At 35.6% G+C, this 144,179-nt stretch overlaps 1 protein-coding gene and 1 long non-coding RNA gene across 2 annotated transcripts; both read right to left on the bottom strand.

Moving 5' to 3' along the window:
• Positions 1-10,015: 10,015 nt before the first annotated feature.
• Positions 10,016-11,610, bottom strand: LOC145673812 (uncharacterized). The gene is made up of 2 exons (XM_081743578.1): positions 11,483-11,610; positions 10,016-10,375 (listed from the first exon to the last, which is right to left on the bottom strand). The coding sequence occupies exons 1-2, from the start codon at positions 11,591-11,593 to the stop codon at positions 10,115-10,117; spliced, it is 372 nt and encodes a 123-aa protein (XP_081599704.1). The 5' UTR covers positions 11,594-11,610; the 3' UTR covers positions 10,016-10,114.
• A 54,083-nt stretch (positions 11,611-65,693) lies between these two features.
• LOC145674382 (uncharacterized) lies at positions 65,694-128,884 on the bottom strand. The gene is made up of 3 exons (XR_014128917.1): positions 128,763-128,884; positions 101,312-101,357; positions 65,694-66,351 (listed from the first exon to the last, which is right to left on the bottom strand). It is a non-coding gene; the product is annotated as an uncharacterized LOC145674382 (long non-coding RNA).
• Between the last annotated feature and the right edge of the window lie 15,295 nt (positions 128,885-144,179).

The following is a 144,179-nucleotide window of genomic DNA, read 5'->3' as shown; positions in this document are numbered from 1 at the left end:
GAAAGCAAATGACCTCATGAAGAAACGTGATTACGTGGAATTACAACAGGCATTCTATTCACTCTGCGATCAGAGTACACCAGTCAGCAGTTTACATTCATCAGCAGTCGCTGGCGCTTCCTTCCCTGTACATCATCAACAACTGACCTATCCAATATGTAACCCAACACCTAGTTGGAATCAATACCAGCAACCAGCTTCAGTTTTTCCTACACCTTCAGCACCACAGCTACAGGGTGCATCACAAAATCAGATAATTCCAAATCCTTCCCCCCAAGTTGCTAATCCGAATCCCCCTCCCGAACCCCCCGCGCCTAGCACATCTAGTAATTCCAGTGCAAACAATTCATTAGATTTTACTAAATTAGCAAATCAAATGGCTGAACTATCTCTTCTTGTAGCTCAAAATGCCATTAAGAACTCACAATTTAGAAGAGGTGGCCGTAACAATTATAGGTCGAAAAGTACAAATAACGGAAATCAAAATCGGCAGAGAAATGGAAATAAGAGCAATTCTAAAAATAATAGTAAAGATAATAATAGTAATCCTAGGCCGGAAACTGTTACAGTATGCGGTACGTGCTATAAGAAAGGTCATTCTTCCAGTACATGTTATAAGAACAATCAGCAGGGAAACGCCTAGGGGGGCCCCAGGACACACCCTCTCAAGAACATGTTCTGAGGGCCGAGAACCAGGAAAAAAGTGAACAACAAAGATTGACAAATACATCACTTTATGCAGTAGCTCCGTTATCAGATAGAAGGGAGAACATTAAAATGTTAAACCAGGAACATAAATTATTAATTAATGTAACAATTAATAAAGAGAAGTATCCTGTAATCATAGACACTGGCAGTTCATTGAGTCTTTGGCCTAAAAATTGGCTTCCACCAAACACAAAATTGATTCCTTTTAGCACTAATCTACGAGGAATTGAGAATTCTGTCGTAAATTTACGCTATATAGCTTTGATTACATTCAGAATTGGCTCAACAACATTTTCTCATTATTTCAGAATTTTAGAACATGGAGATTTTTTGCCTTTATTCGGTGAAGACATTCTAAATCGATTACAGACCAAAATTGACTTAAAGAATAACATGTTGTCAGTATACAAGAAACCACGGCCTCCGCAGTATCCAATTGAAATTGATACCCAGGAAAAATTATCTGCTAACGCTATGCATACAATAAAACAGCACAAGTCGGCTGATGTTTTCACAACCAGGAAGGTTACCATACCAGCCAGGTCACATTTCTTTTTACCAATTAGTGTCAAGAATCGGCAAAAGAATAATAAATATTTTTTCATCTCTCCATTAGAAAATTTGCTGGACAAATACGGACTACAAACGTTACCTACTAAGGTACCTAAGAATAATTTGACTTTATTGATATCAAATCCTACTAGTAGACCGGTAACGTTAGTAAAGAGCACCCCAATTGCTTACGTAGAAGAGAATCTTCAAGAAGTAGATTTACAGGGTAATTGTTAAGATAATGGCCATGATGACGAAACTTTTTACAGATCAGACAAAGAAATTCAGGATCGATTAGAAGAAACAAAATCATTTTTTGATATTAATTTGTTTGACATAAATCCGGATTTATCAGAAGAAAAAAAGAAAGCCGTACAAGATTTACTCTTTAAATACAGAGATGTTTTTTCCTACACACCAACAGACATTGGATATTTCCGAGGTTATATACATAAAATACGGATAGACAAAGGAGCATCCTTCCATCAAAGATCTCCTCCGGTTCCATTAGCAGTAAGACCTCAAATTGACTTACAAATTAAGCAACTCTTAGACGCAAATATTATCAAGGAAACTAGCGATAGTTCGTTTTCATCGCCACTTCTCATAGTGAAGAAGCCAAATACTTCAGAGTTCCGCTTAGTTCTCAACCTCCAAGCTTGTAATAGGTTCTCACATTACCTAAGTATACCATTTCAAAATACGGAGGATATTCTACACGTTTTAAGAGGAAAAAACTCCATATCCACAATCGACATAAAATCCTCCTATTTCCAGCTATTGTTGCATCCCAAAAGCCAAAAATACATGACTTTTGAGGTCAACCATACTAGAAAGGCATATAAATTCCAGAGGTGTACCATGGGTCACTCCAGTTCCGCCGCCGGACTCAGTATAGCTGTACGCATGCTTTTAGAGGGCCTACCATCCCGTATAACTGCATTCGCTGATGATTTGGTCATAGGAAGTAAAAATTGGAAACAACAGTTATCGGATTTAGAATTACTTTTTAAAAGATTAAGAAAGCATGATTTTCGTGCCAGTCCAAAAAAGACCCACTTATTATACACAGAATTGGACGTTTTAGGCTTCACAGTTAGTGGGAAAGAAATCAAGATTTCACCTAAAATCGCTAACAAGATTCGAAATTTTAAGAAACCAACTACTAAAAGAACTCTGAAAAGCTTTTTAGGATTATGTTCTTATTTAAGAGCACATATCAAAAATTTCTCAGAAAAAATAGAACCATTTCAGTGCCTTTTAGACAAGAATTCAAAATTTAAATGGACCTCTCAGCATGACGAATTATTTGAGAAACTTAAGACTGACATCATACACGCGCCATCTTTGTTTCACTTCGATCCCTCACTGGAAATACGTGTGTATACCGACGCTTCCTCTATCTCCGCAGGAGGCTTATTAGCATGCTATAACCAAAAAACGAAACAAGAACGTGTTGTTGCCTATGCTAGTAGACGTTTTACACCAAGTGAAAGGAAAGCATCCACTTGGCAAAAAGAGCTGTACGCCTTAATTTATGTTTTGAGAAAATTTAGATACTTCCTACTAAATAGAAGATTTAAATTATTTATAGACGCCAAATGCTTGACATCTCTCACAACACAAGTGGACAAAGTTGGAAAATTTAGTCGCTACCGAATATTCTTAGCAGACTACAATTTCGAAATACAACACATTAAAAGTCAATTACACCCAGCGGACATCTTTAGTCGTTTAGAAGATAAACAGGAGATTAAACAGGGAGAAAAACAAGAAATTGACAATTTCTCGGACACAGAAGATGCTAAAGTATTTGCATCCCATTCTTTAGACACTACTCTCCAAATTGAACAACCTATAATCCTACCAAATTTAGCAGAAGAACAAAGGAAAGATCCTTCATTCTCTGACATCATCACTGTTTTGGAAAATAAGGAACCTAATAAGTTGTCTACTCTTCGGGCCGCAAAATATTTTTCTCTAAAGGACGGGATATTATACAGAACACAGAAGCATCCCCAATTAGGATTGTTATATCTACTTTGTGTGCCGAAATCTTTATTAAGTAAGTGGTTTGATGCCTTACACAATAACCCAATGGCACCACACTTTGGATATACCAAAACATATCAATCGGCGCTTAGGAAATACTACTTTCCTAATATGAAAGCGTACATTGCCAACAGAATTAAAACATGCATTTCCTGTCAGAAACTCAAGAAATTACCAGTTAAACCAGCGGGTCAATTACTCCATCACCCACCTAAGCCGATCGCAACAGCTTGGCAATATGATTCTATTGGAAAAATAACAGTGGGAAATGGACAGTTTAAACACATATTAGTGGCCATAGAAATGTGCACAAGATATTGTGTGACCAAGATTGTGGACAACATAACAGCGGAAGAAATTGAACAATTTCTCATATATGACATCATACTCAAATTTGGACCTTTTTCATATTTATACCTGGATAGACATCCAGTACATAACGCTAAGAGGCTGCAAAATTTGGCAAAATGCTATAACTTTGAATTTAAATTTTGCCCTGCATACGACCATAAAAACCTAGGGGTAGTGGAAACATTCCACAAGACAATACAGAATGCACTTAAATTTTTCGTGCAAGAAAACCAAAATCTTTGGCCGAAGCTGATACCATATATTACATTCGCTATTAATACATTTGTGCAAGCCGGAACTAAATATTCTGCTTTTTTCCTCATGTATGGATATGAACCTAAGACCATCTCTGATATTGCGTTAGCGTCAACTCCAACATTATGTGTCAACAAAGAACATTTGAATAAAATACGTGAGAGTGTACAGAATAACTTGATCGCTAGCTATAATAAGCAGAAAAAGTATTTCGATAGCAGACACCGACAAACTCAATTTGAAAAGGGACAAAAAGTACTAGTTTACTTTCCTAATCGGCAAATAGGAGTGCCGGAAAGTTTTTCAGCTTCCTATGTTGGACCCGTTCAAATCCTGGATAGACTGAATCCTAACCTTTATAAGATAGAATTTCCAAATTCTTTTCGGAAGAAAATACAAGAAATCTCAATAGACCGAATCAAGCCATTTTATCAAGAATTACAAAACATAGAACAAGAATAAATAACTTCATTTTATTTTCTAAACGAGCGAAAAAAAAGTACAGTACTCACCACTAGGAAGAAAGAAATATTTAAAGTCAAGACTTCAGCAGATAAAAACACTTTTCATAACGACACGAACATTCATTTCCTCTTTGTTTTATAAAAAGCTGAATCATTATTCTGCAACTGAATGAAAAAAAAATGCTGAGATCTGCATTTCCGCATTTAAAAGGCAACTGATCTTTTACAAGGACAGCCAACATAATTCTACATTATCATCGATATTTTTTTTTCTTTTCCTCTGTAAACTACATATTGTAACTGACATTATGCAACTTGAATATTGTACAGGACGTTTCAAAAGTTATGACCACATCTACATTATACAGGATGACCAGGAATTCAGGACCATTATTACTATTGTCATTGACATTTAAAATTGGATTATTTTATTGAAATACATATCTTTAGTGCAAATATTTTAGAAACTTTTACACCTTATACAGGGTGACCAAGAAATCACGCCGTTCGAATTAGAACTTTCCAATATAAATTATCTTTATATCTCAGTGTCAATTGCAACTTTTTTAGTATTCCTAAGTCTTATTATTTTATACATATTATATCGTCGTCTTCGTTCGTTACCAAACAAATCTAGAACGAACCGCATAGAAATTTCATCTCCTATTCCATTCGAAACATTTAATACCAATAATACAACTAAGGAGCAACAGCTAACACAGACTCCAACCCCACTTACTATAAGTGAATTAGTATATATTTATTGACGCCAAGCCAAAAACAACCCTACCTCGAGGGAAATGAAGTGACATATTAAAATGCGCCGATCCTGCCTGTGATTAGGGACTAACTGTTTAGTGCTTTCTTCCGCTACCTTATTACTGCTCCGAAAAGTGATTTTTTTGTGTGTTGCAAGTGTTATTAATGTTTTAGTGCTTTTTTTGTGTGTGTGATACCTCAGTGTTGCCAACCTTCATATAAAGAAAAATAACCCTTCGGCTTATTTTTTAAACAAGCCAGGGGGGTGTAATATCCTATGTGATGTCGTAAACAAGCAGTTCCACGCTTCAATGTTTACAAACAACACCACATGGTTCGGCAAGAGGATCTTCCACCAGAGGGACCTGTAATCACATGCAGACGACGGCTTCTGGCCCCTCCCACGGAGCAGAAGACGACATCGGAGCAGCAGCGCCACCGCCACCCAAAAGGACCCTATAAATTGGATGGACGAAGGCAACTCGAGACCAGTTTTCTGGTGACCCTCCTCTAGTCTGCTACGGGACTCTTGGAGTAACCTAACCCCAGGCCTCTAGTCTGCTACGGGACTACGCCTATCCTATCTCCTGGCTTAGCCTGCTACGGGGCTCTGTCTGGGAATCCCAACCTCAGCCGCTTAGCCTGCTACGGGGCTCTGTTGGCAACTTAACCTGCCTCTGCTTGCTACGGAGCATTGGTTCCTTAACTCCACTCCTCTTAGCCTGCTACGGGGCTCTGTTGGAGATCCTGTCTGCGACCACTCGGTCAAAGACTACCTTTTAATCACCCTTTTAAATAGAGACCAAATTGTATAGTATTTTGTACAAATACTCATATTTTTATAATAAAACTGGTAGTGGGAGACGGTTCCGGACACTCTTTTTATTAACTGCTCTACCTCTTCCTTATATGAGACGAATTTACACAAAGTTTTACAATATACATTTTATTCGCGCGTCTGATTGGGCAGCGAGCCACTATTTGGTCATCAGTGATTTAAGGCATTTGTCAGTAATTGGTATTTATAAGGGTGACCAAGAAAGTTCTGTCGTTTTTGTGGAGGTCTGTGTTCAATTGGCCCTCACATTGTGTGTTGAATGCGAATGGAGATAAGGCGAAGTTATGTTGGTGTGGGTATATCCAACATACTACCTGGTTCTGCCAGCTCAGTTACACCGTGAACGTGCATAAAAACAGAGTGAACATGGGACCTCCACAGAGCATCATAGAAGCTTGTATGCTGTACGAGTTCAAACTGGGGTCAAACGATGCTGTAGCGGAGATTCAACAAGTTTAAGGACTGTGACGAAACACTCAAAACCGCACCACGTATCGGAATACCAACACATGTTCAAAATGAAGATCTTCAGGCAGCAATTGAGGCGAACAATGGCCAAACATTTGAGGAACTGGCACTACAATTCACTATGAGTGGAGAAACCATTCGGCAGCGCCTCCATCAGCCTAGGAAGCACTACAAGTTACGTCGATGAGTCCCAGATGATTTGACTCCGGGCCAGAAGGCAACGCGAGCAGACATCTCTGTTTCTTTGTTGTCTTATCTGGGGAAGGAGCCACTTCTGGACAGGGTGTTGACATGTGATGAGAAATGGATCCTGTACGAAGCTCCACGGCGCCGTCATCATTGGTTAGCATCCCATGAACCGGTTCCAAAACAGCCCAAAGCAGCACTGCACAACAAGAAGGTCTCCTGCGTGTTTCGTACAATACTCGCGGGCATCATGCATCGGAGACTGCTACCAGCTGGTCAGAGCATCAATGCAACTGTGTGCTGTCACTAGTTGAGCCGTGTTCAAGACAAACTCAAAACTCTGGAGCTAGGACTTCTGAATCGTAAAGGGGTCCTCCTGTTACAGGACAAAGCTAAGACCCACGTGACTAGGTTGACTCGGGACACCACTCTACGCCTTGGATGGGAAACACTATTGCATTCGCCATACTCCCCGTAAAATGCACCGTCTGATTATCATCTGTTCCATTCCTTGGACAATCACCTTAGAGGACGCCAATTCAAATCCCTAGTAGAGGTGCAAAATGCACTTGATACCGTCTTCGTTTCACAGCCCACCAAGTTCTACCGCAATGAAATCCATGGGCTTCCAGAACGTGGTAAGTGATCGCTGATGATGGGGATTATTTTTGATATTCGAGGTCCGCCTTAGGTGATATACCGATGTTCGAATGTGGTGGGCGAAAATGCGACAGAACTTTCTTGGTCACCTTTATAGTACAGTGATCAATTAAAATTAACACTTGTATATAATTTCTTTCTAAGAGCTTTGAGATGAAGACAACTCAAGTAAATGTATTGGTTTTCTAATCTATACATATTATCAAACAATTTAAAAGTCATGCGCGTCCCTAAATTTGTTACAAAATTTCATATTTATAAGGGAAATAGATTGTCACGATAGTTGAGATAGCAAAACAACAATTTTTAGAATTTATGTTCGTTCCTCAATTACTCGAAAAACATTAAGCAGATTTTGATGGGATTTTAGTGGTAGATAAACTCACTGGCGAACTTCACCTAAGTTTGACTGTTTGTTTTACAATTGCTTTCATGTTCCCACGAGATAGGTAGTTCTGGGTTTCAGGTCAGGCATAGAATATGAGGTTTATCGAATCCAAACGTACTACAAGATGGTTGTGTATGTTAAGGTGCTGATGCTGATCACCTACACTTCCCCCTGCATCACACTTTATCCTTTCATCTAGAAAACAGAAATGTTTCTAGGAACGTTAGCGAATGAAACTAAAATATTATAAATCATGACGGACCTTATAGCTGACAATATCAGTTTGTGAATTGTGAACATATTTAAGTAGGTACCCTCGTTAGCTTTAAATTGGAGAATGGGGATACATACAAATATTACGTTCATTTCCAAAATTCTCGCCTGCGAAACCACAGGACAACCGATGTAATTTAATCCTTGAAGCTACATAAACTATACTCAAACTTACACACTACAAAGTTGCTGACTTGCTTCCTTGCTTCTTGAGAAAGAAAGAGATAACGATTTACTCAAGAGAAACAACTAAAACAGCTTTCACATATACAAAAAAAGAAAAAAAAATCCCTTAATAGTATGAAATATAACAATTTGCTGCTCTCAAATTGGATCTTACACTTTTTGTAATGGAATATTTTGTATTTTTTCTCTTACAAGCAAACGCATACCATGGAATTTCGTATCTATGAGACAATTCTTCGTCAAAACTAAAGCTGCTGCTTGTGAGGGGTAAGATTCATAAGGAACGGTAAAAATTATTCGTATGTAGCATTTGATTCGAATATAGTGAACAAATAACGAACGCACTAACATATCCCCCTACACCACTTACCAGTTGATATCCCTGTTGTTGCTTCAAGGCTGGGTATTTATTGAAATACTCGCTAAGAGTAACTTCAGTATCTTCTAAATATTTTAGCCGAGAGTCTACGGTTTCCTTCCAATACAGCTCGACGAGGGATCATGGATGGATTGTATTACTCAGCCACTGCAGGTGTTCAGCCACAGATGAAGCAACTGAAAGAAAGTAAATATTGAGGTGACGTTTCAGGTATCTGATTTTAATGGTTTTTAATATTTTATATTCTATAAAAGTACTAGAGTCCAGATATGTAAAAAAAATCGTTGGCAGAAGTCGTCGATGTTGATGGGAACTATTTTTGATCTTCCACGTACGTCTAAGGTGACATATCGATGTTCGAAAATGTGGGTGGAAAAGCGAGAGAACTTTCTTGGTTACCGTTATATAAAGAGCGGCATAACATTATTAAGAACTAATTCTAGAAATAAACAAATTGTTCTTTTGTGTAGAAATTTCTTATGTATATGAATTCCTTCTACTGTATTACGTTTGTTATTATAGATTTATTGTATTATAGCAACTGTATACAATTTTAATAATAGGCAAGTGCTTCTTCTGTAAATAACATTTTACAGTTTAAAAACTGATCATTTATAAAATGTGTTAGGCATATCTTATTGTTTGCTTTTTTTCTTACCGTTACAGTAAGTATTAAGAAGTAGCATCTGAAAAAAATACTTACCGACTTCAGTATCATCTTCAGTACAGTTGGAATTTGTTAGTGCTGCTGGTGAGGAGGGTCTCGAGTTTCTCGACCTACTGAATCCAGGAAGCTCCCCAAGTTCGCGGAATCTTCTGCGCCTTGATATATAAGCTTCATACAAGATGCCACTAGCGTTCCGTTTCTTTTGGTAAGGGGTAGCAATTAATGAAGAAGTGAAGTAAATAGCTGGAAGCTCCTTCGGAAATATTTTTCTTATTTCAAGAGCTAACTTTCTAAAGGTTTCTGCGTGAACTTTGAAGGATGGGATATCATCTACTATCGCTCTGATTATTATTCTACCAAGCTCTTTTCTCTGCCTCTGTGTTAAAAGTCCGCCGGTTGTATTTCCTGCTGCAATAAGACCTTTCCCATCCATGGAGTTCTGTAATACTTTGAGAACCTGTAATATAAATCACCGAAACATATATTGCATATTGGATGATCTAATGTTCATGCTTAATAGAAGAGAGTTCTATTCGAGAAAACAGATACAAGCTTGAATAAAGGTAGTGCATGAAGAGTGAAAGGTAATTTAAAATCTTCAAGGAAGCATAGAACAAATGCTGCTACTTAATTTGTCGTAAATGTTTTTGTATGAACAGTGACTGAATATACAAGGAATTGTATACAGTAAAATAAATATGGTATGATAAAATTGAGAACAATGAAACTGGAACAATACTATGTATGTTAACAGAGTGAAAGGTACTTTTTTAAAATGACGAATTGTCATTGAGAACTTGGTTATTTCTCACATCTATGGTTTCGAAGCGACCTTGTTTAGCAGTGCATTACAAAGCGTCCGCAAGTACGCTGCTCCGTAAAGTGAGCCCGGCTATAGGTACAAATATAAAATAAAAAGCTCATTGTATCAATAACTTACAAAATTATCATCCTGTTCCGTGTTTACTCCAAAATCTTTCCTTGCACACAGTGGCTCATGAAGCTGAATTTGCTGATTTGAAGTTGCTAATTCTTCTCGTCCAACAATTGGTTCCGAAGTGTCCGGTAAAGTTTTTGCTGTGTTCGTTCGACGCTGTAAAAATACTTCGTCTGCACCAGTTGCTTTTAATACACTCGTAGATATGTCCAGTATGGAATCTTCAAACTCCGGTTCAAAGGAAGGGTTAGCCTACAAATAAACATATTAAATACATACATACTGGAAAGTACGGTTGAGAAGCATTATTCAGAAGCAAACATTATACACTCATAATACACTTTTTAAAAGTTACAGGAAAGCGTATGCAAGCCACAACGATTAAAAACGAATTGTGACTGTCCGGAGAAAAAAGGTCGCTGAGTGATTAGAAAAGCTTCACGAAAAGCTGAGTATTTTACAGTAAGAATGAGAAACAAACTTTATAAAAAGACGATATGAAACAGTCAAGTTCTAGGAAAGTAGTATCTTGAGCAGAAAGGAAGAGCTAAATTGGTGTAAACATCCTCTGGGTTACTACTTCGTGATTTACAAGTTTCGGCCCGAAGAGATTGGACTTCATAACCTAACTAAGGGTGGTTATACTACGTACTTAAAATTTCAAACCTATTAATAAAAGCAAGTATTTACTGACTGCATTCTCTGTCTTTCCCAACGGATCAATAAAGGAAAATGTTTCTGTGTGGGACATCAGAAGGCAACTAACGATAAAAAAATAAAATAAAAAAAATACTCGGATCTGACAACACGGAGCGACCCAGCATTGTGCGTAGCTAAAGACACTGTAATGCAACAGGCAGGAAAATCCAACGAAAATCACCTTTGAACCAGTTAATATATTATTTATTATATAACATTTAACGTATATTCAACTAAAATAAAGTATTCCTCATATAAGCTTAGCGCTAAGTATGAGATTAAAAATAAAAACGGTCGAAATTATAATTAAACTGGAAGTTTTTACAATATTTGATTGTTTGTACATTGAAAAACAAAACCAAAAGAATGTAACAATACAACGCTATGCTCCTACAAAACCCCATCTCTCTGTCCAACACAAAGATGTGACTTGTATATTCTTGTTTCGCAGGTAATTATACATGAGACCATTTTCAATGGGTGCTTAGTACAAAGTATATGCTCATGATCAACTGTCCACACAACGTATATTATACAAGAAAAATGTTATATGATACTCTTATTCTATAAACTACTTTTTCCACACTAAACGTTTTCGTACCAATTTTCTTTGTACAAGTACTGTGTCAATATATAAGTATCATTTGGAAATGCTCTTACATTTTGAGTGTCGACAGCTTGAGACCAAACAGTCCACTTCTCCCGGAATTTAGCACGGAGTCCGATCTGTGGAATAAGCTGCTCCATGTCCCTCTCATTCAGGAGACGCATGGCTGTTATATCAATACAGTTTTCTTATATAGAAAAGAAACAAACAGACAATGTTATAACTTGTTCTAATAATTATTTACACACAGCAATGAGTTGATGAAAGTATTCTTATTTTAATCAAGACTTATGAGCGATCAGAGCAATTTCTTGATCTTTTTTTCCCTCGAGGGAAGTCCTGCATAAAATATTTCGCGGAACGAAAGTAAACAAATTACCAACAAACACTAACTGCTGTATGTTTATTTAAACAAATCAAATAATATTTTTTACTTCAATAAGTAATTAGGCTACATGCTGGAATTGGACGAAGACAACGCTATTTGCAATTTTTATTGAATTTTCTAAAAGCTGTTGTCATTATTTATTGAAGTTTGGCGTCCTCTTTCACACCAAGGCTGTGTAAGAATGCGGTCTACATTGGACATCGGACCCAAGACCCCGTGCACCAAAATTGCGCGAGCTAACCACTTAATCAGCTGTCTAAATATTAAATTTTTACTACTTGTGCGGTTACATTGTTGCTAAAAAAAATTATTCAAATGGAAACTGTTAGAGAATTATACCTTAACACTTGTTCGAGCATGATAAGAAGCCGTAATTTATTTATTCGCAACATTAAATAACGCTCTAACGCGACAGGGAATACGGTGTATTGTCAGGGGTGTAGCCATAGACGGAATATGGACCTGGAACCTCCAAAGAAACTTCATCTATTATGTTTCTATGAAACATGTTTGATACTTACAATAAATGAAAGTTTTTAAAATAATATATTGCAAATAAAATTATTTTCGTTAAACAATTAAAAATAAAACGGCATTTAAAAGACGAGACTGTTTACATACTAGTACATCATAGGAGACTGATTTAGTCCTTCCACACATCGTGTCTTCGGCGTGAGAGACTAGGATTCGATTGCGGGCACGTTGTAGCGTAGATCCACGTCTTACATAGTATTGGTGATGAAACGGACGCTAAAATAAACCCTTACAACAGCATCGTGTGAGAATTCATGATTAACACTAACAACCAGGGTGGGCAAAAACCATGACTTTTATTGAAAAAAAAATTATTTTTTTGGTTTAAACCAGCATTTTTTGGTTTAAATAATTAGCATTATATATTTATATCACATATGGACAGCAATAAGTTTGTATCGGCTTGGAGTTATAATGCAACAACGGGTTATGCTGGAAGGGGTCACATAAGCTTAAAGCGGAATCTAAACTGCTTCTTGGCTTACATACGAGAGAAATTATCCTCCATTTAAACTCAAACCGAGCCAAAAATGCGATACATCTGCCGACTCACTCACGAAGGGCTCCTCATAAAAATGCATTGTACTGATCTTTACATACTTGTTAATATAATTATCAAGAGTCATTTCAGAAGGGCAAAAAGATAAGCAGTTGCACAAGTGAAACCATTATACAGAATTACATATGGACAATTTCAAAATGCTGCAGAATACAGAACTAATTTAGTCCAAGTTAGTTCACTACGACTTTTATTAGTCCAAGTTAAAGAAATATAACGACTTAATTTGCATATCAGTAAGAAAAGTGATTAAAGATACGAATTGACTCTGACCCACTTATACATAAATAGATAACAAAGATACTTCTGATTTCAATAAATGTCTCTCGTGGGGTTTGTATGACCCCCCCCAAAAAGTACAGCATTTCGATCAAGAGTACACATTATTAAAACGAAACAATATTTAGTCTTTTGATTGCAATTGCATAACAGTAATAACAAACTATAAAAAATCACAAAAGAAATATTCATAAACTTATACAAAAAAGAAGTTGCTTTTGTAGTATAATCTACAAAAAAGAAGTTGCTTTTGTAGTATAATCTCTTTGAGTAATGAATGGGGAATTTAGATCTAAATATAAGACGAACAATATAAGGGAGTGAAACGTGATAACTCACAAATGTGGGTTCATCAAGATTTTACGAACACTTACACTTTTACGAACATTTTTCGTTTTTTGGTTTAAACCAGTTTTTTTTTTTTTTTTTTTTTTTAACCAGCCAACCTTGTCACAGATCCTTTCAGAGATTCACCTTTGCTGTAAAAACTACGCTACATAATATTTATTACCTTTAATTAACATTGAGCACCCATCAACTTTAACCTCACCCTCACAACCCTTCATCATACCTCAACCTCACGCCCCCTTACTGCCCCTCGTCACTCGCCTTCAACCTCACGGCCCCTCACCACTCCTAAGTCTCTCACCCTTACGGCCCTTCCTATCACTCAAGCTTCAATCATCCTTAATGTTTAGGCTTTATATATTTGATTTTAAGCCATCGATTCTCATTCAGATTCGATATCAATGGCAACAGGTGTAGTAGCAGCGAAATTTCTTACACCTTTCATTAAACAGCATTGCTCTTACAAAATAATGGTTTCCAGAAATTAACTAACACGCTTTATTTTAAAGTAGAGAAACTAATTCTCAGAATCTTTCTTTCTAGAACCGACAGCCGAATTCTAAGAACTAGTGTGTGATTCGCACTTACAGTAGATGCCATTGTCACTATCTCTTCTTCAAGTATTAACAACCACGCATTGATGATGATGGCATTCTGTTATTCCAAACTACTTGACATTGATACAATTTACGTATAGGATACTTACAATGATCTTCCTCTATGACAAAACTTTTAACCATATAAGTTACATTCAAAGCTGTATATTAGTGATCGAGATTTGGCAGAGGCTTGCTTACTACTTCAAAAAGAATAACCTTCATATTCACCGGAGCAAAATTAATACTCCGAGGGTTTACTCTCGAGTTTCCTGCTTTTTTCTTGTATAATTTTGCATTATCTCAAGAACCTGCTCGTCTCTCAAACTCACGGACTTCACGATCTCTCACCAACCCTCAACCTCACGGCCCCTCATCCTCACTCATTAACTTTAGAGGGTGAGTGAGGTTGAGGGGTAACCTCATGAGAGTGCCCACGTATGATTCTGTAATCAATGGAAATTTGCATTTCATGTAATACGAATAATTACTTACGTGTATAACTTATGGATACAGGCAATGGTGTTGTTGTTCGTCAAACATTAGGAGTACTCTCAAAGAACCTGTGCTTAAGATGGCATTAACTTAGGGTTGCCATATTCATCATCATCATCACCATAGATATTCTGCCCTTATTGGGAGGTCACTTGCTGCAACTGAGAAGCTCCCATGCACCACGGTCCTCAGCCAGTCTCTGTCTTGACGTAGCAATTTTCCGTTTTAATACCATCCATCAACTGCAGTCTCATTCGCCCCTCCCTTTCTTTCCTTCCACCATACACTCTAGCACGTCTCTCATAATACAGTTCCTTCTCAGTCAATGTCCCAACCAGTTCCTCTTCCTCCTCTTAATTACATCTAAAATTCTTCTTTTCTCCCCTACTATTTCTAACACCTACTCATTAGTTTTTCGTTCAACCCAGAAGGGTTGTAGGGTTGCCATATTTAAAAAATGAAGATCCGGGACGCTACTAAATGCTTAAAATGAAAAGATAGATAGAGTTGTTCAGGTATTACGTAATCACGGTTTTGGTCATTTTAACTAGGGTCTTCCCTAGTTAAGCAAATGAAAGCAGATGGTTTATCCTTTCTCCCCTGGTATGCAATTTCTTTTTCTCAGGATCTATTACGTTTCGAGGCTTTCAGAGCCTGTTTTAGCTCTTCAAGATATGATTTTTTTTAAAGAAAGGTTAATTTATTGGCAATATGCTCTGCGGCGTTTGCTACCTTCAAGAACTTTCCTTTATTGGTTTTAAACTTAATTAAATCCATGATTTATGTATTCAAGTCTTTTTTTTTAATTTTTCAACTTTTGAACTGCCATACTCAGAAGTTGAAGAGAATAATTATATATCTAATCCTGTGAAAAAAGCAAATTATAATATTTCCTTCCTTTCTTCTTCGCAGATAGCCGGGACATTTAAGCGTCCCGAGAAACATTTTCGGTACGCAGATCTCGATTCCGTGACGGTCCCGGATTATCCGGGAGAAATGACAAACTTTCATTAATCATACATCAAAAGTATATAGTTGAGTAAATAAAATAGAGTTTTTAACTAAGTAAAATGGGACAATCACGAGGAATCGCATGTTCGCGGTGTTTGTCTACTAAAAAAAACACTTGAAAGAAACTGAAATCGAACCTGGGACCCATTAGAAGTGTCACCGCAACCCTGAGTATTTGCATTAATATTAATTATACATTTATCGTGTTTTTCCCAATTTTGGAGGTCTTTACAACAGTAATAACGCAAGTGAGACGGACAGGGCAACGCACATCAAAAGTTTCTTAGTGTAGTATTTTTATTTGAGACTATTCTGGGGTTAAGTGCCGTATTGCCGGCCAATTTTAGGAAATTTACCGGGTCAACTGGACAATTTATTTAAGTTTGTGAGGAGGAATGAGTGAAAGTCAGGTAAGTGAAATAGTAAGAGTGAAGAACGTTGTCTTTGTTGGTTGTTTTTGATGCTGTAAGCGGTACTGTATGTGGAGGCGGAAGGACTATTTCGCGGAGAGGTACATTTCTTATGATATAGTAGCGCGAAAGACATGGCGTTGGGGAAGAAGGAAAAGCATTTCAAGGGCTATTTAGAGAAGTATTTATTTAAGGAAAGGAAACCCTAGGAAACTGTTGTACACGATTTTCTTCTTGAAATTGGAAAAATTTACAAGGCTGAGTTTGAAGGTACGTAAGCGACTTCTAACTGAACGGGAATGTGTTTCTACACAGTGTGCAGAAGCTATATTGTATGTTAACAAGTGAAGCGTTGCAAGTGTGAAACGATGACAAGTGCTCTTGTAATTTTTACGATCGACAAAACCCAGATATTGTAACCATTCTCGCTAATGCGCATACCCACCGTCGAAGAGGAGCCTGCTCCCTTCGGACGCACACCCTCGCTCCGCTCGGCCCCCTCCTGCGCACCTACCCTGACTCGGCTAGATAGCATTTGTGCTTTTTAGCGGCCACCTAGAACAAGTTGGTTTCTGTTTTTGCGCTGTAGTTATCATGTCACTAACGTAAAGTGACGTAACTTTATGTAACCCAACAAAATATAGGCTAATGCAGTACATTACAGTAATGCGGCCATCTAGAACAGTTTTGGTGTTTTTTTTGTTTCCAAAGTGGTCCGACGATACGGCACAAATGCCCTATTCTGTATTTACACCTTCATTTGAAATGCTGGTGCAGATCAAGAATAGTCCATCAAATTAAGATTGCATTTATCTTTTTTCTTACTTGAAACGATTCCCTACATTCTTGACTGTTCTTACATTGCAGCATGCCCAACTAATTCCGTACAGATTGATAATATGGTGCAAACTGATGTGCCTTGGAAATGGTTATGTTATGTTTCCCTATTACATGTAATTATTTAATCATGAAACCTACTTGTAGTGCCTCAGAAATTGTTTCCTGGCATAGGTGTAGCTGTACCGAAATACTAAGCAGTAGGCCTACGGTTTCAAGGTGTAAACAAAATTAACTACTCTCTTGATTGAAAGGCAAGGTTCTAGAACACAGGTCCTCCCTTCTCATTTAGCTGTAATAAGGACAGAAAGCAACGTGACCTGCGGGGTTCTAACCCGCCTTCACTCGCTAACGCTCGTTCGGCAATACTATGTGCATTAAGTATTAAACTTTGGTACAAGAAGGAATCAACCTAGCTAGTAATCTATATCTAGGGCGACCTGTGTTCTGGAACCTTCCCTGATTGAAATGCATAAAATTCATATTCGTATAATTAATTGACAATAGCTCTGTATTAGATAACTCACTCACTAAATTCGGGTTAAGTTTAGAGTTCCCCCTCCACTTTTTTATAAAAGTCAGGAAAATTTAAAGGAGAAATGAGGTAAGAATTGATAATTTGAAGTTTTTATTTGATGTTTAGGAATGTAAGTTCGGCAGGAGAGTTATGTTTAATGCTAGAAAAGATATGTGGAAGTTGGTACTATTTACCGGATGCGGAAGCATTCGCGGAAGGTTTCAGCAGCATGGTAGTTGTAAAATATGGCGAAAAGGTGTAACGGATGCGCAAAAATAATGAAGAAAACCTTTTAAATTTTTTGGAACCCACGGAGTACTGAAGTTACGTGAAATATAACAATTTTTAATACTTTGATCATTGTTTTTTGTAAGTTGCAAAGTACAAGGGCACCTTCATACTGGAGGGGCAACTCTAAACTTAAGCCCTAAATTCGCTCAATCAACATAAACTAAAATAAATCTCAGTACGCAGCTAAAAGTTACTTGCACATATAGAATGTAGCATGTGCCCTTCAATATCTAAACGCTTTCGACGCCACTTTTATACTTTGTTAACAATATTCCGCATCCCGCCGCACTTTTGAATAACGTATAAGCGTGGCGAACTTCTTTTCGAAAGCAGTAAATACACAATATCAAATTAATATTTAAATTACGGTACCTTCAAAGTTTGGAATCAAGGCTGTGAAGTTCCATTCCTGCAGTAGTATACGTACTTCTTCATCCATTACCTTCACCGTATGTTTCTTTATGTCGCTATAATTAAATCCTAGCTTCCTTAGCAACCACGGTCACAACTAGAGCTTAGTAATACTCTGCCAGTTGTTTTCCTCTTTCAGTGTTGCCAACAAGTTGACACAAACAGTCTCTAACTATATAGGTGTGAGTGTGTGTGTTAAATTTGTGGTCAATTCAGATTGAAAGAATCGTATGTAACTAAGAATAATTTCATTTTTAGAACAATATATATATATATATATATATATATATATATATATATATATATATATATATATATATATACAGTGAAACCTCTACTAACGGACACCTCTATAAAGCGGACACCTCTCATAACGGACATATTTTGTAATCCCCAAACACTGTAATAGGAAAACCCATGTTGACCAACCTCTCTAAAGCGGACACTCTCTAGTACGGACACGGACAGTATTTTCTGTCTCTTATAGGTATTATTTACCTCCATTTTACGGACACTTTCTCTAGAAACAAGTTGAAAAATACAGAAAAAATACATTTTCAGAAATGCATACATATATCACCAAGGAAACATTGTAATAACATTTTTCCTTGTCAACTGGCTGTTCAGAAACTCAGATGAAGCGTCTTTGTTTAACAACACCTTCATATCCTTTGCTTGCATTCCACTCCCACCCAACCTGTTTTAGAATCAAGTGATTGACAGTTGCCTGCCATTTGGGATGACACGTCATTTTACTGTTTTGCTGGAATCAAGCAGAAGACATGTTTGGTAATTTTTGTTCACGTATTCGCATATTGTCTTAGTGCCTCTATTTGTAGACGGAAGCAATAAGGTGTAAGTTGTTGTGAGCTTTCGAAATGCCACGAGAAGCGCTAATGTTAAAATCGAATTGATTGAATTTTCGAAGAATACTGAGGTGTGCGAAGGATAGCTGAAAATTTTTGTATCGGTAAAACTCAAGCACCTGAGATCATATAAAACCTAGACAAGTTAATAAAGTTGTGGTGTGAAAATGACAATGAAAATTGTGTCTCATTGCTTTGAACAAAGTTGATGTGCAAGTGAATGTTTTTATAGAGTGCGGAATGAAAAAAAAATCCTGTGTTAGAGTCGATGCTAAAAGCTAAGATTAGAGGTACCAACAGAAATGAATGTTTCAGATTTCAAGGTCTCGAACGAGTGGTTAGAGAAGTTTCGGATTAGACAAAATTTCTTTCAAAGCGATTTGTGGAGAATCCGCAGATATCGACATGCCCACACACATAGAACGGTTTGATAAATTACCTTCAATAGTTTGTAATTACATATCACCTTATTTACTAATTTACGTAAGAAAATATCGAAACCCCTCTAAGACGGACACCTCTCTATAGCGGACAATTTTTGATTCCCCACGGCTGTCCGCTTTAGAGAGGTTTCACTGTATATATTTAATTTATGATCAATTTCAGTTCAGCAAAATCAAAAATGTGTATAGAAAAACGAACAAAGGATTGAATCTTACATCCTCTTTACTTTTACTTACGTTTCTACAAATTATCAACTTACTATTGCTAACGTATTATTTATGCCTTTAAACGGAAGCTCTGCAACCTAAAGAACATTATAAATTGGAGTTGGTCTCCGTTAGAGGGCAAGAGGTAACAGCAATCATAACGGAAATATGGAGATACATGCTATATATACTTTCCTAGCTCATCAATGCTTACGCTAATTCAAATAAACAAAAGGAAAATAAACATGTATCTAAACTGATTCGACTAATAGTACTTCATTATAGAGGGACAAGTTGTTGGTAGCACAAAATTCGCTAGATTTGTACGTAAGTCGCGAAATTCTCATTCAAAAATCACCAAAAAAGCCGCTAATCGAAAAAGATATTTTTTGTCGCTATCCTAGAAGTCGAATCCCCTAGATTTAGCAACTCTTCCCCCAAATTGGCATCACTGCCATCTTTCCCACACCTTTTCGTCGCAGAAGAACTAGACTGGCTGTGATTGGATAATTTTATTCACATGATTGATTTCGTGTTAAAAACATTTTTCCTCTCTTACCTTCTCACAGAATGATATGACGTCATATTACTCTCGTAATGTAGGGAGTCACAGATTTAGAAAGAATCAGGAGGGAACAGCCGTAGGAAGGTGGTCACAACATTATATACGTAATTTCCCACCGTCGGAATGGGTATGGCGTTAATTCTAGATTTGAAATGGTGGTCCCACCATACAAAATTTTCGCTGGACGGTGGTGTAGACAGTACTACGGATGAAACAACATTACTTAATGAGGTGACGCGCGTAACCTGGTAAAAACAGCATTTACATGCCGACTGGAGTATGCATTTCTCTCAGTGTAAAAATGTACTCAACTTCATATTTTAGATTTAAGAAAGGGCTGCGGTGGCTCAGTGGTAGAGAGTTCACCGCTGGAGCATGGGGTTCTTGGTTCGATCCCAGCTCGCGCGAAGTAAACTTTCTTGTAGACAAACACCGTGTGTGGGAGTTTTCTCGGGGTTCTCCCGTTTCCTCCTACTTTCTTCGTTCCACCATTTCCTTCATTTCTCATCGCCACTGTCTCCTTTAGCATAACCGTGGGACGTAGAACTTAAAGATTTCATATCATTTTTAGATTGAAGAAGAGGAAGAACAGGCAATAATAATTTGCATTATTTTGAGAACTTTTGTACCATTTTACCATAGGGATAAGAGTTAACAGTGCTTATATCCTTTTCCGCGTTACTCGCTTGTAACAGTGCGCGTAATAGAACTCCATAAACTGTTAAAATTTTTCACTTATCTGTTATTTTAATGTTTTTATCTTTTTATTTTGTCTCAATTTATAATATAAAATTTATACGCAGGGTATTCTTCCCATTGGTTAACCTGGTTTAGTGGCCAGCGTACTCTTGTTGGTGTAGGAGACCAGAGTCTGAGTCTCGGTAGGCAAACATCAGTGGCAAATTTAAAAGGTAAAAACTGAGGTGCGGTATATCATGAGTTTTCTATAAACTTTAAATATATATGTATATATATATATATATATATATATATATATATATATATATATATATATATATATATATAATAATAAATTGTTATTGTCACTCCAAAAATGGGGATGCTCTAGTCCTCCCGACCCCCGGCTGGTTCCGCCATCTACGTTAATTAAAATTTGAACCATTACCTACCTGAAACCATAGGTCTACATCTCATATACGTAGCTGCTGAAAATGGACGCTAAACTTAAAGAAACAAATAATTAAACATAGGGTTTGACAAATACCAGACTTAGAAACCAGCGTTCGTTATTCTCGATATTTGTAGACACGTATATAAAACGCCTGCTGTAACAATTGCTTTTTTGTTGATATGTATGGTATTCATTTGTATGCCAGGATTTGAGTTTGGTAGATATTTCTTAGTAAAAAAAGAAAAAAATGTAACGGGTTGTATATTATTCACGTGTTCAGATTTTATGCTCCCATTGGCTGTGGCATGTGTTACTCATGTCCTAACAATCCTGGATATTCATTAGATATATGCACTTCTTACACAATATAGGGACAAACATTTAAAGACAAAAATGTTAAAATTTAAATAAAATTTTTAAATCACACAGCATTAATTATTCTATATTTAATGATGCACAGCAAATTGAAAGTTTGAAATATTCATTACTGATATTTTTAGTGCCTTGGTGCAAGGCCAAAGAGAAAATAAGTCATTTAAAAATTCAAAACACAACGGCTTTGTTATATTTGAGATACAATGAACATTTTCACCGATTATTATTTTTGCTACAACTCTATTTGTCTTAGGCAGAACATTTCAATCTGTGCATAACTCTTATTTCTAATAGTAAAGGTCCAAGCCAAAACGTGCCACTACTTGTGGTAATTGCCTACTTGATGCTAACAGATGTCATTAGTCTCCAGGGAATTTATAATTTAAAACTACTGTGCCGATTTAATTTCAACATGAATACTGCATTGTTGCAATATAACAATCTAAAAAATTGGACAACCTATACTGTATAGCGGGCTGAAGGCACGTCCATTTAGACAGCCCCCCACCTTTTCAGATTTAATCGGAAATGGTCTCAATCGTTTGTACATCGTTTGTACAGAAATGTGTAGGCGAAATTTTCGTTTGTACACAATTAGGGGCGCCGCCAGAACGAAAACAAAGTGGGGGGGCTGTCTAAATGGTAGCCCCCCACCTTTTCAGATTCAATCGGAAATGGTCTCAATCGTTTGTACATCGTTTGTACAGAAATGTGCAGGCGAAATTTTCGTTTGTATACAATTAGGGGCGCCGCCAGTTCGAAAACAAAGTGGGGGGCTGTCTAAATGGTAGCCCCCCACCTTTTCAGATTCAGTCGGAAATGGTCTCAATCGTTTGTACGTCGTTTGTACAGAAATGTGCAGGCGAAATTTTCGTTTGTACACAATTAGGAGCGCCGCCAGAACGAAAACAAAGTGGGGGGACTGTCTAAATGGTAGCCCCCACCTTTTCAGATTCAATCGGAAATGGTCTCAATCGTTTGTACATTGTTTGTACAGAAATGTGCAGGCGAAATTTTCGTTTGTACACAATTAGGAGCGCCGCCAGAACAAAAACAAAGTGGGGGGACTGTCTAAATGGTAGCCCCCACCTTTTCAGATTCAATCGGAAATGGTCTCAATCGTTTGTACATTGTTTGTACAGAAATGTGCAGGCAAAATTTTCGTTTGTACACAATTAGGGGCGCCGCCAGAACGAAAACAAAGTGGAGGAATATCATTTAGACAGCCCCCCACCTTTTCAGATTGAATCGGAAATGGTCTCAATCGTTTGAACATCGTTTGTACAGAAATGGGCAGGCGAAATTTTTGTTTGTAAACAATTAGGGGCGCCGCCAGAACGAAAACAAAGTGGGGTGCTGTCTAAATGATAGCCCCCACCTTTTCAGATTCAATCGGAAATGGTCTCAATCGTTTGTACATCGTTTGTACAGAAATGTGCAGACAAAAGTTTCGTTTTTCACAATTAGGGGCGCCTCCAGAACGAAAACAAACTGGGGGCTGCCTAAATGGAAGACCTCCCACCATGTCGAATTCAATGACAAACTGTCGCACTTGTTTGTACGTCTTTGTACAGAAATGTGCAGGCGTAATTTTCTTTTGCACACAATTAGGGGTGCCGCCAAAACGATAACAAAGTATATGCTGCCTAATTGGTAGCCCCTCCCCACGTCCGATTCAAAAGAAAATTATCTCAATTTTTTGTTCATCCTTTGTACAGTAATGCAAAGTCGAAAGTTTTGTTTCTACGTTATCAGGGGCTCGACAGAACGAAGATACATGGGAGCTGTCTAAATCGTAGCCCCACCATGTTCGATCGAACCACAAATTGTCGCGATCGTTTATACATCGTTTGTGCAAAAATGTTCAGGTAAAAATTTCGTTTGTACTAAATAATATACGGATGTGAGTATTTTTAATGTTTGACCTAGAATGGAAGGAAAGGAATGGGGATTGCAATTATTATAATTATGTATATATCTCAGGATTTGCTCAAAGTTAGAGATATGAAAGTTGTTATTTCGACTTCTCGTTTGAAATGTTAAAGCAGTGTATCGTGTTTTAACGTTTTTTTGATATTTAGCCTATGAAAGTAAGAAAGGGAATTGAGCTATAGCTGTGTATTACTGTTTTTGCAGTTTAGCGATCAACGTTAACCGGTTGAATAACGATTGCTGAGATTGAAAATGGTACCTATTATTAGAACGCTAGATTGAAAAAAAAAACCAGTTCTCGCTATCTCCTATTCCTATAATCGTCAATATACTGTAAATGTATTAAGTGGAGTGGGTGAAACACGTACGGACTTTAAAAATACCGTAGTTGGAAAGAGTAGAAGCTGAGGGACAGTCTGTGAACCGAACTCAGAAGCTCTCGATTTGCAAAGCGTGAAACATAAACTGTGTTGGTCCTTATTATTCCCATTTAAACACTAATTTGATTATTTCTATATGCCACTCTATGTCGATAACGGCTGAACTTGAACTTAAAACGGCATTGAATCTGTCACTATTCATCTCAGTCATCCTGGAAACTGTTCCTTCGACACTAATATCGTCTGTTTCGATTATTCCTCCCTCTGAACCTCCATGACGGTGGGGGCTAAAATGGTATTTAAATGACATCAGAAGTATCACTATTCTTTTCAGACCCTCTGAACTATGGATCCGACACATTACTTTTACATGTAACCCCCATCACTCCTCGGAGGTCAGAGAGGGTTCGCAGAATATAGCGATCTTTATTAATTAGACGATAGGTTACCTAATCACCAAATTTGATTTAGATCTGAAATTACCAAGAAATAGAGTATCGCATACACACATATCAGCACCCATAGAAGGGTCAGAGGAAGTACCAAATATAGCTATATTCTATTGACTTGCTCACGAAATTTAGTTCAGATCCGATCAGTATTTACGGAGAAATAAAACATCACATTCACACAGAGAGAAAGAGAGAGATAGACAAACCTACAAAACATCTGGTAGGAATCTATAAGCTCCCATATTCATACGGTGGGAGCTAAAAATTATTCTTAATATTTACGTCATTGCTTATCCATATCAATTTCTATCTATTTATTAAATTGTGTTCATATTGTACATCTATGAATGTAGTACATTCATTTAATCGAACATAGAGCAAAAATTCACTAAGACATTCTTTTAAGTTACAATAAATTTGAAGCAACAATTATTCAATTGAATATTATTTCCATATATTTTTCTACAATTCCGTATATTTTCCTTCACATTATACCTTGTTATCATTTTTACTAAATTTTAAATTCAAGAATAAAAGTTACAGGGGATGGACAAAAATATGGATTCCCTTCATGCACATTATCTTCACTAAGAGCAAGTAAGACCGTGTGCAGAACGCCCTGTAGTCGATGGGGAATGGAGAAATACAGGTCGCGTATGGTTGTCAAAGAGACGTTATACCATTCTTCCGCCAAAGTAGCGGAACGTTGTTATAGAGAGGACGGTGGTGGGTAGCGGGTATCCAAAACTGACCACAAGGACCCGATGATATTGAGGTGTGGCGATTCTGGGGGCCATGGAAGTTGCGACACTTCATATTTGTGCTCATAGAACCAGTTCTGGACGATGTGAGCTGTATGAGCAGGGACTCTGTCATCTTGGAACATAGCATTACCATCTGGAAATAAGATTTGCATCGTGGAATGCAGCTGGTTACTCAAAATGGTTACTTGGTCCTTGGCAGTGACATGTTCATGCAAGGTGATAATGAGTCTGGCAGAATACCAGCATATGGCTGCCCAAATCATCACTGGACCACCAAAACTGCCGAAATCATCACTATTGGTAACAGAAGTCTGTATTGTACGCTTGTACCGGCGTTTTCCACACGTAAACTCGACCAGCACTTGGAAACAATGTAAAGGAAGACTCATCCGACCAGATGCCAGTCTTCCATTGTCCAGTTTTTATGGGCGTTGCACCACTGTCTCCGTATAGCAGCATAGTCAATGGTGGTTTGGTGGCGATAACGAGTGGTTTGGAAATGCAAAATCTGCCATAAATTCCTTACTTGTGGAGTTCTCTTCTGACTGTTTTAACACTAACAGGCTTTGTAAGCACAGTATTCAGCTCAGCATTGACTTTTAGCGCCATGGTGATCTGCTTCGTCACAATCCTACCCAATGTGCGTGTCTCTGTCACGCAACGCACACTTGCGCCCACGCTGGTGCTTCGCTGAAACGGTTTTTCCGAAACATTCGTAGGAAAACATGATCTTCGAGACTGTACCTCTTGACACACTAAAAATTTCCGCTACTTTCGTTACGGAAACTCCCACAATACGTACACAAATAATTTCCCCTCTTTGAAACTCTATCAGTTCAGACATGATTCACGATAACCTGCACGGACTGGTCGTTGAACTGTAATTGGCCCTTCTGTTCGATTGGCCAGGCTGTTTACCTCAAGGGATGTGCCGGTGACCACAGCAACACCATCATGTTCAGACTCAAATCGTGTTTGAAATGGCTCAATCTTTTATACCAGGTGTTTACACTCTTTTTGTATATCCCCTGTATTTGCATCCCATGTCTTGTTAGTAAATACTCCATAGTATATGACACATTTTTTAATGTTCCACTAACCAGTACTTTCAAAGTTAATTGCTTCTACTATAATATTACTATTACTGTTATTATTATTATTATTATTATTATTATTATTATTATTATTATTATTATTATTATTATTATTATTATTATCATAGGACTAGCAGATGGTCCAACGTACAACTGTGCGCAATATTTTGTCTTCATCCTGAGTCTTTAATATGGAATTAATCCAAAATCCAAAATCGCGAATTTCGTGAGCATTTTAGTGAACCCCCTTTCTTACATTTCAGGTTAAGTATCAGAAAACGTTAAACCATGATACACTGGTTTAACATTTGAAATGTGAAGTCGAAATAACAACTTTCATATCTCTAAATTTGAGCAATCCCGAGATATATACATAATTATAGTAATTGCAATCCCCAACCCTTTTCTTCAATTCTAGGTCAAATATTAAAAATACTCACATCCGTATATTATTTAGTACAAACGAAAATTTTACCTGAACATTTTTGCACAAACGATGTATAAACGATCGCGACAATTTGTGGTTCAATCGAACATGGTGGGGCTACGATTTAGACAGCTCCCATGTGTCTTCGTTCTGTCGAGCCCCTGATAACGTAGAAACAAAACTTTCGACTTTGCATTACTGTACAAAGGATGAACAAAAAATTGAGATAATTTTCTTTTGAATCGGACGTGGGGAGGGGCTACCAATTAGGCAGCATATATTAGATTATCGTTTTGGCGGCGCCCCATTTGTATGCAAACGAAAATTCCGCCTTCACATTTCTGTACAAATGATTGAGACCATTTCGGATTGAACCTGAAAAGGTGGGGGGACGGTCTAAATAGTAGCCCCCACTTTGTTTTCGTTCTGGCGGCGCCCCTAATTGTGTACAAACGAAAATTTCGCCTGCACATTTCTGTACAAACGATGTTCAAACGCTTGAGACAATCTCCGATTGAATCTGAAAAGGTAGGGGGGCTACCATTTAGACAGCCACCTACTTTTTTTTCGTTCTGGCAGCGCCACTAATTGTGTACAAACGAAAATTTCGCCTGCACATTTCTGTACAAACGATGTACAAACGATTCAGACCATTTCCGATTGAATCTGCAAAAGTGGGGGGCTACCATTTAGACAGCCCCCACTTTGTTTTCGTTCTGGCGGCGCCCCTAATTGTGTACAAACGAAAATTTCGCCTGCACATTTCTGTACAAAGGATGTTCAAACGATTGAGACAATCTCCGATTGAATCTGAAAAGGTGGGGGCTACCATTTAGACAGCCACCTACTATTTTTTTCGTTCTGGCGGTGCCCCTAATTGTGTACAAACGAAAATTTCGCCTGCACATTTCTGTACAAACGATGTACAAACGATTGAGACCATTTCTGATTGAATCTGAAAAGGTAGGGGGGCTGTCTAAATGGACGTGCTGAAGACATAGACGCAGCAACTCTTGTTCAAAGAAACCTACCTTGCTTTTGAAGAACAAATTAACGCAACCGTTCGCAGGAAATTCTAACGCTTTGTCTTGAAAAAGAAAGAAAGAAATAATTGACAAAGGACAATTAGTGTCCTTTGATTTAAACCCATTTTATAAATGAAAATCAAATTTATATTATGTATCGCCTTTTCACCGTAAACCGGCTAAACCATTTGAAATGTAGTTTTGAACTTAGTTTGCACTTGGATCAAGGTGGGTTTTTATCATTTCACTTTGATAATCTACTATCCACAAGTTGAGGTGATTGCGCATCAAAGTATTCATTAAATTCGAATGGAGTCAATTTCTCATTGTTGCAGATCGTCGCTAACCATGTGAAGTACATTGCTGAAAGATAACTTTACTCCTAGTTGCATTTTCATGTCTTTTAGATGATCCTAGAGAACCGAGGTAAAAGAGGCAGTCTGTGGATAAGAACACAAAGCTTTCCAAAAGAGAGCGGTGGACAGCATTTAAAAGGAAGTTAACATTTGGACTCTAATTTTCCAGATTCGAAACAAATGATCTCATGTAACATTCTGCATTATACTAATCAGCAGTGGTGTAAGCAAAACTTCGTCAAGGGGGGAGGGGTCAAGCACCCAATCCTAACATGATAAATGTTTATTTTGGTTGCGTATAGTTTGCACGGCGCGGCTTGCCACAACTCTATTTTGGTGTTTTGCCACAGAATTTTCACTGCGGATTTATCAGATCTCGTTATTCTGAAGATTAACACATACTTGACGTAACAACTAAAGGTTACCGGGCACCTCTGTCTTTGATCATTAAGCGGTAAGTATTCTCTCGTTTGGGATGAGAGAGATCAAATATAGCCTGGCTGCTGAGAAACAACACTAAGCTTCCAACAAACGAACACAATCTTCCCTAATTCCACGAAAGCTTCATAAATTGACATAATTGCATTTTCTGTTTTAACGCAGTAATTACTGTTGTACAGGGTGTCCCATAAAACATATTTTAACTGGCTATCCCATATATATTTAAATTTGATTAAGGTATTTAATAACATATTTACAGGTCTAATAGAATAAATTAACAAAAGATAATAAACTTATGAAGTAGGCTAGTCTTTTCCCCAAATCGTTTACGCATTTTATAACAAAACAAAATGTATGTGAGTGATAGGTCAATAAAGACTGAGCACATTTTTATGGGACATCCCGTATAATGTTCTATTTTTCCGTTTTTATATGGAACTAGAGAACCAGGTTTTAAATACTTGTGAAATGTATAGATAATAGTTTGGGCAGTCGCAAGAATATAAAATGTTACAAAATTCTACTTGTAATAATAGTACACAAGCACAAAACTGATCTGATGTAGCTCTTCTGCTAATTCTAACTCGCATCTCATATCCTGCTTCAGCCTTTCTATACAGAGAACAAATAAGAAGCAGAATTTCTGAGTTGAGAAGCAGGACAGTAATGTTTATAATATCACATCGCATTTGATTCATGATCCCAGGTGGTTCCCATGATATAGTTAAGTTGGTTCAAATTGAATTCAAGCACTCGAGATTTGTGTGCTTAGAAACTCGCCAAATGCATTTCGAAATTAATAGCCAGCCAACCTTGAATCTAGGCATATCAACAGGACCACCCATATCGGGGTGGGGCCGTCAAGAAAAAATGTCGGGAGCCCAGACCTTTAAGGGACAGGGTGTGATAAAAATAATTTTTCTTTTATTTTCTGAAACCATTTCTAGAGATTAAATTACACGAAGTTAGATTTAAATATATGGATTTAACGATCTTTTAAGCACCCTATGTGGCTCAGAATAAAATTTAGTCCGTTGGTAATACAAAAATTTACTGATTTGGTATTGTTTCTTTGGGGGGACGCTATATTCAAGCCCACATAAATTCTTAAAATCGGGCTTTGTATATTTTATAAAGGTTTCATTACTTCGAACCTCACGACAGGACCCGAAGAAGACAAATAAAGGAGGGACCATAGAAGGACCTGACATCAGTAGACCAACTGATCAACTAACCATCATCTGCTCTGAGGTCGCATTGGACTAGGAGTACATCTTTCCTATACCCTATGTCGCACTGGACTAGGGATCCCATCTTCAACTGAAACCTTGCGAGGTGCAGTGAGCTTAGGGGGTTATCCACAATCTCATCTATAAACCTTGCCAGTGTTCTGGATGCTGCCATGAGCGGAAGGGGCACCCGGCAAAACATCGATATCCCTTCATCTGGTCAATAAAGTCGGCCATACATTGATGTATTTTTCGGTCGTAACCATAAAATTTCATACGCTAGTCTTGTTAGCATCTGTCAATACGTTAGTGTATGGGACCTGGCGTAAGTTTACGTACCGAATTTCTATACGCTGGAAAAGTCTGGCTGCTTTTAACTTCGAGCGTAAATACGGCTCAGATGAAAGAGTTTCGAAACAGCAGGTGGTATCTTGCCCTTTCCAGGCCTTTTCCCCGGTCTGGTGTTATTGTTTTCAGAAGAGAAAACCTGTTCTTGTATTGTCCTTGCAAATCGTTGCTGAGGTTTGCTAATAGACTCACCAGAAATCATTTCGATCTAGTTTCAGTCTTTCTATACAATACATGATTTCGGCTAAATCAACATTTTCTATTTCACAAAACGAGATATTTCCTAATTAAAATTCATAATTAATTTTCCGTACATAGAGAAAAAGCTATTTAAATCCAATACTTCCTAATCAGAATTCGCAAATGATGAGAGCTCCTCCATGGCTATATGTTCAGCGTACGCTTCTCTGGCGCGGGACATCCTGATCGATTCTTGGCAGGAGCTCATGCAGTTTGGATACCACTTCTCATATAGCCTCGCTGTTTAAGAGGTCGCTAAATTCCAACCCATTCCAATCGAACATGATGTCTTTCGACTACGAATTTAACATTAAATTTAATATTTGCATATTAGTCCCCCCTCACACACACACAGAGGTCGAGATGGTTATAAAGATGAAGTCCCACCTTTAGAATTGCTCATGTTGTCATATTAAAAAGATGACTATAACATGACTTTTAATAGGGTGTGACCAATTCTCGCCAAACTGAAAATTTCACGCAATTTATAAAAGAGAGAGAAAGCAACAGAAGGGAAAGAAGGGAGGTTAGGGCAACCAACAACAATGTTACTTCTAGACATACTTTTAGGCACTTGGTTCTCTCTGGTCGAATATGAATAAAAAAGCCCCCAATAGCAAAGATAAATTACATTTCACTCTTGTGAAGAACACTCCTTCACCAAATAATGTCCAAGTACAGCTTTCTGATATTTTGCTTTGTCCCACGCTACCCATACAATATTTTTAGAAGAAATCATCACCAGCATAGAGGCTAGAGGTACCTACTAGGTACATTTAAGATAAAAAGTAATAATCTTGGCCTTCAACAAGATACTATCTAGATATCTGTCTGATAAAACAGAGCAAAAAATTGTGTTTTAGTATCGAAATTCGCTGAAAAGTTTTTGCTATTTCGAGCACCTGCTGCTTGTTATTTTAAATACCTTCTCAACCTTACAAGAACTTGTAGCAAAATGGGTTCAGAAAGTCACTATTTTTTCACGTGACTTTAACATTACTCGTGAAAAGAAAATGTGGTAAACCACAATACATAGCCTAATGTTTCTTTCTTTGTGTATTATTTCACACCTCAGACTGTACACATATTTAAATTTATTAGACTTAATAATCCTATTTCTCCATTAATGCTCACATACCAAGTCTAAATAGCACAATAATTGCACCGCTTGTTTTAGTGTGCTTGCTTTCCAGCCATAAAAGTTCTAGTTCAATCCAGGGTACCAGCTATGTTGAATATTTTTCAACATTTTATTATATCTCGTCATGATGGGGACTGTACTGACACTTACTTGAAAACTTATGTAGGTTCAAAACAATACATACCTAATACCAAAATTGAAATGACACCAATTTTCAGGAAATAGGAATACATTCATAACAGTTCATGTTTACTTGTAGTATCCCATTAAAGCATTTCTCAACCTTTGTGGTGTGGTTACTATCAATATTTCCCAGATAAACGTTAACTTAAGGTATATTAATACAAAATATTAAATAACAATGAGTAACTGACACTTAAATAATTTATTTCACGAACGACTCAATTGTTTTACTGAGCTCATTTGTGGCTAAACGGTTAGCGTAGGTGTCTTTGGAGTGAAAGACCCGTGTTCGCTTCCGGATTTGGTCATGTGGTTTGGATTCCACGTTAATCAGTAGGTCTCGTCTCATATAGGCTCGCTGTTGAAAGGGACGTTAAACTCAAAATCAACTCAAGTTATATCGTTTTACTATGTTTATAAGTAACATGTCCATCACTGTCAGGAGAATTTATATAATAACTGACGCAACCTCCTACTTAATAGTGTGTTATTTTAACTACTAGAGCTTCGAAATTAATTGATATTTAATTGTTTTCAGTTTCGTATAACATACAAGTTTGTTTACATTTTCCTTTTTACTTTCTGCTTAATTCCTTATAACTACGTTTTCGTACAGTTAAATATGCCTTATGTAATGAATATAAGAACTATGAGTATTAAAAACATACAATTCGACGGGATCTTTATACTGAGAGAAATGAAAATTTAAAATAAAACAAACCTGTTCATTTTCTGAACCAGTATGTAATTTCTTCCGACTTAGGTTGCTTCAAATCATTGGTTTATAAGTTGTGAAACAAATGTAGAAAAAAATAAATTTCAACGAAGGAATGGATTTGGTTCAAAGTGTCTTTAACGAGATAACAGTTTAATCATTTGAAAAAATAAATCTGAACCAACATTGGGTAGTTCTCAGTTAATTTTAATAAGCAGTTGGATGTTTGTACCAATATGTAGTAAAATTTAAACAAACTAGTAGTTCAGAACAGTTTTAACTTTGTTTGAAAATAACCTAATCTGAGTTTAATTGGAGGATAGAGAGTTATGAATAGCTAAAGTTTGGACCGAATTTGACTACTATAAGTTAAATAAATTATAGTATATATTATGCTAAAGCTTCCTGATAATATGCCAAATATCATAGCTACTCCAAATTCATGAAATAGCTCCAATCATTTGTAACAACCCTACATTTTATTATATGTTGTTTCCATATAACATACACGTGCAAACCTCCCTTTTTTAAAAAAAATTCAATATTTAGTATACTAAATAATTATAACAATTTTAATAAAGCGTTAAATTTATCTTACTTTCCGTGATCAATTGTAGTTGCGCAAAAACACAGATCTATTCGCTTGTAATGGAAAGTACGACAATTGGGTATGGACACTAAAAAAAAGGGATAAGACACTAATAATATAAAGGGGCATGTAATTAGGTTATAGTGTAAAGCCAAAAAAGTGGGGGCAGCAATTACCTCCACGCCCCTAATAGCCGATGGACAGCACACGTGTTAATAATATTCCCAATTTAACTGAATTTTAAGACATTATTGAGGAATACTTTTAGTAGTATTTAATTATATATATTCACTTCTATTTGAATCACTTCACTTCAGATCTACAATTAGTTTCATTATATTTTCATTAACTGTTAGTCATCCAACGATGCGTTGAGACATATAATATTCACTAACAGTCATTACATTGGCCAACAACTTAAATTAACTTGTTTACAATTAACTAAATAATTTAAAAAAAAACACCAAATTTGTTATATTTAATTTGAACATGTGATTTGGTCCAGTCATTTGAATCGGTCATTTTTTAATTTAAAAGTTGGTTTACATCGATCAAAAGTGTCTGCTTACTGTGTCAAAAGGTTTTTAGCAGACCTAATATTGAATGCTGTAAATTTCTTATATTTTATACACTAACATAAGACTTGGATATAGGGCGTATTGCGAAATTATACACTCAGAAAAATGTATATGGCGTACGTAAAAACGTAGGTTACATGTGTAAATCATGTAGTTTTTGAACTTAACGTACAACTAAAAACGTATAACTAAAAATGTATAACTAAAACATACTTTGCGTATAAATGTTTCGAATAAACGTACTTTCTGTACGAACGAAAGAAGTGTATATAAGTGGACAGGATCTGACATACAGATATACGCATGTAACATACATCTGGCGTATGTAACATACGAATACGTATGTGATATATGGAAGACTGTTAGATGTCATACATCCTGAAACGGCATGACGTAACATCTAAGTGAGGAAAGTCTGTAGCATAACGTGTACTCCTTGCAGATTTCTGTAGTAAACATAATGATTCAGTATATTTGTACAATATACCGCTGTCCGGATAACGGACTTTTCTCAGTGTATTAATTAATGAGAATTTGCGTCTGGTGAAGGGGAATGTTAAAAGTTCGAAAAATTTCTATATTTTTTTTTACAACAATTAGGAATATTGCAGTCGAATCGATAAGTGTCAGTAAAGTAGAAAAATATTTAGAAGGGGGATGAAAAACAGTGCCGTAGCTAGAGATTTCGGCGCCCCTAAACTCGCCATATCAAGCTTTCCCTTTTTCTTTTTATTTATTTTTTCTTTTCTTTTTCTTTTTTGACAAATAGAAGAAACAGCTGATGTTATGCTACGTTGAAGTTTTACCAAGCTGCTTGCACAGACTATTGCAAAAACCAAGAGTGATTATTCTCTATTCTTTTGCAAATAAAAGCTGTTTTCAAGAAGCTTATTTTGGACTTTTTGTTGAACTTACAAAACTGCCTTTGGCTGTACACAATTCCACTTTGAGAACAGTTATGAAAATTTACAATATTTACGTTTCATACTATCTATAAGAAATTAAATTTTAATATGTTTGAAACTATGTATTTAAAAAAATGTTCGAAATGGGTAACAACATCAATTTCTAGTAATAATTGTAAACTTTTGTAATTTTATTCTGTATGTGACCACATAAAGATTTTAATTTTGATTGTTTAACAGTAAAAAATATTTTGTGATATGTAACGGAAGCTCTGAAGGGACATTCTTGGCGAATTTCTTAATATTGATCGATAGAAGTGAAGAATATATTTAATGTTTGTACTTGAAATCCAAAATATAGTTTGGCTACTACATATGTTTAAAATTATAGTACTTGCTTAATTTCTTAATGACTGAAAATTTTGAATTTACGGTTACTTATTATTAATAAACATGCAAACTACACACACATTTTATATATATATATATATATATATATATATATATATATATATAGCGTGTGTGTGTATTTTGTATGTATGTAGATAGATAAAAATATCACACAACTAGATACGTCAGCACAAAAAGAATCCTGGCGATGCAAGTAGTTGATGGAGAATAGATCCCAATCCTGTCTTCACTGTTCGCCTTTTCCGTTTCACCTTATGATTCTTATCACAGGAAACGTCAACCGAAAATTGGTACTTAATGACTTGTTAATGTAAGGCAAAACGGGAATTCCACTTTCGCCTTACAATAATTTTCATATATTGGTAGCCCTGCTTTAGCAAATATAAATGTAACTCGTATAGTAGTACATATTACCTGCAGCAAGACTTGTTGAAATATTTTATATTTACTGGACAATTTCTTGCAGTCTTCCTGTATCTCTTGCCTTGCATTTTCAAGGAAGACTACAATTTGTAGGTAATTTAGAAATATGAATTTTGTTAAGGCTTTTTAAACATTAGTTCATAGCATTTGATTGAACACTAGTTTTTGCACTGTAAAGTAGTACAGTGTATTATAATGGTGTCCATTGGTACAAATGTACTTATTGGGCAGCAATACTTCTTGAAATGTTTCATATATACTGGGAAATTACATACAGTCTTCCTGTATCTTTATTCTTATATTTTCAATGAAGACGATTATTTACTAGGTAATTTAGAATATGAATATTATTGGAGGCTTTTTTAAAAATTTGATTATAGCATTTTAAACAACACCACTTCTTGCATTGTAGTATAACAGTGTATTAGAATGGTGTCCTTGTCATTTCTTATTACAATCAGCTAACAAAACATCATTTCCTTAATGATACTAAAAACGCATATATAACCCGATTACTATTCCGATTTTAGAGGTGTAATTTCACAGATGCCGGCGTGCTACGTACCAGTACTATGTGAGCAGTAAGTAGGAAGTCGAAAATCTAAGAATTCAGTAGTGTACTGGAATCACGTGAGCCTACTGGGCGTGGGTTCGATTCCCATCAAATTCTTTTTCTCACTTTTTCATTCTTCGAAAGTTTATTTTTATAGCATATATTGTTTGCCTGTAAGCTTGAGTCTGTTATACATAGCAATTCATTCCAACCGGTCCTGCACACAAACTACTGAACCGAAAGGGACACTTTTCCACGTATCTCACATATTACAACTATATAGGTTGCCGACGAGACAATTGTCAAAAGGTGCGTATATATATGTATTTATGTATGTATGTATGTATGTATGTATGTATGTATGTATGTATGTATGTATGTGTATGTGTGTGTGTGTGTGTGTATTTCCTTAAAATTTATAATCTTATACTTTTTCAGTTGTGGTATAGACTTCAAACTTGGTATACGCATGTATCTAAACGAGGAGAGTAAAAAGGTAGATTGTTTGCAATCATTTCCGGTTTGAAGCACACACTATTCTCACGAGACAAAATGTATTTTTTCTCGTCTGGATACGATATCGTGAAAATGATGTTCAATGTTTTTTCCAAATTTTTGGGGGGGATACACTGCCTCCTTGGGACTCTTAGAGCGCCCCCGCAGGAGACCAAATAATACGTGTATATTAGAATAATAAATAGATTATTATCAGCAGTGCCCTTGGGAATACTAACTGTGATCCCACGGAACATTGTTTCTGAAAGAAACACTGGTGATGCCTCATCTCCAAAGCTACACATGTTTGTTTCTAAATACTTGAGTATCATCTCGAAGCTTCATACGAACATACTGCCTAGAGACCATCTCAACAGTTACCGTATAAATATATCCTTTCCGTCTGTTTGTAATAACGAAAATATTTTGTTCACGGAATACCAACAGAAATCATTTTGCTAAAACGAAGCAACGGTGATAATGAAAAAACGCAAGATAAAACAAGGTTTGTGTGGGAAACGAACCCAGACCTGCTACTTAAAAAGCAGAGGCTTTATCTCAGAGCCAACTTACTACGTTGAATTATCTTTATTCTATTACCCTCAACATACCACATAACAGGCCAAATGAAGGTAATTCAAAACTATGGCAGTTTTGCATTCAAGATGGCGACTTCTCCTATGATTTGTTTCTTCGCTTAAACTACACATCATCGTTAACAATATAGCAAAACCTGACTAACCTAGCTTGAGCAAAACTTACAATTTTCATGCTTACAAATTTTTGAGCCGCCATATTGTATCGAAGATGGAGACTTTTCCAACATGTCCGATTTTTCCCCTTACGCTGCAATCTACACATTTGGACGCAATTTTGTGTTTGCACCATATATACAAGTTGTCTAGAATTAGACGCACCCATAAAACACTCCAAGCACTTCCTTACACCAAAGATGACTATTTTTTTCAAGTTTAACCACACATTTCGGAGACAACGCATCAGAATAAACATGCGTTCGAAATTTTGAAATTCTAGCAACAACCATTAAACATTTCACATTTTCTCGATTTGTGCCTCCAAACGAAAACGAATTTTAATGCTCTTTTTTCTAGCACAAAATATGTTCCTTGCTTCACTGCCTGGCAAAATATGACGTTTCTATGATGTGTGCAACTACTATAAAAACCAGCATTTCGAAACGACGAAAAATCTCGACACTTCATTTACATGGAAAATGTTGCCTTTTTCAAGATATCGGAATTTTTCCGTTACTCACATTACATGCTGAACATGTATGCGTAATTTGGTGTTTCTATATTTTGTGTAAGTATGCGAACAATTAAGTGTGATTGCGACTTTAGAGGTACATAATTCCACAGATGCCGGCCCGCTACGTACCAGTACTGTGAGCAGTAAGTAGGAAGTCGAAAATCTAAGGAATTCAGTAGTGTAGGGGAATCACGTGAGCCTACTGGGCAGGAGACCTGGGTTCGATTCCCATCAAATTCTTTTTCTCACTTTTTCATTCTTTGAAAGTTTATTTTTATAGTATATATTGTTTGCCTATAAGCTTGAGTCTATTATACATCGCATTTCATTCCAACCGGTCCTGCACACAAAATACTGAACCGAAAGGGTAATTAAGGTGTCCAAATTTTGATTCCAGTTTTACTGTACAAATCACTGGCGACAAACATATTTTTCTCCACCCTTCATTGGACACATTTCGGGGGACCATCTTTTACATATGGGGCATTGTAACCACTGCACTAAGCTACCACAATTTACTACAATATTCACATTTTTCATCATCGTCATCACTAGTATTATCACTTAAACCTTCATGATCTTCGCTCAAGTCACTCAGTGACTCTTCGGACTAACTTTCTAACTTGTAGTCGCGCGCGTGATGTCTTTTCCTTTGGCTGTTTCGATTGGATTTTCTTGGGGGGGGGACTTGGAAAGTTAATCGTTTCTTAACTGCTTGCAATGTTGAGGTAAAGGCCCGTTGTAATGACGTACAGGGAGCTTCTAAATCGTTTATGTGTGGAGCGTTTGTAATTACTTTCGCCCCATCTGACTTTCGACCACGTGTTTTGCGATGTTGTGACTGTAGTTGTGGAAGCCTACTCACTACTTCAGTCGGTACAATCGTGCTGTTCTGTTCACTTTGCACTGTAGATGACACGGCATTTGGGACTTTTGAACCAAAAGAATATCCATGAAAATTTCATTCGAATCGGTTCACGCGTTCAGAAGTTATCGCGAGACGCAGACATACTGTAGACAGACAACACAAATGCCAAACATCTTGACTAGAAGACGTTCGCTAACGTTCGGTCCAAAATATGTCAGGTCTAATATAACTTACAATTGAGTTATTCTTTTTCACTTCTAGTTCACGTACATATGACCCTATTTAGGAATATTCCATATGACGATGCTGCTAGTATTCCATATTAGGAAAATCGTCATTTTGGATAGTTCTGTCCCTACACATGCTTACATGATTCTCTGTGTACTGAATCTTTACGCCCATATAGTACACTAGATATGTAATCTAAATATCACTAACTCAACAATAATAATGCCTCTTTGCGTACATTCAACAGCCAGAAAATATACGCCAGAAAAACTCAAGTAGTTCAAAAACTTTCTGCAGCAAAAGAAAATGTTATGTTATCGTTCGGCAGCAAACCAGTCATGCGCAGCCTTAAGGCATCACTATACAAGTTTACGTAAAGTGTTCTCGGGGGCAGCACATAGTAGACAAAATAGTCTGGTATTTCATATTAGGAACGTATTCCATATATGACGCACCCACCAGACGTTATGTTGAAAACAAATATTTCCCTATACACAACGTAACAAGTATTACTTTTCCATGAAATCAAAAAAAGAGTAAAGCAATTTATTTTGTACTTACATCTATTCTTTTTACCTTCTCTCCAAGTTTACACCAAGAGTGAATATCTTCTTTTAGCTACGTAATTGCACTTCTTAACGAATTGTTTCAGAATGCACGGTTCGTGGATTTTAAATTCATTTCAATGCCCAATCTACATAATATCCAGAATAACATGTCTCTCAATGGCCTACATTATCTTTCTGTTTGAACGGAATCCGCTTTCAAACCAGGGGTGCTGTCAGCTGTCTACCCAAAACAAATGATTCTTATTTAAAAGCATTACAGTAGTAATGGGGCGACTTGAGGACACTTTTTGGCCCCTGGGTCCCTGCCTCAGGACCCATGGTCCCTGGCCGGGGTCAATGACCTAGGGGTACCATGGCCCACCCCCTAAATTTTGGCAGGGGTACATAGGACCACCCCCCTTAAATTTTGGAAATTGCCAAATCTAAAAATTTGGTATGGTAGCCTAGGACCATAGTATGTACCTCTATTAGTATTGGGTGTCTATGTCGTTCCCTTTCATGGGTAAAAAATTGCCAAAAATTCAAATTTCGGGGGTTTTTGACCTAATTTATCCCCTTGGATGAGGTGTTATTACCCTATATAGTTATATGGGCGTATACAGGGTCCATTCCCTTTCATAAGACATGGGTACATTAATGCACCCCTTTAAAAATTTGGGAGGGGTACCTTGGCCCACCCCTTAAATTTTGGAAATTGTCCAATTTAAACATTTGGTATTATAGTATAGGACCCTAATATGTATTATGATAAATTTGGATGGTCCACCTCGTTCCCTTTTAGGGGTACCAAATTGCCAAAATATAAACGTAAGCAATACGTAGTACCACGTGTTTGGTTTTGACCTAATTCATCCCCTTTGATGAGGTGTTATTATCCTATATAGTTATATGGTCATGTATAGGGGTCCATTACCTATCATAAGACATAGGTACATTGGTGCACCCCGGGAGGGGTACCTTGGCCCACCCCTTTAATTTTTGGAAATTGCCCAATTTAAACATTTGGTATTATAGTATAGGACACTAATATAGATCACTATAAATTTGGGTGGTCCACCTCGTTGCCCTTTAGGGGTACAAAATTGCCAAAATTTTAGTACAACCACGTGTTTGGTATTTGGTCGAATTTATCCTATATAGTTATATGGGCGTATACAGGGTCCATTACCTTTCATAACATATGGGTATATTTGTGCACTCCTTTAAAAATTTGGGAGGGGTACCTGGGCCCATCCCTTAAATTTTTGGAAATTGCTCATTTTATATATTTGGTATTATAGTACAGGACACTAATATGTATTATGATAAATTTGGGTGGTCCACCTCGTTCCCTTTTAGGGGTACAAAATTGTCAAAATATAAACGTAAGCAATACGTTGTACCACGTGTTTGGTCTTTTGGCCCAATTTATCCCCTTTGATGAGGTTCTATTACCTTATATGGTTATATGGTTATGTATAGGGGTCCATTACCTTTCATAAGACATAGGTACATTTGTGCACCCCCCGGGAGGGGTACCTTGGCCCACCCCTTTAATTTGGAAAGTGCCCAATTTAAACATTTGGTATTATAGTATAGGACACTAATATAGATCACTATAAATTTGGGTGGTCCACCTCGTTCCCTTTTAGGGGTACAAAATTGCCAAAATATAAACGTAAGCAATACGTTGTACCACGTGTTTGGTTTTGACCTAAGTTATCCTCTTGGATGAGGTCCTATTACCTTATATGGTTATATGGTTATGTATAGGGGTCTATTCCCTATCATAAGACATAGGTACATTTGTGCACTCCTTTAAAAATTTGGGAGGGGTACTTTGGCCCACCCCTTAAATTTTAGAAATTGCTCATTTTATATATTTGGTATTATAGTACTGGACCCTAACATGTATCATGATAAATTTGGGTGGTTCACCTCGTTCCCTTTTAGGGGTACGAAATTGCCAAATTTTAGTATAACCACGTGTTTGTTTTGGCTCAATTTATCCCCTTGGATGAGGTCCTATTACCTTATATGATTATATGGTTATGTATATTGGTCCATTCCCTATTATAAGACATGGGTATATTGATGCACCCTTTAAAAATTTGGGAGGGGTACCTTGGCCCACCTCTTTATTTTGGAAAATTGCCCAATTTAAACATTTGGTATTATAGTACTGGATCCTAACATGTATTATGATAAATTTGGGTGGTCCACCTCGTTCCCTTCCATGGGTACGAAATTGCCAAATTGTAGTACAACCACGTGTTTCGTTTTTGACCTAATTTATTCACTTGGATGATGTCCTATTACCTAATATGATTATATGGTCATGTATAGGGGTCCATTTTCTATCATAAGACATAGGTACATTGGTGCACCCCGGGATGGGTACCATAGCCAATCCCTTAAATTTTGGACATTTTTTCAATTTAAGCATTCGCTATCATAGTACATGACCTCAATATGTATCATGATAAATTTGGGTGGTCCACCTTGTTCCCTTTCATGAGCAAAAAAATGCCAAAATATAAACAGAAGCAATATGTTGTATCACGTGTTTGGTTTTTGGTCCAATTTATCCCGTTTGATGCGGTCTTATACCGTATATGGTCATATGGTCATCTATATAGGTTCATTTCCTATCATAAGACATGAGTACATTGGTGCACCCTTTAAAAATTTGGGAGGGGTATCTTGACTCATCCACTCAGTTTTAGAAATTGTTTAATATAAGCATTTGGTATCTTCGTACAGGTCTTCAATATGTACCACTATAAATTTGGATGGTCCACAAAATCAAATTTCGGAGGTTATTGACCCCTATTTAGCACGTTATATGGTTTATTACCTTTATATGTTTATGTTCTCTTTTAAATTTGGGAATTATAAAATAACATAATTTGGTAAACGTTTTCTAGGACCCATTGGTGTTCCTCTTATGGCCAAATATTCAAAATTTAAAGGTTATTGACCGGCTTTATTATTGAATAAGTACAGGATTTATTACTTTTCCATAAGACGCAGGTGTATTTGTGTATCAATCTTAAATTTTGGGAGGGGTACATTTCTTATTGTCATATCAATAATTGGTAATTGTTCTTTGGGTATCTCATTATGATCACGTGATCAGTTATTGACCTATGATGGGATTAGGAGTCCAGGACATTGGTACATTGAAACTTTGTACGATAATTTGAGAATTACGTCATTGGTATTGATTATTATAGCCAAATATAAACGTAAGCAATACGATGTACCACGTGATTGACCTTGATGAGGTAGTGTACAGGGATACATGGCTAACCTTATTGAATCTTATGACTCATAGTCTTAAGGGAATACATGCTACAACACTGGCAAAGTTATTGTTGATGCAATTTGATTGGTTGATCACTATCTTTCGTGCAATCTGATTGGCTGATCACTATCTTTCGTGCAATCTGATTGGTTGCTGATTTTCAAATCTTTGCTGCATTCAGTTTTATGTTTTGTTTAACATTTAAAAATCTTGGTTTCGTTCAACATTTTGCACTCACTGATAAATATGATCAAAACCGTTTATTTGGTAATCGAATAGTTAAAAACCGGATAACGTTTGACGGTTAACCGTGAAACGTAAAATTTTTTGTTTGAAAGTTTTTGTTTGAAAAAAATTTTGTTTGGAAATTTTGTTTGAAATTTTTTGTTTGAAATTTTTGTTTCAAAATTTTTTGTTTGAAATTTTTTTGTTTGAAATTTTTTTGTTGCAAAATTTAGTTGGAAAATTTTTTGTTTAAATGTTTTTGTTTGAAAATTTTTCGTTTCCAAATTTTTTTTGTTTAAAATTTTTTGTTCGAAATTTTTGTTTTGAAATTTTTGTTTCAAAGTTTGGGTTGACATTTTTTTTTATAGATTGTGCACTCATTAGTAAAGAACCGGAACTGTTTAGAACAAAAACCTTTGTCAACATTTTTTTTTCATGATGCAATAGTACACGTCAGAACATGGGGCTGTACTTGAAATGAAAAAACACAAATCATTGAAATGGATCATTTTATTACAGTCCACATACATCCATACCAGATAGTGGTTCTGGATATTGTCGATACAATGTATTTTGAACTTCTTGCACTAGTTTGTCTTTAGCATATAATTTTAATTCCAATTGAAGTCTTTTAAGGTCTATTGCAATATCAATTGGTGGAAACTCAATGTCCATTTGATCACAAATAAACTGTTTATCAATACAGGTATGCACCCACGAACGATGTTGACAACCATCACAATATCTAGATACATGTTGTACAATATGCGTAACACATTTTTCAAAATAGTACTTTTTCAGAAATATACTAGTTTTGTTGCACACTTCCACTGCATGTTTCACACATTGAAATACGCTTATAAATTTGTTCCATTCAGTTTCCGTTAGATACACCATGTTGCGAGGGGCATGAAATGTACTCTTTTTACGTAACAGCACCATCTTCTCTTCGAGCACTGTACGCATCACCACTTCATGATTTGAGCCTAATGATTTGACTATGGTCACATTTAGCTCATCATGAAAATAATCGTTCATTTGGTCGATTCGTGCCATTCTTCACAGGTCAGTTGTACACCAAATTGTTCTGCTTTGCCCAATCGAATCACTGGTTCAAATGTTCTAGCACTGATACCAATCATCACATGCTTTGTTTGAAATATATTTATTGGATAATAGCTTGCGAAGATGAACTCTTTATCGTTAGAAGTACACATCTTTCCTCCTGAAAAGCACTTGCTCAAATGATTTCACGGTATTGGTTGATTTATAGAACTACGACTGACGTCATTGGAAAGGAATGTGCTGACATTTGAATTCATGATTTCATCACAGTTACTGACGTCATGCCGAGCAACCACATTCATACAACTATGTCTGATGTGTTGATGTTTGAATTCATGATTTCATCACAATTGCTGACGAATCCGGCTGTGTACTAAATTCAAATTGATGACTTCGACCCAAGAGTCTTTTATAGCATAAAGATACAGATCCAGTATTTAAGAAACGCAGCAGTTCTTCTTGTTTTGATGCTTCCATGGGTAAATATCTTGCTGGTAAAATTATATTCTTATCATTTTCAAGCTTCACTACGATTCTTAATCCAAACTCTGTAGGGATCATTTGGCTAGCTAAGATTCTATAAGGTACATTCTGTTGTAAATCAGTAATCTTGGTAAATGATTTCATCACATCACGTGTGTTTAGAAACTGCAGACAAGTAGCCATGATGATGTTATCATGAATACTAACGCGAACGATACTTATATATGATGCAAAACTGATGACGTTTCATTAGCATGTTCTGACGTGTACTATTGCACCATAATGTTGCCAGAGGTTTTTGTTCTAAACAGTTCCGGTTCTTTACTAATGAGTGCACAAACTTTTAAAAATGTCAAACAAAAATTTCAAAAAAAAAATTTCAAACAAAAATTTTCAAACAAAAAAAATTTGAAACAAAATTTTCCAAACAAAAATCTTTGAAACAAAATTTTGGAAACGAAAAATTTCAAACGAAAAAATTTTAAACAAAAAATTGAAACAAAAATTTACAAACAAAAAATTTCAAACAAAATTTTCAAACAAAATTTTTTTCAAACAAAAATTTCAAACGAAAAGTTTCAAACAAAATTTTCAAACAAAAATTTCGAAACAAAAATTTCTAAACTAAAAAAAATTCAAACCAAAGTTTCAAACAAAAAAAAAATTCAAAACTTTTTAAATGTTAAAACAAAACTGAATGCAGCAAAGATTTGAAAATCAGCAACCAATCAGATTGCACGAAAGATAGTGATCAGCCAATCAGATTGCACGAAAGATAGTGATCAACCAATCAAATTGCATCAACAATAACTTTGCCAGTGTTGTAGCATGTATTCCCTTAAGACTATGAGTCATAAGATTCAATAAGGTTAGCCATGTATCCCTGTACACTACCTCATCAAGGTCAATCACGTGGTACATCGTATTGCTTACGTTTATATTTGGCTGTAATAATCAATACCAATGACGTAATTCTCAAATTATCGTACAAAGTTTCAATGTACCAATGTCCTGGACTCCTAATCCCATCATAGGTCAATAACTGATCACGTGATCATAATGAGATACCCAAAGAACAATTACCAATTATTGATATGACAATGAGAAATGTACCCCTCCCAAAATTTAAGATTGATACACAAATACACCTGTGTCTTATGGAAAAGTAATAAATCCTGTACTTATTCAATAATAAAGCCGGTCAATAACCTTTAAATTTTGAATATTTGGCCATAAGAGGAACACCAATGGGTCCTAGAAAACGTTTACCAAATTATGTTATTTTATAATTCCCAAATTTAAAAGAGAACATAAACATATAAAGGTAATAAACCATATAACGTGCTAAATAGGGGTCAATAACCTCCGAAATTTGATTTTGTGGACCATCCAAATTTATAGTGGTACATATTGAAGACCTGTACGAAGATACCAAATGCTTATATTAAACAATTTCTAAAACTGAGTGGATGAGTCAAGATACCCCTCCCAAATTTTTAAAGGGTGCACCAATGTACTCATGTCTTATGATAGGAAATGAACCTATATAGATGACCATATGACCATATACGGTATAAGACCGCATCAAACGGGATAAATTGGACCAAAAACCAAACACGTGATACAACATATTGCTTCTGTTTATATTTTGGCATTTTTTTGCTCATGAAAGGGAACAAGGTGGACCACCCAAATTTATCATGATACATATTGAGGTCATGTACTATGATAGCGAATGCTTAAATTGAAAAAATGTCCAAAATTTAAGGGATTGGCTATGGTACCCATCCCGGGGTGCACCAATGTACCTATGTCTTATGATAGAAAATGGACCCCTATACATGACCATATAATCATATTAGGTAATAGGACATCATCCAAGTGAATAAATTAGGTCAAAAACGAAACACGTGGTTGTACTACAATTTGGCAATTTCGTACCCATGGAAGGGAACGAGGTGGACCACCCAAATTTATCATAATACATGTTAGGATCCAGTACTATAATACCAAATGTTTAAATTGGGCAATTTTCCAAAATAAAGAGGTGGGCCAAGGTACCCCTCCCAAATTTTTAAAGGGTGCATCAATATACCCATGTCTTATAATAGGGAATGGACCAATATACATAACCATATAATCATATAAGGTAATAGGACCTCATCCAAGGGGATAAATTGAGCCAAAACAAACACGTGGTTATACTAAAATTTGGCAATTTCGTACCCCTAAAAGGGAACGAGGTGAACCACCCAAATTTATCATGATACATGTTAGGGTCCAGTACTATAATACCAAATATATAAAATGAGCAATTTCTAAAATTTAAGGGGTGGGCCAAAGTACCCCTCCCAAATTTTTAAAGGAGTGCACAAATGTACCTATGTCTTATGATAGGGAATAGACCCCTATACATAACCATATAACCATATAAGGTAATAGGACCTCATCCAAGAGGATAACTTAGGTCAAAACCAAACACGTGGTACAACGTATTGCTTACGTTTATATTTTGGCAATTTTGTACCCCTAAAAGGGAACGAGGTGGACCACCCAAATTTATAGTGATCTATATTAGTGTCCTATACTATAATACCAAATGTTTAAATTGGGCACTTTCCAAATTAAAGGGGTGGGCCAAGGTACCCCTCCCGGGGGGTGCACAAATGTACCTATGTCTTATGAAAGGTAATGGACCCCTATACATAACCATATAACCATATAAGGTAATAGAACCTCATCAAAGGGGATAAATTGGGCCAAAAGACCAAACACGTGGTACAACGTATTGCTTACGTTTATATTTTGACAATTTTGTACCCCTAAAAGGGAACGAGGTGGACCACCCAAATTTATCATAATACATATTAGTGTCCTGTACTATAATACCAAATATATAAAATGAGCAATTTCCAAAAATTTAAGGGATGGGCCCAGGTACCCCTCCCAAATTTTTAAAGGAGTGCACAAATATACCCATATGTTATGAAAGGTAATGGACCCTGTATACGCCCATATAACTATATAGGATAAATTCGACCAAATACCAAACACGTGGTTGTACTAAAATTTTGGCAATTTTGTACCCCTAAAGGGCAACGAGGTGGACCACCCAAATTTATAGTGATCTATATTAGTGTCCTATACTATAATACCAAATGTTTAAATTGGGCAATTTCCAAAAATTAAAGGGGTGGGCCAAGGTACCCCTCCCGGGGTGCACCAATGTACCTATGTCTTATGATAGGTAATGGACCCCTATACATGACCATATAACTATATAGGATAATAACACCTCATCAAAGGGGATGAATTAGGTCAAAACCAAACACGTGGTACTACGTATTGCTTACGTTTATATTTTGGCAATTTGGTACCCCTAAAAGGGAACGAGGTGGACCATCCAAATTTATCATAATACATATTAGGGTCCTATACTATAATACCAAATGTTTAAATTGGACAATTTCCAAAATTTAAGGGGTGGGCCAAGGTACCCCTCCCAAATTTTTAAAGGGGTGCATTAATGTACCCATGTCTTATGAAAGGGAATGGACCCCTGTATACGCCCATATAACTATATAGGGTAATAACACCTCATCCAAGGGGATAAATTAGGTCAAAAACCCCCGAAATTTGAATTTTTGGCAATTTTTTACCCATGAAAGGGAACGACATAGACACCCAATACTAATAGAGGTACATACTATGGTCCTAGGCTACCATACCAAATTTTTAGATTTGGCAATTTCCAAAATTTAAGGGGGGTGGTCCTATGTACCCCTGCCAAAATTTAGGGGGTGGGCCATGGTAACCCTGCCAAAATTTAGAGGGGGTGGTCCTAGGTACCCCTAGGTCATTGACCCCGGCCAGGGACCCAGGGGCGAAAAAGTGTCCTCAAGTCGCCCCATTACTACTATTGCATTTCCGCAATTAGTGATTTATATTTTTTATAAGAAGTTAAAGTCTAATTTTCAAGAAGTCTTTAGAATAAGCACGTGATATTCGGTCATTAATATAAGTCCAAAACTACTTTTTTTTTTCTTTTTTTAGAAATCTCCCCATAATAATTAATGGAACAGCTACATAAGAAATAACACCTGTTTCTCATTTCCTTTGTATTATATATTACCTACGTAGATAGGTTGATTTTAATATCCAAATTTCTTTTCAGTATTTCATGTTATTATATATAGTCTACGAATGAATTAATTTCAGGCTTATCATTCATTTATCTGTCAAACTTATAACTAAAGTATTTTTAATATCACAACTCTCATTTTTATTCATTATTTATACTATAAAATATATTCTGTCTACTCATTAATATATCGTTGTAGACAAACTCAGAATTAATTTCTTGTAACTATTCATTTATCTGTCAATTTTTTAAATATTAATTCTATCACAACTGTCATTTTTATTTATTTTATTATAAGATGGGTGAGGATATGCCTATTCATTGATTTTGAGCCAATCAGAATGCGAAGATGAGAAATGTATATAGCTCTACTAAGGTCCCCTATGGTCACATCAACAGCTTATAAAAATCGATGTTTCACCGATGATCATTAAGTTGATACCAAAAAAGATTTGTTATATTTGAAAAATGTGTTTGTAGGGTCGTCTAGCGAATAAACACCCGGCTCTGAAAGCGCTAAAGTAGCTCCTACCAGGAACACTGTTTCATTTCAGTTTTCATTGAAACGCATTTTCTTTAGAATTCCACTACGTGTCAGTAATTTCATGGTTTTTCCATTGCAGGTCACCTATAATTGAAGAAGAAAATTCATGCCTTCTGAATACGAGTAATCTATCTTCTGGTACGTCTGACATACGTCCAATATAGGTGTCACAATGAACTACACCAACATTCCTTCGCCAATAGTTAACGGAAGCGAAACTAGTTTTAACGAAACTATCGTCTATTCTTATAGTTCGTGCATAACAAGGGCGTATTAATCATTGTTTTTCTTGCGATTCTGCTGGTGATACTACTGCCTGGATTCTGCAATAGAATTGGAAGAAACTATGTGGTGTCTGTAGTCTCTGAGAGATACGAAATATATGAAATTTGGAAAATACAAAGCGAAACAAAGGAGAAGGCACCAACTAATGAGTGTTGAAAGAAATCGCAATTCAAATTTCAATGAAAAGTAAATGTTTATTGAGAGAAAATGATTAATCATTTTTCTATATTTTTATACAAACAATGTGTAAGAGTTTCTTCATACAACAGCTCTCGTTCTTATAAGAATGCATGGATAGTGTAGTTGAACACTTTAAATTAGTTCGCAAACCACATAGCTTTCTTTCTTCACAATTCTATTTTATTTTTAATTTTAATTTCGTGAAATGTCAGTTTGTAGCATTATGTAAGGTATTTATGTATATTGTACATATGTGAATAAACATTCAGAAAATAAACAAATACAAATACTAAATAGTTTATACATTTATTAAATAAGTAACTTATTTGTTATAAATAACAAAAAAGTGATAAAATGTCCATTTTGAAAATCCTATGCTCCAGTTCAGTCTCTTGATCCATTGAAAATGTTTCACTGACTTTTACATATTGATAAGGTTTCTTCTAGCTCCATCGTATTGTATTTCATTATGCAATAATAAGTTGTAAGATTAATACAAATCTATCGACATTTTTATCGCCAACTTCTATCAACCATCCTTTGTTCTACGGTGTGTTATATAATTTTACAGAACTGTCTTTAAAACAGAAACCTGTTATATTGTTTCCAGATTCCCGGCAGTAAGACACATTTTGAAAAGGCATATTTCATTGTTCAGTAATTAATATGACTTTGAGTGCCCAATATATTAAATATAATCTAGAATCACTAGGAAAAGATGTCGTGAGCGATTTTAAACAGGTAATTTAACGTGTCTTATTTTCTTCATTAAAATATAAACTTTCCACAGTAGTAGATCCTACTTTGTATCTCGCCGAGTCAGCAGCAACCCTTTGAGAGGTCAATGTCTATGACCTAAGTAGCTTCCACCGGATCAATCACCTAAGGATACCTAGGACAACTCCCTATATATTCTGGAGGGTTAACTTGGACTATCCCAAAATTTTCACAGAAGTACTTAGGACCACTTCCCTTGAATTTAGGAAACTGTAAAATCTTAATATTTGGTATGGTAGTATAGAATCAAGGTATCTACCTTTGTAGGTTTTGCGATTCACCACGTTCCACTTCAAGGGTATAAAATTGCAAAAAATATTTTTCTTAAGTATATGACCTAATTTATCCTCTTATTAGTTTATATGCTTATATAGGTGTGTGCAGGATTTAAAAGTATGGACTCAATTTAGAACTCCCCTCTTCAAATTTGGGAAGGGTATATTGGTCTACCCTTTAGGTTTTGGAAACTGACAAATTGAAAAATTTTGTATAGTAGTATATGGCCCTAGTAAATACCATCAAATTAGGTTGACCCGTCTCATTGTCTTTCATGGGAAAACATTTCAAAGAAAAGAAGTACGACTATGTGTTTGGTTACAAGATTGGTTACTGATCTGATTTATACCCTTTGATGAGGGCTTTATTACCTTATATGATTATGTAAATCTGTAGAGGTGTTCATTTTCTTCCATAGGGCATGGGTACGTTGATGCACACCTTTAAAAATTTGGGAGGAGTCTCTAGGACCACCGCTTAAAATTTGGTAATTGTCAAATAACAATAATTGGTAAATGTTCTCTAAGACTCTGATGTAGAAAATATATCATTTTAAATTTGGGAGGTCCAGTTCGTTCCGTTTCATGGGTATAAAATTTACCAAAAATTAAAATTTCGTTGGTTTTTACCAATTTTACCTATTTTACGAGGCTTCGTTAGATTATATGGTTATATGGGTGACTATGAGAGCTTATTCCCTTTTGCAGGATATTAGTACCTCGGTGCTACCGTCCTGAAATTCGTTAGGGTACATAGGCAAACCTTATTAGTTTTGGAATTATCGAAAACCAATAATTTGTAAGTGATCTGTAGCTCTTGAAAACGCACCACTGTCGTTTCAGGTAATTCATTTCGTCTTCTTCCACGGGAATAAAATTGCCAAATATTAGTATGGCCACGTGTTTGCCCTGAGTTTGGTTATTGACCATGTTTATCACTTTAATGAGGGTTTTTATATATGTTTGTATGGATGTGTAAGGGGATACATTTCCTTTCAGAAGACATGGGTACATCGGTGCACCAATCTTATTTTTTTTAAGGATAAATTTGGAAAATGTTAACCCTGGAATACACAGACAAAAAAAGCTTACGTGAATACACAGGTGGGGTGCCAGCGCACCCCATATAATTAAACGCTACTAAAATTATAATACATAAACTTAAATATATTTAGTTTACTTTATCAGTTACAAGAATACACAATAGGGGTTTGTATGTATTTTTGAACAGACATAGCTATTCCTTACTGCACGAAACGCAGACTTCCTTTCTGTGCTCAGCGCAAACAGCCTCTTTGCATCTGAAACAAAAAAAAAAAAAAAATAGTTTTTCTGTCCTTATTCGTAGGGCACGTTCGACATCGTGCTTGCTCTGGAAGACAAGATGGTGAATCAATTAGAGGTGACAGCTGTTTTTGAATTCCAAGGATATTTCTGATACCAATAGACAAATTAGTCGGAAGATTCTTCTTGAGACGCTTCAGCATGTAGGGTCTAGCTAACTGCAACCCAAGTTTTTTTAGAAACTCCGAACGGATGGTTGAGAATTCCATTTATGACCATTATTTCCGAATATAGGGGCTCACATTATAGCTGGATCATTTTCGATGTTACCCTCAGTGTCACTCGTGCCACTTCCACTAATTTCATAATCGACTTCCGATTATACTTCAATATTGTCATCGGACTCTCTGAAATTACCTTCAGAATCATAATCTTCTTCTAATGTGTTCAGTACAAAGTCTGTAAACTTGCTTGGACCTGCACACACTTTTGCCATCATGCAATTAAACAAATATGGACGCAAAGTATCTAAAACGAATTCCGTCAAAATTTGAATTTCACATACGTAAATACACAGGTGGGGTGCTGGAGAACCCCACCCCTTGAATATATTCTCTTCTAAAACGAGACAATTTGCTTCACACCCACCACCATGAATGTCATGCTCCAAAATGAGAATACACGGAAGCACCAACCAATGTGCCTGAGAACAGAGCGACAATGCCGATGAGTATAACGTCTGGGGTGCTCCAGCACCCCTCTGTGTATTCCAGGGTTAAAAATAAAATTTGGTTGATATTTTCTAAGACCTAAATATACATCCCTATAATTTGCATTGGTCCTGATTGTCCTTCCTATGGGTAAAAAAAAGACAAATGCAAACATAAATAATACGTCGTTCCCCGTGCAAGGTCTTCGGTTCATGTTATTGATTTATCTTCTATCATGAGGCTTTAACACGTTACATGATTATCTGTTTAAGTAGTGGGACCTATTTTATTTTCAAAAAGGGTATATGTCAGTTGATGCTTCCTTCTTGAAACTTGAGTGGTGTACAGTGGGCCACAAATTCCTATGTACGAAGTCCGCGAGATAGACAGCCCAACGAACACCTGCTCCAAGATTAATTACGCCTGGTAATAGCTAGCACACCAGTGTGAAGTTGCCCCACCTGTTAAAAGCAAAAATCGTAAAGAGTATTTTAGTGCAGAAGTGGAGTGAAACGCTGGCCGACGAAATGAAAAAAAAGGGAGTCTTAGGATACTTGAACTCACAGTACTTCTTGTTTGTATGATACACACATAAAATTATATACGACCACTTGAAAAGAAACGGATACCAGAGACGCCGAAGAGAAGGTAACTGGGGAACTTAGCTAATCTTATAATTAACTCAAATGAGGATTATACAAACAAGTTTATTTATGTCATATAACTATACATATCCGCGTATCAAATAATATACGGATAGATTATGAGGTACATATGGTAGGTTATTTTCTTTTAAGTAACCCAAAGCTTCCTGCGGAGTTTCGTGCTAGTCCTACCTGCAAATCAATTAAAAGTATGGATGGATCGTTTGGGGGGAAGAATCCAACCCCCAATGAAAATTTTGGGGGTCTAACAGGGCGTGAATTCCTAGATTCCGGCGGTGCTGATCCATACGTAATACTACTTCGAAAGAAGAAATTGTTGATTTCATTATTCATTAAATATTTTTTGAAAATACTAACTATTGGCAATTTATTTGTAAATATTAAAAAAATGCAAAATTCGCTAACATTGAAACTAGTTGGAGAACTTATTCCTTATTAACGTATTTCCGTTAGGTTACAAATATAACTGAGGGTGCTTGATTTGTATAATATTTGTGAAATTTTACACATTGAGACACAAAGAGAAAATGGGATAATATAGTGTCAATAAACAACTTAAAAATGCACGAAATTAACGGATAATATCAAATATAGAACCATTCACAGAATTAACTCTGTAAATCGTTTTCTCCATTCGCTTTCTTTCCTTTATTTTCACGATTACATCATCACTGAATTTATCCACTGGAGATTATATTTCATTTAGCAGCATCCAACTGGAGCTCAGCCTTGTAAAAGAAACATTTTAAAAAGGTTAAACGTCGAAGGCGGGAATCGAACCCGGGCCACCAGATTAGAAAAGCCAAAACTCTAATCACTCATCTAAAGAGTTACCTCTTCCGGCTCGCCTAAATAAAGAGTGTTTAATATTCGCTCAAAACAGTAGCTTGTTAATAGATTGATTGGCAAAACACAGGATCGGAGGGCATTATATCACTGTATTCACTAAATTATCAACATTACAGATTTCTTAAAAACAAAATTCCAAACTCTTTTTTTGAATCAAATATTATACTCGTAAACAAAATAAAGACAAATCAATTACTGCGCAGTAATCGTGATTAAGTGGTCAAGGCGCTAGACCAGTAATCTGAACACTTTTGCTTCGTTAGCTTTTTAAATATGGGGGGGTCGGATGAATCAAAACCTTAATCCTCTTTCCGACGAAAGTTACATACACATAGTAGTATAGTTTCTTTAAATATACTTGACGAAAGTCTGGGGGGACGCAAACCCCCGACCTTTCCGTTAACGATGCCCGTGATCTGATTGTAGTCGAATCGAATCGGATCCACGAACGACCAGTACATTTTTTTTTTTTACTTTTGAATTTTTGGTAGAGATTGATCGGCGATGACACACGTTTTATTTTCTTCTGATATTTGAATACTCGGCTGTTTCAATACTTGAACTATCAAATCTTCACGAATAATAATAATAATAATAATAATAATAATAATAATAATAATAATAATAATAATAATAATAATAATAATAATAATAATAATAATAATAATAATCTCATAGAAGATTAAAAGTTAGGAGTTATAATCGCTCAGGGTATAACATTGCAACCAGAAATGTAACATTTCTCAACAATGTTTCGGTTTTGTTTAGTGTTGCACACGAGAAGAGGAAATTTCCTCTCGTTTCTGAAACAAAACAAAACAACGCTTTGGTTTAAAATTTTGGTAGTTGCAGAGGTATGTCCTGGAGGTCCAGACGCCCTCCCAAATCCCGACTTATCTGGAAGTTTTGTGTAATTTTAGGCAACTTTAAAAAATTTAATGTCATTATTATTATTATATTTATTATTATTATTATTATTTTATTTTTATTATTTTTATTATTATTACTGAAAATTTAAGACCTCAATATTAGGTCCTATTGCAATGTAAATAAGCGTACTGAAGCTGATAGGAAAAGAAAAGTAGATGATAAGAGATAGTGATAGGGAAAGGATAAGAGCTATTAGTATCCGAAAGGAAACGAAACGTGAGAAAGAAGTTGTCAGCTCCTGAACAATATTAATATCGAAACTTCGGATGCCTAAACAGAAATTAAGTTGGATTTGTCTTCTCCACGATACATAGTAACACGCTTTCTTTGGCTAAAAGACTTTGGATTATGTATGTGTTATATTGATATTTTAGATAAATATAATACCAATATAAAAAAGAATAATTCCTATTTACAAATTTTGGTTGATCGGATATATGCAACGTGTTGGAAATGGCGAACGAAAATGGCGGCGTTGGCCAACTTCATTGATGAAATTTAGCCCTTCTTGTCCCCATGAACCACTTGATTCAATTGCTATTGTCACAAACCAATATTTGTCCAATAGATTGATATATTTATCTCTTTTGTCTGCCTCTCTTCCTGCTGCTACGAGTCCTACGGTCGATGTATCTGCAACATTTGAGGGAGTATAAGTGTCTGCACAGGTGAAATCCCAAACAAGTTCCTTCCCTTTTTTCCATTGCACTAACGTCATTCCGTCCGGCCTTTTTCCGTCATTGCGGCTGCATCCATTTGGTTCGCGCACTGCTGGAACGCCTGCTGAAATAAGAGCTCTTAGTAAAGTGTCATTTACACTGGTATAACGGGAAATCCTGTCAGCACTGCTTTTACATAACTAAACATACAATCCTTTTCTATCTACATGGTCGTTACATGCGAAGCAGCGGTGCGGCTTGCAGATTTCTACTCTTAAACGTAGTGCAGTGGCTATTCGAAAACTCTCGTTAGATAGATATAATCCCAAAGAAGATGAAGGTAAAGCTTGAAGCCATGCTCCTGTTTCAGGTCATGTGACAGCAAGAAGCCTGGCTTTATCTTCGAGCTTATCAGTTGAGCTTAGTAGTGAAGCTATATGATGCTTTATTATAGGTTCATCACATGTTGACTGGACATTTCTTCTTTCGAGTGCTGGGGGATCTAACCTTACTAAATCAGTCCATTTGGCCATGCAGTTCTGCAAATCTTGTTTATATGGACTTACCGCTGGAGCAGAGCTCCTATTAATTGTGGAGAGCCATAGACCGAAGCTAGGAAAGATGGAACAGCAATGTCTACGGCGCAACGTATGCCAAGATCTCCATTTCCAAGTGGTAAAGAAGCTTGTAGCCATGATTTGTCGTCTAAGGAACAATTTAGAATTGATTCTAATTCCATTTTTAATTTTTCATCTAATTTCTGTAGTAAGTCTTCTCGCCAACAAGGAGAACATCGGAAGAAGTACAATAATCTTGGTATTGAAAGTGATGCTCGTAATATATAATATGCAGAATGGGCTGAAATTTGGCCTAATCTGGAAAATAATACATCTAATTTGGAGACCTTTTCTGATAATATTTTACCTTGTGCATCGTCCTAAATGGCATCGATTAACATTTCAGCATTAAATTATGTTAGAAAGTGAATTTTTGGTGCTGGTGCATAAAACTCTGATACAGTTTCTCAATTTGATCATCTGTAGCGCCCAGAAAGCTCACTTCGCATTTGGAGTAATTTAAAAATAACCCAATGATTGATGCATTAGTTCGAGTATTGTTTAATGTACTTAACACTAAATCCATATTTCCTGCTATGGTTTCATCGTCCAAATACCAAATGTTCAGCTCTGTATTAATATTACTTATAATGAGTTGGAGAGTCAAAGCAAACAGAGCCGGGTCTAGCGGATCGCCCTGTTGCACTCCGCATTGTGAAAAGATAATATTTTCTCCTATAAAAAAGTTACTTGGTTGAGAGTAACATTGGTAAATGTATGGATAGAAGGTTGGAAAATTATTTTTGACGGAAAGGAGCATAGAATCGTTGTTGATTCTATTAAAATCATTGCGAAAATCAATTTTCAAAAATGTTTTCACTTGAGTGTGATGAGATGAATAATACATTCGTGCTGCATGGACGGCAGTTTCTGCCCCAGATGGTACGCAAACCCATAATTAATGTGGTGATAAAATGTCGATAATGAGTCACGCATTCGAAAACAAACAACCTTAGCAGACAAGCGTCTCCATACATTTCCCACAGCTATTGGTCTGATACCACCCTTTCTCTTCTTGATGACTATAAGTGACGCACCGAAGAAAATAGGTCTAAGCATGACAGGTACATTTCCAAATATAATTAAATTTAGTAGTTCACATGTACAGAGTGGTCCGTTTTCGGTTTCCCTATTTTATGTTGAAGTAAAACACAGAGTTCCATAGACATATGGATGTAATGCCTATCAATAATTATAACACTCAGTTGGATTTTTAGGTGAGGTGTTGTTTTTTGAACATAACATCATCTAAGTGTCCTCCACCCTTCTGAATGCAACGAGTCAGACGTTTACAGCAGTGTTGGGCAAAATCAATTGAAATCAATTGCAATTGATCAATCAACTGAAAATAATTGCTCTGAAAATCAATTTCAATTGATTTCAATTGCAATTGATTTCAATTTGTAATTGACAATTAATTTCAATTGCAATTGAATTCAATCATAAAATTTGCAATTAAATTTTCGTCAATTGTTAATTGTTAATTGGTCACCAGGCAAATGAAACTATTAATTGTTAATTGTCAATTGCAAAGGGTGCAATTGAAACATTTAATTGTTAATAGCAATTGACATTTGAAACGTGTAACTGTTAATTGTAATTGTTAATTGAAATTGAAATCAGCAATTAAAACTGAAGATAAGAAGATGTGTGTGTATTGTGCTGTCCACTTATTACTGTTTTACATATTTCAAATAAGGTACTTATAAGAAATGCTGGATACCTACCATCCCTATCCCCCCTGGGAAGAAAGCCGTGAAACTTAAGTATTTTTTTTAAATATATTCTGTTTATGGTTCTATCCCCCTCCAAAGAACTCTATATAGCCGTCATGCATACAATAGGAATGGGCACGAGCGAGTTCGAGCGAGTTTTCTTTAAAACTCGACTCGACTCGAAGCAGACATCTTTGAGCTCGACTTGAGATCTCGGCTCGAAAAATTTCCCCCAACTCGACTCGAATTTGGATAGAGTTTTTCAGTCGAGTCGAGCCAATTCGAGCTAAATCCTTTGTGTAGTTCCAAGTACTACTATCTTCAAGTATCCTACATAGACAATATAATTATCAATGATACTACTACTACTACTATAACAAATTATTATTATAACACCGTGTACTTGTATAAACATGGAATATAGGCGGTTTGTATCGGAATACTAACAATTAGTTGACTGTCGATCTCGGTCGTCAAGAAATCTTCAGGAGGCAAGGACATCGGTCACGAGGTTCTTGGTTTGAGCTCAGGAGGAGCAAGTATTCGGGCTAGAGCCAAAAATTATTAAAAGTTATGGGACTCCAGCCAAACATGTTCAAAACTGCTCGACCCGGGTTTAGGGTTGTCAACGATTCAAGCGGCTCGCTCACAGTTCATTCACTTATCGAGCCGAACCGAGAAGTGAACCGAGCTAACAGCTCATCCAACAGAGCCAGCTCGAGCCGATGGCTCACACGAGCCGAACTGAACCGAGCTGATTGCTTACCCCAACCGAGCCGGTTCGAGCCATTGGCTCTGTTAAGCTGACTCGAACCCAGCCTATGGACTCGTTTCAACGGAGCCGGTTCAAGCCATTGGCTCAATTGAGCCCAGTCGATGGGTAATCCCAACCAAGCCAGCTCAAGCTGTACGCTCAGTTGAACCGAGCCAAGCCGGTTGACATCACTATTCCGGTCGGGCTTCTACTTTGGCTAAAATTTGGACCGTGCAGTTCTCAGCCTTGATGGTAAGAACTACAAAAATGATATGAAATCATTAGTTTTACTTCCCACGCTTATGCCGGTTAGGCTAAAGGAGACGGTGATGATGGGAAATGAATGAAATGAAGAAAGTGGGAGGAAACAGGAGAACCCCGAGAAAATCCACGAGCACGGTGCTTTTCCACCACAAAGTCCAAACTGCGCGAGCTGGGATCGAATTTCGAGGTATTTTTCCATCTTTTGTGCGTGTTTTGTGTCGCTTTATGCGTCTATTCCCACATTTTGTGCATCACCGAAAGTGGGTCAAAATTGGCCTACAAATATGGCGGAACAAGTTATTGCTCTTCCGCCACCAATGAATTTCGAGGTCGTTTCCTTCACATCGTTTTGTGCCATTTTGTGCGTCTACTTCCGTTTTGTGCGTCATGGGAAGTGGGTTAAAATGAGCCCCCAACTTGGGACGAAAATGACCAAGAGTTCCGCCACTATTGAATCTCGAGGTCGTTAATTTCACATCGCGTACCCTTTTGTGCGCCTATTTCGACGTTTTGTGCGTCACTGGAAGTGGGTCACAATGGGCCTCGAAGGTGGGACGAAAATGACCCACTGCTCCGCCACTACCGAATTTCGTTGTCCTTCCTTTCGCATCAACTAGTGAATGTTTCGTGCCGTTTCGTGCCCTTATTTCCACGTTTTGCGCGTCACCAGGAGTGTGAAAATGGGCTTCCAAAGTTTGACCAAAGTGGCTAATTGTTCTGACACTATCGAATTTCTAAGTCGTTTCTTTCGCATCGTTTAGTGCCTATTTTTTAAAAGTTTTCTGTGCCTACTTCCTCGTCTTGTGCGTCACCGGAAGAGAGTTAAACGGGCCTTTAAAGTGGGAGTTAAATGGCTCACTGTTTCGCCACTATCAAATTTCGGGGTCGGTTCTTTTCCATCGTTTAGTGCCTGTTTTGTACGTTTTTTTGCGTCACTAGAAGTGTGTCAAAATGGGCCTCCAAAGTGTGTCGAAAATACCCACTTCTCCCTCGTCACCAGAAGTGTGTCAAAATGGGCCTCCAAAGTGTGAAGAAAATAACTCACTCCTCCGCCACTACCGAATTTCGAGGTCCTTCCTTTCGCATTGACGAGTGCCTGTTTTGTTACGTTTTGTGCCCCTCTTTCCACGTTTTGTTCGTCACCAGAAGTGTGTCAAGATGAGCCTCCAAGATGTGACGAAAATGACCCACGGTTCCGACACTATCGAATTTCTAGATCGTTACTTTCGCATCGTTTAGTGCCTTTTGTAAAGTTTTCTGCACCTATTCCTCGTCTTGTGCATCACCTGAGGTGAGTTAAACGTGCCTTTAAAGTGGGAGTTAAATGGCTCACTGTTCCGCCACTATCGAATTTCGGGGTTGGTTCTTTCGCATCGTTTAGTGTGTATTTTGTACCGTTCTGTTCTCCTACTTCCACGTTTTGAGCATCAGCAGAAATGCGTCAAAATGGTCCATCAATGTGTGAGGAAATAGAGCCATTGTTCCGCCACTATCGAATTTGGAAGTCGTTTCTTTCGCATCGTATAGTGCCTGCTTTTGTAGCGTTTTGTGTTCCTATTTCCATTTTAGTGCGACAACGAAAATGGGTCAAAATGACCTACAAGTTTAGCGGAATAACTTAATGCTGTTCCGTCACCATCGAATGTCGAGGTCGTTTCCTTCACATTTTTTATGCATGATTTGTGTCGCTTTGTGCATCAGTAGAAGAGGGACCTTGAAAGTGGAATGAATATTTCTTTCTCTGCCATATTTGTAGGTCGTCTTTGACCCACTTTCGCTGGCCTACAAAACGTGAAAATATGCGCAGAAACGGTAAAAATATGCACTAAACAATGCGAAAAAGCGACTTTGAAATTCGATACTGGTGGGAGAGTGGATCATTTTTCTTACCACATTGAATGCCCATTTTGACCCACTACCATTGATTCAAAAAAAGTGGATATAGGCTTAAAAAACGGTAGAAAACACGCACAAGACGATGTGAAGGAAACGACCTCGAAATCGTTCCTGACGGAACAGCATTAACTTGTTCCGCCACATTTGTAGGATAATATTGACCCATTTCCGGTGACGCAGAAAACGAGGAAATAGGCGCACAAAATGACACAAAAGTGGAAATTTAGCTTAATTACATGGAAATGTTAAACTTGTAAGTTTAATTATATGGAAAATTCTATACCTTTTCCCTTTACGTTGGTCTACTTTACGTTGATTAGGGACTTTTAAATTTTATTCATTTTTCCACTGAAAAGTATCTATAATTCAACAAGAAAATAATTATTAATTATAATTATAATAATTATCTATATAATTGAATTCATTTTAATTTGGTCCATAACAAACACTTTACCATTTCGTACTAGCTGTTATGTCCGTTCTTCGTACGGATCAGAAAAATATCAATGTAAACAAACTGAACAACGGGAGAACAATTAAGAAACATTTCTAAAATTTGATATATTTTGTGTGAAAATATATCCAACAACATATATATGTTTCCATTGAGAAGGCCGATGGGGGCTGAATTTGAACGTAAACACTATCGGGGGTGTCGCTATATGTCTGAGCAACCCCGACAAATATGGATTCGACACAAATTCTACTACTTTTACATGTCCCGATGAACGCCCCCTCAGACCCCCTTGGTTCGTATTGTGAAAAAATCTCCTCTGGCCCCCACTAACCCCAACCAATACGGCGAAAACTATGAATGTGACACTAACATCTGCCATTTTCTACTACTTTTTACATATGCCGGTAAAAGTCCCTATAATCCTCTGATTCCAATTTTTTTTAAAAAAAACAATGCCTCTGGCCCGCAGCCGATGGGGGCTGTATTTGAAAGTCAACGCCAGTGGAAGTATCACCATTCATCTCAGCGACAGCGAAAACTATAGATTTGACACTAATATCGGTCACTTTCCGTTATTTTTACATGTCTCGCAATTCCCCACCCCCGGTGACTCCCGGCCCGCATACAACGGTGGCTAAATTTGAAAATCATCGATAAGAAAAGTATCACCATTGACGTCAGCCACCGCGAAAATTACGGATTTGACATCGGTCATTGTGGATTATTTCTGCATGTCTCGTGATCCCCTTTATAATGCCCTCGTTTCTTAGCTGATGGGGGCTAAATGTGAAAGTAAACGCAGTCTTGAGTTTCACCATTGAGCTCAGCTATCCCGAAAACTATGGATTTGACATTAATATCGGTCATTTTCGATTATTTTTACATGTCTCGGAATTCCCCCCTCTGATGACCCAAGGCCCGCATACAACGGTGGATGAATTTCAAAGTCATCGCTAATGGTAGTGTCACCATTGATATCAGCAACCGCGAAAACTATGGATTTGACACTAATATCGGTCATTTTGGATTACTTTTACGTTTCGGTATCTCCCCCCCCCGTTGACCCGTTGGCCCGCAGCCAAATACGATGAATTTGCAAGTTAATGCGATCGGAGTTTCACCATTGATCTCAGCGACCGCGAAAACTATCTAATCGACACTGATATCGGTCATTTTCTACTACTTTTACCTGTCCCGGTAAACGCCATCCTGAGAACCCCTGGTTCGAAGTTTGTCGAAAACGCTTTGCCTTGGTGTAGGACCTGGACCAAGGTATCTTTGACCAAAATTTGGTTACTCGCGGTCGACTTGTCTGGTCCCCAGGCCGGTTCGGGTAAACGTCCCTTGGAGACCCTCTAGTTCAAAATTTAAAAGAGAAACTCCTTGTCTTGGTCTGGGGCCTAGACTAAGCTACCCGTGACCAAATTTTGAAAAGTTTCGGTCCACTCGTCTGGTCCACAGGCCGCACAAAGATAGACAGACAGACACACGAACAAACTCTTTATTTTATTTATATTAGAAAGGTCAGATCCGCCGTTATTGTAACAGAGCGGTGCTTGAGCGATTGATCGTAGAAATTCAGAATCCGATGAGCGATACTTTTATAGGCTTGTTTTATTACAAGTTTAAACTCTTTAGTCAGTAGAGAAGAGGGCGTGAATCATGGGTCAGAGTTGATGACAATGGGTTTTGGTGGGTCTGTGGGTCACAGTGGGTGGTGGGTCAGAGTGAGCACGGTGGGTCGTGGGTCACGACGGATGGTGAGTCAATTGGTCGTGGCTAAAGTTTCCATTGTCCCACGCCCTCTCTGAACTACAGTGTTGAAAATTAATCAGTGAAAATCAATTGCAATTGATCAATCAATTGAAAGTAATTGCTGTGAAAATCAATTGCAATTGAATTAATTGCTAATTAATTTCAATTGCAATTGAATTACAGAATTGAATTGCAATTACTTTCCACCGCAATTACTTTGAATCGATTGATCAATTGCAATTGATTCTCCTTTATTAATGGTCAACTGCAATTAACAATTAGCCATTACTTACTTCAATTGTTAATTGCAATTAACAATTAAATTTACAGATTAATTGTTAATTGTTAATTCAATTGAAATTTGCCCAACACTGAATTACAGAAGCTAGCCATTACTCTGCGTAAGAGATCTGGAGTGGTGGCTAATATTTCTTCCTGAATCCTGTGTTTCAGTACCTCCAGTGTATGCAACCGATGTCTAAACACTCTGTCCTTTAAATGCTCCCACAAGAAAAAGTCAAGGGCAGTCAAGTCCGGGGATCTTGGAGGCCATGGAATATCCCCAAACCTGGATATCACTTTTCCAGGAAACATGGTTTGGCAACACTTCACTCGCGTTATTTCACCTGACTCTCATAATTTCTGTACCACCCTCATTTTGAATGGATGAAACTTCAAATCATTTGACAACATTAGACCAACACTGCTCTGAGGAAGATTCAATGTAAGGGAATATCATCGTGCTGAACGTTTTGGACTGGCAAGAATTGCTTCCCGCACACGTGAGATGTTTTCAGATGTACGAACTGTTTTCTTACGTGTGTGTATTTTGTCAGCCACATTACAGCTAGTGTGCCACCTGCGTATGGTTTTCTCTAATGTAACCTTTCCTTGTCTTTTCTCGTCACCAAACTCATGTCTGAATGTTCGTTCTACGAGAACAATGGACTCTTGCTTTATAAATTATTCCACACGAAGCACGCGCTGCTGTACAGGCCAACGCTTCATTGTCAACTGAATGCAAGGCCACCTGTTAACGGCTGACTGCCGTCTCACTCTCCCCTCTCCCAGTTCTCGGCGGTGTTGCCAACTCACAAATAGGTAACCGAAATTGGACCACCCTGTATAAGTGATCAGGTGCTCTTTTGATTCGAAGTCTTGACTTAGTATCATTTTTTTAGAATTGAGGTGCGTAGAATATCAATTCCACCAGTCGATCCAGACGGAAAGGATTTCAGTGCTTTTAAGAATTCTGCAGATGGTACTCTGGGTGCAGAAATAGAGGCTACAGGATGTTCTAGACTAGTGAATGAGTGGGAGTGAGCAGGATGCTTTTCTCTAAGAGCTTTCAACACTGGCGCATCTGGTGTAGTCATTATGTCTTCAGAAATCAATAATATCACTGCGCCACTAACATCTCCGTCTGATAATTTCTGTTCGATGATCTTGGATTTGAAGGGCTTTTGCTACTTTGCGAGGTTTATAGTAGGCTTTTAAATGCTGGTCTAATAGCGCTTCCCGGTGATTTTGAGACCAGTTTCTGACTCTTTGTTTCACACAAGTGGTGAGATTTGAGACTTTTTCAGAAGGTGGGGATGCATAGAACCACATATGGAAAGAGAAAAGGTCAATCCAAAATTCGAAATCGTTATTATTTGTGATACTTTTAACTATTTCACATAAAGAATCTGATACAGATGAACGGGCGCCTCGTGGAACTCGACGAAGGATCGGAATATTGGCCTTTAAGTGACAAAGAAGATCGCCTAGTTTGGCTGATGATCCTTGCGAATTGATATCCAGAAATTCGTGTGATAGTAAATTTGATAAATATTTGACGAGGTGGTTTGATTTTGCGATAGTTCGTTTATTTTTGAATATATCGCGATGGCACTTGCCAATATGTACGGATAATCTCTTTGAGAAAATATTTATTGTAATGTTGGCATTGCACTTCGTTTGATGTGTCAGAAACTTCCAGTGTAGAGCTAGACTTAAACATATCTGAATCACAGACACAGAAGTTATTGGAATCCACAGGCTCAGTCTCATTGTCATCTTCCTGATTTACGGTGGTTTTACCAGAAGAGTTGTCAATTCTAAAAGTCTCGACTATGTTCATAATAAATTGAATCTGCAGATATTGATATTATGTTAAAAATTTAAAATAAATTAAAACAAACTGATTTAATCTAAATAATAACGAAGGACACTGTCCTTTTCATTGTTATCAACTGAAATAACGAAATACCTTAGTCTACAATCCTTAGAAATCTAAAAGCTAATTTGATTAAGAGTATGTTGTCACTGAAACACTCAACCACTGAACCGATTTAAATACGGTTTTTACCCCAGTCATCTATCGATTACGATGAACGCTGTCACTGCACTCCGACACATCCACATGCAAATATTCCCTGTTTCTAGAAGTGTTCTTACAGAGAGACGTCTTGACTCGCCCCTGAGTGGAACATAGTGTTTTGAAAATATACATTTTACCAACTTCTTTATTATTTATGACAAGTAAGTTACTTATTCAATAAATGTATAAACTATTTAGTATTTGTACTTGTTTATTTTCTGAATGTTCATTTACATGTGTATAATATAGATAGATATCCTACATAATGTTACAAACTGATATCTTACAAAATTAAACTTAAAAAATAAAATTGAGAGGAAAGAAATCAATGTGGTTTGAGAATGGATTTAAAAGTGTTCAGTTAAAATGTCAAGCATTTTTATAAGAACGAGAACTACTGTATGAAGAAACTGTTAGATTTTGTTTGCACAAAAATATAGACAAATGATTAATCATTCTCTTTCAATGAACATTCACTTTTAATTACAATTTGAATTGTAATTTCTTTCAACACTCATTAGTTGGTGCCTTCTTCCTTGTTTCGCTTCTTATTTTCCCCATTTCATATCTTTCGTATCTCTCAGAGACTACAGAAATCACATAGTTTCCTCCAATTCTATCGCACAAGCCAGACAGTAGTACCATCAGCAGAAACGCAAGAAACATGAAGATGAATACGCCCTTATTAAGAACGTAACTATCGGTATAGACGATAGTTTCGTTATAACTGGTTTCGCTTCCGTTAATTATTAGGGAAGAGATATTGGTGTAGTTCATTGTGATATGTATACTGGACAGATGGCAGACGTACCAGAAGATAATTACTCGTAGGCAGAAGGCAGTTTCTTTTTCAATTATAGGTGATCTGCAATGGAAAAGCCATAAAATTAGTGACATGTAGTGGAATTGTAAAAAAAAAAAAATGCATTTTAATGAAAACTTAAATAAAACAGTGTTCCTGATAGAAGTTACTTGTAACACTTTCACAGCTGGATGTTCATTCGCTAGACGACTCTACACTGTTTTTCAAATATGTCTTAAATCATTTTTGATATGAATTTAATGAACATAGGTTAAACATCGATTGTTATAAGCTCTCGACGTGACCAAATGGGAGCTTAGTAGAGCTATATACATTTCTCATTATCGCATTCTGATTGATTGAAACTCAATTATTAGTAGTGTCCTCAGCCATGTTATAATATACATAAATTAATAAAAATGACAGTTGTGAAATAATTAATACAAAAGATTGAGAGGTAAAAAAATGGTTACTGGAAATTATTCTTGAGTTTGGCTACAACGATATATTAATAAGTAGACGGAGAACTAATTTATTTTATAGTGAAAGTGGTGAATAAAAATGACAGATGTGATATTAAAAATACATGAATTATAAATTTGACAGGTAAATGAATGATAATAAGCATGAAATTAATTCATTTCTGGGTTATAAATAATAGCATAAAACATTGGAAAAATGGATATTAAAATCAACCTATCTACATAGGTAATATTTAACACAAAGCAATCGAGGAAAAGATCTTATTTCTTATATAGTCATTCCATTAATTATTATAGCGACATTTCTAAAAATAGCCTTGGACTTCTAATTAATGTTTGAATAGTAGATGTTTATTCCAAAGTTTTCTGAAAAATTCGACTTTAACTTCTTATAAAAGAAACAAATTACCCATTACGGAAAGGCGATGCATTTAAATATGAATCATTTGTTTTGGTCAGACAGCTGACAGCACCCCTGGGGTGAAAGTGGATTCTCTTCAAACAAAAACATAATGTAGGTCATTGAGAGACATAACATGGTAGAATTTTCTGGGTGTTATGTAGATCGAGTATAAAAACCAATGTAAAATCCACGAACAGTGCATTGTAAAACAATTCGTTAAGAAGTAGAATTACGTAGCTGGAAGAAGATATTGTAGAGGTATATTGGTTTTAATATTTTATTTTTGGTGATTGGAATAAAGATTTGTTAGAATTAAATATAAATATAATACACAATCGTTTACTTAATCATGTTAGATCCAGTATCTCTGTATACCAACACGGATTTCTCAAGAATAGATCCACTTCAACTAATTTGACAGTTATAACAAACTTTATAGCTTCAGAACTAGACAAAGGAGGGCAGGTGGATGTAATCTATACAGACTTTCAGAAAGCGTTCGATTTAGTTAACCACGACATTTTGCTTGAAAAACTAGCTCTTATGAATCTTTCTAAGCAAGCATTAGTACTTTTCACATCATACTTGCGTGATCGCAAACAATCTGTAGCTTACAAAGATCATATCTCCAACAATTTTAATGCTACATCGGGAGTACCGCAAGGATCAAACCTTGGACCTTTATTATTCCTCATCACTATCAATGACATAACTAAGCACATCAAGAAATGGCATACTTTACTCTTTGCAGATGACTTAAAATTATATGCTCAAATTAAATCACTTGAATACTGTAAAAACCTCCAGGAAGACTTGGAAAATGTAAAACACTGGTGCCACGTCAATAAATTTAGCCTAAACATAACTAAATGTAAAGCTATTACATTTACTAGAAAAGGAAAATACATAAATTATGATTATACTATTGACGGTATAAATCTTTGTGGGCCGGAAACTGTTAAAGACCTTGGTGTTACCTTCGACCCAAAACTGACTTTCGCAAATTACATTGAAACTATTGCAAACAATGCTTATAAGAGTCTTGGATTTGTTTGTCGTGTAAGTAGAGACTTCCGTAGCCACATGACAATTTTAAAACTATATTATTCGTATATCAGATCCCAACTGGAATACGCTTCTGTTATTTGGACTCCTCATAATGGAAAATATATCCAGATGATTGAAAGAGTGCAGTGTAAGTTTTTGAGATTACTAATGTATAAAAAACTGGAATGTACCCAGCACACATATCATACCCATAACTAATAAACAATTTCAATATACCGACATTAGAGCAACGTAGGTATGTTAATGATTTAGTTTTTCTACATAAAATAATAAATAATAAAATTGATTGCATAGAACTAAGTTCTAATATATTTCTGCATGTTCCGACGTCTAGAACGAGGTTAAGCAATAGTAGTACCATGTACTGTAAGAAAACACGCACTGACATCCTGTATAAATCCCCCTTATGGAGAATGAGCTCTCACTACAATAATATTGAAGAAAAGTGTGAAATGATAGACATATTCAATATGTCTGAAAAAATGTTTAGAAACACAGTTTGTAGTATGGTGAGCTGAGTTCATTAATGAAACAATAAAAATTTCTATGTTTTTCTTCTGTAAAAATAATGATATTTTACCATATATGTAACCAAACACTGTAAATGGGCAGGACGCCTGTTGTGTTGTTGTTACAATAAATAAATAAATAAAGTTAAAACATTAAAATGTTACGATGATGTTAGATTATGTCATATTGGCACGTGCGTTTGTTTGTTGATATAAGTTGTTGCACATGGTTGTGTTTGTGTTATGTTATTAATGAAATCCTGGCGAGACGCTAACTCGCAGGATTATGTAAAGATGAAAACCAAGAACAGTAATGTCAGCTTTGTAATGTCATAAATGTGTAATACAATTTTGACACAATTTGGATATGGCACAATACTCGTATTCAGATTCGCAGAAATTGATAGTCTGGGAATTCGGTCACGATGTAATACGGTTTGAAACAAATGTTTTACCAATAGCTGAGGTAAACACAGTAGAACAATATGACGAATTCCATCGTCTGGAATGGCCAACAAAAACCCCGAGTTAGAGATAATCTAGATCAGATGTAGAGCAGATGTAGATCAGATGTGGATCAGTTGTGGATCAGTGGAACATCAGACGAGAACAGCCTAACATCGGTCTGAGATTAGTTGGAGACCGCAAGTAGATCAAGGGTTGATCTACATTACGTTTACGAAGAGATATCATCGAGTAATGGTTGGTCTTTAGTTGGCAATCTGTGGAGACCAAGCGCAGCCACCAACCTTGTCCAAAGAGAGATCCAGAGCCAAGCAGTAAGGAGTCATCGCTCCAGACAGACGCAGCATAACCAAGGTATGTGTGCCTCAGCTATGTGTGTTGATCGTGATTTAAGTTCCAGGCATATAACGATCTGTGATCTGAACCATTAGGCCATATTCATTCACTACACACACACTAACACAATGACATTAAGTAGTTAAATACATAAGCTAACCGAAATATAGAGATTTTGTAATTATCCTCTCATTTAAACATTTACCTACTCATTTTGGATAATGAGTAGTAGCAGCTTCGTTACGTCACTACTTAAATATCCCCATGCTTTATAATCACGACGTAAGGAGGTTTTTATGGTGGAGATGCTTCCGGTTCGATTCCCGGTGTGCTTTAATGGCTCTTAATAATATAACCCACCATTGTTATAATAGAAGCAAAAGATTTATATTTTCTTGGTTATTAGGTTTGTCATCTATTGGTTTGTCAACATATAATTTGGTTCATAATCAACAATTTTCATCTTCGGTAGAGAAACAAGCTAAACATGGAAACTTACTAGCTACTGAAATTAAAAACTTGGAAACATCCTTCAATAATGAAATTTCTCTGGTGTATGGTATTGTAGTAAAAGTACAACATGCATTGCAGGGGTTTAAAAATAAAATAGAAGAATTGTATTGCTATTTACATCAATCTCAAAGTAAGATACTTGAATAAAATTATAAACAGGAAAGGGTGAATAAAATTATAAACAGCATAATAAATAATCAGCTTTCATATTATATATTATCGAACAAAGACATAAAAGGACTGGTAAATCTGCATGATGTTTTAAAACATACTATTTATAAGTCAGATAATGGAATGTTTTATCAAATGTCTAATATATATTTAATGAAATACCACTATGAAGAAAATAATGTTGACTTGTTACTAAAAACATCGATAATATACGATACTAGCATTTCTATTATGTATAATGTGATCTCAATGGGATATTTGATTAATAATACGAGAATAATTTATGAATTGCCAGAGGCGGTGTATTTGGCCGAAGGTACATACAACTCATTGGATAAAACGAAGTGTGAGTTTAAAAGTTTTTTTTATATTTTTGTGAAAGTATCACTTTAGACGATGAGCCGAAATGTTTGAATAATATTGTACTAAATAATTCATTAGAGGGATGTCAACAAAATTCAGAAAAATCTTTAGGAAAAGTAATATTTCGATATACACATGCAAGTGTCATATATTCATCTGTACAACATGATGCGTATATGACGAAGGTAGGTGTACATCAGGAAATTACATCCACAAAATTAGAACAAACAAAAAATAGATCATATTTTGTAAATTATGATAAATTTGATAACATAATTATAGGTGAATTTGTAATTCCGACGAAGCAGATCGTACAAGTGCGTAATAAGCATATTACATTAATGGGAAATTGGACGGAAAGACAAATAAATTTTTCTTTGCATACACAGGAATTAAATGGATTAACAGAGAAATTATTAAAGTTAAAAGTAGATACGACAATGCCGGAATTAAGTTTAAAGACGGATTACATCATGTATGTGGTAGGTGGAGTTATAATAGCATTAATAACAACGACTTCGTTGCTGGTAATATTATACTGTCGACTCTACAAGTCGACTCGTATATATAAAATGCAAAATCAATAATAATAATAATAATAACATTAATAACAATAATAATAATAATAAGAAGAAGAATCGAAAAGTAATAACATAGTAAACAAATGACGTAAAACAATGTTGGATGTACCTTGGATTTGAAAAAAATAGTTTTGAACATTTGCAGGTATGGAGAAGAAAATTATTTTTTAAAAAAAGTGAGAAAATAACCTAAAAAATACTGAAATAAGAATAGTAAACAATTGGAGAAATTAGTGTAAATACTTACCGAACAAGAGTGGTAATCATGAGTCACGAGTCAGTAAGCCTAGGCAATAGGATAGTCCTAGAGATCCTAGAGTCAGAGTATCCATTGGTGTAACGGAGAGGTTTAACTGAGCGAAAGGAAATACGTATGAAGTAAAACGATAACATCCTGTACTCCAGTCACGTAAAAGAAGCAATAAGAATAGTAATAAGCAAAGCCTAGACCATCATAGATAAGGCTAGAGAACATCATATAAATATAGCGATAACTAGGATTAGTAACAATCAAACCTCAGTGAGACAACTAGCTGAAAGCTAATAGAATCAGTGAGAATAAAAATAGATTTTAATAAAAATAGCAATAGAGCTAGATAACAGATAAAATAAAGAATAAGAATAGATAATAGAAATATAAAGTTGTAGAAAATAAGTTTACTAGTTAAAATAAATAAGTTGAAAAAGTACGTAGAACTTTGAAAAAATAGAAGAAATACCGAGAAGAAAAATAATAGACCAATAGTTACAAAAGTGATTAATAGACCATAAATTAGTCACAATAGCATTTATACGTATTGCATCTTGTCTAAAACATTCAAAATTTTAATGTAAACATTGTATTTTGGACCAAGTTAAATTTCTAAATTCAGTTTTTTTTAAAAAAAGAAGTGAAAATTAAAAATAATCAATAATTAATATAGTAACATATTGGTAATTATAGCATATTGATATTAATCAATAGAATTTAAAGTATTCATTATGTAACATATCAGATGTAAAAGTTTAATCTCTATATGGAGAGCAAGACAGATGTTGATTGCTCTGACGCAGAAAATACAATAGCATGGCAACCATGTCTGCATGTTTCGCAGCACGAGCGCTGGTACTTTAAAATCCCTTCAAACCTCAAAGAGGCGGAGCTTACGGAAACAAAGATGGAAGCTTGCTGCAAGCCACGCCTCCACATAATGAATACAGCATTTTCATGCAAATTACGATGCAATATGTATTAATTCCGACTTAATAAATGATTGCAATATTATAGAAAGATAGAAGAAAGATTAATACATGTATTAGTACATAAATATATGCATATGAGTAGTTGAAGAGAGTATTTAAGTACGTAAATATGAGCGGTAATTACTATCGGTTGTACGACTTTGAAAAAAAGAGCGGAAAATAAGAGAGGAGAAAGGGGAGGAGTAATATGCAATAATACTGATTTCTAGCACTAGATAGATTACATAAGAGTATAAAAATAGTTCATTTAAAGAAATATGCATCTATTGTGCATTAAAAAGAAGCAATGAAAAATATATAGAACGGGAAAATAGGTCTAAGATAAAATACAGTGGAAATTTTCACTGACGGAAATCATAGACAGAATTACAGAAACTTATTAGCTCATAATAGATAAGATGGATGAAAATAGATGAAGAATAGAGTCTCACACCTAGTTATTTTATATTTTTTACGGAATTATGGAAGAGAAGACAGTGATGTTAATAGTAGTTTTAATAGCCTTAGAAATGTCAGTAGTGTTGGTAAAAGTAGTTACTGGATATTTAATATTAAGATTAAAGAAACTAGACAAAAAAAGAGCAAAGATCACTAGTAGCGTTCACATAGAAAACACGGACACGGCCTATGAACAACCCAGGCAAGATATACACTATGCTAGTACATACATTTACACTGTAATTAATAAACACAACACTGCAAAACACTGAAAAACACACACTTCAGATCACAGTAGTGAGATGATGGAAATATCACAAGAAAGCACAGATATAGGGGTGCACAGCTTTTAACGGATACTGATGTAATCTGGAGTGTTGCCGATAGTAACACGTATTGTGGAAGTGCCGATAGTGAAAATAGACACGAACTTTCATCTCGAGAGTCGAACAATTCTAAACTTTATTTTACACCGTGTGAGATTATTATTATCAGAAAAGAAAAAAATTGGAGGAAAAAATAGTGACAGCGTGAACTTCACGGGCTATAACACACATCGAGAGGAAACGACTGAAAATGCCACGTAAATAACTTTCAAGTTCAGTGCCAAGAACAGTCAAAAAGTTCGGACTCAGCAGTCTACGGCATGGTTGGAACACATAGTTGCCAACCTCATGATTATTATTTGTGATGTTCAATAAAGTGAAAACTTAGTGTTTTTATATTTTAAGCATTTTTAGCATACTACAAAAATAAGATAACGTAATAAGGACGTTATTATAGCAACAAAGAATGTGTGCAAATGTATTCTAGATATGTGAATTGTGTTTAAAGTGCAAGATTAATGGTGAGATAAATGGTGAGCAAGACAAAGAGACTTGCAATAAATGTATCTGAATTAGAAACTATGCAGTGAACTTTGGTACTGTAACGAATGGAAAAGTACTGTGAAGAGATCTAAAAATGAAATATATGTATATACTTTTGTTGAGAGTACTGAGCAGTAAGCAGTAAAATGTAAAATCGCTAGATGGCATAAGAGTACGTTTTTACCATTAAAATTCATGCCATGAATTTAAAAAAAAAGGAATAATAGCAAACATAGAGAATGTATGTCTTTTTTAAATTAAACGTGAAATATGTGTCTTATAATATATGAATAACGATAAATATAGGTGATTGGAGTTATGTACGATTTTAAGATATTGATTTTGGTATTATTTTTGTACTAAATGTTAAATCGATTTCTATGTAGAAATCTAGTCGAGAATGGAGTCCCCCGTTTTGAAGGGGGGGGGGGCATGTAGAGGTATATTGGTTTTAATGTTTTAATTTGGTGATTGGAATAAAGATTTGTTACGATGATGTTAGATTATGTCATATTGGCACTTTCGTTTGTTTGTTGATATAAGTTGTTGCACATGGTTGTGTTTATGTTATGTTATTAATGAAATCCTGGCAAGACGCTACCTCGCAGAATTATGTAAAGATGAAAACCAAGAACAGTAATGTCAGCTTTGTAATGTCATAAATGTGTAATACAATTTTGACACAATTTGGATATGGCACAATACTCGTATTCAGATTCGCAGAAATTGATAGTCTGGGAATTCGGTCACGATGTAATACGGTTTGAAACAAATGTTTTACCAATAGCTGAGGTAAACACAGTAGAACAATATGACGAATTCCATTGTCTGGAATGGACAACAAAAACCCCGAGTTAGAGAGAATCTAGATCAGTTGTAGAGAAGATGTAGATCAGATGTGGATCAGTTGTGGATCAGTGGAACATCAGACGAGAACAGCCTAACATCGGTCTGAGATTAGTTGGAGACCGCAAGTAGATCAAGGGTTGATCTACATTACGTTTACGAAGAGATATCATCGAGTAATGGTTGGTCTTTAGTTGGCAATCTGTGGAGACCAAGCGCAGCCACCAACCTTGTCCAAAGAGAGATCCAGAGCCAAGCAGTAAGGAGTCATCGCTCCAGACAGACGCAGCATAACCAAGGTATGTGTGCCTCAGCTATGTGTATTGATCGTGATTTAAGTTCCAGGCATTTAACGATCTGTGATCTGAACCATTAGGCCATATTCATTCACTACACACACACTAACACAATGACATTAAGTAGTTAAATACATAAGCTAACCGAAATATAGAGATTTTGTAATTATCCTCTCATTTAAACATTTACCTACTCATTTTGGATAATGAGTAGTAGCAGCTTCGTTACGTCACTACTTAAATATCCCCATGCTTTATAATCACGACGTAAGGAGGTTGTTAATAGTGACTGCTGGTGTAACTTGCAGATAAGATTTAAAAAAGACGTAAATGCAAAATTAATTTTTTTTACGTTTTTTTCTGATTTTATGGAAACGTAATACTTGTTTATGTTTCTTTTCGTATGTGTATGGCATATTTCTGCTTTTGTACTATATTTGAACGCAAATGGGAATTGACATTGTGATGATGCACATGAAATGCTTTTTAGCGTTGTGAATGCGGAAGGATTTGTTTTAAATATAGCATATTATTTCTTTGATTGTTTATCACACCACAGCACCTATGTGGTACGGGACAGGAACCATTGGATTGTAGCAAAAATCTAACTTGATGTCTTCCACGCGAAAAGCTATATAGCTCAGCAAACATTAAGTGTATGCAACTATGAATTGAGTAAAAGTTTAGAACGACAGCGAAATGATACAGGACAGTGGACACCGGACTCTACTGGGAATCGACCCCGACGTCTGTCGCGTCGAAACTCATAAAAATCGGTGCACTTTAGCTGTATGTAACTATAACTTGTGTTACAGGTGGAATGTGACCCTCCTGGAAATCGAACCCTTTGTCTCCCAGGGTCTCTAGGGCGGGGAGCCATATAACCCTGTGTACTTTAGGTGTATGTGAGTATGAATTGCATTATATTTAGCACAGCATTGAGGCTATTGCAGATATGAACTTAATGTGGCGACGTGGGTTTTGCCAGCAATCGAACCAGAATTCTCCCACACCGAACGCTTGTGGGCTAACCACATAATTGGTTGGCTTTAGGTGCATTTGACTATGAATTGTGTAAAATTTAATACAGCACCGGGATGATACGAGACATAGGGCACTTGAACCTACCATGTATCGAACCCGAGTTTTAAGGCACCGAAAGCTCATGGGCTAACCATACAGTTTGACAGACTTTAGATATATTTAACTATAAGCTGTGTAAAACTTTAGAGCACCATCAAGATGATACGATAAAGGGGCCTCTGACTCACTGGAAATCGAACCCGGGGGCTTCAGCTCCGAAATCAGCACATTAAACATATATCAGGAGAAGTTTGAGATTGGTTGTAGTTTTTATAGCAACATAAATTCCACGTGAACGTTGCACAAGATATGTAGTAGTGATTAACATATTTTAAGATTGAATGGAAAGTTGGATTAACACACAAACATAGACTTTATTGCTATATTTCAAAATCCAGAAACATAAAACGAAAAGTAACTAATTGTAATTATGTTTTCTTCTAGGTGCTGAAGCAATACGAAAGTGCTTTAAGCTACGAGAAAGTCGAAGACGAGTGGCGACTAGAAGTTACAAGGATGCAAAGGAGGTTGTACAATAAACACAATCAAGAGAAAAAAGAGCATTATGTTATTATTATTATTATTATTATTATTATTATTATTATTATTATTATTATTATTATTATTATTATTATTATTATTATTATTAGGGTCTATTATTAGTGATTTGAAACTTTTATGTTCGGTTATGAGTTGCTTCTTTGAAAAGGAAAGCTTAAGGTTAAGATTACGTTCCTGGTCACTTTTTTTTGTGTGTATATTTAGATATACTGATTAAACTTCTGTTGCACTTTTAGAGGAATGGACTTGTATTATAACGAACACTATTGAGGAGCACATATTTCAAGAAACATTAAGAGGCTTAAAAACTCCCACTCGTTATCCATAAACTTGGAAACAGGTTATTGAACTTCAAGCACCAGGGTACAAATGAACGTTAGAAATTTTAAATAATCTGCTTTTACTATCGCATCATTATTTCAAAATCAATGAGCATGTTGTACTTAATACTGTGCGTTCAGTCACGGGCATTATTAAATTATTTGATTTTTTTATTGTATCGAAGATATGTATGATGCGGCATACATGTTTTGGTCAATATATGTCATCGATTAAAGACATATACGACATTGATTAGTCATTATTGTACGAAATTAATTTGAATGACCTCTATTGGGAATTGAAAATCCCGAAAGTAATTATGAAAATGATTTTACAGAGATGTTCTGGCAAAAGGTCAAAGAAATAAAAATGAGCAAATAGATCTTTTAAATAATGGTCATTATTCAGAGGATATTCGACAACAACCTCTCTAGAACCGTCAATGCGAGGTCAAGGTAGGTATGAAACGGAGTGTAATGATTTTGAAATTGTGGGGAAAAACGTGGAAGAAAACTTCTGGCTTAATATGAATACAGTGGAAGTTATTGGCAGGCCAACAGGACAGCATTGTATAACAAATCAAGTGGTATACATCAGTTCCATGATTGAGTATATGTTTAACAGCGTCCTTCAGGATACCCTGCAAGTGACTTCGTAGGGCTACGGATTAATTCCGAAAGGAATATAGTTGATAAAGTGTTTACGTCATCATAAACAGCTAGACGTAAATGCGGGCGTGGTCCTGAGAACGATAAAGAGCGTTCTTTATAGTAATGAATCTTTTCTAATGTTAGAAGAACTTGAATTTAAATTCGACACAGTCGACTAAATTCATGGTCAAGGAATACCAAAGAGCGTTGCAGCACGAAAAAATATGTATACATGACCAGTTCTGTGACAAAGCGTGTAGTGCCTATCAATGCGAATGAATTACTTTGTCTTTCCAAATCCATTGTATATTGAGTTCCGAAATATGAAAGAAGTAATAATGCGTTATATACGAAGAGCCTGCCTAAGCAAAAACGTGAAAAAAAAAAAAAACAACAGAGAAACACTGTGTGGAAGCAAAGGTGTGTGTAGGAAGAAACAAGGTTTTTATTCAAATGATTTTACATTTCCGAATTACTTGCTGAAACATAACTACCAAGTTGTAGTTTATGAACTACTGTAGTTTATGAACTACACCAGTGGTATCGTGCCCAGTAACAAAGGCCGAGAAAAAATATATTTCTATTGTATGAAAGATGGAATACCCTCATACATTTCCAACTCATTAAAATATTATATTTTATATGGGTAAGACTATTTAATGGCTTTCGAGCCTGGAATAATTATTCTTAACACGTAGGGTTCAAATATATCAGGATATTTGCCTTACTGGGCATTTTCGGTACAACCAGAAAACCAGTTTTTCTGGGACATTTCTGGTACTATCCAAAACTTTCCCTTAGACAGTGCGACATTTGGTGTACACACCGTGGAACATGTGCCAAAAGCATCAATTTTACCCCACGTTAGTCTAAATTAGAATGAATATAATAATAAAGAAGGTGAGTATGGAGATGAAACGGCCTAATATTATGTGATTCATTCTGATTGGCTTATTTTGGTAAGTTAAGGAGTTATGAATATATAAGAGAAGATCACGCTGGCCCCCTAATGGAAACTATCATAATAATCGAAACCTCTAAGAAGAAACCTGCACTTTTCAGAGCAGCCAGTATTGAAATGTAAAGAACGGGAACATGGAAAACAAATAAAACTCGGAGGCTTTTTGATCTTTTGCCTACTACGAACAAGAGCAAGTAAGACGTATCAGGGATTTTTTTTCCAGTTTGGTGAATGCTAATATTAATGATTGAAATCTGAAATTAATCAAATTGGATTTCGAGCAAGCATCAATAACATCTCGGAGAACACTGTTCCCACAGGAAACGCACATTAGTAATTGTAATTGCCATTTTAATCAGTGTTTGTGGACGAAGGTTAAGGAATTGGAACTTATAAATGACTATAAATCAGTTCCAGAGGTGAAGCTCTGCCTCAGAATGCCCTACCATTATGTGTTACTGTTATGTGTTTATCTCTAATGTATTAATTGAACTCTATTATAGATCATGAAAATGAATTACTAATTCATTAAACATTGATTTTGACTTTGTGTCTTATGCTTTTTCCCAGCTAGATCTGACCAAAAATCCTAAAATATGCTCATAACAATGGACAACTGTGTGGAAAATGAATGACTTGTGATAAATCAGGCAAGTTGCTCTTTAGATAATACCGTAATACTTTCTTCTAATTAGAAATATCTCAATATGTTCAAAACAAAGAAAGAATAATATTATATTTCAATTTTGAGTAAATATTGGCAAAAATTATTGGAAAAGTGTTAATAAAACCTATAGCAGAAAACTAAAAATACATATATTTCTAAAAGTTCTCTTTAAATATCATGGACAGGGGTTTGACCAATCACAGGTGAGGATATGTTTACATTTTTTTCAGTTTTGACCAGTCACAAATGAGCATTTGTTTACATCTTTAGGATGTGTCTACCGTATATTCTAGTAAATGTTTTTCTTTTCACTTCTCTGTATAAGTGAACCTTATATTCGGGTTTACCTCTTCTTAGTGTTCTGAGAAGGGTTTGTATGTACGTATGTAATTAAGGTGAGTTAATAATGATTTTATATTCTGAAAGATGTTTAGTCTACTTTTAGTATGCAAAACGACATCGAGTCCCCTGAAAAAGTCATGTTGTCCCCTAAAGCAACTTCCTGGCTGCACCAATGTTATAAAATTTATTCTTTGTACAGCAGTTGCTACTGTGTGCTTATCCTCTAGCTGAACATCCGAAGATATCCTCTCATAACTTGGATAATAAGAAGTTATTCCGTATAGTACCGCAAATGTCCCAGTACCATAAATGTCGATAGTCCAAGTACCCCAAATGAAGCAGTGCCGCAAATGTCGATACCGTAAGTGTTGCGGTTTCGAGTTCACCAACGCGAGATGAGATGTTCATATTTGAAACATTGTTATGTACGTGAAGAAAATCCAAAAGTTGAACGTTGAATACAATTGAACACAATGAACACGGTAGACACTTGTACAGCTTATATATTCATACTCCTAGTACCGCTATATGCAATATGTAATTTAGGTCTCTCCACGTTATTTTATGTCAGATTGTGTTTCTAAATAGACTTTTTTGTATCCTCTCTTCTACATTATTTTCAATTTTTGTTTTGAAGTGTTTAGCTATTATTTTACTTAAGTAGTATGCTCGTTTTTATGTGGTTCAATACTTTTCTTTTGTAATGGTTGATATTTTCTATATATTGGTGCTTTTTTATATAATGTATGTACGTGGTTAAGTGCTCGGAGAATGCTGCAGAGCCTTAACTACGTCACGTAAAAGAAGTCAAAAATAAATAAATAAATAATTGAAATTTAGCAAGAGATTCTTGTTCCGACAATCATTTGAATTTAATAAAATGATAAAATTCACATGTTGTTATTAGCATTGCAAATCTGTCTTCAATATTGGGGAGGGGAGACCGGTAAGATGGTTCCTATACTTTTTAAGCGATGTTCAAAATGTTTATGAAGTTGAAAACCATTGCTGTGGAGGATCAGGGGAGCAGATTTGTCTTCAACATTAGGAGGCGGGCAGACTAAAGTCCTAATATTCAACAAGTGCCTTTCAAGAAAATTTCCATTATGCTGCATGCCACTTTATTGCACTTCAGCTTAAGTATACACTTATTGTTTCTAACACACAGCTTTCACTTGTGATTTGCCCACAACTCTCACTACTACAACATATGATTACTACTTCATTAGAAATAAGAAGGAAAGTCAATATATTAAAATGAAAAATGTGTACACGTACACCACATGTTCATATATTTCCCATTGTTATCCTCCAGTAATATTTTCACTAAAATAGGTCTATGTTCAAAGACCCATACAACATTTCGAAAACGTTCCATAAAGTTCTACATCATCACAAACGGATGTCCATGTTTTCTCCTATATATATTGACAATAATTCTTCACGAATCTCAAGTGTTGGTATTGTATCTATCACCTTTCGTTCAAGAGATTCCGTATTGCAAATGATACACACAATGCAAATACTTGTCGGTTCCCACTATGCTATACTGTCTTCAATGCAATTCAACGCTACCCGGGTTCGATTGCTGGCGGGAGCTCATGTGGTTCGGATTCTACGTTAGTCAGTAGGTCCACGTCTCATATAGCCTCGCTGCTGTACGGGACGTTAAACTCAAAATCAACTCAATTTAACGCTATCAGTTCCACTGTACCCTCACAAGGCAAATTCAAAAGCTTTTCCAGTTCCGAGTTCTGAATTGGGGAATTACTTACTGATGGTGACGGTGTTGACGGATATTCTTCTATTTCATGGTTCGTACTGTCTTTTTTTTCTTCCCTTAATACATCAAGTGATGGATAAAATCTGTTTCCAGTGGCGAAAAATTCGGCCACACCTCAGGGAAAGATAAATTGTATTCCTCCGGTAAAGATTCCAATGGTTGCAATTTAGTCGGGGAAAGATCAGTTCCCATTGGTGGAGATTGCGTGTGTACACAGGCAGGTGTAAATTCTATGACCGCGGTGAAGATGAAGTTTCTGTGAAATCAAGAATTAAAGTGTTATATCTCGTACTTAAATCCAAAGGTTCCAGTGAGTCCAGTGAGTCCATTAAAGAAATCAACCAAACTCGGTCTATAAAACCTTTCCACAAACGGTGGACAAACACTGTGTGCCTCGGTGTGTCTGGGTTTCCTTGAGGTTCTCCCGTTTCCCCCAGCTTTATTCATTCCACCATTTTATTCATTCCTCATCATCACTGTCCCCTTTAGCCTAACCGGCATATCCATGGGACGTAAAGCTGAAAAAATTCATTTCATTTCATTTCCACAATAGTCCAGCAGCCAGTAACACTTCCTTACGCAAGTCATTGCAGGAAGGAAATTATTGTTGAATTGGTTAATAGGATGCATAAGAACGATAAATATCTTGTGTGGACACTCCTCACCTCCCACACTTTTTCAGGAATGACATCATTCAATATGGCTACCTGATAACTATAATACGGCTTAAAATATCCAAATGGAATGTCCTAGAGAACTAAAAATGAAGTAAATCTACCAGAATTTGCTCTCTGCCATGACTTGTTAACCATACACATAGGTTGATTAGTATAGTATATATAGATTAAGACAGTGCGTGTGTAAAGTCATGGTGCACTTTTGATCGGGCGTACGCGCCTTTGGCGTCGGAGACCCGGGTTCGATTCCCGGCGGGAGCTCATGTGGTTCGTATTCCACGTTAATCAGTAGGTCCACGTCTCATATAGCCTCGCTGCTGAACGGGACGCTACACTAAAATCAACTCAACTCAACTCAACTTTTGATCGGTCACAGAAAAGCAACACAAGAAGATAGAAATGTGAAATCTAAATAAAATAAAGGAAAGCTATCCAAGTTTACGTAGTGTGATGTACAGCGGTGGACACTTCTAAATGGTACACCTTAGCCGTAAATCTCCATATGGCTGTACCATTTAGAAGTGTCCACCGCTGTACAAGTGTGTGCGCATACATGTGATGACGCAACACCACGAAATGCGGAGCAGTGGAGCAGCCCACGCCAAAGCCAGTCGAGATGTGGAGGATACAGAGGAAATTTCAGTATGTTCTGTGGCTTGCAAAATTCGAATCCGTGACCAAAGTGCAACATGAATATCGTGGCGTATGAAATGGCGTGGGATATGGTGGTGGCCCTTAATAGCCCTTCGATTATTATGATAACTTCCACTAGGAGGCCAGCGTGATCTCCTCTTATATATTCATAACCTGCCAAAATCAGCCAATCAGAATGAATCGCATATTAGGCAGTTCCATCTCCATAATCACCTTATTTATTTTTATTATTATTATTATTATTATTATTATTATTATTATTATTATTATTATTATTATTATTATTATTATTATGTTAGCTTTTGTTACAGGATCTAACCAAGTGAGACCGGATCTAAAAAGCAATACTCGAGTGATGTAGATACAAGACATAACCAAAGTGGTCTAAGTTGTAGCAGCAGCAACTAATTTACCAATAAATAAGAGTCTGGTCTCATATAGCCTTGCTTCTGAAAGGAACGTTAAACTCAAAATCAACTGCATAATAAAATGTTATCCGTATCAAACAGAACAAACATATATGTATAACAGAAACATTCTGTAAAACCTTCAAAGATGTATGCAAAACCCCTTTAAAAAAAGGTTTGATGTTATGGTTTCCACCAAAAAATGGGTTCTAGGAACCAAAGTAGGCTATTTTTGTCATTATTAAATTTGCTCAGTTGCTAGATTTGCTAAAGAAATGTTGGTGTTACTTGTTCTTCCTGAAATAGATGCAAAGAAAAATGAGTTTAGATCTTTTGACCTAAAATCCTGCATGTGGAAACAAAATAATTAGCTAAAACAAATTGTGAAACAGAAGCTGGTTCTTCAAACCACTCCCTGGTCTCATTGTTAGTTTAGTCAGTTTGTAATGACAATCTTATAACAACTTGTGTTGAATTCTTCAAGATTTAAAGTTCTTAACATATTTGAGATTATATCAAGAAATGCATTCAAGATTTATATTTCAAGGTAAAGTATCCCTATCTATTCAAGAAACTTGTTTCAACTTACAAGGGCTAATATTTTTGCTAACTTCCAATATTTTGCACTTGATTACAGTTTATTTTTCATTAATCATTGCTTAATTTATTACATAATTTCTTATAATGTTTGTAACATTATCTATTACATTTTCAAGTATATATGTATTCATTTCTTTTTCATTTTTTTATGTAACGAAATGTAATGGCATATGATATTTTGGCGTATGTTCTCTGTTTTGTTTAGAATTAAACGTGAGTGTTTTATATCTAAAGATAAACAAAATATTTTAGTTATATTAGGCTCAAGAAATAAAAATGATGGAAAGAAATGTACTGACAACACACGAAATAAATCAAATCCATCTCCTTGATTTTAGTTGTTTATTGACTGGAATTTAAGAGGGTTCAATTTAGTTTTCAGACGTAAACTCTTTATGTTTTTTTTTTATTAATAGTAAAATCTAGAACGGTTTTATGCTTGTAATATTCTACTGAGTCTTCTTCGCTTGACAATAATAGATAAATAGAGCATCGTAGAATGTCGAATCGCAGCTACTTCTTTTGTCCTACTTGATGAATGAAAAAAAAAAAAAAACACACAAACACATTAAAACAAGGGGCGACTAAGATTCGACTTATAGTGTGGGTAAGAGTACTGTATGGGTACAATAATCTACGTAATAACATAGTAGAACTAATGTACTATGTAAATATGTGGATAGTAGTCGTACGTGTGCATAAACGTAGTTTCTCTTCATTTTATTAAGTTTTACGAGATTGCTATACTGTATTGTGTGAACTGCAAACAGAAAGATAATACATTTCTCGATTTAGTTAGAGATGTGGCCTATAAAACATTTAATTAAATCTCGAGGTGGTAGAAAGGTACGCATACCAATTTCATTCTCATAGTAAGGGACAAAATACAGTATCTCGTGAAAAACATGAATTTTCTTTTGTGATAGATAATGCTGCTTACAATAGAATGATAAAATCAAAGATAGAATCTGTTCCATGAACTCTGAATCCATATCACAAAGCCATTACTGTCTCTTATTGTTTTTGCACCATACCGATAAAAGGTTGAAACCGAAAATTGCTTATATTAACCAATTCTGGTTTGAACAGAGGCTACAGAATTAAATAACGGTATGAAGACGGGTATAACACCTAGTTTAGAGACACTGAGACGATAACAAGAAACTGCTTCTTGATATTTTTACTGTGTTTGTGCTATAGCGATGAACCTTGACACAAGAAATAGTTAAATTTTGCCACTTCCGGTTTGACTAGAGAGTCAGTGGATGAGAAAATATATTCTTGGAAGGCGGAACCGTTTAAAAAAATATTTCTATCTGTTAAGGTTTTGGTTCTATGGCAATAAAAGTTGATACCTGAAGTGACTAATTTGAACCACTTACACTTTGAATAGAAGGTTAACGAAGTAGATGGAACCTATACTTCGGACGCTGAATCGATTGCATCATGCAGCATGTTAATCACATTGCTCGTTTTTCCTCTACGGAAATCAGTATTGAAATCAGAAGTAATCGTAAAATTGAATCACCTACATACTTCGTAGTTTTGTGGATGATCAAATATATTGTCTTGATACCCTGAAAAGTTTGCAAGAAATTGCTTGTCGCTATGTGTTACAGTTTTTGTCCTTTGGCGATAAACGTTGAAAGTGGAAATGATTAATTTGAACTACTTCCAGGTTGAATAGAGAATTAACACAGGGAATGGAACATGTCCTTGTGACGCTGTATCGACGCACCAAACTCATCTGGATAGCACTTACCATTTTTGCTCTGATAGTTTGCTAGTGTAATGATTTCCAGTTCAACTGCTTATTGCCTTATGCAAGTACACATTAACCTTTAGATGCATTTTTGGGATCAACTTGAGCCACAGGTATTCCTTTTTTTATTTTGAGTGCATGGCTTTTTTTGAAAATCTTACTTGTTCTTTCTGACATCTTTCAGTAGGGTCTTCTGTATTATTATTTTATATTTACTTAGTTATTTTATTTATAATAACGATGTAGGAATGTACTTATTACTTGTATTACGTATTTTGATATAGGGTGTTAATTTGACCATGTCTTCAATTTTGTTCTTCTTTGGTGGAATTTTGTACAAGATGTCATATTTAAGTTGCGATAGTTACTACACCGTATTTTATAAGCACACGAAGAAGAAAAAGTGAAAGAAAAAGAGGAGGAAGAAGAAGAAGTCTAAGAAGAAGGCCTGATGATCATCTAATTGCTGGGAGATTCTTATTATGTCAGATAACTGATGTCTAGGGAATGCGTCTAATCTGATACGTTATTGTTAAGTATTCGAAATAGTCTGGTGAAAGATGATTGGCCTCGGAAGTGAAGAAATTTTGCACGAACTTATTTTAGAGGAAAACAGAAATAATATTGTACGCGGATATGGGTGACAACTTTGAAACCCTTGTACACAAAAGATAAAGTGTTCACCTATTGCATAAGTTTTGCAATGCATATCAAAGTTCGCCAAAATAGGAATTTGTTATGAAAACTTGATAATTTATATTATAAAATTGAAAGTGACTATGTTTGTGACTTTTACTCTCTTGAACCACCCGACCGATCTCGATCAAACTTTCAACATAGGTAAGGTTCGGGCTGGCATGTTTCCTTTATTTCACTTTTACAGTACAACGAAGGGGAGGGGAGGGGTATATGTCAACAAGTAAAAATAAAAGTGACTGTCTTTGTGACTTCATCTCGTTTAAACTACCCGACCGGTCTTAACCAAACTTTCAACATGGATGGGGTTCAGATATGAGATGGGTTTTATCATATCAATTTAACTATAGAAGTTAGGGGTTAGGGGAGAGGAGGGGAAAAATCTATTAAAAAATAAATAAAACTTAATAACTCTTGAACCACTGAACCGATCTCGATCAAACTTTCAACATAGGTAAGGTTCGTGCTTGGAATGTTTCCTTCATTTCACTTTTACAGTGCAACGAAGAAGAGAGGGAGGGGGAGATATATGTCAAAAAAGTAAAACATAGAAGTTACTGTCCTTGTGACTTCATCACGCTTAAACCACCCGACCGATCTTAACCGAATTTTCAACATAAATGAAGTTCGGATATGAGGTGTTTTTTGTCATACCACTTTAACCGTTGAACTTAGGCTGGGGGAGGGAGGGGAGAAATCTATAAAAAATACTCTTTAACCACGCGACCGATCTCGATCAAACTTTCAACATAGATAATGTTTGGGCTTGGGATGTTTTCTTCGTTTCACTTTTACAGTGCAACGAAGGGGAGGGGGAGGGGGGAAATATGTATAAAAGTAAAAATAAAAGTGACTGTCTTTGTGACTTCATCACGCTTAAACCACCCGACCGATCTTTAAAAAAAATCAACATAGATGAGGTTCGGACCTGAGATGTTTTTTATCGTATCATTTTGACGGTAGAACTAAGGGGAGGGTAGAAATATATAAAAATAGATGAAACTTTCAACATAGATAAGGTTCGAGCTTGGGATGTTTTCGTTATTTCACTTACTGTGTAACCTAGGGAAAGGGGAGGGGGAGATATATGTAAAAAGAATAAAAATAAAAGTCTGTGATTTCATCACGCTTTAACCACAGGACCGATTTTAAGCATATTTTCAATAAGGATGAAGCTCGGACCTGGGTTGGTTATTTTTATATCACTCTGACGGTACACCTTATGGAAGGGTAAGGGAGGGGACAGATATATAAAAATAAATAAAACTAAATAACTCTTGAACCACCCAACCGAACTCGATCAAATTTTCAACGTAAATGACATTCGGTCTTGGGATATTGTTTATTATTTAACTTTGACGGTGCAATGTAGGGCAGGGGGACGAGGAAATATATGCAAAAAATAAAAATAAAAATGGCTGTCTACGTGACTTCATTCTTGAATAACTTGACCGACCTCGATCAAATTTTCAACATAGCTGAGGTTCGGGCCTGGGATGCTACTAATCTATGCACTTTTACGATATAACTTAGAGGAGGAAGTAGGAGGGGAGATATATATATAAAAATAAATAAACTTAATAACTCTTGAACCACCGAACCGATCTCGATCTAATTTTCAACGTACATGAAGTTCGAACATAAGATGATTTTTGTCATGTCACTTTGACGATGTAACTTAAAGGAGGGGAAAGACATTTACAAATGATCGAAAATGGCCGATATTAGTGTCGATTCTATCGTTCTTGAGGTCGCTGAGAGGAACATTCTATCGTTTTTGAGGTCGCTGAGAGGAACAGTAATGCTTCTGATGCCGTGGCTCGCAACATGGTGGAGAGAGGATATATAAAATCATCGAAATGACCAATATCAAGGAGCGCTTTAGTAATAGTAAAAAGTGACTGACTAACGAAACATATCACTATTTTTGTTCTTAATTTAACAAAGCGAAGCGGGTAATTGATGCTAGTAAAGTTATATTTCTTGAAAGCGTAAGTGAGATTTAATGTTTATGAAATTTATGTACAGCACTCACTTGTTGTTAATACAAAGATGGAGCCCTTGTCCGGGTGTACCTAAATGGAAATAATTTAGAAAATATAACTTGAAAATATTAATCACTGTCCTAGCAGTACGTTTCAAGAAAGAATTGCAGAACAACGTTCGAAGAAACCAGAAAAAAGTCAAGGGGTTAAAATGACCCCTAAATGTAATAACGTAGAAAAAGTCCAAAATGAATCTAATGGATAAGGGTACAGGAATAACAAAATCTTTGTCCCATTTCTTAAAAGGTAGACCAAACCAAATTTATAGAATTTGAAATTTGATAATATAGTGCGTAAACTAAAATCAAAATACTCAAACATATGGCGATAGAACTAATGAAATATCTAATACCTTCATTTTATCCGTAATGTATTAATAGATTGTGTGAAGTAAATCAATTTGAGTTGGAAATACTAGAAAAGTAATAGTGAATTAATAGTGGACATTCTTAAGAAAATTGAGCATGGCAACAAAATGTTTTATACAATATTTATTGGCAATTTTCTATTTTTAGACTTAGTTACTTTTGTATCAATAATAATAATAATAATAATAATAATAATAATAATAATAATAATAATAATAATAATAATAATAATAATAATAATAATAATAATAATAACAAGAAAGTAGTACCGATGTTACGATCAACAGAGAACATAGGGACGTAGCGAAAAAAAGAAAAACTATATTGGTGAATCCCAGAACAAATCAACCAGGAACATGCAGGTAGGGAAACGACATTTTAGTGGAAGAAATTACTATATTTGAACTCAGAAAAAGGAATGCAAGGCCACATAGTAAATACAAAACGCTACAAAAAAAAAAAAAAAAAAAAAAACTCATCCTAAAACATTGCAATTCAAGATGGCAAGTGTAGAATATGTCATACATACCAAGAAACAATATAGTGAATGTTCAATAATAACACAAAGCGGAAACAAGGAAAGGCACCATAAAGTGCCAAAAATAATACATCAATAGATAGCAATAATATATGACGTGATGTCAGAAGAACTACCGCATTATAAACGCTAACGGAAGCCATATTAGAAACAGAAAATCGAAAACTTTACAGGAACAGAACAATACCAACTGATAAAGAAGTACATCGCACTGAGAAAAATCCGTTCTCTGGACAGCGGTATATTGTACAAATATACGATATCCTCCTGCTTACTACAGAAATCAGTAAGGAGCATCCTTTATCCGTATGCTACATAGTCACTACCCTTAGGTGTTACATCATGCCGTTGCAGGATGTCTGACACCTAACAGTTTTCCGTATATCACATGCGTATACTTATGTTACATACCTCACCTATATGTTATGTACGTCCATTTGTATGTGATATCCTGACCGCCTATATTGTTTCATACGGAAAGTATGTATAGATGGAACACTTATACGGAACGTATTATAAAACATGCGTTTTCAGTGATACGTCAGTGATCAACTCATTGCCTTTTAAATTATTTCTTATTGTTATCCATCAGGCAGACTTAGTTTCTTTATTATTTGTTCTTAATGTGTTTTTACTTACATCTTAAGCTCGAAAGGGCAGAAGCAAATAAACCCACAAACTAGAATTTTATACTTGATCGTTGCAGGGGTGTATACCTACTTTTCGGCCACTTTGTATAAAAGAACATTGAAATACTAAAAATGGGAAAATAATGCCAGTAAGAATATACCTGAATTGTTCAGAAGACGTTGAAAATTGCACTTGAAGCAATTGAAATTGAAGAAAAATTCATTAAAAAATTCAGAGGTACATGATATGTGGGCGCATGCTGAATTATAATAAATTCCTTAAAAACCTCAGAGTTAAGGAAAAACAGAGAAAAAAAAGTAATATACTTGGGTGACCCGTTTACAATATATGTACTGCATTATATATCTGCTTTGATAAGAAGTCGAGAAAATACATAATAATAATAATAATAATAATAATAATAATAATAATAATAATAATAATAATAATAATAATAATAATATGCTGGAGGTGAAAACTCCGAGAAAGGTCAGGTACACTATGTTATACAACAAAAACCGTAACAGCCTAGGATGAATCATCGGCTATTTCGTGTTTAGCTATTAAAGAAGAATTAGCTGTCTCGAGGTTATATGGTTAACGTATGCGCCTTTTGTGCAGGAGGCCCGGGTTCGATTCCTGAATATAACCCATGTTATTTGGCTGTAGGTTCAGTTCTCATATAGCCTCGGTGCTGAAGTTGACACTGAAATTCAACGAACAAAGACCTTACCGGAGAACTTGATTTCGATTCTTACTTTATAAACGTATTTGGTGGAGATCTCAACCAGGTCTATGTTTTATAAATACATTAGTTTTCATAGCAGGTATGTGCTTGTTCTTACTATGCAATCCAGTATTTCTTTTATGGACTTTGTAAGTCCCGCCATGCGAATACGGGAAGAGTACCTGCAATACCTATTCCACTTCTCTTACCCTTTAAAATGATTGTTTATTATTCCAGTGTAAATAGAATCGTACTCTGTGTCTGAAGTTCATTCAATAAAGTAAAAAAATACCACTCTTATGAATAAGTGAATACGAACAAAGAAATACACTTACTGAGAAGCCTGAATCACCACAAATTCTACGCTTCTTAAAGGCGGGAGGAAAATCTTTGATCAGATCCGAATTCAAGTAAAGAGACAGTAAAATGAAATGAAAACGTGAAGAAATGTGAATACGTGTGTATAGTCACGAACATTAATAAATGGAGGTTGGAGCCATAAAAAATAATGGCTTCAGCCTCCATATATTAATGTTCGTGACTGTACATTTTCTGATGGGATTGATATAATCGTTGGAAAAGCCTCACTTAGAGTAACAGGTAGAGAGATTCGAACCAAAGGTATGGAGATTCCTCAGAAATATTACAAAACCTTTATTATCACAGGTGACCGTCGTCCCTTGTATGCTAGAAAAGCTTCCAAACTTTATGGAAGCAATCGTATTTGGTTGATACGAGTATGGCTTTCGTTTCCATAGCCGAGGTTATAAGAAACGTTGAGCTGTATCTTTTAAAATAACATCCGAACCACCCTAATGCATTCAAATTTCAAGCCCAGGAATCGAATCCGAAATTTTGTCCATCAAAATGTATCCAAGGGTGAAACTAAATTATAGATATTTTTTAACCTTCAGTACTGTAAAGAAAATAGACGAAAGTTTATCTCCAAGAACGTGACCAAGTAGCGACTTTAGAGAATTTCAAGCTCAAACTTATTATTTAAAATGTGGCCCTCATTAAATAATTTCTAATAATTTATATCATGCATGTTTTTTTCAAAATATTGTTCCTTACACAAATGAACCTACATTACCAAAAATATGAATAAATAAATACATACATACACAAATAAATAAATTGAACATTGAAAATTGATTTATAATTGAATGACAAAACACCAAATGAAATTTTAAAAAATAGTAACACGCTTTGCATTTATGGGGAATTTCGTGTTATCATCACATGCATTTAAGTTTGCCCTAAGAGTAAGTGCATCCATGCATTTACAAACTAATATAACCCATCTTAGTGGACTTACTAAAATTGAAACCATGCTATTCATAAGCATGGGAAATCTTTCTGCTCTCGTCTGTCTGTAGAAATGCAGTTGATGGAAAACACTGGAAACAAACAAGTGGTCTTCTGAAATTGATTTAGCATCCCACGAATAGGACCATTTTCTCCCTTATATGTATCTCTATGAATATTATTACTACTTCCGAATTCGATAACAAGAAACTTTCAAAAATAGCAAGAGATGTTTATGTATATACCTATTAGTCTATTTATCTATCTATGGGGTGGATCGTTTATCTTCGTATGCAAATGTAGCCTTTAAACTAATGAACAAAAAACAATCAAATGGTGTACTATGCAAATATCTGAAGAATGACAGTTTTGTTGCCATACTCCGTAACGCAACAAAGTTAACAGTGATGCCAACCTAACATAATGTTATATATTTTTTAAAAGCGCTGAGTCTGTTTATTACATATTTTAAATCTACATTTAAAGAAAAACACATAATACCACACTTCTTATGCAGTGTTGCAATCTAAGGAGGCTACACTATCAGTCTTAGGAAGTAACGTAACGCAAGTAACGTGTTACTTTTTGAGTAACGTTTCCTAGTAACGCGTTACATTTTTCCAAAGTAACTGTAAAGGTAACGCGTTACAAATTTTTAAGTAACGCACCTAGTTTGCGCTACTTTTTCTTGTTACATTTTCGCGTTATTTTTCTCGTTTCCTCCTTATGACTTCTAGCAATGAAATTAGCATGTAAAACCTGTTATCACTTTTCATCTTAATGCAAGGCGGAACGGGAAATCTCGATGTGCATTTTCCCGTTTCGCCTCACGAACTTTATGTTGGTAGGGTTGCAAATACATTCATAGATACAATTTGATTTGTTTATTTACACAACAAAATATAGTGCCACTTGCTACTTTTGGAAGATGAGGACAGCCTCAGGGAAATCACGGGTACTGATTGCAAGCATCTCGAAGATTTTGTTTTAGATTTTGACAGCTCCAAATCAATACATTCAGTGAGTGAACTACGAGTGCAATGGTACTGGCAGTCTATTTTACTTTGAATGGTGTTGTTTTTATAAAGATAGAGAACGAAAATATTTTATCGTTCGAACATTTGAAAGAATATTTTTCTTAAAAGCAGAAGATGATGGTGAACAGCAGTGGCGTATTTAGGGGTCGGGCTTCCGGGCTTAAGCCCTCCGAAACCTTACTTACTATAGTAAAGTATATAAAATATCTTGCATAATTTTCACATCTTCAGGCAAAGCCCCACCGAAACAAAATCGTAAGTATGCCACTGCTGAACAGAATTTAAAAGTAAAGTGGTGCCCCGGCGGGAAATATTTATCAACAATTAGGGTGCCATAATAAACGACATTCAGTGAGGGTTTAATATGAATAAACGGTGTTCTGATGAGCAGGCCTACTTTATTGATGTAATGTTGATGGTATGTAATATTAGGGTTCCTTTAGATCAGTTTGCATATCCTAAAGTCCCATTATTATAGAGTTTGGAACAACTAGCTTTAAAAAGCATGTATCGATTTTAGAGTTATTGGCAATTTTGATTCACCCCGAGTTCATGTGTTCCCATTTCGTCAGTTGTAGTGTATTTTTTCTCTATATTCTGTATTTTTAATTTTACATAGCAACATTGTTATTATTATATAATTAGTTTAGCAGAATAATAATAAGCAACCATATTTTCTAACGCATAGGGATGGGCACGAGTCAAGCTAAAATTCGACTCGAATCCAAGTCGAGTTTCGAGTCAAGTCAAAAGTAATATTCTCGAGTCGAGTTCCGAACCGATTCACTGTTTTTGGCGTCGAGTTTCGAGTCGAGTCGAGTTTGATAAGTGGCTCGCTCGTTTTAACTCGTTTTGAGATCATGGGCTGATTACATTGGAAAGCGAAAGCCATGAGAAATGTAAGCTAAGCAGTAATATGGAATACTTTTAGTGTTGCTCACGAGAGGGGACACTGTTCGCATCTCGTCTCGTCTCGATAGCGAGACTACAAGAGATTTTTATAACAAGCTTAGCTCGGCTCGGCTTAACTAAGCCGATGGCTCGAGTCGGCTCGCTTGGGGTGAACCATTGCTCTAGCTGGCTTGGTTGGGATAAGGCATCTGCTCGGTTCGACTCAACTGAGTGAAGGGCTCTAGCCGACTCGGTTGGGTGAGTTGTTGGCTCAGCTCACTTCTCGGTTTGAGTCGATAGTGAATGAGCTGTGAGCCGATCTGCTCGAGTCGTTGACAATTCTAAACCCGGGCCGAGCAGTTTTGAAGATATTTGGCCAGTGACCTATAACTTTTAACAACGTTTGGCTCGAGCCCGAATACTCAACCTAGACCCTCAACCCAAATTCAGAAGCTCGTGAACAATGTCCTTTACTCCTAGACTTCACGACTACCGAGGTTGGCAATCAACTACTTTTTTAGTATTCATATATCATGTTTATACACATTGTTATAATAATAATAATAATAATAATAATAATAATAATAATAATAATAATAATAATAATAATAATAATAATAATAATAATAATAGCGGTAGTAATAGCAGTACGGAAAACTGAAGTAATAAGAATTTTTCCACATATTCAAAGTTTCGGACCTAAAAGTAACGCGTTAGTAACGCGTTACTTTCGAAGTAAAGTAACAGTTACCTTTTATGAATGAAGTAACGCGTTACTAACGCGTTACATTTTAAAAGAAAGTAAAGTAACTTGTAACGCGTTACATTTTTACAAGTAACTTACCCAACACTGTACACTATCACGAACATTGAAAAACAACTAAATTCTTAGGAGTTTTACAAGAGCAATAAATAAAGTGAGACGGATTGGGTAATTAAGGTACCTTGGTATCGAAAGCCAAGGCCGCCATAGGACGTATTTTCAAGAAGAAAAAACAAAGTTACAAGAAATTGAAAATTTAATTTTTTTCAAACGACTTTATTTCGAAAATATATTCAGATAAGTATGAAATCAAATTACAAACATGTTTTTTTTCTTTCTTTTTTTTTTTTTTTTACAAATCATCAAGAGCATAATGCCGTTTATAGAAATTTGATATTTCAAAGCATTCAGCATATATGGAAAAAATTATAAAATGTGCTGTACTGCTGAAAATGGTCTATTTGTCGATTTTTTTTTATTTATTTTAAAAATTTACGTTGATTCTATAACATTACAAAATTACTTTTATTGGTAGGTTTATTTACAATAAGTTCCCAAAATTATATAATTTTAATCACTGTCGCTAACGTTAACAGTTTTCATCGTATCTCCAGGTTGGTATGATATATCAAATTGCTGTAACCTCCTTTGTGAGCTTCACATATGTCGAAAACAATCATGGAACTGAATGAAGTCTTTATCTAAGCATTTTTTCTTTTTTTTTACAAATAAAGGCTTATGAAAAAAGTCAAATTTTCAATATCTTGGAACTTTGTTCGTACGCATTCCAAATTCGTCATATCATGACATAGTGTTTGACAGTATGGACTTCGGATGTACATTTTTTACTATTTGTCTTCATTACTTTACAGACAACCAAAATTTGAATATTTATGATATTGTAGCGTCCTTATTTTGCAATACTGAATAATAAATGTAACATTGCAAAATTTAGTTTAACATGCAAATTTGAAATATGCAACAACCTGACCTAGTACTATTTAAAAAGTAAAACTTTATGCTTGTCTGGCAATACTGTTAACCTGTAGTATCACAGGGCATTTCAACATTTCAAACAATGTCCCCCTACCAGTAGCCCATTAGTTTCAAAGTTACAAGTGCGGACCATTTATATATGATACAAGTGCATATCAAGTTAAATAGTCCATATCCTCAATCCCTTTCCGGGATAGTGTGCTCGCCGAGGGACGTCATCCCTCAAATCGTGACGGGTTAAATGGCCTTAGATGCCGACATGCCAGAAATCTCATTCCTAATCCAGCTTCAACATTGATAGGTGTACTGAGAAAATATTAATAAATAGCGAGAACGAGATTTTTATAAGGATACAGTACAACACAGATTTGTTTCATTTCTGACCTAGTCCCTATATTACAAACAGGAGGCTCCAGATATCACTTTCCGTTTCAATATTAATCTTCATAGAGCAAGAAAACCGTACGAGATAGCAAGAAATGTATTTCCTCTTAATATGAATCGAACGTCGCAATAATAGATTAAATCCCGATTCTAATTCCTCAATTAGGACTAGAAGTTTTAGATACGCTACTTTTGGTTTCAATAATAAACTGGAGAACATGGTGCCTCATAACAAGGCTTACCTATTTTTTATGGGGTCCCTGGTACGATTCCAACCTAAATAAGTTTGTGGTGCATAACATCAGGTTAGTGGTTTTCTCGGGGTACTTCCTTTTACTCCCAGACTCTTATTCCACCAATTATACCATTATCATTCACTGGCTTTTTTCACCGTCTTCCTTAGTTTGTAAGCCATAATCGTGAAACATGAAACTGAAAGATTTCATTTTAGTATTGAATTTCCATAGTTTAAAAATGTACTGGAGTTTCAAATTTTATAAAGAACACACACACACACACACACACACATATATATATATATATATATATATATATATATATATATATATATATATATATATATACGCGTATATATAAACTAACTAACTAACTAACTCTATGGCCTATGGAATGTGGAGGTTCAATGCCGCGTTCACAAAAGCTCTCCACTGACTTCTATCCTTAGCTAACTGCATCCAGTTTCTACTTTGTATTCCAATCTCTGCAAGATCCATCTTAATATGGTCCTCCCATCTGCGCCTAGGTCTCCCTAATGGTCGTTTTCCGATTGGTCTTCCAGTCAAGACTTTGAAAGCGTTTCTACTTTCTTCCATTCTAGCTACATGACCCGCCCACCTAAGCCTCCTAGACTTGACGACCCTAACAATGTTGGGTAAACCATATAAATTATGTAGTTCCTCGTTATGAAGTTTCCGCCATTCCCCATTCCCGTTCCTCTTGGGTCCGAATATTCGTCTCAGGATCTTGTTCTCAAATACTTTCAGTCTATGTTCTTCCCTTAGAGTAAGCGACCATGTTTCGCAGCCGTACAGAACAACAGGCATGATTATCGTTTTGTATATTTTAAGCTTCAAATTCCTCGACAGAATTCGCGACGACAAGACATTTTGAACCGAATAGTAACACGAATTCCCTGCTTTTAGTCGACATTTAATTTCTTCGTGAGTATGATTTTCCTCTGTTAATATTGATCCTAGATATTTGAAATTATCCACTTTATCAAAACTATTATTTAATATTTTAACGCATCCATAATTTGATGTATTCCGGTCCCGACGCACTTCCATGTATTTAGTTTTCTCTGCATTTACTTCTAAGCCCATGTCCCTGCAAGCGTTTAATAAGATCTCTGCATTTCTTGCTATTGTTCTCCTATCATCCCCTATTAAATTTACATCATCAGCATATGCCATAACCTGGTGAATACCGTTCAACTCTTGGCCCTGGTTGCTATCTTCGATTTTCCTTATAGCGTATTCCAAAACGAATTTAAATAATAATGGCGATTCAGGCCATTTTCGACGTGAAAGCTCGTGGACAAAAATTTTCCTACCCGGACTTTACTTTGGGATTCATTTAAACATACCTTAATTAATCTAATTAGCTTTCTCGGTATTCCAAGTTCTGTAAGAACGTTGTATAATGATCCTCTCCTAACCGAGTCGTACGCCTTTCTAAAATCAATAAATAGTTGATGTACCGGGATATTCTATTCCCACTTTTTTTTTTCGAGTATTTGGCGAATGGTAAATATTTGGTCGATAGTTGATCTATTTCGTCTAAATCCGCACTGATAATCTCCATTAATTTCATCTGCGGGGTCAGTCTTGCTAATAGAATATTTGAAAGGATTTATTAGGATGGTGACAGAAGAGAAATGTCTCGATAATTATTGCAGTCAGTTTTGTCGCCTTTCTTGTGAATTGGAACAATGATTGATTCTTTCCACTCTTGTGACAATTTTTCCTTGTTCCAGATAAGGAGAATGCGTTTGTGTATCTTGTTCCACAATTTTTCGCCTCCAGCTAAAATTAATTCAGCCGGAATTTCTCTACACCCGGAGATTTGTGTTTCTTTAATTTATTTATAGCGGTTTCTACTTATATTCGGTTGGGTTCTGGAATATACAGTTCTGCGGTGTGTATCTCCTTTTCTCCACGCACACTAGTTTTTGTTTGCGTGTTAAGCAAATCGTCAAAGAAATCTTTCCATCTATTTAAGATGCTATCCGTGTCAGTGAAAACTGTACCGTCAGATTTCTTTAATATATAAGCACGAAGTTGATAGCCCTTTTAAAATTCGTTGATTCCCTTATACATGTCCCGGATGTTTTTATTTTTACTATTATCTTCAAGTTCCTTAATTTTAGCTTTCAAAAAATCGCGTTTCTTTGTTCTAAAAGTTTTGGAAGTTTCCCGCCTGATATCTGCGAAATTTTGTGTAGTTATTTCATACGGATTTTGTAGCCAGCGTAATTTTACCTGTTAACTCTTCTCTGCTAGTTTTGTGCATTCCTGGTCGAACCGTAGTTTGTTTCTACGTATTTCCGTTTTCTTCTTTTGCTGAAATTTTAATGCTATCTCTAATTTCAATCCAGGTATCCTTAACACTACTGCACTCCGAATCTTCTAGGCCGAAAATCTATTCGAAACTTCAATCTGGTATTTCTCTCTTACCTGGCTCTCTTCTAATTTCTTTAAATTGAATCTCTCCGTTTTCGGACAATGAATATTACCTTTATTCAACGATAATGTCTCTCATATTATCGCTGTTACCAGGTAGTGGTCAGTGTCACAATCAGCCCCTCTAAACGACCGGACATCAATTATGCTAGATTGCCGTCTTCTATCTACTAAAACGTGATCAATTTGATTGTGTGTTTTCCCGTCTGGTGATGTCCAAGTGTATTTATGAACGTCGCGATGTGGGAATTTTGTACTCTTCACGATTAGGTTTTTGGATGTTGCAAAGTTCACGAGTCTAACACCGTTGTCATTACTTTCCTTATGTAGACTTTCGTTCCCTATAATCGGTTTGAAAATATACTCTCGTCGTATCTTCGCATTGAAATCCCCTAATAGAATTTTCATATGGTATCGCGGGAGTTGGTCAAATGTCCGTTCCACTTCTTCGTAAAAACTCTCTTTTATATCGTCATCCTTATCTTCAGTTGGGGCATGTACATTTAAAACAATAATATCACACCACCGTCCCTTAAGAGTAATAAAAGAAAGTCTGTCAGTAACAAATTCAACCCGTTTAATTGCTGGTAATATACGTTTATGAACAAGAAACCCTGTTCCTAACTGGTGATATATATAGGCTGAGTCAAAATAAGTGTTACAACCCAAAATCTCGCGAACTATACATCAAATAGGAAAAGTATTAAGAGCCAATGTACAATACAAAGGGGCCTAAAAATGAGTCAAACACGAGGTTTACATGCCCCACATTTTGGGGGGAAGGGATTATATGTAAAATTTTCAAATTGAAACATAGGTCGAGTGACACCTCGTTCGAAAGTGCTTGGAAAAGTGAACAATTTTTGTAGGAAACAATTTTTGACGTGGGGCACCGTTTTCTAGATGGACCCTAAAAAATGGTCCTGTATCAGATAATATGTCCAGTACTTATAAATCAGAAACGGCTGAGTACAAAACGGTGAAACAAAAAATGAAAAAGGAAAAAGCCATAGTCAACGTGGAATGATGTAGTCGCGGTGTCCCCAGGGCCCCCATCATGGGGCCCCGGGACCAACTTGAAAATGTCAAATGGGAATATAGGTCGATTGATACCTTGTTTGATACATCGTGGAAAACCAGAGATCTTAGTACAAAATTTGATTTGATTTTGGGCAAGAATGTTTCAAAATGTCCCCTGGAAATGGTTCCCCATTCAGACACAAAGCGCAGTGTTTAAACTGTTACAAGCCAATATCCATCGAACTATCCATCAAATAAGAAATATGTTAAGTGTCAATTTACAATGCAGACAGGCCTGAAAATCGATCAAACACGATATCCTAATTCTGTACTAAAGTGTTATTTCATGATCTATCAAAGAAGGTATAACTCGCCCTAGGTTGTCATTTGAAAATTCCATGTACACCCCTCCCTCCAAAATGGGGTGCGGGGGAACCTCGTGTTTAACCGATATTTTAGGCTGTCTGTATTGTACATTGACTCTTAACACTTTTCTTATTTGATGCATAGTTCGCGGGATATTGGCGTGTAACACTCAATTTGAACACTGCGCTTTGTCTCTGAATGTGGAACCATTTTCGGTGGCCATTTTGAAACAGGCTTGCCGGAAATCAAAACAAATTTTGTACTAAGCTGTTTGGCTTTTCACGATCTATGAAATAAAGTATCACTCGACCTATATTCCCATTTGAAATTTTCAGGTTGGTCCCGGGGCCCCATGATAGGGGCCGTGAGGACACCGCAACAATACCATTCCAAGTTTCCTATGACTTTTTCATTTTTAATTACTGTATCACCGTTTTGTACTCAGCCGTTTCTTATTTATAAGTACTGGAAATTTTATCTGATACAGGACTATTTCGGGGGGTATCTTGAAAACGGTGTCCCATATCAAAAATTGTTTGCTACGAAAATTATTAAATTTTCCAAGCTCTTTCGAACGAGATATCATTCGACCTATGTTCCTGTTTAAAAATTTCATGAAAACCCTCTACTCCCAAAATAGAGGGCGCGGGAAACCTCTTGTTTGACTCATTTTTAGGTCCCTTTGTATTGTACATTATTGTACATTGGCTCTTAACATTTTTCTTTTTAATGTATAGTTCGCGAGATATTTGTTTGCAACACATATTTTGACTCAGCCTGTATATATATAGATAGATAGATAGATAGATAGATAGATAGATAAATAACACTAAGATTTCGAATCAACATACAACCAAAATGCCAACGCCAACAATTTAAACGGAAACAAATCACGTGTAAAAGGCAGTATAGATTGGCGTATTTACGATTTTGTTTCCGGTGGGCTTTGCTAACTTTAGTCTTGGAAATGTGAAAATTCTGCAAGATATTTCATTTTCTTTAATATAGTAAATGAAATTTTGAGGGGGCTTAAGCCAGAAAGCCCCTTTAAATACGCCACTGGCAGTATATATTAAAAACTCTCAGTCTTACTTCCCACGGTTTTGTCCGCTAGGCTCAAGGAGACGGGAAGTATATATTATTGGAGAAAATAATGAAACTAAAAATTCAGATTGTTAAATTTCTGATTTTAAAAGAAAGTGTACTAGAGACTAGTAGGTTACTTCTTAGGTATAAGCTGTTTTATTTTATGGTTACAAAAACGAAAACAGTGTTGTGATAAGTGACATATTCTAGAAAGTGGTAGAATCAATGAAGATGAGACAACTACATAAATCTAGAATAATCAAATGAAAGAAGAAAATAACGAAATGTGAAGAGTACGTAAGGCAGCGATATTACGTATACAAGAGCAAAATTTTTAAAAATAATTACGAAATACTCCGTAAAATTCTTTCATAGAACGTTATAAACTTAAATGTGATAAAATAATCAATACTTACGTTTAAGAAAGCCTTTAATTTTGAAGAACGATGGTATATGTCACTCCTATAAACAGAAAGAAACACTATTGTATAGATATATTTTGCCAACACATACTTCCTGGCATGATTAAATGATATAGAGCCACATTCCTCAACGTCATCTATTGGATTTATGCAGCCATATACCTCTAGACATGACTAAACGATACACTGCCACATTCACTGACGCATTCCATTCAACGTTGCTGCTTGCGTTGCCTTTGAACCACGTGACTTACTGCATGCATTCTGTCTTTTCCTACCTCAGTAGCTCTTGGGGATGTGACACAAATAAAAGTTCAAATTTTATCACTACAATATAATGAAAGAGAGTTGACCTAATTACTAATTTTTGTCTACAGATTTTTTAAGTTTTCTAAAGCTTTCTTCCCTTACATTGTAGCGATAACATTTAAACTTTTAGCTGTGATTTTCCTGAAGAGACGTGTCTGACGTACCTCTTAGCATTTATTAAAACATAATGCTATAGAACAGAATACAAACTGATAAACCTTATCTAAATTATAATAGAAACAATATACTGGTTATTATACCAAAAGAAATAAGATAATTTTAAGAAGCACCCGTAATGTTGATAAAGAAAGGCGATTATAGCCGTGAAATTTAGAAACAATTTAAATATTGATTAAAAGTTTATAATATTGCACTTTTAATTGGCAATTGTATGCTTTAGTTTCTTCAAGCAATGCTATCTTTATTTGCAGTGGCAATGTCTTTCTAGTTGAAGGAGATATGCATTTTTCAAGGATCGAATCAGGAAATTAATGCACATAAGTGCTAATAATAATCAATTGTCGATTTTGAACAAATAAAATTGTCAATTGCTGACACCGACTAGAAACCATAAAATAATTGTCCTAAATGTGAATGTGCTGGTCACGCAACAACCGTGTTAAACGTGCACTGTGCTCTGGTATGCCATAGCCTCTCGTAAGCTGTGGTGGTTGGGATTGCAGATTGATGAGGCATTTTACTCTTTTTCTTGCAAGGCACTTCCTTAATTCAATTTATGAGCGTTTGTATTATTTACACTTCCTACACAAATTTTAAATAAAGATGAAACATTAAAAATAAAATTTTTCTTCATCTACGTCGTCAGAAAAAAAAAATTGTAACATTTTTTTTTTAACATAGTGGAGTTACATTTTTTTGAGGAATACAGATATAGTACAAAAGAGCTAAACATCATTAGAAACGCTGTGATTTCAAATTATGAAGCAGCTGCAGTTTTGTTCGTTCAGTAAAGTTTCACAAATGGAATCAAAGAACCTTTCAAATAATTTTGATGTGTACAATAAAAAATATTTTCAGGAACAACATAATAGTGGAACTGTCTGGAAATGACACGAACTTGTGCAAAAAGCAAACGAATGTAAGTTCTCAATTCAACCTGATTGGAATGCTTTGTCTACCTCGGTACGAAAGTCAAACTCTCTAGCATCTTCCAAAAGAGAAGTTTACAATTTATTGTTATCAAAGCAGGGTTGAATGGACACAGAGACAGAAGAGCCAATAGAGAAGCTCTTCCTAAGGATATAAAACTTAACATTTATTATACACTGTAACAGGTATGTATTCTTGTGTAGTAGTATAATATTTGTGTTGTGTGTATGTCTGTGCGTGTGTGTGTGTAACTGAGCGTCTGTTTCTAGTATATTTTTTTTTACTTTCTAGCGTTTTTGCTATTGTAAACTATAGTCTTTAAATTTTGTATCATGTTTAGGTGGTAGAAAGGACTGCATATAGCCTTAACCTCAACATGTAAAACAAGTCGAAATAAATAAATAAAATAAGGTTTCTTACAACCTGGGTACATATGGATCAGAGAGATCGAGATTAATGAATGTCATAGTTCAAATGATTGATTTGGTGTAGTTTCACGTCGCTTCTCGACTATGAAGAAGTCACAATGAAATTAAATATTTCAGTTTAACTTCCCAAGGTTATGCCCTTTACGCTAAGTGAAACGGATTATTAAGGCAAGTGAATGACGATGGAAAAATTGGTGGAATGAAAACGTGAGAGAAACCGACAGTACCATGAGAAAATCCACGGACACAACGTTATTAACCACAAACTTATTTTGCTGAAAACTGAGCTAGAACCACATGCACCAGAAGTAATCGTTCTAGCACTGAGCCACCGCGTCCCTATCTTTCGACTATGATAGCAAGTCCCAAAGTTAGACGAGATCGAAGCAAACATTGGATTTGTGTCCAACGCAACGGGGATCGAACTCAGGACAACATACGGAAATACACATATTAGCTACTTGACTGTAAGGAGGAATCTGAAAACTAATAAAGAACACCTTTAATGATGCCGGCGTGAAATAACTTTTTGTTTTTGTAATCTAGAAGCCCTATATGCCGAATGTATGTATCTTCTTAGGAATTATGTAAAGTAAAGATTCCAAAAATGTATTAAGCGTAACTAGTTGCTCGTTTCAGGAGATATATGACGGTGTAATCAAGTGATTTTCGTTTTTAGACGTGAAACTATGATAGATTTGCAAACTATGGAAATTTGATACCAAAACGTGGCGTAGTAGGTCTATATTCTATGATTGCAACAGAGCAGTAGTCCCCAAGCTGGCGTAGTGCTTCCTGGGGTTTGCGAGGAGCGACCAAGAGGAACACAAGCTACTCATAGAAAAAAACAGAGAAGTTATTAATAGTGCAACATTTCTAATAACCTTTACAATTTAGCTTTTGCATACTTCTGGGACGAGAGGTGTTTGACATTTTGCCTGTCCAGCAGCTATCCTGTTGCTTAATTAGAAACGAATGAATACAAACTGATTGTAATATATTTAATATTATTGTTGTATATTATTATTATTATTATTAAAAATTCAATGGCGCATCGAAAACTGCAGATGCGGTCTCTGTTAACGGGCAAGAACAAGGAGAGTGAATTATGAAAGAAGTGTTCGGAAAACAGGTTAAGCTGCCACTGTGATAGAGCAATAATATCAAAAATAAAACCTGTTCTCCAGACAATGGGCTAGTATCAAAAACAGCTTCTCTTTATTTAGTATTAGAATTATTAGCAAAGTAGAAAAATTACAACTGAGTAGCAAATTAAAAATACTATTTATCCTTTATCTACAAAAAACTTCGTATTGTGAAAATGTAATATTTATGAAATTGTTTGAATTGTAATTCACAACAGACATTTTATACTGAAACATTGCAGATATTAGGTTTATAAGGATTTTTCCAGTACTTTTAGTGGCATTGTGTGGATTGACTATTCTTGTTTTATTCTGCAAAAAAGCAATGGAAAGACTGAATGTTCAATTTATATAAAATTATTTACTTTATATCTACTCTTGGCACATATTTAAATAAATGTTTAGGTATATTACAATTTGTAATGAAATATGAGAAATTAGGTTTGTACTTGTTGTGTAGAATAACAAACTCAATAATTTAGAATATTATGTGAATCTCTCAGTTGTATTTTTTGTTCTATTTCTATTATTAAGGGAAAAGATACAGTTTTGTCACTTGAAGGCAATTGTCTAAATTATCAAAATCGTTGAATATGATGATGTTTAATCACATGTGCTTATTTTCATTAAAAATAATCTACTTTTTTTGTAACGGCAAAATACAAGCAAGTAACTTGTTACAATTGTTCCAAGAGTAGATGCGACTGACTCATCGTCGCCCAGGGGATAACACTACAGGTAGAAACGAGGAATTAGGACGGAGGATTCTTTTTTGTCACGAAAGCACATACACTTGTTGGTTTTTGGAATACCTATCTTAACGGTGGTGAAAGGGGGCTGATCTTTTAATTTTTGTTTAATAAAATATATTTCACGAAGTTTTACATTTTTGTTTAATATATCTCACAAATTCCTCAAGTTAGAGAGATAAAATCCAAATATAAACTCTTTGTTAAGAGTAAAGGCACACACTTCTAAACATTTTAGAAAATTCTTTTCCAAAACGGAAGAAGGGGGCATTTCTGAAACACTTAAATTTCCCTTTGTTTAATCATAAAGTCGCAAAAGTGAGGACTTTTTAAAATCAGGAAACAGAAATCTAGTAAATTTTAAATTCACGTCCTTCAGAGTTTTAGAAGATACCCTTCTGACGTGAAAAACGGGAAAATTTCAATAATAATGAAACTTCTCTTTCTTCACACATAACTTACTGAATCTGCGGATTCTGTAGTAAAATTCAGAATATAAATATTCAAATAAAAATAATAAATACAAGTTTCAGTGTTTTCCAAAGTCTGCTTCTAAGGAAAAAAAGGAACACTTTCTATAATGTTGAAATTTTCCTTCTTTGTTATGTCAAATAGTCTTAATATTGTAATATCACTATTAGAAATAGTTTATATGAATTTTAGTTTTTAAAGATTATCGTAGTATTTTTTTCTTTTTGTTCTAGTATTTATTTCATAAAACGCAATTTGTGAATGTTCTTAATGTAGCAAATTGTCTAAATGGTTTTCTGTGAATGTAAGCACTTTGTAACTGTATATTTTATTGCTCAACAAATACATTGCGTTGGACAGCGTGATATAAGTTATGTAAAATTCTGAATGTTGACATGATGCTCAATCTTTGAAAGGTTTAGTTGACTAAGATTCATTCAAAGAAATCTCATACGCACGTGTAGTGATTTCAGCCCAAATTTTGAGGGCCACAAACTACAGTGTAAGCACCTTTTGTTCTATAGATGCTTCAGGTTATTTCGACGTAGACAGCGAAAAGCGAAGAAAAATTAGAGCCGTAAAGTCGCTCTTTAAAATGTTGTTAGAAGCGTCATTAGGCTAGTATCTCATCGCTAAACGTTCAAGTTAAAAATTATGTATTAAACAACGTTATTCTGTTAAACTAACATTGTGTACAAGAAAAGCAGGTTTGTTGTCAGTCTATTTTATTTAACTTATTTTGCATTAGCCGCTACATCGAGCAAACAATCATTCCTATTAATATCTGATTGACAGGCCATGTTTCTCCAGAAGTATAGGCTCCATTATTTCTGATTCCATACGCCTGCGAAGCGACTGCTTCTACACATTCTTTTCTATTCCCATTACCTACTACTACACCAAATTTGGTGTAATTATCTCTTAGTGGCATCACATCCTTACCTCGTAAGTGCAAAACCAGAGTAATAATACAAGTATATAACCCCATAACCGATCATGATGACAATGGAGTAGAAATACTGTACGATGGGATTAGCGACATATTACACCAGGAGGGAAGAGGTAAGGCCAGAGCTATAGTAATCGGAGACTTCAACAGCGTAGTAAGAGAAGGAGCAGTGAATAACTTAGTGGGACCATTTGGACTAGATAGAAAAAACGAACGGGGCCAAATGCTTATCGACTTCTGTGGGCAACATGATATGGTGGTGACGATCATGTGGTTTAAAAAAAGTGTGCACATGGGAAAGTCCAGGAAGTAAGAAGCCTTAGTAAATCGAATACATTCTTGTAAACCAGCGTTTCAGGAATAATGCACGAGATGTGAAGACACTACCGGGAGCCGATCTCAATTCTGATCACAACCTCTTAGCGTCGGAAGTTCAAACCTGGAGAAAGAGAGTCAAGAAAAAAATGGGGGGATCGAAAATGGAACTGAGAGCAACTAATAAGTATTTGCAGTGATGCGAAAGAAAAGATTGAAGAAAAATCCTGCGTAATTGGCGATATAGTAGACAATATAGAAAATAGTTAGGGAAAAGTTAGATTCTACTGGACACACCATTCAATAACACTGGCAAGATGTAAAGATCACCTAGAAAAAACATGGATAACTGGAGCGATGCTTAAGAAGATGGAGGAATGCAGAAGAGCAAAAGCCACATACATCAAATAATACATAAGGCTGAATAATGAGTTGAGAAGAGGGACAGACAAAGTCAAAGAAAAGTACGTGGAACAGATATGTGAAGAAATAATAGAATTTCAGTTATTCAGCAGGTATGATCTCATGTATCAGAAAACACAAGTATTAGGAGGGAAAGCTAGCAAATGTATACGCACGCTTGAAATTGAAAATCAACCAGGTCATGTGGCCACTGACAATCAAGGAACACTTAAAATTAGGGAGGAGTACATAAAGGATCTGTATGGCCAGAAGAATCGCCCAAAAAATATTGCAATGGAAGCTGAGGAAGAGCTTGATGAGGAAGAAAATGGACCCAGTATTTTGAAAATTGAAGTAATGCAAGCAATCAAAGACATACGAAGGAGAAGGGCCACTGGAGACGACGGCACACCAGTAGATTTCCTCAAGGAATTAGGACACAATGGAATAAAAGTACTGACTTCTCTTATTAACAAGGTCTATCTGAGTTGGGAATGGCCAAAGGATTTTCTTGATGTTACAATGATTGCATTACATAATAAAAAAGGAAGGAAAGAAGTGCAGCGATAACAGAATCATTAGCCTTATTTTCCAGACTGGAAAGATAATTGCTTACATACTGAGTAGACGTCTGGAAAGTAAGATAGAAAATATGTTGGATGAAGATCAATTTGGATTCGTGAAAGGAAAAGCACGAGAGATGTCATTGGTTTGATGAGAATTATCTCAGAACGAATTGTTGACATAAAGGAAGAGTTGTGTTTGTTCTTCATAGACAGGCAAAAAGATTTCAACAGGCTTAACTGAACGAAACTACTGCAAATACCTAAAGAAAGTGGGGTCAATTTGAGAGACCGACGACTCATTTGCAACTTTTATATAGGCCAACGAATCAAGTTGCGCTTGAATGAAGGAGAAACCAATATTGTGGATATTGGAAGAGCTGTATGACAAGGATGTAATATGTCGCCCCAATTATTCAATATTTACAGTGAATGTTAAATGAAGGAGACATTAATGGGAATTGGAGATTTCAAGATTCGAGGTCAAATTATTAACAACATCTGGTATGCAAATGATATGGTAATTATATCTAGAACCGAAAAAAGACTACAGGAGCTGATTGACAATATGGTTGACAACGGGAAACTATATGGAATGGACACTATATGGAATATCCCCTTGGAAATGCGCCCTTACGTATCACAGTGGAACAAAAAGAACTTAAGAGATCGATCATTCCAAATATCTAAGATGTATTTTGACGAGAGAGGCGTACTACATCAAAGAGACCAGGACCAGAGAGCATTGTCATAGCCAAAGAAGTATTCAACAAGAAAATGTCACTCTTAACTAGCAGCATTAATATTGGACTTAGGAAGAAATTGTTCAAGTGCTACATATAGAGAATAGGACTTTATGGTTGAGACTTGGACATTACAGAAGTTAGAGAATAATTATTTAGAGAGCTTCGGGATGTGGTGTTGAAGGAAGATAATGAAGATAAAATAGACAGAGATCGTAACAAACGAAGACGTTTTAAAACGAATAATAGAGAAGAGGATTCTGAGGTTGATTCCCGCTTAGTTAAATAAAGAAAATTTTATAATTTGCAATATTAATACTTTCCATCTGTAATGACAAAAATATCAAATTTATCTCCGCCATAGGGCTGGGACAACGCTCTTGATTCCGCACGCTATAGAAAGCAGAAATTCCAACAACTGTCTACAATATTACTTAGATTTATCAACCTTGGTTCGTACTGTCTGAGAACGCAACGTGTTTAACAAACAATTGATGAATACATAACGCATATCTTTAGTAACGCTGAAAATATAACTGTCAGAAACAAACATTATTGTTTCCTAGCAATTTTATAATTGTCCAGTATGTTCTGTTTCTTCCTCCTCTTTACTATATCCGTATGCATATTTCCTTTAAAAGTATAAAAAAGCGCATAAGTAGAATATCGTCTAGGAGCTGCTACCTTCTTCTTGTCATCTCCTCCTCCTCAGAGGCTAATCCCTCCAAATTATATCTTAAAAATCAATTCATCCTTAGACAGTATCGTAACCAATTTCATTTCCGTTTTGCTATTAACTTCAATATTCTTACTTCTTCATTCATTCCTCTCAAAATTTCTCTATTTCTTATTTTCTCTTTCCAGCTGATTTTTGCGTCTTCTCCCATATCTACAGTATATATTTACATTATATATCATTAGTGATGATAATTCCGTTTGCAATAGAAAATGACACGTCTGCTGAGGGACATGTTTCTTCTATTAGTTTTCACATTGCCCCGATTCAAGCTATTTCAAAACAGTACTGCCTGGCTCGTATGTAATACAATAATTACAACTCACTAAAAAGTTACTTTTATTGTTCCGATGTTAAAACATAACCATCCCAGGCAAGTAATGTTTCTATTCAATATGAATGTTCATTAGAATGTTTTAATAATATTTATGTCTCACTTAATTATATTGAGTTCTTCAGTCTCTTCTATCTCTCTTCAAAACAGGATAAGTGAAAGTTGACAATCGGAATGTAATAGACCTAGGATATTTTTTTCTGGCTGCTGTTAGTTTCGAAAAGAGAGCAGCTTTTAATTATTAATTGAATGTCGGATGGTCAATTTATATTATTAGTTTATTATCATTTTATTATATCATGATCAAACTATTCATTAACACGCCGCACCACAGTAGACAGACATCTGTTGATTTTTACTTGTGGAAATTAATTACCCCTTTAAATGGCACATTACTAAATATTTTAAAAATTCATATCGGATGATTATTTACGGAAATGATATGGAAATTCTTTGCGAAGCAAGAAGTACAACTCTTCGTTTGCAGTATATATATATGTGTGATAGTAATGAAAATGAAGTTAGCTGTATTGCAGTGATTATACTTTGTCTAAACCTAGCATAATATCCGTTCTTCGCACGGAGGGAATGCGTTCCATTTTGGACACTAAATTGCACCAAAACTGTCACCAATCAACTTAGAGACCCCAAGTGCAATGAGTTGGAAACTAATGTCGGTCACTTTCAATTATTTTTAAAAATAATATCACCCCTTAGTAGTACTAATGTTGGCTGAATTCGGATTGAACCAGCATTGGAAGTGTCACTGTTCATCTTAGCGATCCAGAAAGCTGTGGATTCGACACTGATATCGGCAATTTTTGATCGTTTTTAAAACATCTCTTCGTCCACCACGTTTTGGAGCTAAATTTGGATTTAAACAGCGTTGTAAGTGTCACTGTTCTTATATTCGATCCCAAAAACTGTGAATTCGACACTAATATCGATCGTTTTCTATTTTTTATATCCCCAACTTGCAGGACTGGAATTGGAATTAAACGACATCTGAATTGTCACTGTTTATCTCAGCGAATCCGAAAACTATGTATTCAATACTAATACTGGGCATTTTCGATAATTTTTATATAAATAACTCATCCTGTCCCTCCCCTAAGTTACATTATCAAAGTGAAATGATACAAACCATACCATGCCCAAACCTCATCTATGTTGGAAATTTGATCACGACCGGTTGGGTGGTTCAAGAATTATTAACTAACAAACGTAGTCGCTTTATTTTTATTTATATTTTAGATATGTATCTCCTACCTCACCCTCACCCAAATTGTAGGGCTAATTTTGGATTTGAATGAGATCAGAAGTGTTACTGCTCATCTCAGCAACCCCAAAATTATGGGTTCGACACTATCGGTCATTTTCGATCATTTTTATATATCTCCTCTAGTTCCACTTTCCCTCTAAGTTACAGCATCAAATGAAAACAAAAGAAATATCCTAGATCCGAACCTTATAAAATTTGTTTGGCGTATAAATTTTTAACTGCATACTTCTTTTTAATTATTTAGGTCTAATTTCATAGTCATCTTAGTGAGTATCCTAGAGATTTTAAACCGACAAATCTTACAAATATTTCTTTTGGATCTAAAAGTAAAAAGATAAAGACAAAAAATGTAATATAGCAACAAACAAATATTTTAACACTAAAACATTATCTATGCAATTTACACGTGTAATGAATATTACACTTTTAACTATTTCATCATATTTTCATATTTTAAAAAATAAATAAAATACATCTGAGACAGAGTTTCGAACCCTCAATCCTCATGCTTCCTAAGTTATGTACGAAGACTTAGTGTCTCACTAACCTCAGCTACAGCATGGGTAGAGTTAGGAATTGTGTCCCTGGGGGCAGACCTTTTGTCTGCTGGGGTGGCACAGCAAATAGAAATGAGAATTGAAGGATCTTATAGGTGGCATTTTTATTTACTTATGTTTTGTCAAAAAGTTCCGGCAATGTCACCTGTGACCTCCATAGCTCCGCCTATGAGCTACCGTGGGCACAACTACCTTTTGAAGCTAATATCTCTATAAGGAGGGAAAGAAAATGCTATTACTCTGTACATATATGTGGGAATTGAGATTTATCTAGGCTTCGTTTTTGGACTTACAAGGTACATTCGCGAAGTGTCCCCTTGGGATTCGTGTAAAACGGATTCAAATGCAAAGTTCTCCGCTTCCCAATATATATTGTACTAATATTGGAGGCTCATATCAGTAATTTGCATATTTCTGGGCCTTCATATATCCGGAATTCAATTATACACTACTATAACACTATGACGCAAAATTGATTTTAGTTTCTTTAGATGTAACTGGGCATGAATGTGAGCATATGCAAAATAAATTGGACAAAGTACTGCTTCTCTTACACATGTTAGCCACCCCGGCCGCCATCTTGGATCCGACAAATTGGATTCAACTTTTACTTTCTCAAATTGGAATAGATGCAAGTGACATATAAAATTCATGTACAATTTTCTCCGAAATTCACTGATGTAGTGAATTTTACCGTGGATTGTATCGTTTGGAAGGTATTGCATGTTAAATCCCTCCAGGTCCTACGTGAGTAGACATTGCCGAGTGATATTAGTGACGCTTCCGTTTTTGATGTTAACAAATCAAAACAATTTATAACTGGAAAAATAATGTAGGTATACAAACTCTTTACAACATTGGTGTTGTAGTCTTATTATATTTCTGTGAGTGACTGTTATAACTTGCGTCTTATACTATAACAAGGAAGTATTGTATTAGGGTCAAAATATCTAATGTAAACCCAGGTACGACCAGATTTAGATGAAGATCTACTATTTCCGTATTGACGTCTGTGTATCTGTACGTTCAGAGAATATTTCGTCAACGATAAATCTTGTAAAAGATTACATATATACACGGGGCCCTGCACAACTTTCTATTTGGTTCATTATTCGTGAAGTGCCTGATATTTAACATGCAATACCTTGCAAACGGTACAAGCTCCGGGTAAACTTCCTTCACAAATAAATTTCTCAAAAAAAAAAATGTACAGGAATTTGATGCATCACTTGCAAATATTCCTATTTGAAAAAACGAAAGTCAATTCCAATATGGCGGATACGAAATGGCAGCCGGGGTGGGTAATATGTGTAAGAGTAGCAATAGTTGATTCAATTTGTTTCTCGTATCCCGGCATTCATATCCAGTTACATCTAAATAAAGTAAAATCAATTTTATGTCCAAGTGTTATAGTACTGTATGATTAAATTCCAGATATACGAAGGTCCATAAATATATTCAAATTACCGGTATGGGACGCGAAAATTAATAGAATTCACATTGGATCATGGAAAACTTTGCATTTGAATCAATTTTACACGAATCCGGGAGACACTTTGCGAATGTGCCTTGTTAGTCTCTGAAAGTGTTTCCATGTTTTTCTGAACAGAAGTGTACTTGCTAATGGCCCCCTTGTATAATTAATGTATAACAACGTAAACTTTTCCATTATCAATATAGATATATTGATCCAATACAACACAATGTATGAAAAAACAATTGTCATAGCACTACTTCGCAAAAGTTGCTTTGCTAATTTAGCCGAGTAGATGACAAAATACCTTTTGACAAAACACCTACTAAAACAGACTAAAAGCTTTACGTCTCAATTTTCTTGGCTAAAGTAAGCGAGTAAGATTATTATTATTATTATTATTATTATTATTATTATTATTATTATTATTATTATTATTATTATTATTATTATTATTATTATTATTATCATTTGCCAATTTTCTCGGTCACTACCATCACTGAAATAGGTTACTAGAGCAAAGTATGATTTATCTGACATTAGTTTCGAAAAGGTTGTCTTAACCGAGACTTAGCTACTTTCACCTTCATTCGGAAAGCGAAACATGTCTATGTATATTTCTGTTTATATATATATATATATTTATTTATTCAAACATTTTTGATCTTTTTTCTCTCCGGCCTTCATTTCATGAAGGCAACTATCAAGTTAGGAGACTTCGCTGGGAGTGTAAGAATAATTGATGTGTTATAGGCTATGGTCTACGGATCCCAAGGTCTCCAGTTCAAATACACCCTACTGCAAACTAACACTTTTACATTTAGTTTGTTCTTACACGGTCAATAATAATTTCTTTGCTCAAAGTTCTCCATATAGAGATGAGATACAGTAGTTTTGCACATATCAACCAAGATAAAGGGTAGTGGAGATCAATCTTATTAAAATAATATCAGAGACAACAATCCATATTCATATTAGAATATGTTTTAGGTCATATTTGTTTATTCTTCTTTACTAAATTACAGCTCTCGGGTACTTAGATATAGCAATGATATCGAATGATACGTTACTGAAAATCGGGGAGCAAAACAGGTCCTTAATCCTCGAAAGACCAGGTTTAGTATACGGCTAGACTAGAGAGACGTAATTTATTACGAAGTGCTTCAGCACAACCAAACACTCAATGTAGAACTCTGCGTTCAACAACCTCACCTACTTAAAATAAATTAAAAACAGAGACCGAATAAACAAAAATGTCATATTTCTGCAACACGACAACGCCAGACTTCACATCGAAAATATACACAGACCCATATTCAAGAACTCTAATGGAAAGTGTTATCGTTCCTTCATACTCTGCCGATTAACATCGTCAGATTTTCGTATTTTCTATCATTTTTGAACGCTTTTCGCCGTAAATCCTTCAATTGTGACATGGAATTCAAGAGTTCCTTGGAGGGATTCTTTGAGATGAGTCGAAAATTTTTGTAGTGTTAGGGCCTCAAAACATATTGAACGGTAGGAGGAAGAAGAGTGTGATATTGATTAAACTGTTCTAGTTTCTTTCTTCAAAATAACATCTTAAACACACGATTTCCTCAAAGACTTAACAGTACTAAATAGTAAAAATAAGTCAATAATAAAATAAATTATATTAAAGAGTACAACGTAATTATTTCATGGAATTTATTTTTTAATGAATTTATTTATATTTACCTAGATATACATGACCATAAAGAAAAGCATGAGTAGCCATCTGCTATACAAACAATTTATGATACGAGCTGTAAGAATCCGTCGTTGCCTGAAGAATTCAAATGCTGCATAAAAACATAGGAAGAAGAATGTTCCAAAGGAATGGCCCAAAAATCATTCCACTGCTCGGGTATGTATACTCTTCCTTTATGTAAGCGTGCATTCTGAATTTGCATTGTTGGTTGCATACATTTAAGACAATTAGAGGCACACTTAGAGGCAACCACAAACGTGGCTACTTTTCGACTCCCACAATTCCTCTCCGAGCACAAAGTCGCAAAAGTGTTTTCGTATGTGTTTGCATTTGGCGAATAGATATCTGCGCACAAAATGTGTTAGCTCATAGCTACCCGTATGTTTAAAGGAACAGTTCGAGTTAAAAACAAGTTTGGTGCAATAGAAAGAGAAACAAAAATTAAGAGACCCGTATTTTTTATATCTTGATAGGCCGTCTCGTTCAGCTTCTACAGGCATTTGTTTTCGATGAATCGTAAATGGTGACGTCATGGGTGGGATACGCGAGAAACTCAATGTGAGTCAGCAACCACTCTCTTGTACGCAGCTGATAAACCTTTAATAGTGCATTGGATTTAATAGATTGTGTTTTCGATTTGTTAGCAGACTTGCTCTGTGATGAATTTTTGAGGGACGTTTTTGTTAGTTGTTTTTCCTACAGCATTAGGATAAAAACGAGTCGAGAGAGAGCAGTAATTACATTTGTTGTGCGAAACAGTGTTTCTTCCAGACATGTTTTTAGGGTGGCACTGTCTCCCGGAGCTTTGAGGGATTCCCCCGGAGGAGACCAAAATAACACGTCTATAATGTAATAAATATAATAGTACTTACTGTGTAAAAATAATGTGCCTCTTCGAATACTAAGTGTCACTTCCCAACCTCCCCGGACTTTTTTCTGAAAGAAACACTAGTGTGAAGTAGAAAACACGTGTTATTACAGCGTGTGTGTACACTCTGTGAAGTGAAGTAGAAATGCCTAACACCTGGTGTGTTTTGGGTTGTAATTCTTGTGCAATTGAAGCTGAGGACGTAAAGTATCTTTTCTTACATTTCTAAGTCGTGAGAAATCACCAGATCGATATAAATTATGGCCCAAGAAAATCACTGGGAAAAAAATGTACCAAATAAAATCACTCGTGTTCCAAACATCTTGAAGAGCCTGCCTTCGAGAAGTTAAGTTTACTGAAAGAAAAGTTAATGCCAGTGTCCGATCTAGAATGGGCCGGGGGCCTAGGCCTCCCAGTTTTTGAGTGACAAAATTGATTTAAGCTATTATTTAGATATTTTTGAAAGGTTTTAGTAAACATGATATACATATCATAGTCTAGGTTCTGACTCCCACCCCCTTAGTTTTTACCGTCTAGATCCACTTCTGGCTAATGCCAGGAGAATTATTTACACGCAAACTGAGAAAGAATGCTGTTCCAAGTATATTATTGAAAAGTTTAAAATCCGAGCCATTGAACAAGCACCAATCTATGTCGAGTTTCCAACGTACAAATATCGTACAAGACGCAATTGACAGATGTAGTCAAGACGAGGCAATAGAGGGTAATAGAGACGATGTCGCTCATGATTCTGAAGATACTGCTTTAGAAATAAGCTATACAATATGAATTAGGGAGTGAAATATGCCGGCTTGCAGAAGGAATAAGTGACGATGACTGTTCCTCAAGACATTGATCCATCGTTTAATTTCTCTGTATCATGTGCCAATGATGACGAAACGGGTGATGAGAGTTGTTCCGCGGACAGATATGAGAATAAAAGAAATTTAACCGGTGAAGTGTTTTTCGTATTCTGGCAAACTTTACAGATGTTATTTCATTTTCTCCTCATATGTTGCGCTCCTGTACATACCTTGAAGAACAAAATTTGAGGGTCAGCGTTAAAAATTGCAACAAAACATGAAAATGAACATACTTATGTTTGGGAATCGGAAGAATGATTAAGGAAAAGGTACTTAGTTGTTACAGCAATCTCGTCCGTTATCCATTTACACACACACACACACACACACACACATACATATATATATATATATATATATATATATATATATATATATATATATATATATATATATATATATATATATTTGAAACGCTGAACTCATGCTTTATAGGATACGTTTTATAATATTATAAAAACGTTTGTGCAGCCCACCATCAGATATAATTTTCTACAGTCTTTGCAATCAGTTCTGGAAAAGGAAACCGCACTTAGAACGTGCCATCGCATTTCTCACAAGCGAATTGTTTGGCACTGTGTAGTATGTAAGCCTGCTCTCGCTCCTTACCCACCTATGACCCATCACAAAATCTGTCTTCCTCTATTACTCGCTAACGACTAAACGTATCGCGATCAATCGAACACCATTCCTTTTAGAATTTTCAACTCTACAAATGGAAATAAATTGTAAAAAAATGCATTTCTAAGTCGAACTGCTCCTTTAATGATATACATTATTCTATGTATAAGTACAGAAGTATATGAGAGCGCTTCGAACGCCTTTATTTTTAATAATTCATGAACATGATTTGTTTTGACAAGTAAAATTAATGATATGAAATGATAGAATTTCAACAAATGAAGGAAGGATTTTAAAAAAAATGTCGCTTGCATACTTGATGGAAACTGTACAAACTCTTTAATTTTGTTTAAACAAATACGTAGAGGAAGAAACAATTTGCACAAACACTACTCGTCTCTCCATAGCATTAAGAAATCTGTGTTACCTTCTAAGTTTTACTTGAATTATTCTTAACGACCAAATACTCCGATTATCTTAAGAATTCAATTTGCAAATGAAAATGTACCTATCCCACAGTTCAAGTATGTACTCGATTTAAACTAAATTATAATATGGGACTTTTTTAAAGTTTAACGTTCCAGGCTTATGTACGAGGCAAGGGTATAGTGATGATAATAATGAACGAAAAGGTGGAATAAAAATGTGGGAAGAAATGAGCATCATCGAAAACGTATATGTTCAGGTTGCTTACTAATTATCCAACACAAAACCTACTTCGTACGACCTAGAATCGAACCAGATATCACAATTGAGCACTCCAGCTCTGAGTCAGCGTGATCCCCACAGAACTTTTCATTGAAATGAGTTTACAATCCATGTATACACAACGACATAAGATCTCCCCCCTCCTAAGTGCTTTAATTCCACTACTTGGGCTCTACGTCATTTGCAGTTGTGACAACGGCTAAACAGATGCAACCCAACTTAAACGTAACTTTTCTCGGCACTGACAGCAGTTGGTAGCACTGAGTAAATCTTTATGCAAGTAAAATTGTGAGTAGATAACGCAAGAAACATGTCTCCATTCTGAGATCAATCTCTCTGCTTCAGTGCGTGTTGTCAAATGAAGATCATGTGTTAATCTCAATATTGCTGTGTATGTAATGTATTATTTCTTTATATACTGTATATCAAAATAAATAAAAGCACTGATCACACATGAATCAGAAAATGCTTGAAAGTAGACGAAAATATCAAATCTAGAACAACTGCTGGAAATAAGTTTGTAAATCACTGTCTCCATTGACAGACCTTCTCCTTATTCCAACATATTTTTCTTTCTAGGGAAGAGAAGCTCTTACTTGTCACACTGACTATGCATTAAAATAGAAATTGAAATTGAAAGAGAAAAACTTGAAAAAGTTCTAGCCCGGCCGAGATTCAAACCCGTGTCTACCGAATAAAAGTTCAGTGCGCTAACCACTCACCTACCGCATCACTTAACCTTGAACACAAACTAATACCTAGTTAATCGTTTCATGGTAAAATATAAACAAGGTATTCAAATATAACAAAAACAAACAAATATAAACAAAATAAAAATAAAAACAAGAAAATGTAAGCAACTTGAGTGAGTGTCTTAATGACTTACTCGATATTTCCTTGTTTAACTCAACAACAATTTATATAGACGTTCCTCAATGAGGGAAATATCGCGAAACTTTCCTCAAGTTGAGGCTACGTCATCGGCAGAGCCGTAACTTGTAAGGGACAAGGGCAACTGCCCTCCAGAGAAGCTCCCCGCCGTTCGAGGGGGCAAATTTTGAGACAATATTTTCTCACTCCATATACGATACGAACATGAAATTAGAAATGAAGCATCAAATAGGGTCGGTACATTACATAAACAAAGCAGTACACAAAAGGTAAATAGATCAAAAATGAGTCGTGGACCCATTTCAGTAAAAAAAAAATCTCTACTATTGGGGTCTCTAGAAATAATATTTATTCGTATGGCTTCGAGATTTATCAATATTGTCCCCTTAATAATTTTGACATGTATGGAATGGGCCAAGGGAGTAACCAACGAAACCGCAGACCTTGCCGTGCGGGAGGGCCAACAGGCTCCGGGGGGCACAAAGATTAAGATAAAGTTGAAAAGAGTGAGCCCATTAATTAGTAAAGCAACTTTTTCTAGGTGGCCCAAATAAGCTTATTATTGCTTGCCCCCTCAGAAAGAAATCTAAATTAAGACGCTGGTCATCGGATGCAGGGATCGTCCCGATTTGCATTACATTTCGCCTTTATCATAACTTCTAATTTCCAAAGAAGAAATGACGACAGAAATTATTTTCACATTCTTTGAATTGTATCAACACGTGTAGAAATAGACAGGTCTATGCTTAGGTTCCATAAGTACTAGTTTATTTTCTTATATTGAAATGAGGAATTTGTGGCAAATTGAGGCGGTGGCACTAGCCAAGTGATATTGAGCGTTCGGCTTCTGATCATGAGGCGCTATCTACTAGGGGTTTGAATTCCTCTGAAGAGCAAGGTCGGAATTTTAACTGTCCTCAGTATTTCTGTGTTCCTGTGCTTGGAATACGTCGAAAGGACATGAGCTGCCAGTGGCAAACAATACCCCGGTTGGGGCGATTTGTTTAAAAAAAAAATATGAAAGCAGGAAACTCCCATTGCAGCTACCTGGGTACAAATCCCGTCGTGGCAATTATATTTTTTTCTTAATGGGAAGATAATGTTTATGTAATTGGTATTGTAATTATGTTATTCCTTTGTTATTATTATTATTATTATTATTATTATTATTATTATTATTATTATTATTATTATTATGGTTATTATTACCACAGAAGGAAATAAAAATTAACATAGTCGAAGGTATTCATAGGAACAGAAAAGATATACAGTATGTCAGATGTTTCTTAGGTTTACACATGAACGCAATAATATTATTACGTTTATGGATTTACAGATAGAATTATCATTTTATGACAACAAGAAATGGAATATAAATATTTGTTAGTTGATAACAGTAATACATTTTGTTTTGCCCTTCTTCTAGATAGAAAGGTGAGGTGACATCTTAAATAGGATCATTCCCGTGACTAGCATTGTAAGCTCGATCGCTATTTGCAATTAGTGCACAGCTAGGAAAAATTCATTGGAACTCATTTTTCGCCCATACTACAGCAGTAAGGACGTGTTTAACCCTTACGTCCCCAACATTATGAAACTAACGCTTAGGCCACTATTTAAGACATTACAGTTCTGGGAGAAGGAAGAAATGGAGCTGCAGTGAATTCAGTAATTACACACTTTTACGATTCCAATGTAATAATGCTGAAACTTTCTGATTTCAGTCATGATAAAATAGTAAAGTATTATGCAGAAAGAATAGTCCAGAGAAGTCAACTTTAAATTGACAACTCATATGTAAGGAGGCGCTGCCAAATGCTCTCGTCTGATTTTTTCACGGCACGGCATTTGACAGACAGTCCTCTTGATTGGAATCTGGTGTTTCAGGGCACTTGATATTTTTTTTTTTTTGTAATTTAACTAGCTTAACGAACCTTCTTCAGTATCTTACTTCCTGTTTTTACTCACATTTACGTTTTTTTTTCACTAACTATTTCAGAACAGGGACAAAACCATAGAAACATTGAGGACAGTAAAAATCATAAACACTATTCGCGCGTTCTTCCCTTGCCTGAAGTAAAGCAATAAAATATGGTGAACATGCATTTTATGATCTACCATCTTGTATATGTTGTCAAATCCAGAGTTGGAGTGGGTCAAATGGAGCGTTTACTGAGTGGGTCAGTGGGTCGTGGGTCAATAGAATGTGACCCACTGCAACCCATCATGTACCATGACCTACTGCGACTCACCATCCACCGTGACGCACTCTGACCCACCAACCCCCTATGCTCACTGCATTGTAGACAGCATTTTTTGAACAGCATATATTTTCCACCCTCGATCCTAGCCATAGAAACTAAAATCACGTTTCTGACTCCTTGCAGCTTGCGATTGTCCAAACCTTCTGGTGTGTGTATATTTTATTATAGTAGTAATAAAAGAACATTGTCACTTTGTTGGAATTGAAGAAGAAAATTGAAGAAGCAGTTGACGTTAAATTTACATCCTGGCAGTCAAGGTGGAACAAAACGAGCCATGCGGGGCTTCCAACCCGCTCCTTCTCCTACTCCTACTCCCACTACTACTACGTATACTGTGAATTCGTATAGCAAAATTGCACACGAAACATAATCAGTTTTGAGTATTATTTTCATCATATTTTAATGAAAAAGTATTTTGAAAATTTTAAAAAATAAAAAAAAAACTTTTCTTGGCCCGGTTTTGAACCCACCATTAAAGCAATTATAACTACTAGCCCATTGCACTAGTACTTTCAGCCACGAAGACCGCAAATAACATACACTTCATTTTTGCTATATTTCTGCTACGTGGCGAGAAGCAGATAATTCCAACTTATCAGAACTGCGTATTTAGCTCCTATGAGTAGGGTCGAGCGCGATTTAAAAATATGCTTCTGAACACGAGTGAATTTGTTTACTTTTTACTTTCAAGACCTCTATTTCCCTTTTTCATTTGTTTCTGTTCACTTACATGAGTTGACTATCTCTAAGTGAAAAAAAATAACTTGAGGCACTTTTAGGTATTGATATTCGTGATTGTAATAATAGCGATAGGACGTATACATACTACTACATGGCTTTCGAGACACAGCCTGTAAGTTTTAGAGGAGCTAACTACTGGAAAAAATACATTCTTGAATCACTGTCATATATAAATTATTACATACAAAATAAATATAACTATGTGTTCCTAATCATCACGGAAATATTGCAGTCAAACAAAATGGCTTTACATATATAGTTAGGCTCTTAATCCAAACTGTGTTGTTATCATATAACGTTCATTATAATAATATCTTAAGGGATAGTGGGGAACCGAGTATTTGCGAAAAAAAAACGACTATCTCACAAGCCGTTAAACTTACGGAGCTGAAATTGAGTATATTAACTATGTATTGAAAATGAACAGAACGCCTCCTAGCATTTTTAACATTTTTGTTTATGGGGAGGGGAGCACTTTCTACATATGGTAAATAGAAAGCGGGTTAGTTTGTAAAAAATATCAAAAACGATCGATATTAGTTGAGAAACAAGTTGAGAAAGAAGAAATACAGCCGGGTTAGATTCCCGGCAGGAGCTCATGTGGTTCGGATTCACGGGAATCTGTACTTCATGCCGCAAGCGTCGGTGGACCACTGATGAGTAACTAGCGACATCTCGTCACAAATTGGCGGCCCCGCAGCGACGATCCGCGGTTTTCGCTCTTACGTTTTAAAAATTACACCACCAGTGTCCCACCAGTGGCACAGACGCGACAAAAGGTCAATGAAACACAGAATTACTCCACGCAAATATGTTAAATCACCAATATGCGTAATTTGTTTACATTAAGGAGAGTGTGAAAAGCACTAAATAATGTTCAAAAATAGTGTTCCAGGGTGAGCGCGAGCCTCCTCCCTTTGGATTACTAGGCACGTGCTTTTCCGACTTGGCCACGGAGGCGATGAAGAAAAAAGTCGCTTGTAGAGGCACAAATCCTTTATTTATTTTAATCTGGCTAATCAGAGTGCTCCTGTAACCATGTATATTCGACGATAACCGTTTGAGATCAGATAAAGTCTGTTCGCCATGTAATTTTATAACAAAATGATACGCGTCTATTTACTTTATAACATGGTTATATCTTATTCACTTTCAAACGATCGGCTACATTTGTTATCTAAATTCATACAATTATACGCACTCATCTCAAGATTTTTCATTTCATGGTGTAAAGCCAGGGGTGATGTTGACCCCTCTAGCTCACTTTACGAACAATTCGTCAGGACAAAAGTAATATATAATAATAACCGCACGCATATGACTGGCGATATTTCGTGTTGGTCCCTTGGCGATTCTCCGCGTCAAATCGAAGATGTGCGGACCAAAATGAAGTCCAATAAAGAAAAAACAATAAATGCCAACCAGGATTCGAACCCGGATCACTATAATGGCAGTTCTCTGCTCTCACACTTTGCCATCAAATTCCTCAGACAAACATAAGGAAATAAACTAGTAGTTATGTTAGATAGCTATAGCACACGCTATTTCTACACGTGTTGATATAATTCAAAGAATGTGAAAATAATTTCTATCATCTTTTCTTCTTTGGAAACAAGAAGGCAAAGAAGAATTGTAGGGATGGTCACGAGCGAGTTCATGCGAGTTTTCACAAAAGTTCGACTCGACTCTACACAAAACAGACATCTTTGAGCTCGACTCGAGAACTCAACTCGAAACTTTTCCTACAACTGGACTTATATTTGACTCGAGTTTCGATTCGAGTCGAGTCAGAACGAGGAAAATCGAGCCAAACGCTGTGTGTAGTTTCAAGTACTTTCTTCAAGAATCCTGCATAAACATATAATTATTATCAATGATGCTACTACTACTACTACTTCTTCTTCTACTTATTATTATTATTATTATTATTATTATTATTATTATTATAACAACACCATGTTTAAACATGAAAGATAGGTGCATCTGAATACTAAACACTAATTGACTGCTGACATTGGTAGTCGTGAAGTCAAGGACATCGTTCCCGAGGTTCTGGATTTGAGTTCCGGAGAAGCAAGCACCCGGACTCAAACCAAAAATCCTTACTAATTATAGAGCGCTGACCAAACTTGTTCAAAACTGCTTGACCCGGGATTGGGGTTCTCAACTTCTCGAATTGATCGGATCATAGCTCATTCCCTATCGAGCCGAGCCAGTAGCTCACCCTCTCAAGCCGGCTCGAGCCGAACCAAACCGAGCTGACGGCTTACCCCAATGAAGCTGGCTCGAGCCAATGGCTTACCTGAGCAAAGTAGGTGCCTCATGTCAACCGAGTCGGCTCGAGCTGTTCGCTCAGTTGAACCGATTCTGAGTCGGTTAACATCACTACCCAGGTTGAGCTGTTTCGGCTCAAATCTTCGACCGTGCATGTCTTAGCCTTGGTGGTAAGAAATACTGTATATACTTATGTTAGTACTTACGACATTTGAGGCTCTCTTATAAAACTCCATTGTCGTCTTGTTAATCGAGACGAGACGAGATGCAAGGAATGTCCCATCTCATGAGCAACACTAAAAATATTCCACATTACTGTTTACGTTTCTCATAGATTTCGCTTTCCAGTCTAATCAGGTAATCATTTCAAACCTAGTCAAAACGAGCTAAACGAGCGAGCCATTTATCAAACTCGACTCGACTGAAACTCAACCTCAGAACAGTGACTCGACTTGGAGCTCGACTCGAGAAAATTAACTTTGACTCGACTCGAAACTCGACTCGAATTCGCTTCGAGTTTCGAGTCGAGTCGAGTTTTAGTTCGACTCGTGCCCATACCTAAAGAATTGTGATGTAAATCGAGACCATCACTGAAAACTATGACCTAGCCTTAACTTGAAGAACGTTTCGTGATATGTTCCTCATTGAGGAACGTTTATATAAGTTTATTTTTTTCGGTTTAAAGAAAGAAATCTTGAGTAAGTCATTGTGACACTCACGTAAGCAACGTCTCCTTATAGAGGGATAAATCGTTGAGTCCTTTTAATTGACGAACAGAGTGCTCCTTTAACCGTGTATATTTTACGATAACCGTTTGGGAGAAGAAATAATGCGTTCACCATATAATTTTATAATAAAATTACGCGCATCTATTTACTTTATTTCATAGTTCTCCCACATTCACTTTCTAATATTCGGCGACAGTTGCCATCGAAATTCATACAATTATACGCATAATAATAATAATAATAATAATAATAATAATAATAATAATAATAATAATAATAATAATAATAATAATAATAATAATAATAATAATAATAATAATAATAATGACGTAAACAATACCTCCCAATAAAGGAAAAAGTAAATGTCACGCCGGGATTCGAAGTCGGGTAACTGAAATAGCATTTCTCTGCTTCACACTTTGCCATCAATTCCTCATACAAAGATAAGTAAATAAACTAGTTGTTATGTTAGATAAACATAGCACACATTATTTCTACACGTGTTGATGCAATTCAAAGAATGCGAAAATAATGTCTGCCGGCTTTTCTTCTTTAGAGATTAGAAGTTACGGTGAGGAAGAATTGCAGTAATGTAAATCGGGACCAGTTAAAAACGACGAGGTAGCCTCATCTTCAAAAACGTTTCGTTATATTTTCCTCATTGAGGAACGTCTATATAACTTTTTTTCTGAGATAAAGAAGGAAACCTCGAATAAGTCAATGTGACACTCATATGGAACGTCTCCTTATACGAGTGTTAGTCCGAGTATTCTGTGTTTAGTCTTACATGCAGCGCTTTTAACAAGCTAATAGTTTAAAAGGAAGATGAAGTGACGGTAGGTAAGTGGTTAGCTCATTGAACCTCTATTCGGCGGAACCGTGTTCAAATCCCGGTCTGGCTCTTACTTTTCAAAATGTTTCAATTTCAATTTCAATACACACTCAGTGTGACAAGCAAGATCTTCTCTTCTCCAGAAGCAAAAAAAAATATGTTGGAATGAGGAGAATTGGAGAAGGCAATCATTTACTAACTTATATCCAGCAGTTGTTCTAGATTCGATATTTTCAGCTACTTTCAAGCATTTTCTGATTCATGCGTGGTCAGTACTTTTATTTCTATAAACATAGACTATATACAGGTATAATACATTACATACACAGCAATATGATTTTCTTTGGAAAACACGATCCGAACCATACAGATTCATCTTAGAATGGAGAACTATTTCTTTAGTCACCTACTTTACAATTTTACCTGGATAAACACCTGGATCAGTGCTACCAACTGCTGTCAGTGCCTAGAAAAGATACGTGTATGTTGGGTTGCATCTGTCTAGGCGTTCTCACAACTGCAAATTACCTGGACCCCAAGTAATGGAATTATAGCCCTTAGGGGGAGATACTTTTGTGATTGGGTGTACTATGTGTATAACACAGCTACTCAGGGATACAGCACTCACCCTGTAGGTGATAGGGTCATTAGTTCAACTCCAGAAGATATGAGTTAGTAGTTTTTGTGGTCTGTTTTTTTCTCCATTTCCCTCTCAAATATTAATTTAACCAATTATTTCAGCAATTATTTACTCTTATGAATTATCCATCTCGTTTAGCAATCAAGAAGGTAAGGGTGAGACGTAAACCTGAAACGTTCTATTTTATGATAGTTCGCTTTTTTTAAGGGTAATGAATATTAAAAGATAATATCTGATAGTCTTCACAACTATTGGTGTAAAACGGAAACTGCAACTGTGTACTTTAATTTACTTTTAGTTCCGAAAGGAAGAAAAAAATACGCGACGCAAGTGTGAGGTATTATCTAAGCTTAGTCCATTAATTCAGAAATGGTAAGATGACAATTTGGTACACCTTTTTGAGTTAAATTTATGGATGGAATATGCTCCCACGTTGTGAATATCATATAATTTCAACAATTTATTTCATAGTATAGACCTATGGAAGTCCAGGGGTAAGAATCAGGTTTGATTTGGATTTTAATGGAAATATAAATTGTGCAGTAATACTTACACTAAACAATATTGATGCTCATTACGCTTGCCTAGTAGATGTATGGAAAATACCAAATTTTTGGTTTGTACCTTAGCACAAGGCTGAATATCTCCAGTGAGGTTATGGCTATAGAATACCCAAATTTAAACTTATTTAACTCCAAACATTTTTTAAATGCATCTTCTAAGGGCAGCTTACACTGGAAGCATCAGCCACATATATCTGCTTAAAATTTAAGAACAGCTTGTATATAACTTACATTTTTGTGGCATGTACAGCTCAATGGTTTGTATCCAAATATGCATTTGTTTGGAAATAAAATCCGTACCCCTGCTAACAATAGTGAATAAATAATGATAATTTATACTATTACTTTCAGGAAGCACGATGACTGCTACTAGTGATCCTTGGTTCGATTCCAGAGCACAGTATGTGAGTCTGTGAAGTCAGGGAGTTTTCTTAGCGTTGTATGGTTACCTTCCACATCCCCATTCCACCAATGATGTCATATACATTCTCTTTCATGAATCATTCGTTTCCTTTAACCTATATCCTACCTTATGCATATCATTACGGATGCATAACATAATGGTAGTTTATAAACATTTTTCATGTGTATGAAGTAATAGTAATCTTGTTATCCCTTTTATTTAGAAAACGCATTTTTTTGTACAGCTACCTATTGTATTTAACGTAAGTTTGGGTGTGTTTGCAATTGTGCTTCTTTCTGACTTGAAACATTGAGCCTTAGAGTCCGCTAAAATTTTGAAAATTATAATTCTCCTTACTTTTGAGTACAAAAGGCGGAGATGAGTAAGAAGTACTTTTTAATGATTGGCGGAATGAAAATCTGGGAGAAAACAGAGTACCCGAGAAAACTGACAGACGCTAAATTACTTGGCGTCTTCCTTGGACGGAATCCTACACACCACTGAGTTACCATGCCCCCAACCCCAAGGACATTTTTTGTATAAATACTATTACATCTTGCTTTTCTGCTAAAAAAATTAAAAATATACAATCTGTGTACCCGTCTTCCTTATTGTAAAGAAATGATGAAGTTTCTTCTGTTTTATATTTTAAAATAGTAATCTAGGGTCAAATTTCAGCCATAAAAGACGAAACATGAATACACCTGACACATTTGCAAATAAACGCTAATTATCTAACATCTCCATGCACACTGGTGCAAATCCCAGGGGCATGAGGGGGACATGTACCTTCCAATCTTGGAAGTGGGGGACTGTCCCCCCAATAATCCAATTTGAAATTTTGTCTGGAGGAGAAATGTAATGATTTTTGTTTGATTGCAACAAAGAAACGTGGAATGAAATTGATGTCCTCCCAGAATAAACTTCAAATCTGCCCGGCTCCCATGTTGAGGACAACTCTGCTCCCCTGATCCTCAACAATATTGTTTTTTAACTTCATAAACATTTTGGACATATATATATATATATATATATATATATATATATATATATATATATATATATATATATATATATATATATATATATATATATATATATATATATAATAGAAACGATCTTACCCTTCCCCCCAATGTTGAAGATATTTGCTCTCTTGCCCATGCATAATCCATGTCAGACAGTTTTTCCGTAGAGGCTTACAATTATTTAAAAAAATGGCGACTCCCACGACATAAATATTGCATTTTTTTTATATTAGAAGGGAGAAATTGAAATCGCATTTATATATATATATATATATATATATATATATATATATATATATATATATATAGATAGATAGATAGATAGATAGATAGATATACATATATTGAACTGTAATCCTGAAACAGCCATTCCATAAGTGCTTGCGTATTTTCTGCCATATCAAGGGCACACTGCCATGAAATTTGCACTATCTAAAATCTTCTCACACACACATTTATACGTATATTTTGTAATTGTCTTAGGTTGTTTATATTAACAAATTTTAAAGAGGCATTGCTTTGTTACTTCATGAATCGTTAGTGAATTAAGTGGAAAAATATATGTCTGACACGAAGAATAAATTGTTAGCAGTTATATTTAAAAGCGTGTCATTCCCTTTTGTTTAAGGACAACTTGTGGCTAAAGCAAAACTCATTGAACGAAAGTACGAAATGTATAAATGCTGCTGGCACATCTACTGTATATTGAATACAAATGTACTTACGATCCAGGGCTTAAATCACAGTATATCACTAGTTAACAACTAAGACAATAGTGGACTGCATTGCACTCTGAACGGTTAATACTTTCTGTTTACGCCATACACCAGGAGAGATGTGTCGTAACTATCAACAGGAAATGCCTGCCATTTCCAGACATGACTATGTGTCAACAAAACGCCTTCCTTCTAATACTATATCAACTTGGCGTGCCATCTTTTGTTCAAACAGGTTATGAAGTTAACAGTTTCCTTTCAATGTTTTATATTGAAATCAAGAAATATATCGAGTGGCAAAACTATTGCCATCTTATCAGTGCATCCGATAAAGTTTGTATAGAAATGTTTAATAGACAGACGGAATAAAATGTTGTACTCGTGTCATTAATGTCGATTTCAACACAGCACAATTATCTTAGTTGGTTCCACTGCTTTATTTTATTATGTTCTACTTTATACAGGGTGGTCCATTTTAATATTTCCACACAAATATCTCGAAAACGGTTGAACATAAATGAACTGAACAAAAACTCAAATAGGAAATATCATGGGGAAAATCGAATGGTGATATCTCGGTGCACTCAAGGGCCGCTCTTCAAGGAGACTCGGGGCCCAACTTTAAAATTTTTAAGGTAAACATGGGGCGAGTGACACGTCGTTCGATACATCTTTAAAAACTAAAAAGCGATGTGGCAAAAGATTTTTCATATCGGTCACCGTATTCAAAATGGCCGTCAAAATATGCTACCTGTATCAGATAAACGTCCATTACCAGTAATATGTGAACAGTTGAACATAAACGAACCAAACAAAAGCTTAAATAGGAAAGTTATGGAGGCACATCGAATAGTGTTCTCGTGGTGCCCCACAGGGCCGCCCTCCATGAGGGCCCAGGGCCCAACTTTAAAATTTTAAATAGAAACATGGGGCACCGATACATCTTGAAAAACTAAAGAGAGCTGACATAAAATATTTTTCATATCGGTCGCCGTGTTCCAAATGGCAGCTAAGACATGACGCCTGTATGAGATTAAGCGTCTAGTACGGCTAATATGAAAGCGGTTGGGGATAAATGAACAGAACCAAAATGAAACAGGAAAATGACATAGAGCATGTCGAATGATGTCGTTGTGAGCCCAGGGCCGCTTTTCATGGGGGCCCAGGGCTCAACTTCAAAATTGTTACTGGGGAAAACATAGGTCAAGTGATATCTCGTTCGATAGATATTTTAAAACTAAAAAGAGTTGTGGCAAAATATTTTTCATATCGGTCACCCTGTTCAAAATGATCGATCAAACATGGGGCCTGTATCAGATAAACATCCCGTACCACTAATATGAAAACGGTTGGAAGTAAATGAACAGAACAAACAACGAAACGGGCAAATGACATGGGGACACGTCGAATGATGTTGCGGTGATCCCCAAATTTTTGAGAAGCTAGATAAAATAAACTGAGCCACTGATAGTAAAGGGGTAAGCTAAAACTTACATTTATGAGTGAATGGGCTTGAGCAAAATGGATTTGCCTAGATGTGTATTCATCCCGTAACCCTTAAATGTTATGAATTCTCCATATTGAAGTTACGCGAAACTAACATGAATGAAAAATGATTAATATCCGTTAATCACTTCGACTTGAATATGTTAAGGGATTTACTTTATTAATTGACTCGTAAAAGAAAAAATAATACATCAAAAATTCTCATTTGTTCAAGAGTCACTGTGTAGAGTGTGTCTTCCCGGTTGGCCTATTTCCATTTTGCCAATAGACTTTCCAGCAATTTACATCATTATCTCAGTCTCATTTTATACGTAAGTAAAACGGTTATTCCGGTTTGCCTGTTCCCGTTTCGCCTACCTCACTCGACGAGAGATATTTAGAGTTTGAAGGAATTTTTGAGTGATTGAGGTGGGAGGGAATATAAAGACAATGAAAACATGCACTCAGGATATTTTCAATTAGGTTAAATCTATGCAAATGAATCAGTATTTGGAATAATACCTTACACTAATTATCTTGAATTTTACGGAAAAGAAAATTCCAGAAATAACATTGCAAAGTAATCCTTTTAATGCCTAAAATTCTTATAATAATTAATAAATGCTGTACTAAGCTTGGCTCGTCTCTAAAATGTTTCTAAGTTTCTATGCTTAAATTTCACAACTTTATTATTTACTTTATTTAAAGGTTATGATTGAGATAAATTGAGTGTGTTACCATAATATTTTAAAATGTGATTCAGCAAAGTTCAAGTTCTCTCGGTGTCTATTATCACAATAGGTTCACTTTAAGCGTTATGCCTTGACTCAAGGCTTATCCCGGAGCCTCTACCCTATAAAACTAATTCCTTCATTATGAGAAATTTGGTATAAAAGTTAATATTTTAGCTAAAATAAATGAAGAAATTCAAATTTGGAAGGTATTAGGTTCTGTGCGAGATATTTCGCCCTTTACTCCAGAGCCGCATTAAATATTATAAAAGGAAAACACCTTCTCTATATCTTCATTCAGAGAACTCATATTCAATTTATTAAAATAGGAAGAGCGATGGAGAGAAATGATTATGTTCACAAAAGCTCTGCTATCTTTGACTCAATACTCGTCCACCATTCTGGACATGAATTAGGCATTCAAAATTGACTTTAATAGCCAGCATTCATGCTATCCTGAACCTTTTCTCTGGGCCTCAATTGTACTCTACTTCAATATTAAAGATACTTCTGCATTGAGGCAGAATAAAATACGAAGTTACTTCCAACCACCACTAAAGCTGAAAAGTTGCATTAAAAATGTTTTTTTTTTCTAGCAGGGCAGTTGCAGGGTATAATGGTTCCTCTCTCAGAATCACGGAAGTACCAATCAGTCTTGTAAAGTTCAAGAAAATGATCTTGAATAGTCAGTCATTCGTCTTTTTAAACTGTTCTATGAGCTAGTAAAAAAAAATTACACGATACGATTATAAAGTACAAGGAAACTCCCAGATATTTCTAAAATTACAACCAATTAATGACCAAAGCAATTATTTATTGAAAATACATAGTTGTGTAACAGTTTCACCTATTAACCGCTTGGCTTTTTCAGACAATATGAAGTAACAAAAAAGCTTCTAATATGAAAGAAATGAGTGGTAAAATGTTGGTATTCGGAATTTTTAAAAAATGGCGCGTATACTGAAACTCACAATTTATCGCATTTATTTAATTTTCCTTACATGTATGGACACAATTCTGTTAGAACTAAATGGAGAAAATAGAAACGAATCAATTTATGAAGATATTTCCAAAATATATGATAAAATAATAAATATATAAGAAAATAGCAAAATTATGTTCTTTTTGTATCCTTCCAATCATGCTTTTTATGGATTTGTGCAGTAGCAGAGCACGGAGATAATAATGTTTGCCAGTAAAGAAAAAAAAACCTTCATCAAGGAACTGAAAAGTGGAGTAAAATATTGAATTTATTCGTTTAAATCTACTGTGTAGATTGCCTGTCAAATATAAATTAGCGATTGTAACCAAGATTTTGAATGTACAGAAGCAGACGTGCATTCACACTTTCAATTTTCATATCCTGGAGTCAACAGTACTGTTGAGATTCGTTGTTTGAGAACTACACAAGGGATTCTACAAATTCTCTAGTTTGTTTCAAAAATGTAAGTGTAGCAAACTGCAAAATATAGAAAATTATCGATGCCTCTGCAACGAATAAAAAATCAGTTAGAAGACTCCGTTTAATATCTGCAGAGTGATGATTGATTTCACAAGAGAATTACAAAGAAATTTCATTTAACTTTAGATATAACAAGGAAAAATCAATATTTTTCAAACATTCATTTTATTTTACAGGTTACACTATTTTGTAAAATCTCAGAATATTCTACATTATTCGTTTCAACGTTACCTTCAATTTTGCTAGTTATCAGTTTTATTATCTCTACTAAAGCTTTATGAAAAAATATCAGGTCGAGATGATTTAACTCTCATCTTTGTTTCGGGAGAATATTTTATTTTATCAACAAAACCATTGTATTTTCTTATTTTTTAAAACATTATTATTATTTTTCATTTACACATTAAACCTAATAAGAATATATTCTGGTGCTATATTACTGATTTCCAGTGTGTTCGTAAAATGAAACAAAAAAGAATAAAAAAGCAAAAAAATAAATACAATAGGGGAAAAAAGAGAAAGACAATCTAAAAAAGTAAAAACAAGATATGCAGTGTGCGTCAGTTCAATTTGCGTAAACAACTGTATGAGTAGAAAATATGTCATATGTTTTAAATATGACAAATAGTCATATCGTGTGTGCATACAACATGAGTTTGTGTAATTTAACCTCCAATTAATAATACAAGCATGTTTCTATTAGAAGTATATGCGATATCAAAATAATACGAGTTCTCTCTTGTAATACGCCGTAAGATATCATTCACTATCTCTTACTATACTCTAAGTAATCGAGAACTGTAATTTTATAAAGAAGAATAAAAAATAAACTAAAACATATTCAAATATGCATATCGATTAATTTTTCGGATAATATTTCAATTTGAGTCATCTCCACTCTCTCTTTCTCTCGGTTAACATGTGCATGATTCTTGCATCTCATCTCTAGATGGAGAACTATGAGCAAAGAGAAGTCATCATACACCCTGCAAGAACAAATTAAATTTAAAAGTGTTTACTTGACTTAGAGTGGAATTGAACTCAGGACCCCCGGATTTCTAACTAGTCCCTATAACACCTCGACTATTCTTTCACTACTCCCGTAGTCTTCTAACTTGAGTTTTCTGTTATGAAATGATGGTCGGAGGAAGAAAGAACGGAAACAAAACTTTTATTTAAAAAAAAATATAACAGAAATAAATAGAAACTTTCGGTTTGCCGAATGAAGGCTTATGTAGACACAACGTCTCGGTTAGAACGACCTTTTCTAAAAAATCTTGAGTGTGACACAATATTTCTTTTCCGCCATAGAAACTTGTGTGTCTTAGTGGGTATTTAATTAATTACGCTGACATATAAAAGAAGCGTCTTGTGTTGTAAAATAATACTTTACTATCTATCAAAAATATTTCTGTCGCGAGTCTACATTGTTTAGCACTTCCCGGAATCGATGTTATGAGCAATCAGTCCATACAATACGCATCTACTTCTAATTTAATTATGTTTAACAGAACTATTCAAGTAACAACTACGAATAAAATATTTTCCGATTGGAGATACCACTGAGGAATAAATGCTTGAACTCTTCTTTATTTAATTGGACACGGTGATTCGAGAGCGCTCGCGAAGTGTCATAAGGCGTCGCATGTCCAGATCGGACATACTATTAAAGAATAATCATCGAAAACGTGATGCATATAGACAATATTAGAAAAATGATTTAGTGCTCGAATCCTCGTTGTAAACAATTTGACACACAATTTTGAGCATTAGGAATAGTATGTATCTCTTTCTGGTTATTCTTTAAAAAAAAAAAACTTTCTCCGGCGAGTGAAACCTCTCTTTAATAAACTTAGAAGATCAGTTGACCGGATACTCCTCCGAAATTTCTGAACCGTTCTTAACCAAATTTGACATAGTAATTTGAAAGAGCGCGCTCAATACTATTAGAAGTAGCGTGTCTCAATTGGACACAACATTGAGAAATAATCACCGAAAAACTTCTATAATCAACAAAGGTCGATTGCTTCGGTCTAAATTATCAATTATTATATACCTAGTACTTAATAGTTTTACAAAATAGCATAAGTAATGTTAGTTAAATTTGTAGCGCATGTGATCCCGTGTTGGATTCTTAGTAGAACTAATCTCCGGTGTTGACCTGCATAATTGAAAAAATAGAGAAATGCGTGAATAAATAAGTAGGACTCGAAGTCCAGAATTAAGGGTATTTAGTTTGTACAAGAAATAATATCAAATTTCTGCTTTAGTAAGATTGCAATCAAATTAAATATATAATATGAATGGAAGAATACGCTCGTTCACGCGCGTAGGTGTAAAAGTGTTGTAGGATATGTTTTGCTTTTCACCGTTTAAGCATTAAAGTCCTTACGTCGATCGTCGACAGTTCAAGAGTAACAACCAAGATCTCCTGCAATGTGAGAAAATTTTTCATCATCAGCAACACCGTGTGTCTTTCTGAGAGGCTATCAAATATAAGGAGCTTATATTTTAGACATGTTTTTCACGTCAACAGTTGTCAACCACAAGAGGCAAGATTTTCTATTAAAACTCAGTGGAAGAAATATTGTTCATGTGTAAAGGGTCAAAGGAACATTTCTCTTTCTCTTTTATTTTACATATAAGTAAACTTTAGTACGTAATGCATGAAATTTTCCTTTATTTTCTAAAATAAGTAACAGCGTTATTCACAGCCACACTAATCTTTCTAATAGCAAGCGACGATGACTCACTGTTGAAAAACAAATTACGAATCACTCTTCTTAATGGACTTAGGCACGCTGTTCTCAACAGAAAAAACTGAGAGACAATACCAGCTCTACTTCAGAACTCATACCTGTCTGCGTTTTGTTCTTTGTGTGTTTTTGTGCCTGCGCGCCTTGAAAATAGACAGAGGTTTACAGTCGCGTAAAAAGTGACATCATTTGACATGTTCAAAGAATAAAACAAATTCTCTAGATTTTAATAGAATGTTAGCAAACAAAATTTACTAGAGAATATATATAAGTCTATCACTTGGAATAATATAATTTGGAAGAGATTTTTTTTCTACAAAAAGAAAACATATAAGCTTAAGTAAGCTTCGAACTCATTACGGTTATTCAGCAGTCGAACACACTAACCACTCAAACACCCATCCACAGCACGAATCCCTGTGACATGCTGCAGATACAGATCTGGTCCTAATATTTTGTTGTGTATTACTTCGGAGAGTAAGTTTTATAGGTATTTTCTGCTTCTCCTTTTTTTAGTTTCGTTTTTCTTGTTTTCTTAAGTTGGATATTAAGAAAAAAATATAAATATAGTTCTCATCATAAAAAATAGAAAACTTTACTTTTCTTTTTTTATAATACTGCAAAATAAGATATTTTAATTTGGAAAACCACACGAATTTAACGCATTGTGAATCAATTTGTTTTCAAAAGGCCGATATTATTATTATTATTATTATTATTATTATTATTATTATTATTATTATTATTATTATTATTATTATTATTATTGTTGTTGTTAGTGGAATAGTACAGTTTTCGGCAGTGTGATGTTTCTTCCAATTGTCCACATACAATATATACATCAACCACGTGCGTTAACAACGAGAACAAACGGTACGGAATTGTTATATATATATATATATATATATATATATATATATATATATATATATATATATATATATATATATATACAGTGCCTAATATAGTTTTCAAGTGTGGACAATTTTCAAAGAGCACACAAATGTAACATATATATCATTCAACTCGTATTAACGAGACAAAGCTATCAGTACCAGGATTGATCACTTTCGGTGAATCATTTCAGGTACACGGTACTTAATACAGTTTTGGGTTGTGGGGAATTTCCTACGACTGAACATATGTAACATATATATCAATCAGGTAAAGCAAGCGATCTGCAAGAAAATTAGTTACCTCCGGTCAACCACTTCCGGTATAGGATATATAATACATTTTCAGGGAGTGAAGTCTTCTCTACTATTGTGCACCTGCACCATATGTATCATTTAGCTCTTCTTGACGAAAAAAAAAATGCGATCGATACAGAACGGTCCCTTCCTTTTAATTGCTTCTACTATTCGGAATCTAATACAGTTTTTAGAATTTCCGACGGTTGTATGTTACCAGAGATTGCACGCAAAATATATATCAATTCACTCGTCTTGACACCCTACCACGGAAACTGTAATATATACCGTATGCAAGTGGTTCACCGAAATTGACCGGTATTGCGTTAGCGATCACTTTCATTCCTGAGGACGAGTTGAGTGGCATGTGTGCAAACCAAGATGGTTGACTGAAAGTGAATATTTCCGTTACCGAACATTTTCTTTTGTCAAGAAGAGTTGATTAACGTGTGCAATAGCTCGAAACACTTCATTTCCGTAAATTGTTTTAGATGTCGTATACTGAAAGTGGTAACCGGAAGTGAGTAATTTTGGCATTAATCGTTTTCTTTCATCAAGGCGAATTGATTGATGTTTATGTTGTATGTGTGTAATTGCTGCAAATCCTTTACCCCCAAAACTGTGTTAAATATCATGTATCAAAGTTGATCACCAGAAGTGACTTACTCTGGGACCGATCGTTTCCCTTCAAGAAGAGTTGTTGATATACATGTTGTAGGTGTTGAATTGTTGAAAACATCTCACCCCCGGAAACTATATTAAATACTGTGTACAGGAAGTTGTTGGCCGGTACCTTTCGCTGTGACTATTCCGGTATCTACCTCTTTCCACATTGCAAGTTTAGCAAAGATTTGAATCCAACATGTCTATTTAGTAGGCAACTGTAATATTCACTCATGTGACAAAACATATTTCTTTCATCATACCTTCATGTTAAAAAAGAAACAAAACAGCTGAGAGGCAGGTTTCGAAATCTAGATCTTAAAGGTTTACAAGTTGTTTACGAAGGCTAAGTGGTTCAAAACGCTTGGCTACTGGCGGCACATAAAGGGCTTGCAGCTAGTATTTATGTAACGATTTTAGAGAAAATGCAATTCCCTCTGTACGAATCTGCGGGAATTGTGACGGATCTAGGCTTATATTTTTCGATTTAGTCTCTGAATAAGTTCTCAAGTTTATTTGAACTGGAGTATAACACTGATAGAGCCCAAAAATGCCCATAATCTTATTGAAACAGGACATAATTTGAGGTCTCAAATCTTCAGTAAGAATAATGATAACGTGGAAGACAAATTCCATATTGTATTAAAATCTCTAAAATCACCCAACATATTAGGGAAACGTTACAAAATAATCAGGATTGGACGACTTGGGCTTGTCTAGACCACCCGAACATATCGCCTGCGTACGTTCCTGCAACTAGTTAGATGTTTAAACGTTCGCTGCGGTAGTGTAAAACTGAGTTTGGATCTCAGTGCTATACTAGTCACCTTATAAATGTTCCCCAGAGGTTATAAGGTGAACGTAAAACAAAATTAAATTTTAACACGTTCGCTGCAGTAGTGTAAAACTGAGTTTGGATCTCTCGGAGGGGCACTCGGTCGAAAAAGTGTAAAACGCTTTTTCAGGCCAGCCACCTTGAATGAGGTTTTCCTGGGTTTTCTTCGTTCACACCAGACAAATGCCGGGGTGGTACCTAACTTATAGGTCCCAGGCCGCTTCCTTCCTTCCCTTTCCCCGGAAGGTGTGCTCGCCCAGGGACGTCATCCCTCAAACGTGAAGAGCTAAATGGCCTTAGATGCTGAAAGCCCAGATATCTAAATCCTAACCTAACCTAACCTGAGATTGTATCTCAGTGCTATACAATTCACCGTATCTCTCGTTGAAGCGCACAGAAACGAAGTATCGTACCGGTGACTCGCAACGCAGCGAACATGCTTCAAACGAAAGGCTTCCAGTCAAATTCCATGTAGAAAGTAATGCTAATCGACTCGCAACAACCCCAAGAAATATATAAATATATATATATATATATATATATATATATATATATATATATATATATATATATTTAGATTTACACGGTATGGTTATGATTACTAAGCAAAGGAGACATCGATGACGAGAATGGAAGAAATAGTGGAATGAAGGAAGTGGACGAAAACCGAACGCCGAGAGAACCCACACACACAGAGCTTGTCCAACACAATGCTCATTGGGCGGGAGCTGGGATAGATGCAGAGACACTCTAGAACTGAGCAAGCTACGACTAAAATAACAATACACAAAGCGTTTTGGAACAGTGTAAATCATTACTTTCACAAAACTTCAGTAATAATAATAATAATAATAATAATAATAATAATAATAATAATAATAATAATAATAATAATAATAATAATAATTGTATTAAATTTTCTTAAAGTTGATTTAAAATTAGGCAAACCTTACAGAAAAATCTAAATTTCGGGGAGGAGGCCTGGACCTCAAGGACACACCTTGCAGCTATGGTATTTGGTCTAGGAATTAATTCGTGCGGTTGGTACGCACACATTGAAGCTGTATTACAAACACAAAATACATAAATACCTTAAGAAAAATATTGTCCATCGCTAGCCACCACTTTCGCCCATCTGTCAGGCAATGTACGGATTCCGTGGCGAAAGAAGTCCTCATCCTTGGAAGCGATCCAGTCAGAGACCCATGTTTCGATATCTTCTGAAGAAGTAAACCGCTGTCCAATCAAATCGTTGTTCATGCAATCGAACAAGTAGTAGTCCGAAGGAGCAACGTCTGGTGAATACGGCGGGTGGGGTAAAACTTCCCATCCGCCATTTTCTAAATAGGTTTTGACCGGTTTTGCGACATGTGGGCGAGCGTTATCATGTTGAACAATAAGTTTATCATGTCTGTTCTCCCATTATGGTCGTGTTCTGGCCAGAGCTTGCTTCAAACGCATTAATTGTCGTCGATAACCTTCTCCATTCATAGTTTCACCCGGTTGCAGCAGCTCATAGTACACCACACCTTTCATATCCCACCATGTGCACAGCATAACCTTTGGACAGTGAATATCTCGTTTTGGTTGTGATGGACCTGGTTCACCTGCTTTCACCCAGGCCTTTTTTCGTTTAGGGTTCTCGTAATGGATCCACTTCTCATCACCCGTAATAATTCGATGCAGAAACCCCTTTCTGCTCTGTCGTTGAAGCAGCAATTCGCAAATGGTTTTTCGTCTTTCAACGTCTCTGTCTTTCAATTCATGTGGAACCCAATGTGACATCTTTTGAATCATTCCCATGGCTTTCAAGCGTTTGGAGACTGTTGTTTGATCAACGCCTAATGCTGCTGCAAGTTGTTCCTGCGTTTGACACGAATCCTGCTCGAGCAATGCTGTCAATTCTTCGTCTTGAAATTTTTTTGGCTGTCCAGCTCGCTCTTGGTCTGCCAAGCCGAAATCACCACTTCTAAACCGTGTAAACCACTTCTGACACGTTCGCTCAGCTAGAGCGTGGTCACCATACACTTCCACCAAAATACGATGACTTTCAGTCGCACTTTTCTGCATGTTAAAGTAATGCAGCAGGACACCCCGCAAAAACACTTTATCAGGCACAAATTGCGCCATGTTCACTTAACTACAAACTGGTGTTGTTGACGCTTTAATCCACTGCCCTATACTACGAACGATACGCGATGACAGGGGTTTGCAACACATGTGTGGATACACGGAACTGTGGGACGCTCCGTTCGTTGCGCCATCTCTTGTCCACCCTCACGAATTAATTCCTAGACCAAATAATTTTAAAGGAAAGCTTTCCACTAAAATGTCATGTAAAAAATATTCTACTGTACATCCTAAGGAAAATAACTGTAATAAAAATAACTGAATATCACTGAAAAGTCAGGTACACTCATGTTCAAAATGATTGTCGCATATCTATAGCTGTTTTCTTGTAAGAATATAATTTGTTAATGATTTTGCAGGGTACTTTTAATACTATTACTATGTTTATAATCGGGCAATGTATATTTGTGGTAAATTTCATAGGAAAAGAATTATAAATACAAAAATTAGAATGAGTAAAACAAAATGTTGCTAAATGAACACAAAAGTTTTATTTTCGTTTTATTGTTCTTATGTACCGCTCTTTTGACATGAAATTTGCCACATACATGTCTTTGCCGATTATAAACATTCTAACGTTGTAGGCAATCCCGGGCGAATTCGTTATCAAATTATATTCCTTCAACAATACATTTGTAGACATGCAACAATAATTTTGTACATGAGTGTACATATTAAACTAAATTTTAGGATATGCAGAGGTGATTATAAAAGCTTTGCTACAAAAATACTTACACAAGCCATAATTTCATCGGCTCAGAAAAACAAGGTAACAAAATAGCGTTCAATATTCAGTCTATAGAGCAATTGTACTTAAAGAAAGAACATACACTATTTCGTGAACAAGATAAAACGCGAAATGTTTACGATACTTTTCGTCTTGTCTCGATTGTCATCTCTGAAGCGACGATAATTTGAGTTAGCCTACTCCCGTCCGGAAAGTAAAATGTTCGTTCTTGTCTAGAGTTTGTTTGTCTTGTTTGAGAAACGAGATTAGAAATTATTCTTCTCGTGGGCAACACTAAACAAAACCGAAATATTCTTGGAAAATGTCACGTTTCTGCTTGTAATGGTATGACCTGAGCGTTATTAAGCTCCTAACTTTTAATCTTATACGAGATAATAATAATTATTAATAGTTTATTATTATTACTATAATTACACCTAAAAATTTGATAGTTCAAATATTGAAACATCCAAGTACTCAAATAACTGAATATAACAAAACGTATGTCATCGGCGATCAATCGCCACGAAAAATTCGGAATTAAAAATAAATGCATGTCTCCGTGGATCCGATCCGAGTACCTTCAGATTACTGGCCGAGCGCCTTAACCATTGAACCACAATCACTACACGCTACAAGATTTGTCCTTAGTGTGTTCACGTTAGGTATCTTTTCCTACGGTTATAAAGTTCTACGTTATTTTTATTTGTCTCGATAATTCTTTCGTATTTTTAATGATAACATAAGTCAATAAACTATGGCATATTTTGTATTAATAACATGAGTTGTTCTTAGATATTTCGTTCTCAATTTTGTTTCATATCCACACCTAACTACATATGTGACAGATTTAATTTAATACTCTGCATTCGGTTTCAAAGCAGTTGCCATTATCTGGTCAAGGACTTATATCCACTACTAAACAAACGTTTGTTCGACGTATTATTGTAACTCAAATATCACGTGGTCAAATCTAAATTGAAATGATCAAACTGTTGCCTTTTATTTGTGGTGTTTTTTTTAACAAGCATTAGAATGAAAGGAATAATAACATATATGTTCCGAAGACTCGAAATCAAGGCACCTAATATCTCTCTCACTGTTCAAGTACGTTATGTACTCACCGAACGATACGCAACAGAAATTTCTGAGACAAACATAATATTTCATGTTATTTGTAATACTTTGGTTGTGTTAACGTTAACTCCTAAGTGAGAAGATTTATTCTGCCTTTTTTTTTATTTTTACAGCTTATTGTCTCAACTACAACTTTAGAATAACATATTTGCTACTTGAATAGCTTTGCTAAACATAATTAAATTACGAAGAACATGCATACTCTATGGACTGATAGATTACAGGAAGTGTTAAACAATACAGACTTGCGACAAAAATCTTTTTGACAGATACTAATGTATTATTGTTCAACACAATATACTTCTTTTAAATGTCAGCGTAATTAATTAAATACCTACCAAGACACACAAGTTTCAATTGTAATATATATATATATATATATATATATATATATATATATATATATATATATATATATATATATATATATATATATATATATATATATATATTGTCACACTCAAGATTTCTTAGAAAAGGTCGTTCTAACCGAGACGTGGCTACGTAAGCCTTCATTTGGCAAACCGAAAATTTCTATTTATTTCTGTTATATTTCTTTAAATAAAAGTTTTGATTCCATTCTTTCTTCCTCCGACCATCATTTCATAACAGAAAACTCAAGTTAGGAGACTAAGGGAGTAGTGAAAGAATAGTCGAGATGTTATAGGGACTAGTTAGAAATCCGGGGTCCTGAATTCAATTCTACTCTAAGTCAAGTGAATACTTTTAAATTTAATTTGTTCTTGCAGGGAGCATGATGACTTCTCTTTGCTCAAAGTTCTCCATCTAGAGATTAGATGCAAGAATCATGCGCATGTTAACCGAGAGAAAGAGAGAGTGGAGATGTCTCCAATTGAAATATTATCCGAAACATTAATCGATATGGATATTTGATTATGCTTTAGTTTACAAAATTACAGTTCTCGATTACTTAGAGTATACCAGGAGATAGTGAATGATATATGATGGTGTATATTCAAGACAGAACTCGTATTCTTTTGATATTGTACATGCTTCTAATAAATACATGCTTGTATTATTAATTGGAGATTAAATTACACAAACTCACTTTAAGTGTGTATTTTTTTTTCTTTTTATTTTTCCGTTGTATTTCGTTTACGTTTATTTTTCATTTTCCGAACATATTGGAAACCAGCAATACAACAACAAAAAATATTTTGTTACGTGTAATGTGAACATCAAAAATAATAATAATGCATTTTTGAAAAATAAAAAAAAATACTAAAATGGTGTTGCTGATAACAAATATCTTCACAAAACAAAGAAGGAAGTCAAGACACCTCGACCTGACATTTTTTCAGATAGGTTTTGTAGAGATACTAAAACTGATAACTAAAAAAACTGAATGTAGCGTTGAAACGAATAATGTAAAATATTCAGATATTTTACATAATGCTGCAACCTGTGGAATGAAATGAATGTTTGACCAACATTGACTTTCCTTTGGCATACCTAAGGTTAAATTAAAGTTCTCTCTTACTCTCTCATGATATCAATCGCTCTGTAGATACTAAACGCCGTACTCTAACCATTTTTATTCGTCGCAGAGATATGGATATTTTTTTTCTATATGTTTAAGTTTGCTACAGTGATATGTTTCGAGCAAACTAGTACACTTGTGGAACGCCTTGTGTAATTCTCAACCAATGAACCTTGGTTGTCTAAGGTTGCAAGATATGAAAATTTGAAGTGTAAATGCACTTTTGCTCGTGTGTATACATAAATATAGAAACAAACACGAAAACTCTTGTCTTGTTTTTGGAAGTGAGACTCTTCATGCCTATATATAATGTAAAACAGAATACAAGCCAACAGGAATATCCGTGGTTAGGTTGGTAGAGTACCTGAATAGAATTTTTCTACCATTTTGACACCAAGTTGAATCCCATCCCATCCCATATTTTTTTCTACTAAACATTATAAGAAGTGTATAATTTTCATGTTAATAACAACCGAAACAATATAGTAAGGAAATAACTTATTGATATATTTTTAATCGACGTATTAATTCAGGATTTTAGTACTATTGGCAACAGTGGTTGTTTTCAGTTTATGGTCTTGTGTGCTTACTCCTACCCCCGTCCTTACACAGCAGACCAACTTCAAGTAACTGCGGGTTTGTGTTGATTCAGGAACAGAAAAATAAGACATTCCCAACATGCAGCATTTCCTATCTAACCTCTAGGGACTGAAATAGAAAAGCTTGGAGCATGAATACATCCAAAAAATAGCATGTGTATGAACGATAAAGACACCATAACGATAACCATAACCGTCTAAAATATAGCT

Source organism: Thermobia domestica, chromosome 17 (genome assembly GCF_964235325.1).
Source record: "Thermobia domestica chromosome 17, izTheDome1.hap1.1, whole genome shotgun sequence".
NCBI classification, from domain to species: Eukaryota; Metazoa; Arthropoda; class Insecta; order Zygentoma; family Lepismatidae; genus Thermobia; species Thermobia domestica.
Note: the sequence above shows the minus strand (reverse complement) of the source record. Positions and strands in the feature narration are given on the sequence as shown.

Excerpts from the sequence above, each read along its gene's own strand:
- LOC145673812 (XM_081743578.1), bottom strand. The coding sequence starts at position 11,593 with ATGCGTCTCCTGAATGAGAGGGACATGGAGCAGCTTATTCCACAGATC. Across the intron at positions 10,376-11,482 it reads AAGCTGTCGACACTCAAAAT|GCTAACCCTTCCTTTGAACC; the intron begins GTAAGAGCATTT and ends GTTTATTTGTAG.